The 144179-nt window shown below is 40.2% G+C and overlaps 2 protein-coding genes across 4 annotated transcripts in view; one reads left to right on the top strand and one right to left on the bottom strand.

Moving 5' to 3' along the window:
• Window positions 1–29650: 29650 nt before the first annotated feature.
• Npr3 (natriuretic peptide receptor 3) lies at window positions 29651–97146 on the bottom strand. 3 transcript variants are annotated; one of them, XM_070040988.1, is made up of 8 exons: window positions 96644–97146; window positions 84264–84386; window positions 72022–72188; window positions 49086–49221; window positions 41229–41323; window positions 38421–38556; window positions 35869–35956; window positions 29651–34886 (listed from the first exon to the last, which is right to left on the bottom strand). In XM_070040988.1, the coding sequence occupies exons 1-8, from the start codon at window positions 96750–96752 to the stop codon at window positions 34775–34777; spliced, it is 966 nt and encodes a 321-aa protein (XP_069897089.1). In that variant the 5' UTR covers window positions 96753–97146; the 3' UTR covers window positions 29651–34774. The 3 variants fall into 3 exon arrangements, with proteins under 3 accessions (XP_069897089.1, XP_069897088.1, XP_069897087.1); XM_070040987.1 differs by lacking the exon at window positions 96644–97146 and adding an exon at window positions 94808–95752; XM_070040986.1 differs by lacking the exon at window positions 96644–97146 and adding an exon at window positions 94808–95614 and having other exon boundaries at window positions 35869–35953.
• A 44249-nt stretch (window positions 97147–141395) lies between these two features.
• Window positions 141396–144179, top strand: part of Tars1 (threonyl-tRNA synthetase 1) — an 18530-nt gene continuing 15746 nt past the window's right edge. Inside the window, exons 1-2 of the mRNA XM_070040990.1 lie at window positions 141396–141529; window positions 143592–143672. Coding sequence (XP_069897091.1) covers window positions 141473–141529; window positions 143592–143672 — 138 coding nt within the window. The 5' untranslated portion in view covers window positions 141396–141472. The remainder of the gene's footprint in view (window positions 141530–143591; window positions 143673–144179) is intronic.

A 144179-nucleotide genomic window follows, 5' to 3' on the forward strand; every position in this document is an offset into this window, starting at 1 on the left:
AGGAAAGGTGGTTTATTGGTAGAATGCTTGCCTAACATGAATGAAGCTCTGGGTTCAATTCCTCAATACCACATAAACAAAAAAAGCCGAAAGTGGCGCTGTGGCTGACATGGTAGAGTGCTAGCCTTGAGCACAAAGAGGGTCAGAGACAGCTCCCAGAGTTCAAGCCCCACACTGACAGAAAGAAAGAAAGAAAGAAAGAAAGAAAGAAAGAAAGAAAGAAAGAAAGAAAGAAAGAAAGAAAGAAAGAAAGAAAGAAAGAAAGAAAGAAAGGAAGGAAGGAAGGAAGGAAGGAAGGAAGGAAGGAAGAAAGAAAGAAAGAAAGAAAGAAAGAAAGAAAGAAAGAAAGAAAGAAAGAAAAGAAAAGAAAAGAATCAGTAGCTCCCATTTCCTCAAGCTCCGGTGTTGAAGTAGTCAAGGGATGTTGAGCAGAATATAAAGTTCAAGCAAAGATCTGATTCTGGCACCAAGGGAAGATTCAAAAGATAGTTTCAGCTCTCTCTCTCTCTAAAACATTTACCTTTGCTTTCCTCCGAGTTGACATCGTTGCTAAGCAGACTTTTCCCACATGGAATCAAATCTGCCTTCTGATGCTCCAAGTTTCCTGGTGTCCACAAAATCAGGTACAGGGATAGTTTGTTCATTATAGAGATCATAATGCTCTCCTTCACACCTGAAGATTGTCAGAGACTCTCTAAGATCTGTGGTGCACTCTCTAAACTCAGGGAGTGAGGTACTCTCATTAGTTCATCAGTGTTAATCAAGTGGTAAGGGGAACAAAATTGATTTGATTATCAGCCCCATCTGATAAAGAGGAAGAGGTTCCCCCCCTCCTACAATGATGTAATGCAGAGAGAAAGAGAGGCAGGAAAAGAAAAAGGAGGATATGGAAGGAGGGAAGTTAAATAATGTCTACTGAACTAGTGGTTCAACATTTTGAGGGGAATATTTGTTGATTGCTTACTGAATTCTTGTTCTTGAAGACACTTTGAAGTGTCGAACTTAATACTGAAACTCTCACAATAAATAACTTCAAAGGTTCATGATATGATGACATATAATAAATCCTATGCTGAGAATGCTTCCTACATCAGTTGAGCCCAAACTTCAGCATTCATAGGAATCACTTGGACAGCTTGCTAAAATGTGTACTGCTGGCCTAGCAGGTCTGATAGTATAAGTAAACTTGCTGTCCTTAATCTGAATTTCATTTCAACAAGAGTGGTAACTTTGTTCAGTGAGCATGTCAATCCAGTGTCTGCACTGCAATTAGTGGTTTTCTTCAGTTTAAAGTCTATCCATGTTTTTTCCATAATTATCCAGAAAGTCCACCTGAAGAACAGGGAAGTGCAATCTCAAACACAGATTCTCTGATAAAAAAACAAATGCTTGAAACAATTGGCCCATCTTCCCTCACTACTGCCATAGAGATAGAGAGCAATTCAAGGCATAGACAAGTCAAGGACACTATGAGAAAGAAGTCAGGAAAACAGGGGGAAAAGACACCAAGAATTTAAACCCACTAGGCTTTCATCTCCAAAACAACATGTGCTTTCTCTTTGGTTCATTCAATGTTTCTGACGGAAGTGAAATTCTTCTCTGGTATTCAAGAAAGATTTATGACTAAAAAAAGAACAGATTATACCTGGTGGTGGGCGCCTGCAAAGTTTGCTCTCTCATACCAGGCCCAATTGCTCTTTATTTTGCAGATACTAATATTAGACTCAGTTAATCGCTGCACATTCCTTTTATTAGGTGAGGAGCTACATTCTTGAAACCACTCTCAGGAAAACAATCCTTCCCTTCCAGACCACCCTGACTTGTAGACTTGGGGTTTCGGCAGCGGTAGCACTGCTGGGCCATGTGGCAGACATTTGGGCAGACCATAGACATCTGCTCTTCAGCCTCAGCCCTTTGGAAGTGGTTTGGGAACTTCCTCTTTTCTTATTCATTTGGCCCAAGGTTGCTCCTTCTACAAACATTATGAAGGTGTTAGTACCACCAGAGTATTAGCCTTTATTACCTCTTTTCCTATGGGCAAAGCTGCCTGTAAGGGGGGCAAAGCTACTTGAATAGGATGTGTTCAATAGACTTTATTTGAAGGCCCTTCTTCAGACAAGTTAGAGCCATTGGAATTTCATGCAAAAGCTCAAATAAGAAAGTGTTAGATTATATTCAATTCTGTTCAATCTAGGTAAATAGATGAAAATGTCTTGATTATCATAGTATTTTTGAAGATGATTATTGGCAAACTAGAAGGCAATTTGCCATCAAAACATTGTGGTGAGATTCTGAGCCAAGTCCCACATGTCTCCGGAACTCATTTGGTGTCTGAAGTATCTCACTACACTAAGGATCATGAAATCTCATCATCACTTTCAATTTTGCTTTGGGAATTCCACAACACAAGTTCCAGCTCAGAATTCCCCTTCATTCCCTCAGACCCAGCCATAAGCATTAGCAGGATTCCCAGTGAGGTGGAGAATCAGAAGAAGATTTGGCGTGACGCAATGACAAAGTCAAGTGTTTAAACATAGGCAGGTAGTGTTAGGTAACCTTATATTACATGAAAGGTCCAGTCCTGGCTGGTGACAATGCTGGAAGAGGAGTGAGAAGACAGGCTGAAGAAAGGTGGTCCTTCCCAGAAGCAAAGATGTCAGCCTCCGATTTAGTTCTAAGTCATAAGAAGAAAAAACTTGGCAATAGAGACATAGCTCAAGTGGTAAAGCACCAGCCATGAGCAAAAATGCCAAGTGAGGTCCTGAGTTCAAGCCCCAGAAAGAAAAGAGGAGAAAAGAGAAGAAAAAGGAAAAGACTTGAAAGTTTTAAATTCATAAGGGGACTTCATGGAGACCACAATGGAATAAAAGAAAAATAGTCTTGTTTCCTACAAGATTAGTAGGGGAACAGCATCACCAAATAAATAAAAAGAATTGGCATATCAGTTTGAAGCCTAAATACTTCCAATGTGCTATTAATATAATTTATTCTCTCAAATCTTTTAGCATGTATTTCTCTGCCTTTCCAAAACCACACCCACTATTTATTGACCACCTCCTCTGTGCCAAGAAAACCTTGTGTGTTTGCTTTTCGTACAATCTAGAGAACATTTGTCATTTCTGTTTGAAATAAACTCACTCACCTCTGACTTTCCTACACAGTGCTTTCCAAACACTTCATTCTCTCTTCACTTACTTTTTTCCTTACCCCACCAAGATTGATTCAGACTGACTAGTTCTCCAATGGGAGTCTCTGGACATTAATAAATGTAGAATTTTACTCCTGCTCCTAGCCCTAGAGCCCAGATAAAGAAGATTTCCCCTTATAATAAATAAGTAGATGCCAATCCAGCAGATTCAGTTCTAGCTACAACCAGGCTGTGGCATAGGATAAATGATGTCTATCTCTATTTTTGTCTGCATTTTATTTTGTAGACTCTACTTGAAATTGTTTCTCTCTCTTCTCCCTCTCCCTCCCCCCCTCCCCTCTCTCCCTCCCTACTTCCTTCCTTCCTTCCTTCCTTCCTTCCTTCCTTCCTTCCTTCCTTCCTTCCTTCCTTCCTTCCTTCCTTCCTGCCTGCCTGCCTGCCTGCCTGCCTGCCTGCCTGCCTGCCTGTCTTTTCCTTCCTCTAATTTTCCTCCTTTAATTTTCCTTTTTTTTGTATTTCTATCACATTCTTTCCTCTTCCCTCTTGTTAGTTTATCCTTCTTTACCTCAAATGTTCATATAAAATTATAGGTATTCTTCTAAGCAGAGCTGACGATCAGGGAAGGCTTTATATGTATAAATTTCCAGCTCACAAAAGAGAGATGCACATTTAGGCAGTAAATGGCAAAAACTACTGCCCCAAATTATATTCCCAAAGAAGTTTACTTGGTAATAACTCTTTACAGGCATTTTTGGAAGGCTCCCACCTCTTAAATTTTGATTACATGTCATAGCTTTTACTGAATTTTCTTCACTGATGTGTCTAAACATACTTCTCTGGTCCCTAATCTGTTTCAGTGAAATGTGGATCATATTTGGTGTGAGTCCTGTAACTTTGCAAGATCTGAACAAGCCATTCATTTCCAAGTAAATCTATTTTAAAAAATCCGTGTGTTTCCATGTCGCTTATCAACCACATCACCCTCACTAAAACTGATAATCACAGTAGTCTGCATCTTCCAAAAGACCAGCCAATGGGACCTTGTTTGCAGCTTTCTAGTTTCATCGCTTCTTTATAAATCCCGTTTTTGATTTCTGTACCCTTGTCTTGTATGTAAGTTTATCTGATATGGGGAAGGGAAGGAAAATCACAGAAACAGTGGGACAAAGGGTAAACCAATGCAACAGTGATACTCACTAGACATTATGTTAGATATAAACTTTACCACTTGGTGGGGGAGGGAAAGTGAGAGAAAACGAAGGAGGGGGTAGCACTGTTCAAAAATAAATGTAAGCCGGATGCTGATGACTCATACTTGGAATCCTAACTGCCCAGGAGGCTGAGATCTGAGGATTGCAGTTCAAAGCCAGCCCAGGCAGGAAAGTCCATGAGACTCTTATCTCCAATAAACCACTAGAAAACTGGAAACTGTACTGTGGCTCAAATGGTAGAGAGCTAGCCTTGAGCTGAAGAGCTGAGGGACAGCAGCCCAAGCCCAGAGTTCAAGCCCCACAATGGACCCCAAAAAATGTAGTCATTACCTTTTAAAAAGCCTTATTTATTATTTGAACTACAGAAAAGTCAGCTTGAATAACTTAGAGTCAAATGTGAGAAAGAAGCTGAAAGTAGGTGCTATTCCCAATCTTCACCATCTACTCTATTGCAAGTACAAATCTGTTAGACTAAAATTTAGATAATAAGGCTGAGTAATGATGCCTTCCCATGCACTGTGTGTGTGTGTGTGTGTGTGTGTGTGTGTGTGTGTGTGTGTGTGTGTCTGTGTCTGTGTGTGTGTGTGTGTGTTTTCCAGGGCTTTTACTAAGGGTCTTCTTACTCTTGGCTGATGCTCTATCACTTGAGCCTTGTCTCTAGTCCAGCTTAGTTTGCTGGTTAATTGGAAATAAGGTCTTGAGGACTTTCCTGCCCAGTCTGGCTTTAAACCTCAGTCCTCCTGGTCTCTACCTCCAGAGTAGCTAGTGTTATAGGTGAAGGTACCAACATCAGGACCTTGTTATCATCTTCTATTGGGACTAAAGCAATGTGGAATTTCATAGAGTGAGCAGTAAGGATATATGTGCTCCAAAGCGCGTGAAGCCCAGTATTATGATGGCCATTGATCTCAAGTCTCTGGCCCATTGCTTCCTACAGTTTCCATTTTAAAACAATGAAGATGTAATTGGGAGGCAGCCTGACCCACAGACCACTAAGACAAGAGAACTGCACCAGAGGAGAGGAAATAGCTTTCCTTTCCCCTCTCTTGGAAAGGAAGATAACTGACAAAGGCTCTTTACGCCAACTAGGAGAAACAAAGTCCTTCTCCTAGGCATCTAGCCAAGGAAAAGAACATTCTGTTAATCATTACTCATTGTCAGTTTGGCCAAAGAATGACTGTGGGTTTAGGGTGTTTTTGTTTTGTTTTGATTTGATTTGTTTGCATCTGGGTGGCATAGACTCAGGGCAAATTTCATCATATGAGCAGCCAGTTTAACAATCTTGGGTGGTTTCCCTGGGCTGGAACTTCTGTCCTTCTGAACTTCCTGTGGAATCTATTTTACCTTGAACCTACCAGGTCTGGTTTTCTTCAAGTCAACCCCTAGACCTGATAAAATGGAATTCTCCCTGCCTCTTGGCAGAGCTCAGGGGGCTGTTCCGGAAGGCAGCTTGTTTTTCCAGGGCCACCATTTTCATGTGCATTTGCCCCATCAAGGAATCATTATTAATTACACCTCTGGGTATTCTTCTGTTCCACCATTGGGTGCCCTAGATTCAGAGGCTCTGCTTGAAGGAGGGATTAGGATCATACTTAGCAATACTATTACTGCTTCCTGCTTCCTTTCGGCAAGATTAGGTCTTCAGACAGTAACCTCATTCAATTGAAACAAGCCTTTTCTCTACAGCAGAGGGGAAAGTCCAGCAGGATACCCAAATCTGCTGTTGTGGATGGCAGATAGGAATTGTGAATGACTCATCCTCTAAGGTACTTAGAGACACAGAGGCAAGTTCTCATCTCCTGTAACAGATGCTGGGGAAATCTCCAATAAAATCATTTGCTTCATAGGAAGGAAATAATTGTTAGTACTTCATTTTGTTTCATTTCCTGACAGGACTTGGAAAATATGAGTGACACTTCTCTGGTCCAGCATATAGAACAAGTCAAAATACTCTGCTTAGAATCTGAGGAGGAGCAGCCAAGGCTGGCCTGATTCTAAGAGAAAGTCAACTCTTTAAAAAAGAAAAGAAAAGAAAAAGAAACTCATTTTCAAAAGAAAAATGTTCTTTTCTGGAGTGCAAATTTAAGATAGGATGTTTCAAATTTTCATGTAGATGACTAGAAATCAGCAAAAAAAAAAAAAAAAAAACCAACAACTATCTTTTACACACATGACCTAGATATACACACAAATATTTACCTGAAATACATTTTATGAAACAGCTTACCATTACTTTATGCTATGAATATCTGTTACATTCATTTTTTACAAAATCACCAGTGCTGACAGCATTGCTTAAGTGACAAGGCACATGCCTACCATGCACAAGGACCTGGGTTCGATTTTCCACCTGAAAGAAAGAAAGGAAAGAAGAAAGAAAGAAGGAAGGAAGAAAAAAGGAAGGAAGAAAAGAAGAAAAAGAGAAGAAGAAAGAGAGAGAGAAAGGAGGAAAGGAAGGAAGGAAGGAAGGAAGAAAGAAAGAAAGAAAGAAAGAAAGAAAGAAAGAAAGAAAGAAAAAAGAAAGAAAGAAAGAAAGAAAAAGATTGATTTCCAGTTTGAGCTGGGGACAGAATACATGTCTGTAATCCCATTCAAGAAGATCACAAGGCCAGGCGCCAGTGGCTCATGCCTGTATTCCTAGCTACTGAGGAGGCTAAAATCTGATGATCGCGGTTCAAAGCCAGCCCCGGCAGGAAAGTCCATGAAACTCTTATCTCCAATAAACCACCAGAAAACCGGAAGTGGCCCTGTGGCTCAAGTGGTAGAGGGCTCTCTTTGAGCTGAAGAGCATAGGGACAGTGCCCAAGCCCAGAGTTCAAGCCCCACGACTGACAATAAATAAATAAATAAATAAATAAATAAATAAATAAATAAATAAATAAATAAATAAAAAGATCACAAGTTCCAGGCTAGCCTAAGCTATATAAAATCAAAACCAAAAGAAAGGAAAGGAAATAAATAAAGGAAGGAAGGATTTTTGAGTATCTTCGCTTATGGAACATCAAAAATTTATTTATTGTCCTTGCTTTGGCACCAAAATTTTTTACTCGGTTTTATATAAGTTGAGCCTGAATGGGTAACAAATTAAACAAATTAACAAATAAAACCTGGTCCAAGTCCTGTATGAAATCCATTATACTGTATGATGTACATACTGTATCTCAAGTCAAGTGCCAATGTCAGAGTGGGAAAGATCAGGATGGATGAGGGAAGAGGCACAACTCAGAGCACAAAAGCTCTGAGCAGGGAGTCATTTGACTGGCTGCCTTGATTATTGGATTGGTATTGGGTTGTTAGTTCCTCTGTTAGGTTCCCCGTTCATCACTCATCCATGCTTTCCTGAATCCATTCTGCAAATTGATGTGGAGCTAGTACATAGCAGGCACTGTGCTGAATATTGAAGTATGAGGGTGAGCTGCACCAGTAGAACTTGTCTATGGGTTAATATTGTCTATTTGATACTAAGTGACTATTTGCTGAGTGAATGAAGAGAAGAAGGAGGGGCTAAATGAGTCTGATGTCTTCAGGTATTGTCTCACTGCTTCATCCTACAGACCCAGCCATCCCTCAGCTTAGCTGGAGCTGGGAAAAAGCCCTCCTGTTGAATCAAAGTCTGTGCCCTGTAGCTGCTGTGTTAGACAGGAGAAACAGATCCCGAGGGCTCCCATGTTCTGGATCTTCTCTTTAGTCTACATTGTCTTTGGGATTTTTGAGGGTCGCTGGAAATGGCCACATCAGCAATAGTAAGAGATGGTTTGAATGGACACTCAACTCTAGTCCTTTCCTTATAACCCTCTCCTGTGATCTATAATCCTCTCTATGAATAATCACCTGAATGACAATCCAGGCTCCAGGCAAAATAATTGTTGGACTCTGAACTCTTCACATCCACAGCTGCAGTCTCAGACCCTCTCAGCAACTCTGAAGTACACTGCCAATGGCTCAGTGTGACCATTGGCTGAGGTAGGATAATAGGATAATCAGGGAAAATGCAATGTAGAAAATAGCAGCCAGGAATTTAGAGACAAACACTGTACTCACGAACAGCTTGGTTAGAAGCACGTAAGCACTATTTTGTTTAGTTTCAGCCTTACACTCCCTCATTAGATGTATTTGATGTAAAGAGAAAAGGAGAAAAAAAGAGCAGTTCTTTTCTTCTAACCTTACCCACTTGCCCAAATAATCAGTGTGTTCTGGAATCTGAGCACAGTTTTATTGAGTGTGTGTGTGTGTGTGTGTGTGTGTGTGTGTGTGTGTGTGAGTGTGTGTGTGCATGCCCATTCTGGGGCTTGAACTCAGGGCCTGAACATTGTCCCTGAGCTTTTATGTTCAAGGCTAGCATTCTACCCCTTGAGCTACAGCTCCACTTGCAGCTTTTTGATGATTAATTGGACATTAGAGTCTCACTGGCTTTGAGTTGGCTAGGATTATAGGTATGAGCATTGATACTGGGCTGAGTGAGGATATCTTAAAGAAGGAAAATTATCCTGGAAAAAAACACGGGTAAATTATTCCTCTTGGCATAAAATGTGTTTAAAAGTGAAACCTTTTCTCCATGATAGACATCTGTCTTAAGGGGAGCTTGTGGCAAAATACATATTTTGCTTGCCTGAATGCCAAGTTTAATGATCAGACAAACTGAAATCTTTGGGCCCGATGAATAGAAAAGTGAATAAAAGTACCTGGCATTGGAAGAAAGAGGAACCCTTATGCTAAAGTGAATTTAAGTCAAATTTTAATTCTACTTTCTTTTATTAAATGCTAAATCTTCTGATGTCAAAAGTAGCTCAGAGGGTCTCCATGTTCTACCTGTTGGAGCTTGCCTGGTTCTTGCTTGCTCAATAGAGCTCTGCTGAATTTTCTTACCATTGTGACGTGTCCTGAAATTCCTACTTTTTTGTAGTGAAAGGTAAGAACTTGGGAAAAAAAACTGTGAAGGGAGGTTTCCCTGACTCTAAAGGAAATCTTCGTAAATCCTCATCAGCCACAGGTAACATAAACACAAACTGAGGAGTGGATTTAATGGAATGATTTGTCTACAAACCTTTTGTCCTTCCTGAAAAATTTGAAGTGGCCCTTCCTTTTGGCTCCTTGCATTTCCATTTAAGTAGTTGTCTTAAAGAAATACCAGTTTTAACACAATTTATTCTTCCTGACCACCAGAGAGCCTTTGGCTTTCCTGTCAGAATTCCCTCTGCAGAATTGTTCTGGCTAGATCTGAAATGGCTAGCCTTTCTCAAGTCCAGCAGCAAGACAAAAGAGGTGAGTCTCAGAAGAACTAAAAGGCCAAATTTCTGCCTTATGCAGAAGGATAGTCTGGAGTGAAAGAGAATAAAATCCAAAGCATACCATACCAGCCCGAGAGGCCTGCAGTGCTCCAAGAGACTGGAATGAAGACAGTCCCATGACTGTCCCTGCTTTCCATGAAACCAACAGCCTCCCTTTCCTTCCCTCAGTCTGGCGGTTCTTGGATTCTGAGAGGCAATAAATTCCCCCTCTTTGTCCTTTTGACTAATCCCAGCTGCATTTCTGTAAATTATAACCAAAATTCCTGACTAATACAACACAATTTATTCTTCTTGTGTGATGTCATCTTGTTTCTAAATCAAATATTCTCATCTTGTATTTGCATTCAAAGCTAGGACCTTACATTAAGAACTGTGGTATATAGTCTTATTTTATTTGACTTAGTAATTCTGGTGGATCTGGTCACAAATTTGCACATATACACACATACTGTCAGCTGTGCAAAAAAATGTGGCTTTTGTCAATATCTGTAATTAAGCTAGTTGCTGAGTAACAAGGAAATATTCCAGTAACAGTATCTCCATTAAAAAAAAAAAAGATTTTAAAGTCAGATGCTGATGGCTCATACCTGTAATCCTAACCTTAAGCAAAAAAGCTCAAGGATAGTGCTTAGCCTGAGTTCAAGCCCAAGGACTTGAATTTACACACACACACGTGCGCACACACACATGCATGCACATAATCACGTATGCGTGCATGCACATGCACACACACACACACACACACAGATTTCAAAGCTGGAGGACAATGATTCTGGTTTTTTGGGTGGAATGAAAAAAATCATCAGTGTGTGTTATGGTTCAAGTGGTAGTGTACCATCCTTGAATAATAAAGATGGATAATTGAAGATAAGAATTTCTCAGACTTTCTTTCCCTGGGCTGGCTTTGAACCTTGATCCTCAGATCACAGCCTCCTGAGAGATTAAGATTACAAACTTGAACCACCAGTGGTGACTGGCCATTTCTATCTTTTATAGTGGAGTAAACAAGACTAAAAAGAGCTGTGTGTGGTAAAATGGGATGGAGAGCAGAGTAGTAGACAAAAGATCACAGAACGTTTACCCTCCAGCCAGCAGATTCTTAAGCATTGTGTGACTTTAAGCCAAAAATCAGGGACCTGGGGAAAGGAGAGAATCCTACAGTATGATTTACTGTCTTGGGTTGTTTTTCCTGATTTATTGGTGAATATACACAATCTGTCTAAAATGATACATCTATACGCAAAGAATAGGGTTTGGAGGGTCCTCAATGTGTCTTGGGGTAGGTGAACAGATGGAATTCATGTCTTAGTTGAGTCATCAAATAAGCCCTTCTCAGAATACACAGGGGTGAGAGCATTTCTTAACTATCACCTGGTTAAGGATCACAGGACTAGAGTCAGGGTCAGCACAGTCACTGGGAATCTTTGTTGTAACACTGGCTCTCTCAGCTCCTCCTTTAGCTCTATCTGAGTCATATGAAAATTTCTGGTATGTAAGAATGTCACAAACAAATTACATAGCCGGCTGACAGTTTTACCTCAGGTCTGCCTTTTAACCCACTTACCTCCTGGTGAGTGATACATCCCTCACAACCAACTTGAGGCTAATCCCTGACTTTTTTTTCAACTAGCCATAAGGAAACTGACCAACATAGGCCCCAATATGGCTAGCTTTTCACAATCATGTCTGGATATTTCTGCAGCCCTTGAACTTTTGACCTGGAGATTCCTAAGGACCCAGTCATCTGACCTCCATACTCCACTCTGATTCCTTCTCCTTCCCACAATCCACTGGTATTTGAGTAAGCTGTTCCTCCTTCCTTAATAACAGGCTTCTGTGGAATGCTATATAAGTCCTCTCTTACCTACTTATATTAAAGCTCAATGATCAAAAGTGATCTTGAGAGCTAAAGAAGTTTATAAAAGGTGTTTTTTTCCTCCCAAAACTGTTTTCAAAATATTGTCAGTGGGTCTACTCTAATTTTCCATTTTGGAACAAAGAAGCTAAAGCAGAACTTTGCCTGTGTCTTTACATCTGTACTTCATTAACCCCAATTTCCTTTAATGCAAATAGAAGAAGGTGGGCACTTTGTGCACAAAAAGCACTTCATTTTATATATATATATATATATATATATATATATCAAAATTACCATCCCTATTGCATCAGCAGAGAAATAAAATTAGAACCTAATTGTGTCATCCAAATGACTTGAAAATTCTCTGATCTCATCCACCCATAAATTTGAAATAATTGCCTTTTATATCTTCATGTAATCATTGATTAAAAAAGAAACAGGATAAGGTCACTGAATGACATAGAAGATAGAGCTCTGAGACACAGACATATTTTTAAATGAACAGTGATCTACAGTGTAAATATTGCTTAGCTGGAGTTTAGCCTTTGTTAGTCCAAACACATCCCTTGTTTGGGGGTTGCAGTGGGCAGATCTTAAGGTGACCTCATCCCTGAAGGTCCGCAGCTGCTGGTATCTGCATACTCATGCAATCTTTTCCCCTTGAGTTTGGGTACTATTTGTGACTTGCTTCCAGCTGATAAAATATAGCAAAAGTGATGCATTGTCTCTCCCATGATTATTTTACATCATTCAAGAATTTCTCCCTTGCTGACTTTGAAGAAGAAAATAGGCATGTTAGGAAATACTGATAGTAAGGAAGTAAGGGTGATCTCTAGTTGTTCAGAACAGTCTCTGTTCAGCTAGGCCTTAATTCTACAGCCTAAAGGAAAAAAATTCTGCCAAAAACCTGAGTGCGCTTGAAAGTAGACTTCTGTCCAACCTCCACATGAACACTGAGGAGACAGTGTTAAATTTATAATCCATATACCAAGAGTCCTATAGAAGTCAATGAAGCCACAGACATGACGCTGCCCTACCAGGCTAATGGGCAATGGTGCCATGATCATTTCTCAGCTTCTATTTTGTCTATATTGTTTTGATGTTATTCTTTATCAAAGCCAGGTGCTGGTGGCTCACACCTGCAATCCTAGCTACTTAGGAGGTGAGATCAAGAAGATCATGGTTCAAGGCCAGCCCAGGCAGAAAGTTCTTAAGACCAGTTTTCAATCCGCAGCTGGACACAGGGGTGCATGCCTGTCATCTCAAGTGGTGTAGAAAACTGAGAGTTGGGGATCTCGGTTCAAAGCAACCTGAGTAAAGAAGTGCATGAAAGTCCATCTCCCTGAGGGAATCTGGACCTGGTGGGACATGGTGATTCCAGCAATGGTAGAAGTCTACACTAGGCAGATTGTTACTAAGGTACAGGTTTAGGCTGGAATAAGAATCTATCTCAGTTAAAATCAACAAAAGATAGGGCTGAAAGTGTAGTTCAAATGGCAGAGCATCAGCCTGGCAAACACAGAGCCCGAGTTTAAATATCAGCACCACCAAGATCAAATTTAACTCAAACTTTTTCCAATGAAAGAAGAACTTACCCATAGCCTGATTCTGAGAAACTTAGAATGGAAATCCTCTTCAGGTTCTTCCCCCTAATAAGAGACATTGCTTAGTTCTCAGACCGCTGGCTTGACCTCTGGTTTGTTGGAAGAGCACAGCCAGTGTTCTTAGAAGTAAACCAGAGCAACAAACTCATGTGAACTAGTTTTTGTGGGTCTCCATTTTCCGATGCTACATAAAGAAAGGCTTTGAAAGGTGCTGGATTCTGGGAAGAATCATGGTTAAGTGTTTTCTAAGTTTTTCAAAGTCAATGGGGGATATAATTGAGAACATAAATTCTAAAACCATCATAAGCTAAATGTGGGAAAAAAGAGAAGCAAGTGTTCTTTGCAGTGTGAAAAAAAAAAAGAAAAAAAACCCCAGCTCATTAGAGCCTTAGAATGAATCTACTCTTACAAGCCTAATCCATGAATAAATGAAGAAATAGAACTTTGCTGAAAAATTCCTCATGGATTTACAAGTTTCTATAAGTCCCCAAGGAGCTATAAAGTTACCTGAGGTACACAAGTCTGTACAGTGCAGTGAGAATTTGGGAACTGACATCTTTCCACAACAAAGACACTACTGATACCAAAAACCAGACCTATCTGGCTTTCTGTCTCCTGTGTTAAATAGTACTTAGTGTGGATTTAAGAGTAACTTAATGGCTCCTGGCTCAAGAAAAGGGAATTTTGAGGTCCTATTGGATATGTGAAAACAGTAATGTCAATACTGGGTTCTTGAAAACCTGGGACTTAAAATCATTTAATTTTTTCTTAATCTTGAACTCATAATTGTAAATGGTATAATAATATTTAAATTATTAATTGTTTAGAAATATAATGGATAAAATAAAAAATGTACACTTATGTCTTTTTTACTTATCAAAAGAAATAACAATGTTAATGAGCCCAGAAAATAGCAATAATAAATGAAGACTGAATGTCATGTTTCATCCTGTGCTTCTCTTAGCTGTCTTATAGGAATAGTAATAATAGGGCCAATTCTTTGTTAACTCTTGAAGGTTATTATTAAGTCAACTGAACGTTAAATATGTTACTTTGTACAAACAGTCAGAAACATAACATCACTGAACCAAGTCGATAATTGACTGCCCTGACGCTTGCCTGCCTGCCTGCCTGCTTGCCTGCCTGTCTTTTCCTTCCTCTAATTTTCCTTCCTTTAATTTTCCTTTTTTCATATCTCTATCACATTCTTTCCTTTTCCCTCTTGTTAGTTTATTCTTCTTTACCTCATGCAACATGTTGCATGCTTTCCTTTATTGGTATTAACTAGAATGTGCCTATAAATCTACAAATAAACACACTGGATGGTAAAAGACAACAAAATCTACAGGAAATAGGAAAGAAATCAACAAGATAAAAAGGCCCAGGCATGTTTTATCTTCTGTTTGTTTTGGTCATTGGATTGAGACAGAAATCTAGGAGGCTGTGATCTGATTATGATCTTATAACTTTAAACAGACAGCTGTGTGCTCACTAGGTCAGGGACTATAAGGGTATCCTGTGTGACCCCAGACATCTTCAGGATCAGTCTTAGTTGACCTTTGATTTTGAGTCTTGTCATGCTTTCACGATCATTTAAGAATTCAGCAAAAGAAATGTTTTAGCATGGTTTTAATTATTTACCAAATACTCATAGAATAGGAATTATTATTCAATTAGATTATTATTTCCAATTAGATGAAAAATAACTTGCCAGTTAAGGACTGTAGTTTAGAACAAGTAAGACATCATTCCTGGCCTGGAAGAATATCTGGTCTAGTTGGAGAAATGGTATCAAGTAGGAGAAATGATACCTATTCACCTATAGCTATAATATGTAGACTAAACCAGAAGAGTACACATAGAATGCAATATGAGGTCAAATGCAGACTGGATTATGTGTAGCTAGTGGCATTCCAAAAGTTCAGTGGTATTATTCAACAGTATCACAATAAGGAGCAATCAAAATTCTCTTATAATCAAGGGTGTCAGAATTGGAGGATCCTGAGAAATTAAGTACAATTTTTGATCTTATGCATTCTAAACTATATATGCATAAACTGGCTGCGGTGTGTTCAAGAGTTCTATGTTGCCTCTTTCTCTGCCTGTCTTCTTTGAAGCATTCGCCTTATTTGTTTATTTATTTACTTATTTATTTATTTATGCAATAATGGAGTTTGAATTCAGGGACTCATGCTTCCTAGACAAATACTGCCTGAGCCACATAGGCCTCACATTTTTTGCCCAGGGACTCCCTGATAGATGTGATTACAGAAGTGTAGACCACCAGTGCTCAGTTTGTTCAGCCAGAGGTCTCTAACTTTTTGCCCAGGCCGGCCTTGAACTTCAAGCCTCCTGACTTCTCCTCCTGATAACCAGGTTTATAAGTGTGATACATTACCCCTGGCTCCAAACTCACCCTCCTATACCCAGCCATCAAATACTGAATGTCTTCAAAGGTTATCCCAGGCCCATCCAGCCATATCTGTTCACAGTTTTCATTGTATGATGAAATAAGTTAGAATTTGGTGGTGAACATTAGCTGAGTGACAATTTGGGTGAAACCCAAATGTTAGTTTCCTGAATAATTTTTGGTCTAGATTATAAGACTCTTAATTTGTCAACTTTGAAATGTACAGGTTTTTAATTATTAATAAGCTTTTTGTTGTGAAAATATAGTACAGAGGGGTTAAAATTACATGAGCAAGGTAATGAGTACATTTCTTATCAAGCATTGTTGCCTCCCCTTTGTTTCCCCCTCCCATCCCTTTCCATCTCCTCCCCTCCCCGCCCCCCCCAAGTTGTAAAGTTCATTTTTCGACATAGCATCTTGTACATTTCATTGTTGCAATGGGTCCACCTGTATCCGTAGTTAAACAGTTTGTTTTTTCCTTTCCCCTCCCCAAATTAGACCAACATCAAATACAGTGAAAACAGGGGTTATACCATGTGTGAGGAACATACAAAGCAAGAAAAAAAATCACCTTATAAATATGTTAGAAACAATAGCAAGAAAGAAAAAAACACTTGTGTCCTTAACTTGGGGCTCATTTTGCCTAACATCAACTTATCTGACCTTTTCTGCTTGTCTCAGACACATACTAGTTATTGCAAATAAGGGAAACCATGGGCCTGGCTTACTTCACTTAATTTTTTATTCAAATCCCCATCTTGCCTTGAGTTTTAAACCGAGCTATCCAAGATTGACTGGTCAGATTATTTTCCAAATATCCACAAAGGACTGTGTATGTAGAAACATTGAAGTCACAAATCTCTGTCTGCATTTTGTTTTTGTCACTGTGGCAAAATATCAGAGAAAACAACTCAAAGGGGGAAAAAAAACACTGTGGCTCACAATTTCCAAGGGTGCATGCGATTCATGGTCAGCTGACTCCATTGTTTGAGCAATGATGAAGCACAACATCATGGCACAAAGACGTGACAGAGCAAAGATGCTCACCTCATAGCAGACAAGAAGGGCTGGGGCGGGCGGGGGGTGGGGTGGAGGGGATTGGTGCTCTGGTAGGCCAGTGTATTTTTCTTCCCTTTCGGTTCCATTGAAGTCCTCAGCTTGTGGAAATGGATCTCACTCCCCCTTCCCCCCCCCCCACACCCTTTCTTAATTGTCTCAAGAACACACTCAGAAGTGTGCCTTAGTAATCTCCTTGGAGGTTCTCAATTCAGTTAAGCTGGCAATCAAGATTAACTATTGAAATATGGATAGATGGACCTGGCACTCATAACACCTATTATTTTTCTCTCCAGACTAGCTCTTACTTCTAAGTTCCAGACCCGGTCATTTGACTGCCTTTTTCATATCTGTATGAGAAAAATAGAAAGGCCTGGACACTGAACATGTCCAAGATCTACTTAACAATCTGCCTCTTAAATCTCATCCTCATATTTCATGCATCCATCTTAGAGCTCAATCTTCTCACACTGGAGCCAGAGCACTTACTAACCCGTGTTTGCCAAATGTCACCTTTTGCTGAATTCCTTTAGCACTCTCTCATTGTTCATTGACAAACATCCTATACATGGTGGATACTTTTGGATACTTTGGGTTACAAATTACAGAGTACTCCCTTACACTCAATTAGCTTAAATAAGAAGAATGGCACTTAACAACAAAAAAATGCTTGAAAATGTTGGCTCACCACATTTCACCGACATGTAAGGAACCATTGACATTTCTTCAAAGATTTCTGCCATTGAATTTTTTAAAGATTCCTGACTTAAATTCATTATAGTTTTGATCATGAAGAAAAAATGTTTTACCTCTGTATTTGCATTTAGTCAAACTGTTATCTAAAGTGCTTTTGTTTTGTTTGTCCCTTACTTATAGTAGTAGGGGTATTTTTCCAAGGAACTTTCAAATGTGAGACCATAATATTCATAGTATCTTCTGCGTCCTCACAATGCACAGTTCTGAGAACCATTTCCCTGTTCAGTGACAAAAGGGTGATGTAGTTTTGGTTGGTTTGCAGAGTACCAGAAGTCAATGAGCTTCAAGATCGGATACATTCCATTATCCCTGACCCAGATCTTGAATCGTGTTTGGTCAAGCATATATTGGCACACTGTGTTGCTTTGGGGCTTTCTCCCTATAAAATGAGAGATTCCTCAGTTGTGAGTCACACATTTCTCCTCTCACTATGTCCTTTGCTGTATTGATTAGGAGATAATAAAAAAATAAGTAAAAGAGAAGATAAGAAACATGATACCTTATTTTGGAACTGCACATTAGAGGAGATGTACACTGTGCTGAGAGGCAACAATGGAATACCCACAGGTGTGACCTCAGTCTCCTTGGGAACAGCGTGAGACTGACTGAAACACCAGGTTCCCCAACTAAATACACCAGATCCAGACTCAACCACAACTACAGTCAACTACAACTACAACTACTATCAACTACAAATGAAATGGATGGACAAGAAAGTCATTCATGATGAAAATCATAGGTGGCTGCTGAGTTTTTCCTCCAAGGTAACCAAAGCGTCTTTTTGACCCCCAGAGGAAGCCCGTCCCTCAGCTTGAGGTGACTAAGACTTAGGATGAGGAGTGAAGGAGTGTGTTCATACAGCTCTAGTCTCATCTGAGAACGAGAGAGGTGTGGAACTCTTCGATGAGTTCACAGAAGAAAAACAGCAGCCAGAACCAAGTGGTCTTTCCACTGCTCCCCACCCGGGCACTTGTACAGGAGTACAGGATTGGGAAGGATGGCTTGACAATTTCATGGAATAAAGCCAGGTGGAATTTAGTGACAAATGTTAGCTACATGACAAATTTGAAAGAAAAGCAAATATAAATATTGGGGATGTTTTCCAATTTTGATCCCAAAACTCTTAATTTGTCAAAACATCTGTTTTGGTTTTTGGTAGTACTAGAGTTTGAACTCAGAGCCTCATGATTGCTAGATAAGCACTCTACTATTTGGGTCTACAAAATGAGTCGCACCTCCATCCCTTTTTGCATTAACAATGTTTTGGATAGGGTCCTGAATTTTTGTTCAGCGACAACCTCAAACAACAGTACTCCTATGTGTGCTTCTATGTGTGTCTAGGATCGTAGGTATGAACCACCATATATAATTTATTGGTTGACCTGGGTTCTACCAATTTTTTTTCCTGAGCTGACCTCAAACCACAATCCTCCCCATCTCTGCCTCCCAAGAAGTTGGGATTATAGGTGTGAGTCATCATGTTCATCTACCAAAACATTTTTACAACCCAAAGATTGTTTGAACTCTCCAGGTAGAATCTTCACATGATTTCATATAATTTGTCTCTCTAGTGCTGGAGAGAAGAATAAGAGGAAGGGTTATATCCAGGGGCTAAAAATCCAGGGTGGTTACTTTCTCACTTACCCATGGAGCAGAAAGTCACCTAAAGTGGATGTTCAAGGTTTCCAAAGTCATAGCAAGCCAATGGTTTAAACTAATTATGCAGCGAGAAGCTACCTGTTAAAAAGACCTGTAAACAAGTTAAGCCTATAGGTCTGACCATAAGATGTCTGGAGTATAGTTGAGTATAGGAGCTCAGGACATAAAACCAACAGTAGTTTCAGGACTCAGTCAGGTGATCCAGGCAGCAGACTCCAGACTTTGCTCTAGACAGCCCCAAAGGTTCCACAAGAGATGTACTCATTACCTTATGTATGTAACTGTAACCCCTCTGTACATCACCTTGACGATAAAACATTTTTAGAAAGCTCACCTCACCTCTTAGAGCAGGTTTCAGGACTGAGCCAGTAGCCTACCTCACCTGCAAATGGGCGTCTTTGATCTTGCTCAGATTATATCAGATGGCAAACACTTAGTGTCTAGCAGTGTGGAAGAAGATTTCCTGGAAAGTGTCCACGACCTAGCTAGAAACCCTAGATAAACGTACCAAGCATTCTCTTAAATGCAGAGCCGAGCTCACCAACAATTAAGTCAAAGCTCTAGGTGCCCCAAATGCATAAATGCCCCAGTGAACACTTGAGCAACAAAAGCAGGAGAAGGCCCTCTGCCCTGGATGCCAATGGACTGGAAAGCTTGCCAGGTGGCAGAAGTCAGTCCTTGCAGGAACAGAGAATGAGTATTTCGGAGATTTGCCTTGATGGGATGTTTCTCTTAGATGACCTTGGATGACTTCCAAGTGGAACCTGGCCCCAGATCTTTTTTTTTCCTTTTGGCTGGTCCCAAGGAAGCACATCATGGAATTTACCTTGGGGTTTCTTCCGGACACATTTATCTCTCTCAAGAAGCAGAGGACATTTAAGTTACTAAGCTACAGTGACAGATTCTGGGAATCTGGGGTCCCCTCCTTCCCCCTTCCCCACTTTGACAGCACTTGGGAACCAAAGGCTCTTAGCTTTTAGGTACTCACTCAGTCTCACAAAGTTTAGAAATATATCTTCTTCTCTTTTTGCCTGCCCTATTTGGAAGCATTTTGAGCCTAGATTCTATAACCAAGAAGACTAAACGCAGAACCTATTGTGCCTTCAAAAGAACAGTGAGGCTTTGGATGTTCTTTCGGAGCCTTAAGCAACTCTTCCAGAAGGAAGGAGTTTGCCTTTTGTTGAAGCAGATGTGTGATGGCGTTTCCTTAACAATCCTCTATAGTGACAGCTTTGGTCATGATCACCTCTCAAGTGTGGGACCAGCCACTGGGAGCTAAACTGGAAAGTTCAGAAAGTGGCAGCGAACTGTAAGATCTGGGAGGTAGTAGGCATCTAGGAGCAGGGCAAGGAGCCGATGGTACACATAAAAATAGATCTCTTTATCAATGGCATCCATTCTCCTCAAATAAGGAATTCCATGTTTCCCTGAGAAGGTCAGTGAGATCTGAGATGACTCACTGCAGCGCACCCAGAGTAGCTGTATGCTCACCAGGAGACCCCCGTTGGTACTGGCGGCTATAAATTATGGGCATTCCTAAGAGGTAACAAGAGAGGTTCTGTCAGCTGTGCAATTACTTTGTTTTGGCAGGACACTTCGGAGTCAAGAAAACATTGGCTGGAGGTCAAGGCCAAGATTTTGGATCAGCTGCCACCATAATTTTTCAGAAATGTGATGACTGTTCCTCAAGAAATAGTTTCCTAAGTAGGCTGCGGGAATGGCTCCTGTACATGTTCAAAAGGGATTTAAAGAATGAAGCCCGGAGGGACCCACTAGCACAGCTAAGTTGCTGTGAGCTTTTCAAGCAAAGGGTGAAAAGTCCAGAGGCCATGAGGAAATTAGAGACATTTGCAGGACATGCCTTGACTCTATCTTCTCATGATATATGAGCACAATAATGTAAACATGTAGGTTATCTGAATAGGTCTTCTCATGGTTGCAAGTTCTGTCCTAAACAGGGGTAAGAGTTGTACCCTGGCCTCTATTGGTTTGGGTGCAATGAGAGTGAGAAGAATCATGTGACGATCAGAATGACCTCTCATCCTCCAGAAAGCCAAAGAAATCCTAGATGGATTCATTTTCCCTTCTTGTCTATTCTCCACCCATCATGTATATACAAGGAAGCATTCTTTATACTGTACAATTCAGGAGATCTGTGGCTGTGACTGAGGGACATTCTCTGCTCTTTTTCTAGTTAGCATCATATTGCAGCTAACAAATACAAGATGTAGTTGTTGAGGGCAACATTTACAAGTATACTTGAGTTCCTAAGACAGAAAAGAAGATAGAGCTTGAATCATGGGCATGAAATAGCGTATTAAGTCAGAAATACCATTATGGAAGCATAAAATAGGATGGCTGGGAAGACATTAATAATACCTGACCTGTAAAGAGAGAGAAAAACACCAGGTTTTTTAAGGTAGTAGCAGGCCTTTTCAAATAACAACTTCAAACATGAGGGTAGTCATTAATTTATTATCAATTATTATCATCATTTTATTCAACTACATTAAGTCTGTGTTTTTCTCCGCTTTTTTTTTTTTTTTTTGTCGGTTGCGGGGCCTGAACTCTGGGCCTGGGCACTGTCCCTCAGCTCTTCAGCTCAACCAATGCTGGTGCTCTACCACTTGAGCCACCATGCCATTTCTGGCTTTTTCTGGTTATGTGGTGCGGCCTCATGCATACAAGGCAAGCCCTCTACCACTGAGCCACTTTCCCAGCCCTATGTTTTTTCTCTGTAAGAGATTTACAAAGAGAATAGTTGGTTTCTGGGAGGTAATATAGTTAAAAGTTTCCAAAATGAAAAGTGATGCTGAAATCATTCTATTTAAGAGAATTGTATTTCTTAATCTTAGGGAAGTCTGTAAAAATTTCTCTGTTTTAACATGAATATCATAAATGACATGAGACAAGATTATACAAATGATATGGACCAAAGTCTGACTTGGAAAGCCCACTATGTCTCAGTCTTTTTGAATTTTTATTTTCTATACTTTCATCACATTTCCAACTTTTTTTTTTCTGTATACAGTAAGTGGTGACGGATAGGAGCTAAGCTTTGGGAAAAGGAAAATTCAATAGCCATGCTTCCAGTCATCACTCCTACTGATTCTCACCCTTTCCAATCTCCTTCCCATCTGCCCACTTGGATGCACACTCAGACCTTACTACCACACTGAGAGGCGTCACCTCTCAGTGACCTCTCGGTTGCCACCATCAACTACCATAAAAGAGTTCAGATATTTTTCAAATGTCTAATGCAGAAATCAAAATCTTTGATCTCCTGGCAGACTCTCAGAATGGAAGTTTCTTCTAGAACATTGTGAAACTTGGAAGCACCTAGTAAAATCCAAAGCTCTTTTTAGGGCTTGAAATATTGCTCATTCTACCATTTCTACCGTATCCTAAGCTGTAGACGTGGGTTAATGAAATGAGAGATTTTGAGCAAGTCACTTGACTTTCCAGAACATCGGAAGCCTGTCATTGATGGGTTGAATTCTGGGACCACCTAGACAGGCAGCAGTGCATTGCTGAACCATAACAGTCAGGTCTGATGCCCAAATGCCATGATTTCTAGTGCCTATTGATTCCTTTGATGTAAATCAAGCTGCCAATATGATATCACTAGACAGAGTTGGGATGAGTTGCCAGCAATTCTTAAATAATATTTGTAACTAATTATGTAATAAATTGCTTCAACAATTTAGGTAATAGCCAAATAACTAGCAAGTGATGTGCTTTGAGTTTGTATAACCTTTGTTTTCATACAATGTCTTTAATTATATGGTTATCTAATTTCACCTTTTTTAAAATAATGGTGCTAATTAGCTCTGAAAATTTAATTATTTTTTTCATAAGCTAGTGTGGGGTATTTCCAACATACCACTAGTGGATTTGATTTCTGTTATGTGACGGAGTAAAACTAGAGAATGCCAGTTTGCAAATAAAATCTAAGAGTTGCTTTGAACAAAGGCAGGGTAGAACTCAAAATAAAATGCCAGATATGCAAGGCCTTTGAAGCAGTGGCTTTTCTTCGCACTCTCTTAAATCAAAGCATTTAAGTTTGAAATAAGAAAAATAACCCAAGACATAGTTTAGATTTCTAATGTACTGTCATGCTATTACCATTTTGTTATTCAAATAAACTGATGTCATAATTTGTTTCACGATAGAAACTGCTTATAACTGTTACAGCAACTTTTTGTCATTATTCTTTTCACAATTACATAATAGATTCAAAATTTTAGAGCCAGGCATGTTTGCTCATACCTGTAAGCCCAGCTACTCAGGTATGAGCAAACACAGCCTGAGTTCAGCCCCTGGCAAAAGGACAATACCACTCTGAAAAATAAAATAAAAAACAAATGCTAGGTGCATAGCTCAATTGGCAGAGGGCTTGCCTAGCAGGTGCAAAGCCCTGAGTTCAAACCTCTATACAGTCTAAAAATATTTTCATCTTTTGAGATACAGCTAGGAAAACCTTCCAGGGAAAGAACCAAGGTATTTGTTCTGCCCCTAGTTTTGGTCTGTGGTTCACTAGGTAATCACTTGACTAGCTCAAATATGAGAGATTTCTCAGAGGAATAAAAATGAACTACTAGGCAGATGAGCTGAGACTCAAGTCCACAAGTCCTGGCCTTTTTTTTATAGTACTGGGATTTGAATTCATGACCTTGCTTGCTAGATAGGTGCTCTGTCACTGAGCCATGCCTCCAGCCCTTTTATACACTGGTCATTTTTAAAGATGGTCTCACTTCCTACTTAGATGCATGCCTAGAGTGTGATCCACCTATGTTAAGTTTTTCCATCATAGCTGGGATAACAGGTGCCCGCCACCACACCCAGCATCTCTCTGTTGAATGTAATCTTGGGGACTTCCCTGCATATGCTGGCCTGGAACTGCGATCCACCTGATCTCTGCACCTGAATTCTGAGATGGCAGGTACATGCTACTGTGCCCAGCTATTGGTTTGAGAAGGGATTTCATACATGTGCCAAATCTGGCCTCAAATCATGAGCCTCCCTAAATCTGTCTCCTATGTAGCCAGGATTACAGATACAAGCCACCAACACCCATCAGGGATGTGGAGTTTGTATGGCAGACCACAGGCATTTACATAACAAGATAGGTCTAAGTCAGAGGGATACAAATCAAGGGGGACAGTGCACGTTTCAGTGTGGATGGACACTTGGACTCAAGAGACAGATCACCCACCCCTATTATATTCTAGCTTTATCATTTCCTGAGTGAGTGAGGAATGTAACCACTCTGTAACCAGATATGAGACAGTGCCTGCCTCATCAGACTGCAGTGAAGACTGCATGAAAATCAGGGCTTAGATCAAAATGTGGCGGAATATCCAAGCCATAAACATGAGCACTGACCCAGGAGCCCCTTACCCACCATCTTGTGTGTGCCTCATATATTTGGAAGTGGCAGGAGGACAGTTATTGGAAAGGATAAATACCTGCTCTGAGGCCACACACTAATAAAGCAATAGGGTCTCCCATATAGGAAAAGCTTGACACCAGAGCCCAAGGAATTGAGGACATTTAGTGTGATTTTTCCATGAAAATAACAGCTCCCATTGATTGTTTCTATTATTGATCATATGATGCATATTAGACGCAGCTTGGAAGCCACATGAAAGAGTAGACTTCTGACTGCCCAAAAGAGGAAAATGAGTCTTCAGGATAGCCTGTGGTTTGCCACAGCCACATTGCTAGTGAATGGGAGGGCCAAGATGGAAGATCTCAGTCCTTTTGGGGGAGGCCAGTGCAGAATACACCAATTTCATGAAAATCTGATTTCACCAAGCTTAAACATAATATAATGGATATATGTTATAAGGATATAAGATATAATAGATATGTTTTTTAAAATGTGCCGTTTCTTTTGAGTAATAATTCTCCCAGTGCAAGAAAACATTTTTTTTTGTTGGTCGTGGAGCTTAACTCTGGGCTGGGTGCTGCCCTCAGCTCTTCAGCTCAAGGCTAGTGCTCTACCACTTGAGCCACTGGGCCACTTCTGGTTTTCCAGTGGTTTATTGGAGATAAGAGTCTCACAGACTTTCCTGCCCAGGCTGGCTTTGAATAGCAATCCTCAGGTCTCAGCCTCCTGAGTAGCTAGGATTACAGGTTTGATCCACCGGCACCTGGCAAAACATTATATTTTGAAGTCAGTACTTGACCAAGAAGTTAAAAGAATAGAAACATCTACAGTACCAGGAAGTTCTTTGGAGACCAGCAATTATAGGTGAGAAGGAATGACAGGAAAAAAATGGCTCCAGATTCTACAAGTTTGTAAGCCATAAAGTAGTGAAGAAAATTGGATATTAGCACATTGGGAGTGTGAAGGGGTTGGTAAATCAGAGTATTTAACCCATCCAAAGGCATTCATGTTCTATTTTTGTCTGAACACTGGCTTCCCAGAAAAAATGTATCTGCAGCCCACCCATCCATAACCCTTAAGATGATGAGCAACTTGAATAAGGCAGAGCTCATTGGCAATTAATTATGATTATGATTATTTTGTTAATGGAGCTTGAACTGAGACCTTGAGCACTATCCTTTGGCTTTTTTGCTCAAGGTTGGTACTCTACCACTTGAGCCACCGATCCATTTCTAGTTCTTGGGTGGTTAATTGGAGATAGGAGTTTCATGAACTTTTCCACTGGGCTGGTTTCACACTGAGGTTCTCAGATGTCAGCCTTCTCAGTAGCTAGCTCCTTGGCAACTAGGATGGTAACTATGGAGGAACTAGGACATGACTATCGATGAAAGATAGACTTGATTAGAAGGCTAAGGGTAAACAATGGGAATAAAATGTTCATTCCGGCAGGAAAGTATAAGGGAGTGTTTTGTGGGCGAGGAATAAATCATTTTAGATAAGTAAAATCCTGCACAGCATGACCACAACGAGAGAATACTGGATTATTACGTGAGTACCTCAAGCTGAAGGTATCAGCCTGGGGACACCAGTGCAGAACATAGAATCTGAGAATCATTCAAGGTGACTGAACGAGACAGCCCCAGTGTCAAATGGAATGTTTTAGAAGGGCTGATTGTCACTGTATTTGATTCTGGTACTCTGGTATTGTATATATATTTATTTGAATTAGGGAAGGGAAGGGGAACAACAGAATGGTGAGACAAAGGACAAGGTGGGAACCAATGCAACAGTGATATGCACAAGACAACATGTTGGAAATGATCTGTACAACTTGGGGAAGCGGGGGCGGGGGAAAGTAGGAGAAAAATGAGGGAAGGGGTAACAAGTTTGACAAGAATCATACTACCTTAGTTATGTAACTGTAACCCCTCTTTAAATCACCTTGACAATAAAAAATAAAAAATAAATTTAAGAAGAAGGGCTGATGTGGCAGAGCTTAGAAATGGGGGAAGGGCTAGGAGACTCGTTTCATGACAGTGAGGGTGGAGAGGGAGAAATGGATGGGAGTCTGCTTCAGTGTGGAAGATGACAAAGAAGAGAGATCCACTGACAGAATATGGAGACTGACCACTGGCCACAGGACTCAGCAGAATGGAGTAGCCATGTTTGAGAGCCAACAGCCTGACTTTGGCTTTTGAGACTTTGAGATTAATTGACATCTCTGTGTTCCAGCTGACAATGTCATAGGACCAAAGCTCTTCCTCATATGAATTAGGTAAATGAATACATTTAAGGTACTTGGCTAAATCTCAGTTTGTAGGTATCTCTCATTACATAGTATCAATCAGTTGAGAATGGAATGGCTGCTCACTCATTTCTTTCTGAATAAAATCCTGAGACAAGTCTAAAGTAGTAGATGGTTGATGGTAGGTGGCAAGTTTCATTGAGATATAGTCTCTTGATGGTTGTTTGGCTGAAAATATTAAATACCTTTGATTCTAGCCAGGTGTTTCTGCAGGAGGGATGTTGGATCTCCTCCTGTATAGCTGGTCCTTCAGCAAAGCTGCGCTATGCAATGCCAGAGGGTGCCTGGCGTGGGTTTCTGCATGCGGTGAAGGAATGGAATGGATTCTTTGGGGCCATCTCTTCCTGGTCCTGAGGCTCCTGGGCCTGGCAGATGGTCCCTATAACTCCAGGAACTGTGCAATTTCTGATCCAGGGGTTCATTCTGTGCGGCATTCTCCTCCAGATGCATGACACCTGGCCTGTTTTGATCCATTAGGGTAGCAGTGGAGTAAGAATTCCTCTGGTCTGCACTGGGAAATCCCTCACTCACAACCACCCTTAACGAGGTGCTACTCTCACATTTAGGAGAAAGTACTAATATTCAGGGAAGACTTGGGAGTGAGAGAAGCCACTATTGGGAAAGCTGCCCTGTGGGTCACATGAGAGTATTCTATGTCATGGGAGGTCAGTTTTGCTCTGAGGAATCACAATTCCCCAGGGCTGAATGCCAGAGAGAATCCCATTAGACTAAAGGAAGCAGGAGGTGGAAGGCAGGTAGGTCAGACATGACCCAATGGTCTAGTGTTGGCCTTGCCACTCAGCGGAGGGAACACAGCTTGGAATGAAACTGCCCTGGTCCCCTGAGAACATGTGACTATCACTGTCCCCATCTTCATCCTTATCCAAACCATTTGAAGTCTTCTCATCTTTCACAAGGCCCAGACTATTTGTCCTCCAGCCTGTTTGAAAAGAAGGAAATCTGAAGGATGTGACCTTGAACAGTAGAGATTCATGTTGTCTTAAAATGCCCTTAAAATGTACCAAGTAGGGGCCTGTAAGGAGACAGGCAAACATAACAATTTTGTTGTATGTGTCACGAAGTGCCAGGCAGGATTCCAAATCTGCAGTTGCTTTGTAGCAGTCCCGTGAGGTTGGGGCTGGTCCTCTCCCCCTTTTCACACAGTCTCATAGCTGAAGGGTCAGAGGCAGTCTCTGCATACCGGAAGTCTGGTTTCACCGTGCCATCATATAAATGAAAATGACAGAAGTGAGCCAGGAGCAAATGGCATGAAGCAGGCAGGCAGAGGACATCCATCCCGCTCCTCCTCCCTTTGCTCATCTTCTGCATCCCCTTTACCTCAAGACCCCAGCAGCTGGTGGTGGTGCACAGGCCTGCAAAAGGAATTTTCTCTAGTATTTAGCTTGATGCTAGTAAACACTTCATTGAAGTGCTCATTTTTAAAGGCATGCAGCCATGACTATTCTCTCCAAAATAATAATTTCTGTTTCAGTTTCTGAATCTGTGTTTAATACCAGAAGTTCATGGTTTAGGGTTCAAGCACAGCCTTCAATCAAAGGTATTTGAGGCTCCACGAGACGGACTCCTTTATGAGACAGAGCCTCAGCATCTCACAGTTAGGCGACCTTCTGGTCCTGTCATGAAATAGTGGCTATTTGTGATGTTCCTAGAGGCTGGAGAGGTAAGGATGGAGGATATATTCACAGAGGCCATGTTGCAAAAGGGTTTATGGGGAAATGGTGGGAATGGATACCCATTTTCTGGAAAGACATTTCCCAGCCCCACCCTTCACTCTTGCCACACTTTACGTCTCCTCTTACCACCACCCCCCATCAGCATCGTGCTGCACAATCACTTTAAATCACTTAAATGTAATTACCCTGAATGAGTGGCATCTGTGTCTGGAGACTCCCTGGCAATGGCAGAGGTGCCAGAGGAACCAGAGAAACATTGCTGCAGCCATACAATGTGCTATATTTCCTTCAGGCTTAAAAGAAACACCAGTAACTTCCCACAGAGTGAAGCAGAGGAAACTGGAGGTGATAGGGACTCTTGACTCTGTCTAGTACCCTAGAACCTAGGGATCTCTTTTGAGGGGCAAAATGGACTTAGAATCCCTTTGAAGAGATGGATAAGGAATGAAACATGAGACAATGAGGAAGTCAACTGTAATTACAGAGTGTCTCAAGCTGTTGAGTCTCAATGGGTCAAGCAGTTATTGTTTGTGAAGGTTTCTTCTTTCACCAGCCAGTCAAGATTTGCCCTTCCCCTCATCCTAATAATATAACATTTTCTTGTGATGTAAATTTCCTCTTTTTTTTTTTTTTTTTTTTGTCGGTCGTGGGGCTTGAACTCTGGGCCTGGGCGCTGTCCCTCAGCTCTTCAGCTCAAGGCGAGCGCTCTACCACTTGAGCTACAGCGCCACTTCGGTTTTCTGGTGGTTTATTGGAGACAGGAGTCTCACGGTCTCTCCTGCCAGGGCTGGCTTTGAACCGTGATCCTCAGATCTCAGCCTCCTGAGTAGCTAGGATTACAGGCGTGAGCCACCAGCGCCCGGCGTAAATTTCCTCTTATAGGAAAGAAATTCCTAGGTCTTTTCATGGGTATTACTGCAAGTTAAAAAAAACGTGTGTGTGTGCTGGGGCTTAAACTCAGGACCTAGATGCTTTCACTAGAGATAGTGCTCTATTGCTTGAGCCATAACTCCATTTCTGGGTAGTTTATTGGAGATAAGAGTCTCATGGACTGTCCTGCCCTGGCTAGCTTCCTACTGCTATCCTCAGTTCTCAGCCTCCTGAGTAGCTAAGATTACAGGTTTGAGTCACCAGTGCCGGGCTTTATTCCAACAATTTAATCCACCATATCCAGAAATCGATCTTTTTCCAATTCAACAAGAACAGAAAGTCCTCAGAGTACGTAGATGAAGACCGCATCTATAAGTTGAAATATCAATAGGAAAAGTCTTCTGTGGGATGTATTTTAATGACAACACATTGTTATACTCAGAATATGTGGCATTCTTGATTAATAGCAACATTTACAAGAACTCATACACATTTATATCCAAACACCAAATGGAGTAGATACTTTAAATGACCATTTTGCACCAGAAATAAAAATATATTATACAAAACAGGGGTTATATCCACAGTCATTAATTTTCATTTTCTACACAAAAACAATAAATTAAATCACATTATATGCAGATAGTTCTACTTACATTAGATTAATAAACGGTATGTAGCTTGTACATATCTTTTACTCTTCTACCAGACTCGTGGTAGGTTTGTATTGTTTGATCGTCCTATATTTAAATTAACAATCAGTAACATGGTGCAGAAGACACGGGCTACAGAAATGATCCTGCATATTGTCTATTTCAATTATGCACAGGGAACAAAACTGTGATTCTGGGGTCCACCCCAAAGCCCTACAAATTCATGGTATCTCTGTGCTACCCAGTGGGTATTTCATTGCTGTCTTTTGAAATTTACCACACAGAACATTTTCATATTGTGGCACTAATTAATAAAGGAGACACTCCATTTCTAAGCCCAAATTATGCCCTTTCTGGCTTTATCTGCCCTCCCCCCAAATTCTATGCTATAACACCTTTGTTCTCCCAGCAAATAACAAAATGTCACTTGGTAGCTTCTGTTATGACTTGCACTTAGTAAATGGGTTCTTTATGTCTTGTGCATAGAAATAGAGGTCTTTAAACGTAAATTGAAGCATTGCAACAGTTTCACTCTTAATTCTACTTGTTCAGATCTCTCCACTAGGAATCATCCCGTACTTGGCACATCAAAGGATGCTCATACCATATGGGTTTTACTGCTGAGGCTCAGCTCCCATTGAAACTCAGTTGCTTTAGAATTCCTTGCCTTTGGTATGAATAAAAAGTAGTGGTTAATAGGGAAATCTGAACCAACCCCAACCCAGCACCTTTTGAAAGTTATTTTAATTCTGGAGTCTTAACTGTGGACTAGGCCTGCAGGAGATACTTGTGGAATCTGCATGCTGATCACCAAAGCTGTGATCTTCGCAGTAGATGCAAATCACAGGGTTGACCTATCCCTAGGGTTTGTGTGGACAAGTAAGGACTCTGTTTTAAATGCACCTACTTTCCTACAACTGGTTCTACTATCTTGCATTTTTCTCCTCTGAGAAAATATGGAGGGCTACTCACACGTGTCCACTTGATTTGGCAAGATGCTGACACAGTTTTTGATGGATGATGGGTAAGGCTGGACGATGAAAGGGTAGTAAAGACAGGCTAAAGACAGTCGTAGCCTGTAAAGCAACCTTCTTTCATCTCTTTTGGAGGATCAAGCTTTAGACATGGTTGCTCAGAATGTCTAAAGCTTCTTACTGGGGCTGGCTGTTGGACAAAAGGACTCAATTATTGGTGATTCTTCTGTTTTAAAGACTAACAAAGAGACCTGGCCCCTGTGAACATCATCAGCTCATTCTCTCTGTTTCCATGATGCTCCTAAGACATATTCTCTGTTTTTAGACAAGAAATTCAACTCCTTACCTTATGAAGCCCTGAACCACAGGGTTTAACTAAACAAGAACCACAGGGTTTAACTAAACAAAACCCACAGCACATAGATGCAGTCAAAGTTTGATTGGCATCTGCCTCTATAGTTGCATCTATCTGGGAACTGAATTTCTTGTGTCCCAAGAAACAAAGGTACTTATTCCTTCTAGTTATTAAGTTTCCTAATACTGGTAAGCGTAATGTTATATTTGGTCTCCTAAGAGACTTCCATACATGTTTTTTGCTGGTAGGACTAACAGAACTTGCTTCTGAATACATTGCTGTCTGTCTGTGAGGTTTACAATGGCTTTGGTTTTCATCACCCATTGTATATCTTAAGTCCTCCCAAAATCATCCCCCACCAAAAGAAAAGTGGTAAATGAAGGGCAAAGAGCCTTAATTAATTTGATGTTCTGAGAAGTCTAGGGAGATCTGACTTGGCATGTCAAGCAAAAGTCTTTGAATTTAAGAGAGAGGAAAGAAGGCATTTGTTTAATTCCATATGTTTGCCAATCCCTCTATTAAATATAGCTTCTGTAGTATAAGGAACTACCATAGGCTTGTGGGGTTATGTTGGAAAACACAAGTTGGTGGTTCTTTAGAGAAGTGTAATGTTTATGGGAGCTTCCTTGTAAAGCCTGTGGTTGTCCTGGAAGAGATAGGAACTCTTCACAGAAGTTTCTTAATTTCTGAGTTTCTTCCCCCTTCCAAAGATATATTCTTTTTGACCTATATGTGTCATTGGATTTCAGGATTAAAAATTCATAGAATTATTTAAGATCTAAAGTCCTACTTATTTTTATTATAATATGTAGCTCCTTATTTTTTTATTACATAATATATAGCTTCTGGAATATTATGAATTTAAATCCCCAAATACAATCTTAAGAGGTCTTAATTCAGGGCTACATTGGGCCAAACACACTTTTAGGAAAAGTTTCCTAACGATAAATTCTTAAAACTTAAGAGTTTTGGTGACTCATATGAAGATCCTACTCTATTAGAAAGGCAAGCAGAAGACATGTAAATAGCCATCAATCTTAAGAACTCTATTTTAAATGGAAGAGTATTACATCCATATTACAGAAATTTCATGACTTGTCTTTTAAAAGACTAAATTCCTACTTATTCTTACAATCTTATCTAAAACTTGTTAAATTTTAGAAGTATTCTTCTACATGACATAGAAACAAAAGCTATTTGCTCTAACAATGTTGGCATTATACACATTCTATATAAGTTAGAATGTTTAGGTCCAAAGACCAGAACCGGGTAGAATGTTAGTAGAGCACTTTCTGTCCCTCCTCTCAAACAAATAACACATTTTTTAAACTTGAAATACAAATGTATTTCACAAATACAAGATGGGGAAACAGAATACCTCTAAAATATATAGAAACCAGCATTTTAAAAAAACAAGAGAGAAATCAACTCTGTGATTAGGTTTAATATAACCTTCTCAGTCTGTTTTTATTTTGGAGAGTCTCCAATCAGAAAGCATTTGCTTTCCTCACTTGTATTTCCTGAGCTCTATTCCAACACTAAAATTTCTAGAGTTCACCCTTCTTGCCTTCTTCATGCACCCTTTTATGAAATCAGTACTGTACTTTTCCTTTGCATCTAGCATAGAGTTATGGCATTAGTTCTGTTGCTTATCATTACTTCCTTTATTGTGACCAGCATCCCATTTTCTAACAACAGCGAGGAAACTTACCTTACACAGAAACAATCCATTCACTTTGAGTAATGATTGCAGTCTCCTCCATGCAAGTAAGCATGGGACAATGTCTAGAATAGAATATGCTGTTCTGGAATATGCTGTGCTGCATTCCTGTGATTTCCTTCCACAATTACCTGTGTGAACTACAATCCCCATCATTCCCAGGGGATACTACAAACTCCCTAGTTTTCCTCTGTATTCCTGCCTTTTAAAGGTGCAAAGATGATTTTGAAAATTGCTTCAAGTGCTCAAAATGTTATTGAAGAAAGATACTAGTGGCATAATTACAAAATGGCGTATGCATTGGACAGGTTTCCTGTCCTTCTCTCACTGCCTGCTTTTCCCACAGTTGATAAGTAAATGTGGCAACCTGAGTTTAAATCTCTGTGCACAGCACTTGGTGTAAACATCCAGTAAATGCTTACCCAACCTTGCCGAAACCCATAGTTAACATGGGTGGTTGGTAGATGACTCATAAAGCTCAGTCGGGTCAAATGAAAGTGGACAGAGTAGGTATTTAACTGCACTTGTTGGTCTTTTCTTTTTTGATACTGGAGATTGAACCCAGGACATTGTACTTGCTAGGCAATTACTTTGCCACTGAGCTATATCCCATCCCCATAGCAGATAGTTAGATTCCTTCCTTTAACCAAGATCATCACCATGATTTTCAGTTTCATCTATCACCTTTTAATTCTTTAACCTTTGTCCTTACTATTAAATTTTCACCATTGGGTTCTTCTTGAGGAAACGGGACTGCTTCCTCTGATAAACCTATGCCTTTTCAGTTATTTTCACTCTCTTGAAATTTATCATTTGGCCAGAGTTAGGAAAGGATCTCCTAGCCTTAAGAGAATTCGCATTTAAAACAATGAAAAAATGGCTTAAACTCAACTTCAGAGTTTGTGATCTCAACATATTTCTTGATTGTAACTAAAGCAGCAATGAGTGAATGGCTAGCTAAGGCTGAGGGGAAGAGGAAAACACAGAGAAGTATCTGCCATTGTCACTGGTTTGTTGTACATGTTACCCATGCTTTTAAAATATAAGTGAAATTTAATCTTTGAAATGAAAAAATAGACACATTTTAATACCAAAATATAAGGTTAAAATACTTAAAAATAAAATGTTAGCGTGAAATAGGGCCCTTTGATTTTTTTTACATTAAAAAAGAGAAATACCTTAAACTTTTCTTATATAAATCCTCCTGCCATTCCTAATATTTACATTGCAGAGTAGCTTTTGTGAGACTCTGAAAAAGACATGAGGATCCTTTCTTGAGACACAAAGTCAGATCTGAATGTCGCTGTCAACCAGAGCACTCATCAGCCACAAACCTGTCCAGAGGATGGTGTTCAATTTCCAACCTTGAATCTTTTCATTACCTTTTCCTCCGATTGGCTGCTAAATTCTTTCCAAGAATATTCTACTTGTGAAAATGACTTTTATTCTAGCGACAAAACATTCAATTTCAGAAAACACATGTTCATATCCTTGTGTGCAATGTCCCCACAAGGCACCCAGATATGGAGACATCAGATTTTTTAAAAATATAAATCTAATCATATGACCTTCCAAGTAGTAGGAACATGTAACAGAGAGTGATGTTCTGGCCTATGTTTGCTTGTGATGAGATGAAAGACCAGGAGGCGGATGGTGATTAATAATAGTTCCTGAGCTTCTAAAGAAATTTTGAAATACAATGGTAACTGCTTAAAAGGAAGGATTCTTCAAGAATGCCCCTTCTGTTCCCCGGAGGTCTTTCATTCCATCTATCTCCTTGAGGAATCTCAAGCAGGAAAAGAAAGGAGAAGAAGGCATCTTTTAGGCAACTGAAAAATGGGATCTGATGGAATCTTCCCGTAGCTCTCGATGTTTTCCAATGTTACTTTCTTCCTGTTGGTTTCTCCGCTCAATGGTTATTCTGTATTTCTTCCTGGGTAAAGGGAGAGTGAATGCAGTAATAAAACCTCACTTGATTGCAAAATACTATGGTTTCCCTTACAAAGAATGCCCTCAAGGGACATTTGGGTTTGGTTTGATAAATGAGAAGTGACAGAATATGAAACCCTGGTCAGAGATTAAAGTACAGTGCCCCAAGGCGTTATGTCCTTATTAAAGGAGGAAAATTGGCATGCCTTCCAAAATGCTACAGAACAAGCCTTTCCCTTCTTCCCTGGGTGCCTTGTGGGTTAAATCTTGTCTATTCTGTCCCCAGAAGTTCTGCCTGACTCCCAGGCTATGCCTCAGATAAAGATCAGATTAACAGTACTGTGACCCAAAGTAACAGGAATACCATTGTTCTCACCAAGGGACATATATATCCAGAGTTACATTTCCATGCAGAAATAAAGAAACCTGGAGTTGATGATTTCCAAGAAAGCCACAACTGCAACCACTAAAGATGACAAAGGAATCGACCTCCCTGACAGCATAGAACGATCAGATCATCAACACACGTACAGATTATAATTGTACAAACTTCAGGGTTTAGCCACAGTACAAATAAGCATCTGTGCTGTCCAAATACAAATCTTTTAATATGATAAACATAAGCACCTGGTTCTGAATTAGGGGTCTGAAGATGGGGAAATGCCTTTTACCCTTTGTCTGTATTCCCTTTTATGCATTGAATGGGTGGTTAGAATTCTTGTCAGAATCTGTGATCAAAGGACTATAACAGTTCTCTAGCCCACAGGGGATGGTGGCAAGGAGTACAAAAGAAACTCATGAGCCAAGTACCCACTCACTGTGTTAACCCACTGACCACCAAATCTGAGATCACACCAAAAGAATTGCTTAGATCTGCTGACCACCATGCTTCATTAATAAAAAGATGTGGTCAAGCAACTTGAAGCATTGTGCAAAGACAAAGGACAGAAGCAATAAAAGAGAGTGGATTTGTCAATGATTCATACCTGAAAAAGTAGAAGGCCATTAGCAAACCAGCCCCTAGTAAGGCCCCCACAACAATCCCTGTCACTGCTGATTCTTCTAGGCCACCTGCTTGAAAAGGAAACAGAGCATCAGCGTTCACATAGAGAAATAAACAGAATTGCCTCAAGTTGCATTCACTGGGAAAGTGTCAATCTCCAAAGCAAATTTTCCTTTCTTTTTAAGAACTATTTTCTGGAAGATCCTGGATTATTCATTGATTTTTTACTTCTATTATTATTATTATTGTTTGCCTAGTGCAACTTTTAAGAAATGCTTTGGAGAAGGTACTAGTTAAACCACCACTATAAGAAAGTGAGCAAGGGGTGGGAAGGTGGCTCAGTGATAGAACGCTTGCCTTGCATGCATGAGGCCCTGGGTTCGACTACTCAGCACCACATAAGCAAAAAGAAAAAAAAAGCAGGAAGTGGCGCTGTGGCTCAAGTGGTAGAGCGCTAGCCTTGAGCTGAAGAGCTGAGGGACAGCGCCCAGGCCCAGAGTTGAGGCCCACGACGGAACCAAAAAAAGAAAGAAAGAAAGTGAGTAGGAAAGAAGGTGTGGCTCAAATGGTAGAGCATCAGCCTTGAGCAAGAAAGCCAAGTGAGAATGCAAGAAACCCTCAGTTCAGGTCCCAGTGTATACACACACACACACACACACACACACACACACACACACACACACACACACACACACACACACACAAGATTAAAGTAAAAAAAATGAGCAGAATGGAACTAGAAACATGTTCAAGATGGATTTGAAGAAGGTAGCTAAATGGACCAAGGCATTGGCCTAGAAATGATCATTTATACAGATGGATGGTAACACTTCAAAGTGCGAGAAGATTTGGTGGAAAATTCACTGGGTCAATGTTCTGTTTTTAGATGTTCTCTCACCGAAGCCATAGCTAATGTCAAAATTTCCTTTATAGCTTTGTGTAAAACCTGAATGGCAGTTGAAGTGAATATGTTCAGTAGTGTCCCAGTTATGGTAAAAGGACCAATAGCTAGCTTGCATACTAATAATTTAGTACATGGTCTTCTATATATATTCTCTCATTTACTCCTTAATACAGAAGATTGAAGAATTGAATATATTTTTTTGTTTTATACATAAGGACAATGAAGCTTAAACAACTGAAAGAACTCCCCTAGGGTCACAAAATGGCAAGTGACAACAGTGGGATTTCAAATCCAGGCCAAATAACTCAAAAATTTGTGTTCTCAATACACTCTAATACTTTTCATAATATAAATAGTTTATAATTTAAAATGTAACAAGCAACATGTAAAGACCATTTCTATATTTGCCTAAAATGACCATCTAGCCAAGAGATAAATCCATACGTTGTCCTTCCTTACCCATTTATAAAAGGCTCTCTCTAAGAAAATATTCTAACAATTTATAAGAATATATATTTGTGTGTGGGGGAGATGGAGGGCAGGGATGGGAAGGGGAAACAAAGGAGGAGGAAACAATGCTTGATAAGAAATGTACTCATTACCTTGGCTCATGTCATTGTAACCTTTCTGTATGGTATTTTCACAATAAAAACCTTATTAATAATAAAAATAAAGAAAGTAAGAAAAAAACTTTAAAAAAACCAAAAACAACAAAAAAGAATATATACTTGTTTTTCTACTTAGAAACAAAAGCTGTTCATAAATACATTTAAACTTATTTTCCAGTTGGTGAAGTTTCAGGTGTTTAAGAGTATGGTAGCATATGCCTGTGATCCAAGCATTTGATAGGCTGAAGTAGCAATAGCTAGAAAATTCAGGACAGCCTGTGCTGTATAGCAAGACGCTATCTCAAAACAAAAGAAGAGGAAAAGAAAGAGGAGCATGACAATGAGGAGGAGGAAAAAAGGAGTAGGAGAAGGAGGAAGAGGAGATAGAGGAGGAGGAGCAGAAAAAGGGGAAGAGGAGAACTTATCTACTCTAGACCCTAGCATAAACAAAGCCAAAGTGGGAGAGGGGCATTATCCATTTGATTCTGAGGATTTGGGAAATTAGTATAAATTTAGAAAACCAGGAGTCTTGCTACATGAGATGAATAGTGAATAATGTTTATTAACTGATAGCTTCTTTTTCTCTTTTTATTTCTCTTTCTTTCTTTCTTTTTTGTCAGTCATGGGAGCTTGAACTTGAGCACAGCACCACTTCTGGCTTTTTCTGTTTATGTGGTATTGAGGAATCAAACCAAGGGCCTCATACATGCAAGGCAAGCGCTCTACCACTGAGCCACCTCCCCAGCCCTTGTAGCTTCTTTTTCTCTCACAATAGAAACCTCAAATAATGAAGAGATGACAGGAAAAAACATTCTAGAGAGAACCTTCTACCATTTAGGAAGAGAGTAATGGACGGTAATAAAGACCTGGAAGCTTCTGCTAAGGGGCAGTTTGTTCCCGTGTGTTTCACCACATCAGAAAAAGAAATGGGAACTTGGAAAGTCTGACTCTTGGAGCACAGCTGGGCACTAGACTCCCATGGCTCTGAGACTGACCCCCAGCAAATTATGTCTCTGAACTTACATGATTTACAGGGATTGCTGCTGGTATGCTCCACGACTCTGCTTTCGTCTATTCGCAGCTTCAAAGGGCCCCACGGATATTTCACATTCGGCCGCATCTCAAAACGACCTTCTTTTCCAAAATAATCGCCAATAACCTACAGGAAAGCCAAAAACCAAACTTACTAAAGGAATGCCAAAGTTAATCAGCTTCTAAAGGAGGCACGGAGCTCACAGCCTTGTACCACTGCCTCCTAAAATGCATGGCCAGATCTCTAAGCTGCCTCTGAGGGACTGGGGCTGCTATTCATTGTGTCAGCTCCCCCAGGCAATGGCAAGCGCTTCAGAAGAGTGGGTGTGTGTGTGGGGGGGGGAGCGCCAGGCTTCCCTGTGCACTGTGACTGACTGTAGTATGGTGCTCCTGACAACTTAGTCCGGCAACATTCAAGATGACTAATGCTACTGCCAGCATGGTGATGACTGACGAAGGATTTCCCCTTCCCCCCACTATCCCCCCACCCCAGAGGGAAAGCAGTCCTTTAGGCTCAGAAGGATGTGGATGTAGAGAAGGGGTACAACCAGGGGCGTGGCCACACTGCAGGTCCAGCCCCACCAGTGAACCCTGGGTATTCCTTAGTCACGACTTCTTAGTAGGAAGGAAAGATTTCTTATTTCCCTATGAAAATGATGTTGACATTCATGGCTTTTATTCTGGATCATCAGATAGGGCCTCCCACTCCACACCAGTCATCGCCAGAGAGCAACCACATGATCAGCTAACAGAAATGTTCATGTCACTCTCAGAGCTACACTCAGGAAGTCTGAGCCACTGAAGACCCAGGTTAAGCACCTGACAGTTACATGGCCTCTCCTTGCTCATTTAATATGACATAGAATTAAGGCACTAGAGCTGGGTGCTAGTGGCTCACACCTGTCATCCTCATTACTCAGTAGGCTGGGATCTGAGGATTGCACTTTGAAGCCGGCCTGAGCAAAAAAAGTCCATGATACTTTTTTAGGGGGTGGGGTGAGGGAGTCGGTCATGGGGCTTGAAATCAGGGCCTGGGGGCTGTCCCTGAGCTTTTTTATTCAAGGCTAACACGTCTACCACTTTGAGCCAATAGCACCATTCCAGTTTTCTGGTGGCTAATTGTTTCAAAGGAACTTTTCTGCCCAGGCTAGCTTCAAACCATGTTTTTCAGATCTCAGCCTCCTGAGTAGTTGGGATTACAGGTGTGAGCCATGGGCTCCTGGCTCCATGACACTCTTATCTCCAATTAACTATCCAGAAGCTGGAAGTGGAGCTGTGGTGCAGATGGTAGCGTGCCAGCCTTGAGCAAAAATTAAAAAAAAAGCTCAGGGACAGCACCCAGGCACACACACACACACACACACACACACACACACACACACACACACACACACACACACACACACACACACACACACACACACACACACACACACACACACACACACAATTAAGGCACCAGAGATTATATTTTAGGAACTTCCTGTTTGGCCCTCTTCTGGTAGAGAGGCTATTCCTTTCGGGGTTACAGTCTCTTCTGATGATTTCACCCTTTTTGCTCCTCCATTATCAGGTTGAATTGTGCTTTAATCGGTTCTCAGGCCCCTAGAATATCATTATTCTTTCCTGGTGTAGTTCCAAACCTCAGTTTTTGGTTAAGATGACTATTGGATCAGATACCTGGGCCTGGATCTGGGAGCTCCTCCCTACTCTGGGTCTTAGGATTTCTCTTTTGCCTAGGCATAAGTATCTGGCTCCTGGATCACTATGATGTTTCTCATTTCTCTCTAGACCAAGGCCCAGCAGCCTCTCACAGGCTGTGTTGGATCATATTAAAAAGAATTCTAGATCCTCACCCAAGTATGACAATTGCTATATATACTTAACACCCACTAAGTGCTTTTCACACCTATAACCTCAGGATGGGCTACAGTGTACTAAAACTTTCTTCCTTCTCCAAATGGAGAAAATGGACTATGGATAAGACACAAAGCACTGAGAAGAGAAAAACAATAATTTTCATACCAAAGCAATAACTGGGTGAAAGACATCAAGAAACATAGAAGTAGTGGTCTTATCTGTTGAAATCAATTTCAGCAGAAACCTAGCACATTTGCTTAATACATACACATTTAGAGTTTCTACAGAACCTTTCTAGGTTTCATTGTACCAGGTCAGGTGACACTAGCAAGACAGATATGACTGCAACAGAGAGCTCATACCCTCAGTAAACAAGAGAGACTCTTCTTTGCATCTATGGTATTATCTTTGTTATATGTATGATGATATCTTGTAACTACATCATGTTCACTTCATTTTTTTGTTTTGTTGTTCAGAGACAGGGTCTTCTAACGTAGCCCAGGTTGACCTCAGACTTGCAATCCTCCTATTTTAGCTTCCCAAGGGATTACCAGTGTGAACATATCCCTGGCCTATGACCTGTTTTGAAATAGTAACATATGTAGAGTCTATAGACCAACCAACAAAAAGAGATGGCCCAAGAATTTAAGAGGGAAATACAGTTTTGCTTTTCTTTTCATACAGTGTCCTGCTCTGTTGGGTGGAGGAATGATGCGTGGCCACTTGTAAGATAGGATTTCTGCACTGAGTATCCATGTGAGCTATTTCCTGATATCTTCCCAACATCCTCAAGGCAGCAGTGAGTTCTCCTTACTTGTAAACTCCCAGGTTTTCAAACTCAGCTTTATCTGGTGACTACTTTGGGGACAGTCTTTGGACACTCGAGCAAATGCATGTTGACTCACAGAAGTGACTGGGGCAGAATTCTCATTGGCTTACCTCCTGGGTCCCTGCTTCCGTGTCAGTCATGGCAATCACAGAAAAGTCGCCATATCTGTCTCCATTGGCATCAATAGACACTTGCCCAGCAATACCTACAGGACAAGAGGTAAAAAAAAACTCCAAGTTACTCACTTAAGTTGCCTCTGTCTGCCAAGCAAAACAAGGACATGAACTGACAAGACTTTTTTTTTTTCCAAATAAACTCATGCCACAGGGAATAGCATCAGACCTTGAGCATTTTTGTTGGCATCTGGAAAGCCATTGTAATTTCATCTGTGTCTGCATTCCTAAATTCTTCACATTGCTCCATTTAAAAAATGAAAAGAAAGATGAATAAAAGACCTTCTTTGGGTAATATATTCTTTTTATTTTTTTAAAGATTAAGGAGAGGGACTAGGAAGGTGGCTCAGTGGTAGAGCGCTTGCCTTGCATGCATGAGGCCCTGGGTTCGATTCCTCAGCACCACATAAGCAAAAAGAAAAAAGCCGGAAGTAGCGCTGTGGCTCAAGTGGTAGAGCGTTAGCCTTGAGCTGAAGAGCTGAGGGACAGCGCCCAGGCCCTGAGTGTAGGCCCCACGACCGGACCCCCCCCCCCAAAAAAAAAAGATTAAGGAGAATTCTGAAAGTGCGATTCTTAGTCCTAAGATTTGAAATAATTTTTATGAAAAGTAGGCAGGGCAAAGTAGAGGTGCTTTTGTCACGGCTTCCTGTTGTCAGTGGGGTAATATTACACAAGGAAAATCAGTGAAATCAGTGCAGCCTCAGTATTCATTGAGTGCACTTCACATGACTGCTTTTTTTTTGTCAGTTGTGGGGCTTGAACTCAGGGCCTGGGCTCTGTGCCTGAGCCTCTTTGTGATCAAGGCTAGTGCTCTACCACTTGAGTTACAGCATCACTCCTGTTTTTTTTCACTTCTGGTTTTTGAGTGGTTAATTGGAGATGAGCCTCATAGGGACTCCTCTGCTGAGGTTGGCTTCAAACCACAATCCTTAGATCTCAGCCTCCTGAGTAGCTAGGATTATAGGTGTGAGCCACCAGTGACTGCTTTATGCACAGGAGAGTAGTTAAGCACTTCATGCATCATCAAGGCAATAGCTGAAGAAGACTGATGTGACTTGATCCCAAATGTGTGTATGTGCTGCCTACTCGTGTTATTTGGAAGGGTGGTGAATTAGTGCTGGAGAATAAGATAAATTGGACACATTCTCTGCTTAGGAGAAGAGGAGCCCAGACTTGGGATTTTAGCTAGTTTACAGTGGATTCTGACAGCTTGAACTGAATCCCGGTTTGACATTTTCTACCTCTACAGTTTTTGGGAGTAAACTTAGTCCTCTAAGTCTCATCCTGAACAACAGCAAAACGGGGATGAGACTCCTCCACTGAGAAGCTGGAGAGATAATGACATGAGATAAAGCCAGTAACTTAGTTGCTTTCCTCCTTTTCCATATTATTATTATTATTATTATTATTATTATTATTATTATTATTATTATTATTATTGCTACTACTACTACTACTGCTACCAGTATGATTATTATTACTAAAAGATATTGAGCAACCTTGACCTAAAATATTAGAACCAGAAATGATTTGGATTTCAGATTTTTTCAGAATTTGGAATATTTACATACGTATAATGAAGTATCAGAGGGGAGGGATCCAAGTCAAAACACAAAATTCATTTATGTATTCATATACCATGCATGTATACAAAGCTGGAAGATAATTTTAAACAATTCCTGGCATGAAATAAGCTTTCATGGGGAAGAATTTTCCACTTATGTGATTACAGCATTCAAAAAGTCTCAGATTGGGGCTGGGAAGGTGGCTCGGTGGTTAGAGTGCTTGCCTTGCATGCAGGAGGCCCTAGGTTTGATTCCTCAGCACCACATAAGCAGAAAAAGCTGGAAGTGGTGCTGTGGCTCAAGTGGTAGAGCGCTAGCCTTGAGCTGAAGAGCTGAGGGACAGCGCCCAGGCCCAGAGTTCAGACCCCACAAACAACAACAAAAATGTGTCAGATTTTGGATGTTTGGTGTTAGGGACTTGGGGATACTCAGCCACTCTTTATTTTTGAGTAATCAAGGGGAAACTGAGTGAAAAAAGCCAAGATCTGTTAGGTACATTGGAGGAAATCTATGATTCAGATAAGCAGCAATCAAAAGTGTAAGCAGACTGGCTTAGTTGTATTTATAGCAGAACAGAGCCAAAAAGAATCAGAGAAACTGTGAGGTTCTTGGAGAGAAGGCTCAGGTGCATGAAAGGGAGCAGTAGCATATATGGTTGGAACAGAGTGGACAGACCATGGTAAGCCTTGAGATCCACTGGCTTTGGCCAGCAATGGAGGCTTAGAGCAACTAATCAACAAAAGAAACCATGTATCCACTGACTGATCTTAAATATGTTAAGTGTTTTCAGTTTCATTCACTAAGTAGATGAATGCATACATCAGTCATTTTCTAATTAACTAAAGCTATTCAATTTCTTTGAAGGAGAGTTTGGAGTAAGATTTAATTGTGGCTTCTATTGATCTGATTCTCTCCAGAAGTCCTGAGTCTCTCAGTCTGAGGAGAAGCATCCCAAGGGAAAGTTCCATCCTCGAGTTTGGTTTGGAAAGGATAGGTATTTGGGTTTACTGTCCTTTGGGTTGTGGTTTGAAGGGCCACTGATTTTTCCAGACTTGGGTTTTCTATTTGGAAACAGAATGGGGCTACCACTCACCTTCATTTTTTGTTTTCTTAATATAGACTAGTCACAAAGGATATAAAACCCCATCACCATCTTGTCCATCCTTGATAGTCTGTGAAACTTCTAACTATTAAGTACATTTTTGATTCATACAAACATATATTTATTTATCCCCAAACATACTGTGACCCCAAACCACTTGTATTTCTATTCAGAGGGATTTGTGATGTTGTATCCTGCTGGGTGTTTTGCAGAGTATTTTATAAGACAAGACAATCCTCATAATCCAAGGCCTCATTACACCTTGAAGTTATTGCCATTCTGCCAAGAAATAGGGTGAGAATATTCATTTTCCAATTAGCAAAGTGAAACTTCATCTGAGAGTATCTGGCAGAAGGTGAGATTGTCAGGTTGGGAGCAAAATTTTCCTGTCCCTAAGTAATGAGACCTTCCACTCCCATTTTTTATTTGACTGTAGTGGAAATCAAGGCTTGTGCCTTAGTACTGTTTGCATCGTCCCTCTGACCTCTCATGCACAGGAAACTCAGCTTCTTCCGAGGAGGCCATTTATTCTAAGTCTTGAGAGTTGATCACAGGGTTCATGGCAATAAAAATCCAAATTTGTCAAATAACATCCCGAGTATTTTTCCCTTGACAACTTAATGGCCACTTACAGTGACCACTTAAATTAAAAATTGTTTTTAATTTTAGGAAGCTTAGAGTTTTTCTTCAGGCACATACCTTCAAGCTCTTTTTGGGGCTACCCTTAAATGGATCATGGCTTAACACATAAAATGGGCCCTCCAAAGCACTCAACCCCAAAACTTGGCTTCAATTGTCTTTACATTTGAACAAATAAGACTTTTAACTGTGGACTAAGCTATACAGCTGAGTGTTTCAGGACTCACTTCAAATCAACTGTGTAGACTTGGCCCCAGCATGGAAACATCAAGATGGCCAATGAGAATAGTCTGTGCCTTGACTCTAAGCAAAACTACATGCCAGTCCTTGTGGGCACCTGCCCTTCCGTTAACAACCTCCCACCATGTTGCCCTCCAGCACCTCCTCCCCCCAACTCTGGCTTCTGTCCCTCTGTCAGAAGACCAAGAACAAATGACCACACCATGTAATGAGTAATAGCTAAGAATGGGATGTGGCCGACCAAGGTTGTGTCCCCACATACCAGGTTCTCAGTGCATTGTGCACAACTTCTGGGAAGTTTTGACTTTGTCCTAATATGCCCCCTGAGCTACCCCATTTGGTTCTACTTCCTCAGCAGAAGCAGTCAGACCTAAAGTAAATCAAGAGCATCCTAGAGGTTACTCATCCACATCCTACTCTGTCTAAAGTCTAAGGAGATGGCATTCTTGTTGGGAGGAAGACATGGCACCCATTAAAACCACCAAGGAAAAATGAAATCTACCAGCAGCTCCAACCCAGGTGACCCTACCTAGATCTAGCTACGTTCCCCTTGATGTCCTGCCCTTTCTAGTAACAAAAAGCAACCTGAGGCAGCAAAGAGTATGATGAGATTTTCCAAAAAAAAACGTACCCCAAATCAAAATTGGGCATACTTGTTCTTGTCATTGAAGATTTTCACCAGTGTGATTAAAATAAATACAAGACTACCACCCACCCACCCCCATCCCAGGAAGACTTCAATCAATGCAGAACTGAGAGGGTCACCAACTAGTTCAGCCTCCTTATAGAAAAGGTGAAAAAGAAACTGAGAGGGCTGAGGTTATGAGTTAGTGGCTGGAATAAGGCTCCTGATCTTTGATGCTACCATCTGCATTCTGCATTAATAGTTTTCAAATGGAGGTCATCAGTGCAGGGCAATTTGTCTTCCTTAGGACAGCCATTCGGCAGATGGTGTCCCTCAGAACGCCCCTAGTGGTTTTCTATCCATCTCATTCAAGTGGAGCCTAATTCCTCAGTAACCCTTCCAGGCCCACAGGATCTGGTTCCCTCCCATTGCCTCTCTGGCATGGGCTCCCTTCATGCTACTCTTCCGACTTAGGCATCAGCCACACAGATGTCCCAGCTCCTCAGGGGAGCGCTCTCTTACCACATGTGGCTCAGGTTCTCTGTGAGCTGCTCTCTCAGGGCTGTTCCCTAAATGTCTCCCTAGTTCTCCCCACCCCATTCAGATCTATACTCAACTACCACTCTCAGAGAGACTTTCCCTGCTCACTCTTACACCACTAGCCCCACTCCCTTCCACCAATACTTTCTATCTCCCTCCTCTGCTCCATATAATAGCCCGATAGGCTATAACTATGGTAAATATGTATTTGTGAGCTGTTCTCCCCCTTTGCATGCAAGTTACGCTGATCACAGGGAACTTCTGGAGCCTCAGCTACTTGATCCATGCCTGGCATAGAATAGGCACTTTATAAATATTTGCTGAACAATGCATTAATGTATAGAAAGTTGTTACCTGCAAGGAATTGAATTCTTCCCATATCAAGTCCCATGTACATTCTGAGTGTTGGTAGGGTGAGACGAAACAAGAATTCTGATATACATTTTTGGCAAAAACATAGACTAGCATACCTTTCTAGAAGATAACTGACAATATCTGGTTTGCTTTAAAACATACCAATCTACTTTGGGGCCAGAAAATCTTACCACTAGGAATGTTCCTGTTGGAAATACTCACAAAACCTTTTCAGGATGTGCAAAATACTGTGACTGAATACTGTGTAAGAGCAAAAACTGTAAATTGGAGTATTTTGTAATCAGAGATTAAAGAATTTCCTATACAACCATAAGGTAGCATAATATTTAATTCATTTAAAAATGAGTTAGGTCTATGAGTATTCATACAGAAAAATCTTTTATTCACCATTCCAAAAAAACCCTAAAATGAAACATGATATTCATAGTATGACTCTTCTATGTATAAGTTTTAGAGACCATATAAAAATGCATTTGTGCTGGGCACTGGTGGCTCACACCTGAAATCCTAGCTACTCAGGAGGCTGAGATCTGAGGGTTATGATTCAAAGCCAGCCTGGGCAGGAATATTCATGAGACTCTTGTATCCAATTAACCATGAGAAAACTGGAAGTGGCACTGTGGCTCAAGTGGTAGAGCGTTAGTCTTGATCTGAAGAGCTCTGGGACAGTGCCCAGGCCCAGAGTTCAAGACCCAACTGACCAAAAAATGCATTTGTAGCCAGGTATGGTAGTGCATATCTATAATCCCAGCACCCAGGAGGCATAGACAAGAGGATGGGGACTTCAACACCATTCTGGCTTACATAGTGACATCTTGTTCAAAAGGCCAAGGGCTGGGATATAACTTAATAATAGAGCTCACTTGCCTAGCATGTACAAGACCCAAAATACTAGCCTCAAGACCAAAATGGGTGGGGGGAGGGGAGGGACTCTGCATATATACTGGCAGAAAGCATAGGTTATTTTTAGTTGAAATCACAGAGAAAATTGTTAATAGTGATTATATTAGGGAAAAGGAGACTAGGAAGGAAGGTACTCTTTCTCTTTTCATGTTATGTATTTTTAAACTATTTAAATTTTCTAGCCAAGAAATGGTCTCATTCTTGCTTGTGTGGGATGAGATGATAGGCCTTTTGTTGTTGTTCTAACCCTTCTCTGTTCCTCAAACAACTATATTCACCATTTCAAATCAAATACGAGTGCTGGGGAAAATGGCAAACTCCTGTAATCCCAGAACTCAGGAGACTGAAGCAGAAGGATTGTGAGTTCTAGGTCAGCAGTCTAAACCAGCAGTCCCACTCCTACATACTGATATCCTGTCTCAAAAAGAAAACATAGATAGATGCTAGGGAGATAGAATGGACAAATAAAATTCAAATAAAAGCAAAGGGCCCAACTAGACCTGCTAACCTTCTTGAGTTACTAGGTTTAACCTCTACTTCAGATGTCTTCTGAGTTTTACAAAAATCAACATAGTCTGAACAGAAGAATGTATATCTGAGACTAATATTTTTTAAAACCTGATGGCAGAACTTTTAAACATACTGATTATTATGTGATGAATGAGCCTTTTAAGTGTAATTTTTAACCACTAAAAAGGCTTATTTTAATGAAGAACAACAGATAATAAAGCATTAAAACCACATCGTTATTCAAACCATTTAACAGGGTAAAATTCCAGATCCTAATATATTAAACATAACGTTACTTTTTAATCATAAATATTCAATATAAATATAAAATATAAATAATTTTACTTTTTAAATATAATTTTACTGTTATTATTCAAGTGATGTACAGAGGGGTTACCATTTCATAAGTCAGGTAATGAATATGTTTCTTTTTTGGACAATGTCACCCCTTCCTTTGCTTTCCTCGTCTCCTCCTGCCCAAGAGTTATATAGGGCATTTATCACATAGTGTATACTGAATAGCATGATTGTCTTAGTTCACCCTTCTTCCCTCCCTTTCTTCATCTCCCTTCACCCCCCATCTGTCTCCCTTAAAAGAAAAAATTCCAAAGCAAAATGAAATACTCCCAATCACACCAACAACAATAACAACAACAACAAAATATATGTTTCCATTTCCTGGAGTTTATTTCAATAAAAGTATTTTAATATTCAGAGGAATTACCCCTTTGGATTCCTTCCCTAAGGGTATCTTCCTTTCAGTCTGTTTGTGTGTGAATGCCTACAATCTTGCATAGATTATCATGTCCAATTATATTTTAGATCTGGCTTCGACATATGGAGAAAACATGTGCCATTTATCTCTCTAAACTGTGCTCACCTCACTAAGCATGGTTTGTTCTAGGCTCGTCCATCTCCCTGAAAATGACATAATATTATCCTTTCTAATGGATGAATAAAATTCCATTTTGTATGTGTGTGTGTGTGTCTGTGTGTGTGTGTGTCTGTGTGTGTGTGTGTGTGTCTGTGTCTGTGTGGTCCACTAATTTGTTGAGGGGTAATTGAGCTATTTCCATAATTTGGCTATTGTGAATAGTGTAGCAATGAACATGGATGTACAAGTATCTTTACCATATCCTGACTTGTAATGCTTTGGGTAGATGCCCAAGAGTTACCATCCATACTTTAAAACTGGGGGGAGGGAAGACATTAGAAGCATTCCTACTGGCAACAGAGAGCCACAGAAACAGCAGTTCAGTCGGCCCCAGTGGCCACTGTGTAGAAAAAATCCCTACCTTCAAATGTCCGGTTCCAAGTCTGCTGGATAATTTTCCCTCCATCCTTCTTGCTGTAACCAGCTCTGAGTACTTCATGTAAAGCCAGGACGTAGAGAAGGATAGCATCATGGAACCCTTCAACAAACATGTTAACCTGCAAAGGAAACCCCAGTTGGGTGAGCCCAAGCACTACAAAACCCACCTTTCCTCACAATATACATAAGTAAAATGATGAAAGTGAGACTGCAGGTCCATGAGAAATGGCAGAGGCATACGGAAGGGTAATTATCAAGAGCCACGTTACAGTTTTCCTGATAGTGGCTGAATGAGGGAAGTCTTTGCCCAGTTTGGCAACATAGACAGCACACAGGATGTCACAGAAGGCATCAGCCTTCAGTGCATCAGCCTTTGCCCATAATTTTCTTAGCATAGGTGGTCTCCAGCCCCACATTGGCTCTCTAAACTGAACTGACAGGAACCCAACCTCCCCCTTTAGGTTTCTACTATTAAGAGCATCCATGTTTTCTCCATGTTCTGAATATAGAATACACATAAGAATAATAAGAGCTGGACATACAGGTACACATTCATAATCTTAGCTACCCAAGAATCTGAAGCAGGAGGATGACAGGTTTGAAGTCAACCTAGGCTTAATACAGAGACCTCATCTAGAGAGAGAGAGAGAGAGAGAGAGAGAGAGAGAGAGAGAGAGAGAGAGAGAGAGAGAGAGAGAGAGAGAGAGAGAGAGAGAGAGAGAGAGAGAGAGTGGGAGCTGGGAAGGTGGCTCAGTGCTTGCCTTGTATACATGAAGCCCTGGGTTTGATTCCTCAGCACCACATAAACAGAAAAGGCCAGAAGTGGCGTTGTGGCTCACGTGGTAGAGCGCAAGCTTTGAGCTGAAGAGCTCAGGGACAGCTCCCAGACCCAGAGTTCAGGCCCATGACTGACAAAAAAAAAAAAAAGGATGGTTCCATTCGTCATTCATTCATTCATACTCAATTAATATTGATTGCTTCCTGGCATACTATGCTAAAAATGCCACGAATAATGGACCCTGTACTTTCTGTCTAGTTATGGGGTCAGAGTTTGAATGCTTTTCTCTACTAGTAAGAGCATCTCATTACTTAGTCCAGCTTCTGTTAAAGTCCACAGACATGAATGGAAACCAGGCTTGGCTGTTGCCACACCCAGTTGAGCTCTGGTACAAGTTAGGCAGTCTTACTCTCAGAAATTCACACTTTCACAAACAGAAGCATGGCATTGAACTGGAAGAAGTCATTTGATCATGTTGAGCTGTTTCTCTTATCATGAAAGAAACATGGTATATTGCCCAGAGAGCAGTATCAAAGGGGTAGTTGTTAAGAATCATATGACATTTGGGAAATAGAGTTTTTAGTTTCATAATGCCTAGTACATGTCAAGTATTCAGTGAAAATCAGTAATATCATGGTGACTACTTCGTGATCTCTAAGGTATTATTGGTGCTGTGTTAGAGTTATCTTCAGGAGATAGTGAGGACACAAGAAAAGACAGTGGTTAGTATTATGGGTTGGGGTGAGCCCGGTGAGAAAAGCTTAACAGTGGTACCAAACTTGAACCAAGCTCTGAAAATGAAGAGCAATTTCACAGGGTAAGGGAAATACTGTGGGTAGATTGAGTTAGGCAAAGGCATATCCTGACAGGTTTGTGTATTAAAAAGGACAAACATTCTGCTAGGCTTGAGCAGGAGGTCAATGTCCTGCCAAAATACAGGGGGAAGAGGAAAAGAGATTCAGATCTCTAAGAACTGAGAGGGTACACTGAGTAACTGAAAATGCCTTCAGCAGCCATTTGGTCACATGGATTTACCTTATTCCTCTCTTAGATAATATGCATTTTTGATATGTTCTAATACCACATTTAAACTTATTACAATACCCACTAGATATGCAATGAACAAATACAATCTTGAAATACTGAGAAAATTACAAACAAGTTCTATTACAAGCTACCAAAAACAAAGCCAAGCCTTTTTATTTCAGGAAACACATCCATGGCAGAATGCCAAGATGGCAGAATGGGTTGGATACTTCAGAGAAAAATCCCTTGTAGGGCCTTCACTGGAAGCACCACCTGCTTCATTTCTAGAAAGAACCCGGATGGAGGAGAGCTGCAACTGATCTTCTGCATCACTTGATTCAAATGAACACACAAGCTCCAGCCCACGTGACCTCATCCCACCCCTAAAGGTGGTGAGTTCTGTTTGCATTACAGAAGCAAATATCTCAGATTTGTTATAGCCAACTGCTGAAAAACAGACATGGGCCCTTTTTGCTGTTCTGTCTTTTCTTAGCTGTGTTCTGCCTCATTCTGCACCCCAGTTTCCCCATCTAGAAAATAATAATACCTCACTCTCGGGTACAACTTATACTTAATAGAAACTAAGTTTCCTCATGCATGCTCAGTGCCCAGGTAGACCTCGTACCTCCACTACACCGTGATCTGAATTCTGCCCAGTATCACAGGCACAAGCCCAAGTTAGCTGATCCCACTGACCTTTGGGGAGAAGTGGAGGCTGGGATAGATGCTGCTTCCTAAGTGAGCTCTAAGTTAGCTGGCTAGATCCACAGTCCATTTTGAGCCCTGACACATTACTTAATCTCACCCATCTTCAATTTCCCAGTCTGTTAAGTAGGAGTTTAGTACCAACTCATCTCATAGAGATTTTCTGGGGATTAAATGAACTCATACACATAAAACACCTAAAACAGTTCTTGGGACCATGAAAGCAACAGGCAGGTGTTGGCTCTTACTCTAAACTGTCAAACTCAAGTCTCATTATTTTTTTAGGGACAGAGTAATGTAGAAATAACATCTACGAGTCAAAGATAATTTTCTGCGGGTTTGGTTATGCTAACCTCAGTTTTCTAAAGGGATACAAAATTTTTCACTTGGCCCATGAAGTCACTGTGGCTTAAAAATACAGCCACGAAGATGATGAATTTTAATAAGTAGACATGAGCTCTGTAATTTCTCAGGCCACAATAAAAAGTTCCTCTGAAGATCACGCTTTTCTTTGATAACTGCATGGAAACCACCAGAAATCATAGAGGTGCAGTTGTAAACTATGGAGATCTAGTTGCCTTTAATTTAGATGTAGTGTAATTCCCCCTAAGGAAGGAAGACACCAAGAGCATTACTTAGTCTTCCTCCACCAATTACTTAGTGATAGGCTCTGTAAACGGCTTGTCTCCTGCTTAAACTAGTATGCTGCTGGCTCCCTTGTCTCCTGCTTAAACTGGTATGCTGCTGGCTCCCCACCTCTTCCCCTCTCCTTTTCCTCTTTTTCTTTTCCCCCCTCCTTTTCTTGTTTGTCCCTCAAAATCTTAACCCAGGGTTACCTCTCCCAAAACTGGTTATACATTCAGGCACCGCTCCCTGTCTGGACTTTTCCCTCCTTCCTTCTCCATATGTCTTCTACCATCCTGGATAAGAAGAACCACTATCTGGCCAAGAACAATGATGACCAAGAGGGTTATATAAGAAAAGAAGAAGAAGAAGAAGAGAACAGGTTCTGAACAAGGGCTCATGCTTGAAAACTCTGGCTCTCTTGATTTGCAAACGAATCCCAACATTCGCCTCCTTTCCTCTTAAAGTGACTGGGTGTCTCCCTCTTCTTCCAAAATTAGCAGAAGAGCTGCTTATGGCACCCCAGCCCACTGCAGAGGAGAAAGAGGAGGTTTTTCACACCTACCTCACAGGCCCTCCAGCCATAGGCAAAACCCCAGAGACCATCTTTCCTGGAGGAGAACAATCTCACCTCTACAGGTGTTTTTCAGTGGGAGGAAAACCCGTTTGCACATTATAGACACTGAAAACTGGAAGTGCAAATTAAGCACAAGGGGGGAGGATGGAGAAGGAAAGAAGAAGAGTATTAAATTGTGTTCAAATGCAGGAACCAGGTCATTTGATCTGTACCCAGATTCTGGACAGAGAAAGACTTGAACCTCAAAGTCCTGACTGACCCATCTCACTGTTGTTACTGAGCACTATAATGAGATTAAGAAAACAATCTAAGCATCTTGTCCTAGTTTTATTCCCTTGCTAGCTAGAAGTTCTTCCTTACCATATTTATGACTATATACTAATTGTAAACGTAAGGGGATTTCATTGTGGTATTTTCTTATGTACCTATCATGCCATAAGTCTTAACTAAATTCCTAAACCCAGGCATTATTTTTCCAACTATACACTAAACAAGCCAGATGAGGAGAATAAAAAAGTTTATAATCTCCACTAGAAAACATAACTGTTACATATGGCACACAAAATGGAAAGTATGCATAGGAATCGTGATGGGGGCCCGGCTAGCCACATCTCTTTTTGAATGCACTAGCATAGAGTCAGATAAAAAAAAAATCGTGTGTGTGAGTGTGTGTGTGAGTGTGTGTGTGTTGGTACTGGGGCTTGAACTCAGGGTTTCTCACTCTGGCTTAGGTTTTTCACTCAAGGCTGGCATTCCATCACTTGAACCACATCCTGACTCCTTCTCTTCTAGCATTTTTTTTCCTGGTTAACTGGAGAGAGTGTCCCTCAAATTTGTCTCCTTGGGATGGGTTCAGAGATCCTCAGATCTCAGCGTCCTGAGTAATGTGGATTACAGAAATGAACAACATACTTTTAAAATCACTAACTGAAGCATAAAGGCTCCTAGCCAGGATGGTGGAGAGCCTTTTTCTCATTTCTCTCTGGGGAGGTAAATTCATGCTTATATCAGTTCCTTGATGACACTTGCATTCTTAAAAGAAGGCTGCAACCTCTGATGTGTAAAGTAAGAACAGCCTGTAAAGAAAAGATAACGAAAGACCTGAGAAAGCCAGTATAGCTCCAAAATACAGCCTGCTAGCAGAAAACTTCTCAGGTTCACAGTGAGGTTAGCTTGTCCCGGCTTTGCTTGTGAATTCAAGCACATCACACAGTGGTTCTATCTTCCTTACCACAAACCAGTGGCTCTCCATGCAAATGAGGGAAGCTGAGAGTGTTGGGCAGAATTTTGTCTCAAAGTCCTTCAGAAAAGGCATCCCTTACAGGCTGAAATTTTTCAATAGAGACCCAGAAACACAACAAATCAAAGAAAGGTTGGACAAATGAGATTGCATGAAATTGCAGGGCTTCTGCATGGCAAAGGACATAGCTAGCAAGATCAATAGAAAGCTCACAGATTGGGAGAAGATCTTCACTAGCCATACAACAGACAAGGGTCTCATATCTAAAATATACCTGGAACTCAAAAAATTAAATCCCCCAACAACAAATCCTCAAAGAAACAACTGTCCAATAAATAATTGGGCTAAAGACTTACAGAGAAACTTCTCTGAAGAGGAAAGAAGGATGGTCAATAGACACATGAAGAAATGCTCAACCTCCCTAGCCATAAAAGAAATGCAAATCAAAACAACATCGAGATTCCACCTCACCCCAGTTAGAATGGCTATAATCAAGAACTCTAATAACAACAGATGCTGGAGGGGATATGGGCAGAAGGAAACCCTATTGCATTGTTGGTGGGAGTGTAAACTTGTTCAACCACTTTGGAAAGTAGTATGGAGGTTCCTCAAAAGATTCCACATAGAGCGCCCCTATGACCCAGCAATCCCACTTTTGGGCATTTACCCAAATGTTTACAAACAAGACCACACTAAAGCTATCAGCATAACTATGTTTATTGCAGCATTATTTACCATAGCTAAGATATGGAACCAACCTGGATGCCCCTCAGTAGATGAATGGATCAAGAAAATGTGGCATATATACACAATGGAATTCTATGCTTCCATCAGAAAGAATGACATTGCCCCATTTGTTAGGAAATGGAAAGACTTGGAAAAAATTATATTAAGTGAAGTAAGCCACCCCAAAGAAACATAGGTCCCATGATTTCCCTTATTTGCAATAACTAGTATATGTCTGAGACAAGCAGAAAAGGTAAAACAAGTTGATGTTAGGAGAAATGAACCCCAAGATAAGGACTCAAATGTTTTTACTTTCTTGCTATTGTTTCTAACATATTTATAAGATGGTTTCTTTGTTGCTTTGTATGTCCCTCCCCCACGGTATAACCCCTGTTTTCACTGTATTTGATGTTGGTATAATTTGAGGAGGGCAAGGAAAAAAACAAATTGTTTAAATAGGGATACAGGTGGACCCATTGCAACAATGAGATGTACAAGATATTATGTCAAAAAACAAACTTTACAACTTTGGCATGGAGGAGTGCTGGGGGAGGGAAATGGGAAGGGATGGGAAGGGGAAACAAAGGAGGAGGCAACAATGCTTGATAAGAAATGTACTCATTACCTTGCTCATGTAATTGTAACCCCTCTGTACAGTATTTTCACAATAAAAGAAAAAGAAAAGGGAACAACACAAGAAACCCCCTCCCAAAAAAAGAAAAGGAAAAGCATGACTTTTTAACCTCATTTGGTTGAAAGGTACATGGGAGAAGGTGAAATTTTAATGGGGATCATGTAGAAGAAATGAGGTTATAACCTACTCTTCTCCCTTTATAGTTAAAATGACAGCATCACTTGCCTATTAGTAATAGGATCTTTGAAAATGAATCTTTTATTTTTAATGGATCTTGTCCAGATGCAGACAGAAGCCGTATCCTGGGGAGGTGTGTACATAGCCCAAAGCTCAAAAAAGAATCTCCATTTGGTCTACATTTTACAAGTGGCTTTTATACTTAAAATATAACATCTATTTTTTCTTTCAATTTCCTTTTAAATCACAAAATTAAAACTCTATGTTTAGCGTAGTATAATTGTCATGTACTAAGGGACATCATGGCCTTTTCAATACTAAACACAGGGCCCCAACTTTTACTGATACACGCCTCAATGTCTGCTCTTCTATAATGGGTCTTCCTTCATGAAATTCATACCTGGTCACCTGTTGACTTATTTTAGCCTCAAGAGAAATTAAGACAAACATTCCAGACTGATATCTCAGCCTTATTCTAGTTGAACTCTGAGAACACAAAGGCTAAATGACTTCCTGATTGGCAATACATCCAAGAGACAGCCACGGTCTCGCCTGGTGACTGTGCTTAACTAAAACATCACTGTCCCAACTGACAAATTCCTTTCTCTCCAAAATATAGTTATGACTTCCTTGGCGCAGGAGCTTATCCTAAGCCTCCACAAAACAACTGTCTCTATCCTGGGCTCACCTCCTTCCTGGACTACGAAATAACTTAGATATTATAGCCTGTAGGTTAGCTGTTACAGATAGGAGACATTGTTGTTGTTGTTGTTGTTGTTGTTGTTTTCTTTCTCTACCATCATCTAGAATAGTTGGTTAAACAAAACCTGTCTTTAGAAGATCATTAAGCAAAATTATGACCCATCATTTACCTTCCATAATGACTAAATATTAGGGAAGACTGAGCACAGGGGCCACAGGACTAATACATGGACCAGTTCTCCAACAAATTCAGTCATCTAATATATTTTCCCTTGGACTCCCTCACACACATACCATTTACCTATGCTTCTCATCACCCATCATTCCTGAAAACTTGATTAGAGTTGATTAATCAGTAGATCAAAATGAAGGATCTCAAAAGGCACGTTTGAGTTCATAAATGTGCCTGAGCAATTCAGCAGGAAATATAAAGTCTTTACAGCATATGGTGGCAGAACAAAAGAGATAGGAAAAACTAACACTTGATTCTTAACTCACAGACGATATAAAACACATTTGAAGGGGGATCACAGATATAACTTTACAAGCTAAAGGTATTATAAAGCTCAGGAAGGAAATAGGAGAATATCATTGTGATTTTTGTTTGATGCTGGCAATTTTTATTGAAGATGATACAAAAATACCTCTAAATATAAAAAGTAACTTAATCTAAATTAAAATTACTCACCAGTTAGTACCAATAAAAATATTAAGTGAAAGACTTAAGAGAAAATATTAAAATATATATTCATTACATATACAAATATATATGCAAAAATAAGAAGAAGTTGGAGAGTATCCTAGAAATTAGGGTCCTGGAAAGAAATAGACCCCCCCACATATACACATTTTATATACATATATATATATATATATACACACATATATAACTATATATATGTATAGATGAGTATATGTAGGTACATATGACTCATATCCAGAGTATTTTAAAGATCTTTTAAAGTCAATATAATAAAAAGATAACCCAGTTTTGTGTGTGTGTGTGTGTGTGTGTGTGTGTTTGTACCTTACTGGGCACTGAACTTTACTCTTGGTCAGGGAACTGTCCCTTAACTGTTTTGCTCAAGGCTGGTGCTCTACCACTTGAGCCACACTCAATTTCTTTTTTTGCTAGTTACCTAGAAGTGAGCATCTCATATACTTTTCTCTCTGGGCTGGATTCAAACCGCAGTCCTCAGATCTCAGCCTCATGCGTAGCTAGCCCAATTTTTAAATGCACCAAAAGAGAGAGAGAGAGAGAGAGAGAGAGAGAGAGAGAGAGAGAGAGAGAGAGAGAGAGAGAGAGAGAGAGAGAGAGAGAGAGAGAGAGAGAGAGAGAGAGAGAGAGAGAGAGAAGAGAGAAAGAGAGAAAGAGAAAGAGAGAGAGAGAGTTCTAGATCACAAGACATCAGGGGGACGGCAATCAAAATCATAAGATACAATTTTCTTTTGCATCTGCCAAGTCAAATTTTACTACGAATTATTTGGGTGCAAATGTAACTTGATTAAATCAAGATATTGCCAATATTGGGCTGGGAAGGTGGCTCAGTGGTAGAGTGCTTGCCTTGCATGCCTGAGGCCCTGGGTTCGATTCCTCAGCACCACATAAGCAAAAAAGAAAAAAGCTGGAAGTGGCGCTGTGGCTCAAGTGGTAGAGCTAGCCTTGAGCTGAAGAGCTGAGGGACAGTGCCCAGGCCCAGAGTTCAGGCCCCATGACCGGACCCAAAAAAAAAAAACAGATATTGCCAATATTTTGAAATGTGGAATGAGTTGAGGTTGATAGATATACTGGGCTATGGTACAAATGTCCTAAATACATGACTGATTATAAATCTTCACAACATAGGTGTTTTTCACAGCCTAAAAGAACTACAACATCACCAAATTTTACAACTTATCAGGAATTTAGAGTTTATCTTTCCCTGATTGATCTTAAATAAAGGAAGCGAGGTCAAAACTGTAATTTAGCATATAGAGGAAAACCTGATGCCCACGGCCTGATTCACACAATACTGCAGAGGCAAGGCCAGAATACAACTGAAGTTGAGCTTGCCTAGCTCTTACATCATCAGGACCTGACATATCAATCGAGGCACGACCTCAAGATCCCAGATCACACCCATGGTGCCAAGGATAGCAAGCTCTCCTTTAAGACACTTAATTTGACTTCTCTAGCACGTATATAGGCTGTCAAAATGTGTTCTGCATGTCAGGAAAGAGAGTGAACACAGAATGATGATGTTTTTCCCTTGCAAAAACAACTTTTTAACAGGTTAAAAAAACAACCAAAAAATGGACAAAGGGTGAATAAATGCAGCAGTGGTACTCAGGAGACACTATGCTGAAAATGAACTATACAACCTGTGAAAGGGAATGGTAGGGAGAAAGTGGGAGTGAGTGAAGGAAGGAATGATACTGTATAAAAAGGAATATACTCAAGATCTGATTTATGGAACAGTAACCTCTCTCTACACCACCCTAATAATAATATTTTTAAAGGAAAAGGTAGCTGGGCACTAGTGGCTCGCACCTGTAATCCTAGCTACTCAGAAAGCTGAGATCTGAGGTTCATGATTTGAAGCCAGCCCAGACAGGAAAGTCTGTGAGACTCTTATCTCTAATTAACCACCAGAAAACTGGCAGTGGCGCTGTGGCTCAATGTGGCAGAGCACTTGCCTTGAGAAAATAAGCTCAGAGACAGCCCTCACACCCTGAGCTCAAGCCCCATGATTTACAAAAACAAAAAAGAAAGAAAGAAAAACAAAAAAGGAAAAGGTGATTCCCCTACCCTCTCCCTCCAAAACATAAACTTCATGGTTTCCCTCATTTGTGATAACTAGAATGTATCTATAAGTCTACAAGCAAACACACTGGGTGGCTAAGAAAATACACTGGGCCATGATAAATTATACAGGTCTCTAGATATAAAGGAGGATATTTATAGGAGTGAATCACAAAGGCTCAATAGCTATATGTATATAATCATATGGAATAATATTTTGTGAAATGAACTCCAAGAAATGGAAACAAGAGATTGTTTGTTGTTGTTGCTGCTGCTATTTTTGTTGTCTTTTCCTTTTGTTTCATTTGTTCATTTATCTGTCTTTGGGAAGACGGCGGGGGTGGGTGCACAGAAAAGGTGGGACTAAGGGTGAACAAATGCACCAGTGATATTCACTAACCACTATATGGAAACTGAACTATACAACTTGTGGGTGGGGATGGAAGGGAAAACTGGGAAAGAGCAAGAGAAGAGGAGACATAGTTCAAAAAGAAATGTACTCACTACCTGACAGATGTAACTAACTCCTCTGCGTATCACCTCACAACAACAATAAAATATTTTTTAAACAAAGAAGAAAAAGGTAATATTGGAGACTAGATTAAGTCAGCTTGACAGTTCCTGAAAGAAAATGTAAACTGATGTAAGGCTAGGCAAAAAGGCATACTCTCATTAAATCCATTTCTGATTAAGTCAGCTCTTAACATTGTGTGTGTGTGTGTGTGTGTGTGTGTGTGTGTGTGTGTGTGTGTGTTAAAGAGTCAAGACACGGCATTTAAAGAAGAACATTCTAACCAGGCAGTATCTTCTTAAAAAAAAAACAAAACAGAAAGGTCAAAAAGTCTCCATCATATACCACTGTTATGTGTTACAAGGGACTTCCCTCATTCCAGGACAAAAAGAACATTAAGCATGTTGGTACCAGCTCACCTTCTGTCTCCACTCCACACTATGGGAGTCTTAGCGTGTCACTGGAGTTTACACACACAGTTCCTGTGTGTAATCCATTCATTTAACACCAGAGCCTCTTGGCCCCTTGGCCGCCATGATCACCGGGCATGGCATCACCTCGTGCGCAGGCACATATTCTTGACCCACACATCTCAGATTTAAAAGTGCGTACAGTTTCCCTGCGGATCTTATTCGAGTGCAGACTCTGATTCAGTAGGCTACTATAACCCACTGCTATAATCTTTCAGGTGATGCTACTGGCACTACTTTATTGTCACTTGGAACTGTTCCATTCTCAAAAGTCTTGAAAATCATGTTTGTTTCCTATAATCCTTCAACCTTTGCAGAACAGGCTCTTAGCTCCCTGACTTCCGTCCTCCTTGACTCCTCCTCTGGGAATGGCCTCAGAACCCTGAATGGCACAATCCTTCCTAATGTGGTCATCCTGTGCAGATGCAGATATGTGCATGTGTTACTGAGAACTGCGCTGAGAGAGAAGAGGGCCAAAACACGAATCTTTGGAAAACAAGAATCATCAATGAAGACTAAGAAGGACACAGCAACCAAAGTAGAGAACTTAGTGATGGTGGTGCTTTGGCCACTGTGAGAGAAGCAATTTATTTGTTAAGAGAGAAACCTTCCCAAACTACTCCCATAAGGGGATCTCTTTATTCAGGCAGGGTAATTTCACTACTCCCTAATTGTAACTAGTGAGTTTCTTCTTCTAATTTTGAATTCTTTGCCTCAATTATGTGACTCATTGTGCCCATCTATCCCCCTCCCCCCCACATCAGAAAGCACCTACCTGGGCCCTGAGTGGTTCTCATAGTACCAAGCACAATACCTTACTCACAGGAAGACTCAGGAAGTGTTTAAGGATATGAACAGAGATGCAATCCACAAACACCTTCAGGCTTAACTACATTTCCCTAAGGACATGTGAGCCAAAGGGTCAGCTAAGCACATAAACATTTTAGAAGATAGTGTAAATAAACCAAATCAGAAATCTGTTCAAGCCAAGGGATGAACATATGGTTGGCACAAATAGAGGTCACCACTGAATACAGAAAAGAAAAAAAATGCTTGAGATTAAATGGACATAACTGTATGGCTTCAGTAGGCAAATTAGTATTCCAATATTATGTAGCACTGATTATTAATAAATTAATCTCCTTAGGAGCTTTAGGATAGGGTGCAAAACAAACTATCTCGATTTAGCAATATAGTCCCTAACCCACATAGAGGTAACTGCACAGAATAGTAAAAGTCCTCAAACTAAGGTCCCAAGTTAGTTCATTATATGAATAATAAAACTCCTACCTTCTAATCACAGCCTATGAAGTCAAGATTTTTAGATGTTTATTAAAAAAATAAATCAAGCTTGCTCCAGGAGGAGGGGGAAATCCAAAAATAAAGACTAATCCAAAACAACTACCAAAAATGAGTGCTGTTTTCAAATTTCAAATCAGATAGAGAGTTAAATGTCCCATAAAATATTATTCAGGCTTTTCTCTTTTTACACCTGCCTGGTCCCCAGGAAGGATGTCACTTAACACGGCTTCTGCACATTGCTTGCAAGTCCATGGGGATATTCTTTGACTATTTTCTTTGGATTTTTATCACTGTCTGTGCTTAAGATAATAAAACCCCTTTACACTAATTTTCATGACTTCCAAGAGCAACTCAGTGTGGTTTTCCTCCATTTAGCAGATTGAAGTTTCTGGCACATAGGTAGTATGCACTCAGGTCATTGTTTCAATGCTTATCACTTAATATTTATTAAATCTTGGGCTCATCCACCACATCTACCCACACAAAGGATGAGCATCAGTGGTGAAGTGTTATGAACCAAAACTCTGCTCTAACACTTGAGAAATCTGTGACTACTGTCAGCATCAAATACCAGATCCCTCTGGCAGTACAGTGGTCAGGAGAGCTTGTATTGGTTTGTCACCCGCCCCCCACACCCGTACTTCTAAGTTGGAAGGCTAAAACTGGGCATTCCCTTTAAATTCCTGTCAAATTATTTGAAACATAGATTTCTTTTGTTGCTGCTTTATACGGTATTAGCAAACTTCTCTGTAAGGCAGTTTAAGTTCTGGAAATATTTCAATATGTTATTTATTCATTGGATGATCAGACTAAAAATGACAAGTGGGCAGCGTTCTCTGTAGGAGGAGAGATCCTGGCATGTGAAGGATGTGTTCTCATCTTTACTTGACAGTGGAATACCAGACTTTAGCCTTCTTTTCCTGGGATTCCTCTCTTTTAAATGCAATATCCTGCTGAAGCTAATCCAATATACCTCAAACTTCTTTATAAACAAGTTCCTCACAAAGAGAAGAAAGAAGGAAGCTGAGACCCAAGGAACATGGAGGCATGGAGGGAGAGAAAAAGGCCAAAAGGGAAAGAAAGGAATGTAAATTTCATCCTCTACCATTTTAGTCTAGGCTCCTTCACTTACACTTGTGTACAATTGTTCTTTCTGCAAGTTGAACAGTCTGTAATTCAAAGTGATCTGACTACTCTGAAAAGAATTAAATTGTACTTCAATTGTGGAAAAGTTGGTCAAATGTCCTCCATTTGACAATGCAAAGAAAACAAGAAAGAAAATAGTGTTACCAGCCTTTCAAATGTGAAATATATTTTCACGCTGCATTGCTATTTCAGTCATGCATACTTGAGTATATTGTCAAATCTTATTGCAAAACATCCTTCTAATTTGAATTAATTACGTCACCACCCAGGCTAACAAAAAGTAGTGATTGTCTCTCAAAAGGACAAAACATGAAGCTTACTGCTTGGTCATCCTTTTTTATGATACTGCAATTCTTTGCTGACCATTTTCATACTATGCCAATTCCAAGGGAATTTTACAGTGAATAAATCCATTCTACCAAGATGTAACCATCACAAGAAAATGGATACTTATGTATAATAATAATTTTAAAAAATACTTTAATTGGGGCATTCCCAAGTTCTTCACTCAGCTCTAGCACAACTAACACTGTTTAAAAATTCCAGGGATAAAATTGAAGCAACTTTCCCCCTTCATTTTAAGAAAATGAAAGTGATTTAAAAAAAGATTCCAGTACATCTTTAGTTGAATGTTTTGTAAGTCACCCAGTATTTCTTTAGCTAGAGAAGAACTTCTTGAAGTATCTCTGCCTGGCCAATTACATTTTCCTCACACAACTAATCTTATTAACATGTAGGCATGTGAACTCATAATTCTTCTACTGTTAAAAGCCAACTTGTGGTTTGCTTTTATTCTCTGAAATACAATTAGCCAAGCCCTCCTATGCCTGAAAGGGTCTTTTCATTTGGACAAATTATTCCCTGGCTAACTTTTAAGAAAAGGAGATGAGGGCAGGGGGCAGCCACCTCCTGTTCTGATGAAGTTCCTCTGCCTAATGCCATCAGAAGAGTGACAAAAACATTACCTGCATTTCTTTTCTCTTGTTGGTTTAGCTGAATAGCTAACTCAGAAAATCCCCAGTAAGAGTATACTGTCCTAACAAAGTGGTATAATGTAAGATAAGAAGTACTGAAATGTCTAGCTGAGGCTTCACTGGTGGTCTGAAAACTTCTCAACTAATGTTGAGATAGCTTCTGTACAAAACCAGTGTCGAGATTCAACTTGCTTCAGGTGGCACTGTGGTTGCACCTTTGTCTCCTATAAGGCAATTGGAGCATTGATTTTCAACAGCTTAGGCTTTCCAAATGTGATGTCTGGCCTCTTTAAACAATTATGTATTAACTCTGACTCTGTTGGGCTGATACACGGCCCATTCCTCAGGCTCACGTTCATTTCTAGAGTTGGATGAAGGCTGGAGTGGCAGGCACGTCCACACGCACATCCCGCCTTGTCTGTGACACTGCTGAGCATCAGACATTGCTAAAGTATTTGTTTAATTAGTTAACTTTTCAACTTTTAAATAAAGGGGGAAAAAAACCAAAGCTATGGGTGGCCCGTTAACCTCAAGAGAGCAAATACCCAAGGTTATAAAATCACCCCCTGCTCAAAATACATGGTTAGAAATAAAAACAGCATTTACCAAGTTCTACCCCAAGCCCAAAACAGGGATCACATTAAGAAGTATGAAACTGAATTTCAAATCCAAAGTGCGATGGGTGCAGAATTATTTCATAAAAATAGACTGTATATATTCTTTATAACTAAAATACTCTTTAAAAGCAAAACAAAAGCAAATATGCCATCTCTGAAATTAATCACAGAAATTCTTGCCTACTTTTTAAAACGAAGTTGCAATTCCATGTTTGCCAGCCTACACTTGCAGCTGTCTCTTTGCAAACACAGACTGGACACAGACCATTGCAAGTACTTATCTTGTGTACACAATAGCAGGGGGTTGTATGTTCTGCTGCATGCCATAGGGTGGTAAACAGTTTGGAGCTGAAGAAATACTGGTCCTTTGTACTATATGTATATATGCAGTAGTGAAAATACCCAAGAGGCTTTTCTGGTGTAATGTTATCAACAGAGGAATTCTGTTTCTATTGTAAGAAATTTCTCCTTAAAAAATTCTCCTAGGGGCTGGGAAGGTGGCTCAGTGGTAGTGCGCTTGCCTTGCATGCATGAGGCCCTGGGTTTGATTCCTCAGCACCACATAAGCAGAAAAAGCTGGAAGTGGCGCTGTGGCTCAAGTGGTAGAATGCTAGCCTTGAGGTGAAGAGCTGAGGGACAGCGCTCAGGCCCAAAGTTCCGGCTTCATGACCGGACCACCCCCCAAAAAAATTCTCCTAAATTGTGTGTGTGTGTGTGAGAGAGAGAGAGAGAGAGAGAGAGAGAGAGAGAGAGAGAGAGAGAGAGAGAGAGAGAGAGAGAGAGAGAGAGAGAGAGAGAGAACTAGAGACAGAGAGATTGAGAGATTGTGGGACTAAGCTCTTTCTTTCAATAAAGGATGAACAAATTTTATTCCCAGATAAAATCAATGAAACTCAGAGTAAAGTTAGGAAACATTCAGCTTGTGATATCCCAGTGCTAGGAATGGGAAGGCCTCTTGGTTGTACAATGTGAAAGCCCTAGGAAGTCAAGGAACCTGACCAATACCTTTTTCAGTCTAATCTACTACATGAACCCATGGTCAGGAGCTCTGCCTTCCCTCCTCTGGTGCTAGGATGATGTTCTTTACAATACTGGAGATCTCCAGGGAGGTGGTCTCTGTTTCCTGTGCTTACATTGGCAGGAAGCTGGACCCATACTGGAGCCTTCTTAACAAGTGCATGTCCTCCTGTGTATCCTCTTTTTGTGTCTAAAGTACTTTGTGATCTAAAAGAGTTATCACAGAATCTAAAAGGGCTATAAAATTTATCACCATCATATTGTGATAAGTTACAGGTAACAGTCCAATAATTTTTCCAATAACATCTCCAATAATTGTTATGTTAATAGTCCTCAATTAACTTTAAAACTCAATCACGACGATAAATTTTACAAACATACAGGGGAAAAACAGAAAACCATTACAAATATTTCTCTGTGAGCACGGAGCTGCGAGTACAGAAGAGCAAGCAAAGAGGAGAGTCATATTTGTCTATTCTCAGGATAGTATGAACTTGAGCTTAACCCAATATGGACTTTTTATTTGCTGTATTGGGCCCTTTCGATCTAGACAGCCATGTGTCATTTTTTTTTATTTAAACAACAACATCAAGGAAAGAAGGTAAGCTTCATGTGAGGGGAGAGCCAACTGTTAAAAGGGCAGACAGTGAATGGGTCTCAAATGTGCCAAACACAATAGGGAGATGGGTCAGGGCCCAGAGTGGGATTTACAGGGCCGGGAAACGAGAGTGGCTGCCAGGGTGGAAAAAGTGTCTCCAACATTGGCTCTGCCTCACTGGAGAAACGGTAGCAGGGATGAATTGAAGTCTACCTTTTAAAGACATCATGTGAGAACTGGGAATTAGGAAGACTGAACCGACTCCCTGCCCTAGAATGAAGGAAGGAAGGAAAGGAAGGAGGGAGAATGGGAAGGAGAAAAGGAGAAAGAGAAGGAAGAAGGGAGAAGGAAGAAGAGAGAAAGGGAGGAAAAGAAAAAAAGTACCTTTTATTTCAGAAATAAAGCTAATGGTTCCCTAAATATAAGATTTTTTTTTTGGTGTTTCTTTATGCTCTTCCCAGACAGAAACTTTCCAGTGCAACCCTGCATCAACAATGCACCTATGCACGTGAATAAAAAGATTCAGGACAATAGTTGGGCAAATGGAATGCTGACTAGTCAGGACCTAATTCAATGATCCTCAGCTCTTGCTATACTGATCCTATTAAGGAACAAATGTATAGCCATAAGTACTTAGGTACAGGAGTTAATACAGGTCTTAAATATACATAAATATGAAAATAGCCTCCCACACAAGAACTCAGTGAAGCTTCTCCCCTGGGAACGGGGATATTTTCACACATGGCTCACATTTGCTCTACTGCGATAGACTGTCTAGACTTTCATAAGGACCACACTGATGTGTGTTCATGTATTTTACACTAAGTTGCATGATGCTTTATGCTTGTTCTTGCACAGAATTTCAGGATTTATAAATCCCCAGAGCTCCTGGCTCCTGGCTGTAGATATTGATACACCTGCTTTAAGAATTTCTAGGGAAAGAGGATTCCATTCTTTTTCTCCCTCTCTCTCCCTCCCTCCCTTCCTCCCTCTACCGCCCTCCCTCTCTCTCTCTCCCTCTCTCTCTCCCTCTCTCTCTTTCTCTCCTTCTCCTCCCCCCTCTCTCAGTACCTGATGCTTTTGCTCATTGGCTGACAGTCTACCAATTGAGCCATGCCCCCAACCCTGAGGATTCCATCCTCCATAGCCCATTGCCATGTTCCTGGGAGCATATTGTAAACAGCAATGTGATATGATATAAACAGGAAACAGTGGTTCACATTCAAGAAAAATAAGGAGAGACAACTGGTCACTGCAGATGAAGAGGCTCTGCAGTCTTCATCACTTTATCAGGTGTGTGAGAGAGTAAAGAGAAACAGATGTCTTAAAAATACATATATGGCCAGGTAGGTGTAAGGAAAGGAAGGAAATGCTTTATTCTGTGGGCCCTGCTGGGCACCCTCAGAGTGCTTGAGACACTTAATCTTTGGGTCATGGGTTTGTCTCCTTATTGGGCACAGATCAGACTGATGTAGTGGAAAAAGATAGTCACTGGCCCAGAAGTCAGGGGATACAACTAATCTTAGCTTGGCCACCACACAGCGCATTCTAAAACTAAATACCAGCAGTGCTCTGGAATTGGAACTGGTGGTGTAGCAGAGGCCAAGCAGCTCCATTAAGATGCCCTTAAGTGAGAGCCACTGCACATGTAAGTGACCCAGTACCAACTTTCAGAGAAGGCCAGGTAAATACTTGGCCAGACCTTATCTGCGCTGTTCCTGAGTCACACTGGAACTCTAGGGCCTCTCCAGTGGGATTCTACTTTCCTCTTTAGATTTCTAATGACCCCCAAATGATCTTTTTTTTTTTTAATGTTACTAATGGAGCTTAAACTCAGGGCTTGGGTGCTGATTTGTAGCTTTTTGCTCAAGGCGATATTCTACCACTTAATCCACAGCTTCGCTTATGGATTTTGGTGGTTAATTGGAGATAAGAATTTCAAGGGCTTTCTTATCTAGGCTGGCTTCAAACCATGATTCTCAGATCTCAGCCACTTGAGTTGCTAGGATTACAGTCATGAGTCACTGATGCCCAGAATACTTTTAAAAAGGTGGAAACACTGTTAAAAGATCCGTGTAGTAATACCAAACAATTATAGTACATGCAACATTCATAGCCATAATGGTAACCCAGCCATAAGCAATCCTAGTACATCACACACATGTGCCACCAGCCACCCAAACATAAATTAGATAAGCTAATTTACAAGCTGCTTATAGTCCCTGGGACAACCTGAAAAGCTCCACCTCAGCAAGCAGCTATAGCTTTGACTATCTTCTCTTAAACATGAACTAGGGGAAGAAGATGCTTAACTTCTTGAAGTAAAAAGAGAACAGAGTCATTCTAGTAGAGTAGTGATAGCTAAAACTAGGAAAATGTGCTAATGCAATTCACTACAATAAAACCTTGTAGGAGAATCAAGAATCTGATGATTGTTACAAATGTAAGAAGCATTTGATAAAATTCAAACACCCAAACTACACAGATGATAAAAGTAGATAGAACTTTACACACACACACACACACACACACACACACACACACACACACACACACACACACGCACACTAGTGTAAGTAAAAAAAATCTGAATATACACTCAGGGTAATCAAGGGACCTGTTTTGTATCTTAAAACGGATATAAATCTTCAAAATCTCAATAAAAATTCCTTTCTTTTGGAGTGAGAGGGAAGACTGAGAAAGACAGAAGATGAATTTCTTACTAAGATAAATCTGGCATCAACACATCAAATTGTAAAAGAAAAATAGAGAAAATATTTTTTACTAAAAAGAAACCATCGCCATACAATCATTCCAGTGCTTCAATATAGCCTTATAATATCATTAATGTGATGTTTTTTGCATTTTAAGAAGTTTTTAACCTCTCCAAAGACATGGTAATATAAATATTGTACCAACATATATGAATAGAATGAAGACTAGCATACAATTTATAATACCTAAAATATTTAAAGCACGTAATTATATGTTATATAATCCTTAATGTTTGAAGTGCTAGTTTTATTTCTGTTATCCTAATGAAAGTTACATAAAGAGTTTCACGAAGGAAGAATAAAAGGAGCTTTCACAATCTATCAAATCCTCTTAACCCTACAGTAAAATCATGATCAAGTTGTAATATATAGCTACAAAATCTGATTTTAAGGACGGCCATGATCACTACAGACATTTAATATCATTTTAGGATCCTAGCCAGCGCCACTAAAAGTTCTAATTAGTTATACTTGATTTTAATTCAGTATGCTTAATTTAATATAAGCATACTTACAAATAGAAGCATTGGGGGGGGGGGCGATCTGGTCATGGGGCCTAAACTCTGGGCCTGGGTGCTGTCCCTCAGCTCTTCAGCTCAAGACTAGCACTCTACCACTTGAACCACAGCACCACTTCTGGCTTTTTTTTCTTTCTGCTTATGTGGTACTGAGGAATCGAACCCAGGGCCTCAGGCATGCAAGGCAAGTGCTCTACCACTGAGTCACCTTCCCAGCCCACAAGTACTACTCACGGGTCATGTGATGGTTTGGAAAATGCACTGTACTTTCTAGAACTAGGGAGTTTACCAAAGTTGCTGGAAGTAAGGGAGAGTTAGAAGCTGCAAAGCCCATGCTGGGCTCGGTGAACCAGACTGCCAAGTGAACAGACCAGACCAATGGCCCAGGAGTATAGAGAATAGAAATAAAAAAAAAAGAGAGAAAAACCTGGAAAAGATCTAAGCTTGAATCAAGCCTACAGACTCTTGTAAAGTATTTCCCACTGCACCAGAGCAAAGACTAAGACTCATGAAGGCCTAAATCTCTGGCTTGGGCAGCAATGCACCACTCACCATGACCACCTATCCAAACGAACGTGGTAAATAAGCATCTGCATCTGGCACTCAATAGACCCACAACTAAAACACTCATAAAAAGGAAAATGAATACGTCTTCAGAAAACAGACGTTCTGGAAAAAGTTATTCTAATTAGGCTGCTGCAGAAGTCCTCGTTTTTTATAATTAAAAACACAGTGTCCAATCCAATTAACAACTCATCACACACAGCTTCTGGGCTTTGGAACAAGGGCTCAAAATGTTGAAAGTGTCAGATCCACCCTGGATTTCAAAGACTTTTCACAATCAAAGGAAGATCAAATCTCACTAATAATTTTTATATTGTAAATGTTAAAATGATAACACTTCACTTTAAAATATATGTAGTATTTAATTTGATTATTTACTGAATTTACTATGTTGTTAAGTTTATTTCACTTGAGGTTTTTTTTTCCCTTTCATTTTTCTGTGTGTCTAACAGTCCTGGGGCTTGAACTCAAGGCCTATGTGCTATATATCAATCTTGGGGCTTTAAGTCATGGCTTGGGTGCTATCCCTGAGCTTATTTGTGCTCAAGTCTAGTGCTGTACCACTCAGCTACAGTTCCACTTCCAGCTTATTTTTAATGCATAATTGGAAATAAGACTCTTGTAGACTTTACTGTCCAGCCAGGCTTTGAATCATGATCCTCAGCTCTCAGCCTCCTAAGTAGCTAAGATTACAGGTATGAGTTAAAGCACCTGGCTCCTCTTGCTTTTTTTAAGGCTATGCTCATTTGACACAAAGTCAAAAGGTATTTTAAATGATATGCATAAGATAATTTCTGTAGCCTTTAAAATATAACTAAATATGTTTATAGACCTTTTGTAGATTACTTGATAGTACATTCCTGCAAGGCCATATGGAATCTTATACAAGACAGACCCTTTTATGAACTTCAATTTTTTTGACAGGAATAGTTTTAAAAAGCATCAGACAAGCTGGGTGCCAGTGGCTAGGATTATAAGCATAATGAGATTTTAATCTCCAATTTACGTAAAAAACCTGGAAGTGGAGGTATATTGCTCAAATGGTAGAGTGCCAGCCTTGAGTGAAAAAGCTAAGAAACAGTGTCTTAGGCATTAAGTTCAAGCTCTAGTGCTAGTACACACACACACACACACACACACACACACACACACACACACACACACACACACACACACACACACACACACACACACACACACAACCACACAAACATTTGTCAGATAAATTATCAGTAACCCTCCCAACAGAGAGTCACTTGGATCAGGAAAATTTTCAGAGATCACCCAGGTCAAAAGTGTTAGATCCAGAATCTATTGACAGGTCTATCAGGAGCTAATGCCAGCAGGCTGCAAGACTTCGATAATGATCATGGATGAGGTCCTGTCTGGAAGTGACAATCTCTTTGGAAGTTGGTCACTATCCAGCTTGTGCAGGGTCTGTCCAAGCCATCCACATATCATTAAGAAGCCTCTCTCTGTGATTTGGCCAGTGTAAACGGTTTTGAAAACAAGCACACCTACCCCGCTAGCTTTCAGGACCCACTGCTTATTCCACTCTGAAAGAGAGTTGGGACTCTGTGAACGCAGCAGATACATAGCAAAACGGGCCAGAGACTGGCCAAACAAGGGTGCCTGGGGATGCGGAGGGGTCAGTCAACTCCCTGAGTTCCATCTCTTCGATGAGGTCCCTGGCTTAACTCTTAACCTAGGTTAAGCCTCTGACTCTTGTGAACTCTCAGAAATACATTAGAAACAACAGCACTATTCAAGTGGGAGCAAGAATAATGTCTGCAAAAGAGAGAAGGAGGGAGGGAGGGGTGAGAGAGACAGAGAGAGAGAGAGAGAGAGAGAGAGAGAGAGACAGAGAGAGAGACAGAGAGACAGAGAGAGACAGAGAGAGACAGAGAGAGAGAGAGAGAGAAGCTACGTGGTCGGGAAGCAGAGACAGACTGTCAAAGAACAGACTTTCTAAAACCCCAAATATCTTCTACCACCAGGCTTAGGAAAATTAGAAAAACAAAATTTGGGTACTTCTTCAACCAGCACCCTTAAAACTACGCCCCCCACCCCGCCCTGCACCATAGCCATGAGGAAATCTAGAGACATTATGCTCAGCAGTGTGGATCCCCACAAAACGGTGATTTTCCTCCTGTAGCTGTTGAAAATAAAAGTGTAGGAGAAGGCAGGGGACGATAGAATGTCGGGGTCAGGAAGAAGGAAAAGTGACCCGGAACACACACACACACACACACACACACACACACACACACACACACACACACACACACACACACACACACACACACACACACACACACACACAGAAGGCACCAATGACATTCGGGCCTGAATTTGGAAGTTTTGAATGGTTCAGAATGGGACACTTTGTCACCTCTGATTTAATTACAAGACTGTTTTCAGGATGCTGAAGGGCTAGACTCATAATCACGCACTTACGTAATCCTCCTCATTGAGTCCTTGTTTCTCAACAGAACTTTTCACCTCCATGGAAAACTTCTCAAACTCAGGTTTCACGGTCCTCAGTAGGGTGACTGTTTGGAGGGATGAGTACGCTTGCTTAGCTTCAAAGTCGTGTTTGTCTCCTCTCTTCCATGAGCCATCTCCTACGGGAGAAATGAAAATATTTATAATTCCAAGCTGGTTACCATAAAGAGACCATTCTCTCTTTTTCAACTGCAGTGTGTCTCTCTACATGGTACTTTTGGCAGCCAGCACGAGAGGTATTGTCATAGTTTTGTACTTGGGTATAATATGACCATGTCAGGATCATTAAAAGAGAACAAGGCTCTTTGGACACATGCGCCTTTGAAATGTGAGAAGGAAGGAAAAGCTTTGATGATGTAATTGCCTTATAATAACCATGTCACTGCAATTTTCAACCCCCAGAATGGCAACTCTGCAGGAGTAAGAAGTAAGCTTTATCACTTTCCATTCATACTTATTTTTTAATACCTATAATCCACTCTGAAGGGGCCCAAGTTCTTAATGTGATCTAACAGGTCTGATGTTATGTAGATGAGGAAGACAAGTCACAGCCAGGCATGACAGTGGAAATGCATGCACATTTTAAAGTTGGCACTGGTAGAAGACAAAGTTTGAGATTATTAGCCAGTTTCTAGTGGCTATGGATGTAATCTCAAGCACTTAGAAGGCTGCGATCTCAGGGTAAAGGTCTAAAACCAGCCCAGGCAGAAATGTCACTGAATCTCTTTTTATTGCCAATTAATAAGAGAAAAGCTAGCAGTAGAGATGTAGCTCAAGTGGTAGAGTATCAGTCTTGAGCAAAAAGTCCATGTGGGAATCTGAGGCCCTGAGTTCAACCCCAGTACTGGCAAAAAAAAATAAAATTAAATTAAAACAGAAAGAAAAGCCGGGCGCCGGTGACTCACACCTGTCATCCTAGCTACTCAGGAGGCTGAGCTCTGAGGAAGTGGCACTGTGGCTCAAGTGGTAGAGCGCTCACCTGGAGCTGAAGAGCTGAGGGACAGCACCCAGGCCCAGAGTTCAAGCCTCATGACTGACAAAAAAAAAAAGAAAAAGAAAGAAAAGAGAAGACAAAAAGAAAAATGGAGTGGAGAAGGGGGGGGGATGTACATACACAAGAATCCAGTGAAATCCTCCAGAATTAAGAAGAGTAAGATGAAGGAGGGGGGAGGGGAGGGATGGGTGAGAACATTGAAATGGGTGACAGTGGTCAGGATATACTGCAATCATAAATTACTGTGTTAAATGGCAACTCCTTTGTACACTACTTAAAGATAATAATTTTGTCTTTTAAAAAAACTAAAAAAAAAGTTAGAGATTATCGGTATTTCTTGCATTTCTCCAGGTGAAAAAGACCTTCAATGTATTTGAAGGTTTGCATCTCTCTAGGGCTGGCAATATCATTAAAAATATTTATTGGCCAAAGATCAACAATTTGTTGAAGGTAATAAGTAAATATACTGATTGCATATATAATAATAGCTCCATGTATTGAGTGCCACCTATATACAAGCTCATTGAATCCTTACAAGACACTGTACAAAGGCTACTTTCTATTTTGCAGATGCGGAAACTGAAGCACTGAAATGCTGAGCATATTTCCTACTTTGCAGTTATCCAGTTCACAACAGCAAAGGCACATCACACGGACAGGCCCATTGCCCTGCCTTTTATCTCATTTTTGAGAAAATATGTGACCTCTAGGACTACAAAAGCCAAGGTAGACCTTTAGCTATTTAATAAGATGTGTTTTTATTTTACTTATGAATGATAGAAATCCCTGAAGACAGTAGAAGGAGCACAGGCTGCTGGCATCCAACACAAGTCATTTGTGCACCCTGAGCTCCCAGTCTGGATAAGATGCTTGGTTAAGCCAGAAGCCCAAACACTAAGGCACAAGGATGTCTTTAGACCTGCAGTCAAGTCTGTGGCACTCCCTCTACTCTTCTAGAAGATGAATAGAAATTTAGTGGCTCTTGGACATTTATCCAGAGATTACAAGTCAGGATATAGCAAACTCACTGGGCAATCATGTTCATTGCTGCACTATTCACCATGGAAAAGTTATGGAAACAACCCAGATGCTCTTCAATGACAAATGGGTCAAGAAAGATATGATGCAAACATATTTACATCCATCCATACATACATACATACATACATACATATATACATACATACATAATGGAATTTTATTCATCTATTAGGAAAACATATCATTTGCAGAAAAATTGATGAAAAATGATGTTAAATGAAGTAAGTTAGGCTCAGAGAGACAAAGGACTCTTGCTTTCTCTCATATGTAGAAGTTAGATCTAAAGTATAAATACATATTTAAATACATACAGGGTCCTGTGCATCTACACACGAGTATTAACTAAAATATAGTATATTCAGGGACTATTCCAATGGTGTAACCCCTTTGAACAAGAAACTTACAATTTAACAAAATCAAAGCTAGTAATCTGGAACTTATGTCAGGGGTGGTGATTCGTGGGGGTAGACAAATGGGTAGACAGGCAAGGCAAATGCAGTCATTACATTCAATGTATATGTGAAAATGGAACTAGGAATATTAAGGCGATGGCTGAGGATGGGAGGGACAAAGGGGAAAATTATGAAAGGGGTGATGAGCAAGACACATTGTATTCATAAACTGACAAATTGAAACACCTTGGCACAACTAAGGATATTGATAATTAATAATAATACCACCTATGGATCTGGAGTTTCTATCATAGCACAAGTCAGAAAAGATGTTTATGTTATATACAAGTAGCTATGATGTCCTGAATAATTTCCATCAAATTTGAGAAATGTAGTGTCAGACATAGAAACAAGTGGAGTTGCTGTAGAGAAAGGGTAACAGTGTACCATGGGGATGGGAGAGAGAGAGATAGGATGCAGAGAAAGAAGCAGCGAGCTCCAAGCAGGGCACAGACCTCATGCAAAGACAAAGCTTTGGCCTAGCCTAAATGTGTGAATAGGATTTTAACAGGAGGAGGAGAAGGTGGAAAGGCATGCCTGGCAGTGCCCACACGTGGGCAAAGGTGCAAATGTGTATGACATCCAGCGGGCAGCTGGGAGTCTCAGTCTGGAGCAAGAAAAAGGCAGTGACAAAGAATGTGTTTGTGGAGGCATCTGTATCATCATAAGCCTAATAATAGCAGCCATTTATTAATTGCTTACTATGTGCCAGGGAGCTGTTAAAAGATAAATGAGAGCTGAGGACAGAATTCATTAAGGACTAGATCCATGCTCAATGAGCACAAGATTAAATTTCAAGCCATCAAACAAAACTTAACCAAGTTTTCTTGCTTTCCTGTGCAGCTTCCCAACCTTTGAGGCAGCCATAGCCCAAGCAAAGCCCACGCCTGTATTCAGGGAGTCAGTGTGCTGGGCTCTCTATAGTCATGGATACACCACCACAGGGAATCTGAACCCACTGGTTAGTTAAGCCCCCAAGTTCTAAGAATGCCCCCAACTTTTCTTCCATGGAGGAACTCATTTCCTATTGGTTTTCATTTGACTCAAAGTGCCAAGACTTCTTGAGAGCAGCAGAGACCGCAGGGCATGCAGCTCAGAGGTAAAGCACTTGTCTGGCATTCTTGAGGCCCCGAACTTGATCCCCAGCACAGAATTAATTAATTAAGTTAATAAATATTCATCAGAAGGGGTGCTTCTTAAGCAAAAAAGATTGAGAGGTTTTAGCACCAGAAAAAGACTTCTCTCCAGAGGTTGAGAAATATCTAAACTTGCAAGATTTTATGTACAAAATTAGAAAATACACACAGAACTGGACAAAACAACGATCTCAGTTACTGAAGTCAGAAAAAAAAAAACACAACAGTTTTTTTTTTAAGGAAGTGAAATCTTAGCCAATAAGTCTGTTTCTCCAGGTAATCATTTGGAGTTGTGTTTTTCAGAAGAGAGAATGAAAACAATAGTAGTTTCATAAATCTAAGCCAAGCTAAACAGGTGTCTTGTCTGCTTACAAGTACAACTGCCTTCTGCGGGCATCTCTTAACTGGGGATGTGCCATGACATCTCTTGTGTTGGGAATGTTTGACACGGAAAGCAAAGGTCGGCCTGGCATGACGTCCCATGAGGAGACGAATTTAAATTCAGTAGACAACTGGGTGCCTCTGGAGATTTATGGGCGGAACAGAAGAGTGACAGGATGAGAATCTTGCCTTTGGAAAGGGCAGTGGATTCGAGTGGAGAGACGCTGAGCATTCACAGCCACAGTAATCCAGGCAGGAGGTCGTCAGGGGTCATACATGGAGGTCACACGCCAAAAAATTCAGAAACGGTTCTCTGGGTGACACACAAGTTTTCTTCCCCTCCTCTTCCTCCCTCCCTCCCTCCCTCCCTCCCTTCCTTCCTTCCTTCCTTCCTTCCTTCCTTCCTTCCTTCCTTCCTTCCTTCCTTCCTTCCTTCCTTCCTTCCTTCCTTCCTCCCTCCCTCTCTCCCTTCCTTCCTCTTTTCTCTCCTTCCTCCCACCCTTCCTTCCTCCCTCCCTGCTTCCCTCCCTCCCTCCCTTCTGTCCTTATTTCTTCCTATGGCTACAGTAATTTTCAATAATAACAAAACTTTCTACATTCATAATCATTAAGATTTAGCACCCTTGAGAATGTAGGCAGAGAACTTGCAAGAGGACTCTCAAGACTCTCTGTCAGTGAGGGTGGGGTGGTTAACGATAAGGTGGAGCATCACATTAGAAACAGCAAAACTGAGCAGAGGAAGGGGATTAGGTGGATGTGGCAATGAAAACTTCAGTGAGGGTCACAAACTTCTGTAATGGTCATATGAAATTCAAGATGATTACAAAATGTGCAAGTGGCATCATCAGGCTGGAGTTGGAAACAGAGGTCTGACACCAGAAAAAGGAGCGAAGGCCAGACAGAATACTGGGTACCATTTCCACACAGCTCACTGTTATAGTGAAGGGACTGCCTACTCTGGATGGAAAAGAATGCAGGAAGAGAAGAGAAGGAGAAGAGCTGGGCACAGAGACTGTTTTCTTAGTGGTCAAAAAAAGTAAGGGGGGCAGAGAGGAGTTAACACAGAACCCAGAGAACTCTGTGTCATGAAGGTAGGAGCACAGAGCTTCTAGGAAGAGGTGAATGAGAAAAGGGCTCCCTTCCCACATCCAATGTAATAGCAACTAGCCATGTGTGGTTAGTAGCACTTGAAATGTGGCAAGCAAGTGACTAAGGATCTGAACTTTTTGTCATGCCTGTAGCCAATGTCTACACTATTGAGTAATACAGAGGAAAATACAGCCCACCAGGCATGGAGGTGGTACACACCTGTAATTTAAACACTCTGAAGGATAAGGTATGATGAACATGAGTTAGAAGTCAATAGGGACTATGTAGCAAGTGTAGCAAGATACCGTCTCAAAAAAAAAAGAATAGAATATAGTCAACATCACATTAGACAACACTGTGGAAGCATACAAATATGGTCCTGGCTAATAATGAGAAAGCCTGTGGTGATCTTGAGGCAGAGTGGTTATTAATGTCATACTCTTACAATGATGTTGAGCAACTGACTAAGAAGGAGGGAAAAAGTCTCAGATTGAGTGTATTTTCTTCTCTGAAGAGATCACTGGAAAGGGAGATGGAATTTCTCAGGTTGGCTTAGACTATCATCTGTAGAGTGATATCCACTAACTTACATTCTAAGAAAGTAATGCCAATGGTTGATAATACCAATAGACTCTTAAAAACTCTATGGGGAAATAGGTCATCTTCCCTCTCTAGACTTTTTTAATCTATTGTTTCCTCTCTAGATGTTTTAATGGTGTATATTAATGGTACAAAGAGATTTCACTGAAATAGTTCCATACATGCTTACACATGTTTTGAGCAAATTGATCCCCTGTATTACTCTAAAATTTTCCCTCTAAAATTTTCAAACCTACCTTTTAATTTTTATTTGTGTATATACTAGTACCAAGGCTTGAACTCAGAGCCTCAAACTCTTACTCACAGCTGGAGCTCTACATGTGAGTCACACCTCTAACCCAATATTTTGCTGGTTAATTAGGGATTGAATCTCATAGATATTTCTTTCCAGGCTAGCTCTGAATCTTGATTTTCGAATCTCAGCTTCCTAATAGCTTGGATTACAAGAGTGAGCCATCAGCACCTCGGCTTAACCCTATTTTCAGTCACTTGAATTCCTCATGATATATTATGCTCTAAAGGCCTATAACAATATAGTTTAGATAAATCTGGAAACATATCCTCAGTGTTCATTAAGATCAAACAACCTAATCATCTGTAAACTGGACACATTAATATGTCTAAAACTCCAATATCAAGCAAATATTGATGAAAGTAGAGGCCTTTCTCTAGAATAGGAATAGGTTGTGCTATAAGGAAACATAGGGAAAGAAGAAGTTAAGAAACTTTTCATAATCATGTACTTAAATATTAAGGTATAAAAATCTCAAAATCTTTCCTGGTGACTAGTGACACATGAGAACTTTGGTTCAGGTGACCGCCTAACATATAATTCCATTTATTGCTTCTTCTTCCTAGGATAAAGGTGCTTTTTTTTTAACATCAAGAAGATACACATTGGTATGTTCCTACATTCATTTCCCTTCTTCTACACTACTAAATTTCCAAGTTGATTTAGAGTGTCAGTGAGGCTAGACAGGGGTATGCAATCCCTGACCCCTGTTGCAACCAGGAAGAATCAATCTTATGTAACCAGAAGTTAATGACTTGGGGTTTCCAAGGGAAACTGTCAAACAGAACCAAGTCACCTGGGAAGATCTCTTTTAACCCATTGTCTTTCCCCTAGTTTGCCTGTAATTGCATAATAATCCCTAAAATCTTGGCCGCCGTTTTTGATCTTGAGAATGAACCTTGGCACTAAGGTTGAGGGAACACAGGAAAGAGGTTTGTGTCCCAGTGATGTTTATGGAACTCCATTCCTCCCTTGGACTTTTCACTTCTAAAATAATTTCAGTGAAAGAATAAACATCTGCATTTGTTTCAGTCACTAGAATTGAGAGTCTCAGTGACGTGTATGTAGATTTAATTCCTAATATCCTAATATATATTAAATATTATATAACATATATAATAATATATCTTAGCTAAATGTATATATATTAGCTAAATGTTGGCTAATTCTATGACAAAAAGTTTACAAACCTCACTAAGAGTTTTTAAAGTACTATAAGCAAAGTTAACTAATAGTAGACTAATCATGAATAGGACTAACATTTATTAAATAATTATTATGTTTCAAGAAGTTTGCCTGATATCTTAAAGTACTATCATGTCATTAGAGGAAACTAAGGATTGCAGAGGAAGGCATGGTGAAATCATGTGGCCAGGATTAAGGAGTAAGTTATTAACTCTTAGCTCCTACTGTTAAGAACTAGAATATGGCTCAGCCTTTCATGCATTAATGCCAGAGCCCCAAGTTTAAGCAGCCTAGTGAAAAAGGTAAAGCAATTTAACAAACACATCACATTGCATAAGAACACTTTCTAACTTTTTGCAATTAAATGTTCAAGAAATTTAATTTCAGAAAGACAAAACTTGTGGGAAAGTAACTTTTAAAATGTTGCCCAAGGCCGGGCGCTGGTGGCTCACGCCTGTAATCCTAGCTACTCAGGAGGCTGAGATCTGAGGATCGCGGTTCAAAGCCAGCCCGGGCAGAAGAGATTGTGAGACTCCTATCTCCAATAAACCACCAGAAAACCAGAAGTGGCACTGTAGCTCAAGTGGTAGAGCGCTCGCCTTGAGCTGAAGAGCTGAGGGACAGCGCCCAGGCCCAGAGTTCAAGTCCCACGACCAACAACAACAACAAAAAAATGTTGCCCAAGCCACCAGTAATAATTCATCTAGATACAACTTCTTATGCACAGGTATTCTACCCCCAGGGGGATGTGACATCACTTTTACTAATTTTTTTTAAAAAGCATAAACTCAGTCTTATCATGGAAAATACCAGATATTGAGACTTTCTATAAAAAAAATGAGTCTGTCAAAAGTGTCAAAGGACTATTGTATTTATTACATCCATTTTATGACTTACATTTTAATAAAATGTGTATGCTAAATGTTTTTGTGCTGGTCCTGGGGCTTGAATTTGGGTCCTGGGTGCTGTTCCTAAGCTTTTGTGCTAAAGACTGGTGTTCTAACACTTGAACCTCAACTCCACTTCTGGCTTTTTAGTGGATAATTGGAGATACGAGTCTAATAGACTTTCCTGCCCTGGCTAGATTTGAATCATGATGAGGATTACAGGCATCATCCACCTGCACCCAACCTTTATGCTACATTTCTGCAGATGACTTGAGGACTTGATAGGATATATATATTTCCCCTTGCCCAAGTTGCCTGCATTGCTTAAAATTGTATAATGCAGGATACAACTTTTGTTTTACTTATCATATTTATTATCTATAATTTATTTAGACTACCTCCAAAGCACCTCCTAAAATACAACACATGGATGAAAAATTGTATCAAAAAAAAGAAAGTGTCAAAAGAAAGACTGAGAAACTATCATAGACTAGAGGGGATACAGTTTCTAATACAAATCCCGAGCTTCAATCCTAGAACAAAATAAGAAGGAAGGAAGGTGAAAATCTTCAAGTAAGACCCACAGGTTAGTTAGTAGTGTTATACCAATGTTACTTTTGCTATCTTGATGAAATGTAGTCTGATTGTTTGTCAACATTGGAGGAAACTTGGTAAAACAAATACACAGACTCTATTATTTTTGCAAATTTTCGGTAAGTCTAAAAGTTACTTCAAAATAAAAAGGGTTAAAACAAGTTTTCTAACAATTACTCTAAAAATGACAAAGTCCAAATGTACCATTTCATTGTTTCCATATTTCAAGAAATACTCCTATGATATGTAACTGAGCATGGAAAACAGTGGAAAGTCCCAATTAATGCTACAAAGCTAATGTAAACCTGACATTCAAATCTAGCAATAATCTTTAGGCAACAACATTCTTTTCTAATCTTACTCATGACTATGGATTCAAATCCTATACAAAAATATGAAGAACTTAAATGCAGCAATATGTCTAAAAGCAATCACAATAGAATACACTTAATTCTAATAGCATTTTGACAACTCAGTATTAGGAAATTTATAAAAAGAATAGATCAAATACATCTGAGAAAATACACTTTCTTGATTTTTAAAGTCATAATCATTATATGAGGACTAAAAATATACTTTAACATCTTCACCAAGGAAAGAAGTAAGAAATTATCACCACTGCTATACAATATTATTCTTAAGACTCTTGGCAATGTAATAATAAAAGAATACAAAATAAGATTATAACCATCAAGTTGGATCAAGGCTGCAATTACTGTGTGAAAATAATTTTAAAAACCTATTTTATCAGAAGATGTAGTATATTTCTTATAAAGTAAATAAATAGATAAAAGTAATTAATTGCTTTTCTATATAATTCCAGTTATAACAGGAAAATATCATGAATCATAAGAATATGAATACCAACCTAAAATAATTTCAAAAAATGGTGCAGAATGTAAATATTTGTTTAAAAATAACCAAGAAAGCAAATTTGAAATGTATCACCACAAAAATACCAAGTAAATGAGGTAAAGAGTATATTCGTTCATTTGACTCAATCACTGCACATTGTACATATACATGTCAGAACACCATGTTATATTTTATAAGTGCAAAATAATTGTGATTTGTAAACTAAAATAACATAAATTTAAAAGGTAGTGATCATACAAGCACTGCGAATGCAGTAAGAGCCACAAAATTGTTTACACCAAAGTAGTTAATCTTATGTTATTGAAATTTAACAGTTAATTTACAAATGAGTATTTTGAAAAAAGAAAACTTCAGGATTTCATTTATAGACATAGAGATGTTCAAATAAGTGCACAGAGCGAGATTACGGGTGGTGGATTAAAATGTAGGAGGATAAACAATCTTATACATTGTCAAAAATGTATAAATTTGTATATCTCTTTATCAAGCAACTTGGTAATCAAAGTTAATATTCCTCTATAGTCCCAGCTACTGAGGAGGTGGAGGCAGAGGTATTCAAGAGTTAAAGGTCAGCCCAGATAAAATTAGCAAGACTATATCTCAAAAACAAAAATCAAAAACAAACAAAACAAAAAACATGGAAAATGGGAATGTGGCTCAGTGGTAGAGTGCTTGACTAGCTAACCAGGGTGAAACACTGGGTTGAATTCCCTGTTCTAAGCAAAAGCAGAACTTAAATGCCTATGACCTCTGAGCCAGCAACTCTACTTTCAGAAATTCATCTCACATAGTACTGCCCTTTCATCTAAATATGTAAGTAAATGTCTGGGCACATGCTCATTGTTCTTAATAGCAAAAAGTTTGGAGCAATGTGAACACTGAGAAATAATGTTGCTTAAGGTGGCATGTCAACATTATAGATTGTTATTCAGTGAAACTATAAATAATATGACTATTTTTGTAATATTTTTGTAAAAAATATGTATATATGACAGAAGGTACATATTTCTGAAAATTATCAATGTTCTTTGTATCTGGCTGACAGAATAATAGCCTATTTTCCCATAAATCCATTGTAATATTTATGCATTTCAATTAACTGCAATATTTATTCACTTCAATCAACAAGGAAAAGTTATTTATGGATGAAAGTATCCAATGCTTGCACTTTTTGTATTAGGTGAACAATGCACATGAATGCATATGCTAAATGTGATTGCCTAGTTATCATGTGCACTGAACTCATTTGCTACCCTGTAAAACTCAGAATGAAATGTTTTCTGCTTTTAGCCATCTCAATTCCTATGTTAAAGAACTCAATGCTGCTGCCACGAATGCCATCACATTCTGATCTTAGGTCAGGAAGTACATCCAGGCTGGGCATGGTGGTGCAAGCCTCTAGTTGCCATTAACACTCAGGAAACGAAAAGCAGGAGCATCACAAGCTCAAAGCCACCTTGTGTTCTATATCAAAACTCTCAGTCAAAACACAAGAGGGACAGTAGGGAATGAAAAGGAGATGGGAAGGAGAAAGACTAGGTGGGAGAGAGAGGGAGAAGGATATGACAGAAAGAGGGAGAAGAACCAACATTCCAGTGCTGCAATAAGGGAAAAGACCATCATGCAGCAAGGAAGGTAAAATATAGTATTTAGTTTGCAAGTCTCAAATCTCTAGTTGTATCCACTACAGGAAGCAGTGGCTACTCTTGTTTTACCAACTTTTCTTGAACCCCCATGAAAAGTGTATTATATTATCTGTGTATACAGAGTGATCTACGGCTTAACTAAGCCAGGATATCTGGACAGGAAACCAGAGCTAATGCTTGAAGGTTTGGATCTTGTCTAACTACATGTCATCAGCAAGAACTTGGAAGTGGAGTTCAGCATAAACATACCATTTGTGATCTATACACTGAACGGTGCAGCTTTGAGCAACCAGCATGCAGGCTAATGTTCTATGGCCTTCAATTGTCTACTTCAGAGAAAGTCTTAAGTTAGGGGTGGACAATGCTTTGTATCAGTGATTATGATGAGCTCTTTAAACATTCCCTCATCACAAGAAACATCCCCAGATCTATTATAAGGAATCAATGATGATGTCAACCCTGTATGTTAGCAACTTTTATGGGTCTATAAAGAAGATGCTGAATATGTGATTATCTGGAAGAAAGGGGGTTCTGAGCAATGACTTCAAATGTTTTTACCTCTATTTATAGTAATAGTGACTTCACATTGCAACACATTATAAATCTATGTGTGCATAAAAACATACATGCAGTGGTACTGGCAAAATAAAAGTATTATGAAATAATTCAGGTGCTAACCATCATACCTTAGCATGTTCTGTTCTATTATGCAATTTTCTAGTTTATTCATTCTTTTATTGATAGTCTCCTCACTCTGACTAAAATTATTTTGATAGTCCACCATGATGATAGCAATCTTCAATAGAAAAGCACTGGGCAAGGGGTCTTTGCCTGCCTTTAAGATCCTGTGGAGTACAGGAGTGGGTTGTGAAATTAGAGATACTGTGTGAGTGCTCAGAATCACTCATTTACAAATTTGGATTAGGAAAATCACACTTATGGAAATAACTCAAATCTTTAGTTTTTCCTCTCCCCACCCTTTGGCACATTTGCAGCAGTCTGGGAAGCTGGCGGTAGTTACCATAGGAAGAACTGTTGAAGAGTTCAATGTTGAAGAAGGCGTAGTCTCCACTGGTCATGCCATGTCTGTGCGCTGCCAACATGATGCTCCGGATGGTGTCACCACTGGCACACATGATCACCACTGGAGAGAAGGACAAGAAACACATGAATTACCCCATAGTAGCAGTCAAGAAGCCACCAAGAAAGGGTGAACAAATGGTGCTCACTGGGAACTATGTTGAAACTGTACCATTTGTGGGAGTAGCCAGAAGAGACAAATTGGGAGAGAGTGAGGGAAAGGATGACATTGTACAAAAAGAAATGTATTCTTTACCTGACTTAGGTAACTGTATATCACCTTTAAAATAACATAAAAAAATGTTTAAAAGAAGCCACCAGTGCCGGGTGCCAGTGGCTCATGCTGTAATCCAAGCTACTCAGGAAGCTGAGATCTGAGGATTTCAGCTCAAAGCCAGTCCAGGCAGGAAAGTCTGTGAGACTCTTATCCCCAATTAATCACCAGAAAACAGAAGTGGTGCTGTGGCTCAAGTGGTGGAGCACTGCTTTGAGCTGAAGAGCTGAGGGACAGCGCCCAGGCCCAGAGTTCAAGTCCCACAACCAGCCAAAAACAAACAAAAAAAACGCCACAAAAAGCAGAAGACACAGAAAAGAGAATTTACACAGTTCTGAAATATCTACTCACAATCTACCTTTTATGGTAGTTCTCATTTAACTACAAGGCTATATTGAGTAGATTCAAGAACTTTATAACTTTTGTGTTTCCCTAAATATACATACATGTTATAAAGTTTAATGTATAAATTAGGCACAGCAGAGATGAATAATAACTAACAATAAAACAAGACAGCATATTCCATAAAAAGTAATTGAAAATTTATGAACTGTTTATTTGTGAAAATTTCCATACAATATTTCTAGCCCATGGTTGGTTGTGACTAACTGAAAGCCATACAGATAAAAGTTTGTGTACTGAAATCACAAAGGAAAAAATAGTAACTTTACTATAGAAAACCCTAGACAGCCCTGGACAAGGTGGTAGGAGCCAACAACACCAGCCATGTGAGCATAAACTCACCAACCTCCTGATGGATACCTACCAACCACCAGAAAGTCTACAAGGGTGATATGCATGTAGCAGGGGGAAGTACCCGCAAGCCCAGCTCAGGGGACATCAGAGTCATTGGTTTAAGCTCTTTAAAGTCATTGAGCTCATGAAAAACAAGAATAGGGTGACAAAATGTTCTAGGCTGAAGGAGACTTAAGAAAAGCTTAATGCTATGTGTAATACTTAATTGGATATTAGACCTTAAAAAAAGTAAATAAGGGCTGGGAATGTGGCTTAGTGGTAGAGTGCTTGTCTAGCATGCATGAAGCCCTGGGTTCAATTCCTTAGTACCACATAAACAGAAAAAGGTAGAAGTGGTGCTGTGGCTCAAGTGGTAGAGTGCTAGCCTTGAGCGCTGTGGCTCAAGTGGTAGACTGCTAGCCTTGAGCAAAAGAAGCTCAGGGACAGTGTGTCCAGGCCCTGAGTTCAAGACCCAGGACTGGCAAAAAAAAGTAAATAAAAGTTTTGTATATAAATGGTATTGTGTCAGCTAATAAAATGTAAGGTTTATAAATGAGAGAGTAGAAAGTGTTTGTATTAAATTTCTTGCTTTTCTTACTAATCTTATGAATATGTAGTGAACATAAATGTTCATAAATGTTTAAAAGAAGCATGATCCTGTAATTACTCTCAAATGATTCATAAGATAGTATTATCTCATAAATATATGTGTGTATGTGTACATATATTGTAGATAGATAGATAGATAGATAGATAGATAGATAGATAGATAGATAGATAGATAGACAGACAGTCAAGTGTGGTGGTATGTATCCATAATCTCTGCTCTGGAGAAACTGAGGTAGAAGAATTCCAAGTTCAAGGTAAAGTCTCAAAACAATACAAAATGCAGAAATGGAGATGTGATTCAAATGGAAGAGCACCTGCATTGAATGAAAAAGCCAAACAAGATCTCAAGGCCCAGTATTACTACCGTTAAAAAGAGAGAGAGAGAGAGAGCAAGGAATTCTAGAATGTATTTTGGACAAAAACAAAACAAAATAAAATAAAATGCAAGATACATGGGTAGATAGGTATGGATAGAGGATACCAGAAGAGAGGTGAGGGATTTAAATTGTTAAGGCAAATATGGCAAAATATTAATTATTGGTGAACATCTGGGTGAAAATTATTAATAGTCCTTTGTATTTTCCTAAAGCTTTAACAAAAGTGTAAAACTATTACAAAATAATTTTAAAAATACAATTAAAATTTTTTAGGTGCTATGTTTTCCTAATATAAGACAAGGAAGAGCATCAACAGCTTCACATACTTAATAGCATGGTACATACGCATTCCTGAAAAAGAAAACTCACTGGGTTTAGAGAGAACATTGCTCTGGGAAATCAGTGAGTGCTGGCTCTCCACTATCTGCATTTGAAAGTAAATGCAGAGTTTCTGTTGAGTTGTCTCAACAGAAAGAGAAAATAGATAACAAGATTCCAGTACACATGCATACACTCTCTCACTCTCTCTCTCTCTCTCTCTCTCTCTCTCTCTCTCTCTCTCTCTCTCTCTCTCTCTCTCTCTCTCTCTCTCTCTCTCTCTCTCTCTCTCTCTCTCAGTTTATAGCCTGACTATTGGATTTGAGAGGCTTTAGACAGCTTCAGAGATTGCTGCTTGTGACCTAAGAATGACACAGGCTGGAATGAAGTGGGGAGTTGGCCACTGTCCAGTCAATCTAATGGCTGTTGGCTCACAGGCTCTATGACCAGGACCACTGTATTTGCTACACACACAGCATAAAACGGAGAAAGAAAACCACAGAGACCTGGGTGCTATAAATTGCGTTATCATGATTCATGCCAGCTCTCCAAGATGTGTATGCTCTTTGTAAAAGTATGGGTGCTGAAAGATGGAAAACAAACTGCAGACTGTGTTTAAAAGGCCTTGGCATTCTGCAAGGAAGGCTGGTCTCCTGTTGATAGTTCATTTACTACAAAAGTTAACACAACAGTGTCATGTCATGACTCTGACATTTCTTACTACAAAAGGCCTCCAAGGAAGCAAGGCATAGTGTGGCATGCCTGAAAACCCAGTATCAGGCAAATAAACAAGAAGAAGAGCATGTGTTCAAGGTCATCCTGAGCTATAGACCAAGAGGACCTACCTCAAAAGGGCTCTGTGTACATGGGAATAGCCCTAATGAACAGGATTCTTAAATATTAGTATAATAATAACACAAAAAATAACCCTAAAGATCTTAACTATGGGAGTAGTTGTGTCTGCTTGGAAATGTATATACTTGCAGTAAATAATTACTGCCTTGGGAAGAAAGTTCTTGAAGAAACTCTTAAATATTCCTTAGAATCTAGTCCCTTGTTTTGATCTAATTTTGTTCTAGTTCCTTCAGTGAAAAACACAGCCAAGCTATCCCACCAAAACAGCCAAGGGGCTGAGGCTGTACTATTGAAGAATATGGATTCCAAGAATAGCATCTCTTAGAGGATCTAGAAAGGCCTGAAAGGCTATCTATGAAGCTGTGTTGTCATTTTTTTTGACCACATGCTCATAGCCCAGGGTCTACTTCTCAATCCCCACATGAAGAACCTGATTCTGTCCACATACAGAGTAGAGCCATGGCTGAGGGGCAGTTCCTGATAACCTACACCAGGTACTTACACGTAGATACTCTAGACTTCATATTACCAGAATTCCACGGGAACAAGAATGGCTATAAATATACTGTTGCCACACGTTTTGTATCTGGACTTGTTAAGTGGAGAATCAAATGACAATCAGGAAAATCAGTTGGAGGATTGAGGTGTCCCAACACACCAGGACTTGATCAACATAATCATCCATTTATCACCTATCATCACCCATGTCCAAACACAAGAGCATACATTTCCTTAAATCCTGGATGGATGCTACCCATCACTAAGTTTTGTACTACTCCTGTTTTCACCTGGTCTCTCCCTTCTCCCCTGTTACTATTACCACTAAGTCCATCGTTCAAAGTGAATATGCACTTAGACTGAGCAAGAGCATTAGAGAGCAGCATTCATCTGTCTGTGTAGACTTTATTCTTCATCCCAGGTATTTTGGATTGAACATGTTGTTTACTTTCAAATGGAAATCTGAATTTCCAAGTACATGGTCGGAGCAATGTCTTTCTTGAATAAAGCAAACCCATCGTGCACACTGTCATCTGGTTTCAGTTCAACTTGAAGCAAACATTCAATGACACTGGCAAAACCAGAGTATAGAATCTTAGCTTTGTCCGACAGTCCTTCAATGTTTTATGCTTGTCTCTCCTTCATGCCTAATTAAACAGCAAGTATTTCTGGCAATGTGCCTTTATCCAATCTATCAAAAGGTTTAAAATTGTTTTCATTGAAATAGTTCTCTGTTCCCACTTAATTTTCATCAATGTATATAATACCTAAATCACTAACTTTAATGAGCAAGTGACATAAACAGATTTGAATACAGCTCTTAGAATGTGGAGCTGAGTGAGATGTATGTGGGGGGCTTAGGAGAAATATAGCTGCTGGCACTGCCAACAGTTGGTGAGACTGGCAAAGAAACACTGTAGCAGCAAACTGCCTAGATAGAGGTCGTTGAAGACAGCCCCTGTTGCATCCAAGTATATTTAAATATATAAATATTCATTTTTTGTCAATGTACTAGGCCTCTGAAAGAGGATATGATGGCACGATGGTAAGTGTTTCTAGATGGACTCTCCATCCTACTCTACATTCACTTATGATGTCCAATATCATCTTTCCCATCCATGGTCACACTGTCTTCTGCAAGTGGCTTCTCCATATTGCAACATGTTGTTGCAATCATTCTGATAACATCAAAGGGGGTAAGTGTAAGGAAAGGCTCTAGCTGCCCATCCAGAGACTTAAGCACATTCCAGGCAGGGTTAGAGGGATTCCCTTTCCTTACTCTTAGATTCCCATCTGAACAAGTTCTAAAGGGTAAGCATTCTTTGTCAATCAAGGAGCTTTGGCTACCCCAACAAGAGGAAGCACAGTGAATAGTCTAAAAGAAAGCTCTGAGCCCGCTGGGTTCTGTTCATTCTTCCTCTTGGAGAAGTATAAAGAGTGTGCTCTGTGGGCTACTTCTGATATGTGGTAAGGGGCCTGAAGCTGAAAGACACTCTCTGTAACTGTCTAAATCTGGGAGGAAGAAAAATAATGAACAGATGCTCTAGGCAACAGGTACAAATGCATGTTCTTCAATCAGTGTCAACAATAACAACAGCAATAAAATTGCAGATTATCCTTCTGACTCTCATACCCATGTTCCATTTAAGTCTTAACTTGGAAGGCGGAAATGGAGATTGTGGCAAAGGGTGCCACATCCTTCAAGCTGAGAATGTGATAACAAATAATAATAATAATGATAATAATAATAATAATAATAATAATAATAATAATAAAAACACCTCAATAGGGGCTGGGAAGGTGGCTGAGTGGTAGAACGCTTGCCTTGCATGCCTGAGGCCCTGGGTTCAATTCCTCAGCACCACATAAGCAAAAAGAAAAAAGCTGGAAGTGGCGCTGTGGCTCAAGTGGTAGAGCACTAGCCTTGAGCTGAAGAGCTGAGGAACAGCACACAGGCCTTGAGTTCAGACCCCACGACCGGACCCCAAAACAAAACAAAACAAAATAAAACAAAAAACACCTCAATAGTCATTTTAAAGGTGGTCAAATAAGGAATTCTGAAGCAAACTTTTTTTTCAAAAAAACACAGATAGTAAATAAGAAAAAAGTAAGTAAAGGACATATCCAGTTATAACATCCAAATAGGAAAACATCTACAAAGAGAAAATAAAAGGGATAAAACTCAAGAAAATTTTTAAGAAAATTTTCCCAAATTAAACAAAACAACATGAACTTCCGGGAAAATGGAAACTTACCAAGTATACAGGGCAAAATGTTCATGCCAGTATACAGTACAATTAAATATTAGGGTATTGAGAGCAAAGAGAAAATTCTAAAATATTCAGAAAGACAGAATGTTCAGAAAGACAGAATGTTCAGAAAGTCCAAAGTACAAATCAGTTCAAATGGAGTAACACCAATATCAGAATATAGAAGAAAATGTAGTGCTGTCAAATTTCAGAAAGAAAAATACAAAGATTTCCAACCCCAAATTCTATAATTATGTGTCAAAGTTAAAATGCAGAAATTTTCAGTTATGAAAGTTCTCAAAATTTAGCTTTCATTCATTCTTTCATAGAAAGCTCCTGAAAGGTGTGTTCTACCAAAACAAGGGCATACATCAAGAAAAAGGTCTAGCTAAAGAGAGAGGTGACTAAAGTCCCAATAAAATACTGAAGAAAAAAATGAGAGTAACAGTATGCCCAGAAAATAACTAAGCTGAAGCAGCCCAGAGGCTTAAAATAGAGAATTAGAAGATGAGTTCACTGTAAGTCCATGGGAACCTAAGGGAACAAAAGAAAGGGTTATGTTTTTGTTTTCCTCAACAAAAAAAGCAGGGCAAAAAGCAACCATCACCACAGTAGCCTGTTTGACTCAATTAAGGTTCTTGTAGAAGGTAATAATAATACTGATACTGAATGCTGAACTAACCAAAAATTTTGATATCGTCCTATTAGAAGAATAAATAGAAGAAGTTGTATGTGTGCAGTTAACATACAGTAGAAGAGAATTACAATAATTTCCACTGGGATACCAAGAGATTAGACTTAAAATTATAAAGTGCAAAGTAGCATGTAATTTACAGAAATAACGGAAAACAGCTTTGGGACATCTCTGAGGGTTCGAAATGATTGCTTTTGGAAAGTCAGAAATGGGTAGCAGAGAGCACGAAACTTCCCCTGGTACTAATGTAATTTTCTGACTTTTCAACTTTACAGTTACATAATTAATTTCAGTAAAAATAAAGTGTAATTTTTTTCAAGGAGGTTTCTCTGGCTGTTTTTACATGACCTAGCAATGGATACCATTTTCAACATACAGATTACATCTTGTTTTTGTCATTTTCTATCTACTCCAAGGGGCCCATGATTCTTACATTGAAGCCAATAGAACTGTTTTTTCTGTGTCCTGTGTTAGTTATATTAAATCATGATTCTTGAAAAAATTCTGCAGATCAACCATTCAAAAATTACTACACATTTAGCTCAGACTACTAAAAATGCATGTATTGATTAATCACATTTATGTCTAAAATCATTATGGATGTCATGAGTAATGATACTTTAATAACTAAAAGAATGAAATTAGGGTTCTTATAGAAAAGAATGTATATGGGATACTTTTAATTCTATTATCTTATAAGGCACAGGAACAAAATAGCTACTGACTTTCAGTGCTAGGAAGAATTCTGTCTTCAGAAACAGTGAAATTTACTATTAAGTAGGAAATATTGAGCTCAGTAGTCAGCTATATAAGTAAATCCACTTTGGATGATGTTTGTTTTTGATTCATGAGACAGGATCTCATTGTTTAATTGTCCTTGAAGTATAGATCCTCTTATCTCTGCCTCCTGAATGCTGGAATTACAGACATATACCTCCACAGATGCTCAGGTGTGTTTGTTTTAATATTTGCTACGAATGTGAGAGGGGAAATGAGGTTTTGAATTAATGATTTAGAAGGTAAATCGCTAAGAGGTTGGTAAAAATAATTCATTTTCCCTGGTTATTCTTTCAAATATAACATGTAGCCAAATGAGAATTTAGTCATATATTGTTTGAGATGGTGGTACTGTCATTTTTCACCAATTAAGAGATCCAAACAACCATTATTTGGTCTTAAAGAACTACATTAAGTGTAGCATCTCCAATCTGACATGAAGCTGACTTCACATCTGACTTCTTGTTTCAGAAAAAAACCAGGTTCAGAGTTCAGAGCCTGACACAGGCTACAAAGGAGCATAATACAGACACCAAACCCACAAGCTTACGCTTCTCAAGAGATCTGTCCCCATGCCATGGCCTCTTCTTTCTGGCTGAGGTGATTATAACCAAATACATGCATATATATATATATATATATATAAATATACACACATACATATATATGTGTGTCATATGCACAGATATATGTATATGTGTATTCATACATGCACGTTATGTATGTTACACATATGCATATACACACACACATATATGTATGCACACACAATAATTACCACAATGAAACATCTCATTTATTGAGCCATCTCAGTTTGAATCTAGTGTTTTTTGAGTTTATTCCCTGGCTTAACTCATTAAACCCTTCCAGCATCTGAAAGATGTGGGTCTATATCATCACCACTTTACCTGAGGAGCCTAGGTACAACTGAGTAACAGCCCAAGATCTGTTACCCAGTGAGTGGCCTGGCCACTCACAAACTTTACTGAAAACATACACCAAATCTCTACTTAACCCACTAACTGTTAATGAATGCTGGTGTAGGTCACAATGTGTTTGTAGGAGATTTCCTGAGAGAATTTGAGATCAAGCAAATTTCTCTTCAGAGGGCAAGGAATTTCAGGGGATAGAAGAAACAGCCTAGGTGTGAAACTATTTGGTTTCATATTTTTAAATATCTATTGGAGATTAGTTTTGGAAAACAGAATAATGAAATCTTCACCTTATCACCTGTAAAATACATGTCAGTCCAGCAAACTTGCACCACTAATTTCAACCTTGGAAGAGAAAAAAGGCAAAGAAATTTGGGAATATCTATGAAGTTAGGAAATTTAAAAACAAAAAGTAACCTGGCAGAGAATGCACATAATCCTCTGAATGGGGTGGGCTGGGTGGAGGGTGACGGGGTATAGACTGTGAGGCAGTGGGGTCCAGCCCCCAGGTTCACTAGCACCCTGGAGCAATGCTCCCAGAGCCAAGTCCTCAGCAACCACCTCATCTGGGCAAGCGGATCCCCATGGCCTGGTCTTTAGGCCACAGTTCTGGGGCCACTACTAAAAGGGACTAACAAGGCAAAGCGGCAGTGGTAGGATTGACAAATTTCTGATCTTGCCCAGAGGGGGACACACCTCCATCTTCAGCCTGCCCTACCAAGTCTCAGCCTACAGCTGAAAAAACTCTTGGGCTCTGGGTTAAAGCAGAAGGCTGGGGTCTCTGCCCAGACGTGGCAAATTTGCAAGCTGTTAAACACAAACACCTCCCACTCCACCCCCCACCCCCACCCCCAATAAGCAAAGCAGCCGCCCTGCCTGCTTAGCTAGCAGGGATTTGGTGAGGACAGCCTGGAGTGTGAAGGTTCAAAACTTGCCACGTATCCCCAGGACCTGCTCCTCGGCGGGCCAAGTTGGAAGTCGAGAGGTGGCTGCAGCGCCTCCGATGTCTCCCCTTCCTGCTCTCACCTGTCCCCTCGGCTCTTGGCCTCACAAACACACCGAGATCAGTTCCTAGGTAGTGCCTGGCACACCTGGCTTAGCTCCCTACTCCTTGAGTCTCACTTTGGTGCCAGGGTTGTACCACAGACATCCCAACCTCCACTATGACCAAGGGAAACCGTGGCGGGATTCCCTGAGGGCTGAATCCCCCGAGGGCGACCACACAGAGGCAGGAACGGCTCGAGGCTGGACCCTAGGCCTCCTTCCCGCAGTTCCTACAGTGCAATGGACAGCACTGGAGGCGTTCCAGATTACCTATCCGCGACCACCTGTAAGTCAGTAGCCACCACGCCCAGCCTTGAACTCTTTCCAGTTTAGGTAACATCCCAAAACCTCTCGCGATTGAAGGAGAAAGCAGAAAGGAGGTTCCGCGCCCCGCTGCTCCCGAGCGCGCAGACTCTGGCCAGCCAGCCAGCTCAGCGCGCGCTGTGCCTGAGCGCGCCCTGGGGAAGGAGCGTCGCTGGGCCCCGACCCAAGGAAGCATTTCAGAATAGAAACCAGAATAGAAACAGCCGCCTGTTTCTAAAGGATCACAGGGGACCTGGAGGGACCGCGAAGAATCATCATACAATGAGCTCCTAAAAGAAATCGGGGGAGGGGTTGTAAACAAATAAATAAAAAGAACAAGCGGGGAAGCTTGGGGTATCCGAGCTAGCTCAGCGGCGGCGGCAGCGGCGGCGCGCAGCTGCACTGCGTCCGGAGACGCTTGCGCACCAGCTGCGGGCGCGCTGCACGGGGGTTCACCAGTTCTTTAGGTCTCGGGCCCCTTCAGCTAGTGGAGCGCTGGTAATGCGCCCCTAGTCTCCTGCCCCTTGCTGGTATGAAGGAGCGAGGAAGGAAGCCCCTCGTGGTTTGACACCTGTCATACCCAGGCACCGAGAAGCCATCCGTCCAGATGGCCACTCCCCTGCTCAGCCAGACTGAGCCAGAACCCTCTAGATGCACCCCCTCCTCCACCGCCACGGGGCGATCCTCAGGGGCGGCGTGGCTGTCACCCGGCCCCCCGTGCGCAGGGAGCTCCCTCCCTGGGGTCGCATGGCCCTGGAGAGCACTGGGTTATAGTTAGGGTCGTGGATGGGGGGGGGCACTGGGGCCCGCGCGCGCTCACCTCGTTCACTGGCCTGGATGTAGCGCACGATGTCGTCCAGGTCCAAGTCTTTGGTCTCGTCGAAGTTGTAGGCAGACGTGTGCAGGCCCTCCTCTTGGAAGACCTCGTGGACCCCCTCGAGGGTGAAGTAGCAGTTGCGCTCCAGTTTGTCGTCGCTGTAGAGCAGCGCCGCGCGGCTCCAGTGGTGGTGGCGGAACAGGGCGAGCATCATCTCGCCCATCTTGGCGTAGGCCGGCGCCACGCGCGTGAGGTGCGAGTACTCCGCGTCCTTGTGTTGGAAGCCGGCGGCCAGGGCCCCCGCAGACAGCATGGGCAAGTCCCAGTGAGACGCCAGCCGGGCGACCGGCGCCGCCGCGTACTCGCACACCGGCCCCAGGATCAGGTCCGGCTTGGTGCCCCGCGCCGCCGCCACGCGGTCCACCAGGCTGAAGAGCGCGCGGTTGCCGCAGTCCGAGTCCTCGTAGGTCACCTGGAAGCGAGTGCCGGGCGGCAGAAGCCGCCTCCCGGTGGTGGTGCCGTTGCCCTCCACGCTGCGCAGCGCGTACTCGATGGCGGGCCGCACCCGGGCCAGTGAGAACAAGTACGAGTCGTCCCGGGGCAGGAGCACCAGCACGTCGATCTTCTGCGGCAGCAGCGCCTCTCTCTCCCGGCGCCCGCCGCCCGGGCCGGGGCCCCCGCCGCCGCCGTCGCCGCCGCCCGTGCCGCCGGCCAGCAACGCCCAGCCCAGCAGCACGCACGCGGAGAGAGTGAGCACCGGCGTGGACCACATCATCGAGCTGCGAGAAGGCGCTCGCCCCGGGCCCCCACCCACCCTTCCTTTTTCCTCCCCACTCCTCTTCTTCGCCGAGGTCCCTGCCTGCGCCCCCTTGGGCGCTCCGAGAACAGAGAATAGACCCCCTCTCAGAACGCGCTGACAGATAGAGAGGAACAGACCTTCTCTGCAGTGTCACTGGTTTAAAATAAAACTACATAGAAAAAGTTCGCCTAGTGTAAACCTGTGCGACGGTAACACACACACACACACATATACACTTATTATAAATATATAGTCACCCTCCCTTTATACATATGCTAGTTGGCTTAGAGGTGGCTTCTTATTTTGGGCGTTGCTAAGATTGCTTTTGAAAGCGCATTTGTAAAAAAAATAAAAATAAAAATAAAGAAAAAAAGAAGAAAGAAAAAGGAGGAAAAAAAAAGTTAGACTTGTCCAAGTGCTTGTATTTGACGGTGCATCGTCAGCCCCTTCGCGTTTGATCTCATTGATTTCGTGCCGGTGCCTGGATCCATAGCCCGACTTTAAATAGCGTGGCAGCGGCCGAGCGCGTTACCACACATGGCGCGCCGAGGCTGGGCTTGTATTTCCAGCGGGTGGGGTGGGGTGGGGTGGGGTGGGGGGCTGGGCTGGGGGAGCCTCTCATTAACATTCTGACATCAGAGCTCCTCCCCGCACCCCTTCCCCGCCCGCCGCTCCCCGGGGCCCCTCACCTCCCCACCCCCTCCCCACGCTCCGCAGGCACTCTGCCCGTTCTAAGAGCCTCGGCCGCCCACGTCTGCACGGGTGGGACCCCCCCCTTCCCCACCCTCCACCCCACCCCCGCCCAGGGCCGCGCGCCCCTCTGATCCCCGCCTCTCCCCGGCCACCGGCTCTCCAGCGCTGAGCTTTCAAGAGGAAATGTGTTTCACACACGCACACACGCACGCACACACACACACACACACACACACACACACACACACACACACACACACACACACACACACACACACACGGGGAAACCGGGAGTGGGGCGGATGGTAGTTTCAGGGCAAACCCTCGGAGGTTCGGATTGCTCTTACCTTTTTTCTTCCTCCGGCCAGGTTTCTTCCCAGTCCCGCACCTGATCTTCCAGGTCCCCCGCAACCAGGTCCGGGAACAAGGACCGAGGTCCCAATGCCGGAGACTCATTTTCGGAGCTGGCAAGCCCAGCTGTCTGGAGCGTTACCTGCACCCTTCTTCCTCGCCCCCCCCCTTCTCTGTAGGCGCCCCCCACCATGGGGGGGGGGTCAGAGCGGGGACTGATCCCGCATCAGCCAGAGTCGCTGCGCAGCGATGGCGGCGCTGCCAGGTCCCCGCGCACAGACCCTCTCCGGGTTCCCTGAGATCAGGAAAGCGAAACTTGTTGCTCCTAAACGGGGAGGAAATGGGCTCAGGTTCTGGAAGTGTCACTAAGTTTGAAAATCATCCTTAAGGTGTTCTGGGGGGGTGGAGGTTGTTTGCTAGCCCAGGGCTGACTATCTTCGCCAGCCCCCCCCCTCCCCGGAGTTCCCGGAGCGGGGACGCACGCTTCCCAGCTCCCCAACGCCCGGCCACACATCCGCTTCTCCTGCTCTCTGCTGCAGGGAGCATGCTTGCCCACCCAGCGCCCCTACTGCTCGGAGCCACCACCGCGATGGAGATGCAGACGGCGTGGAACAGGTTTGGAGGTGACCGAGACCAAGGGCGCATCGCCGGAGTCCGCGGCGCAGCGTTGGGCAGGTCAGAAACCAACTGGACCCTCTATGCGTAGTTACCTCCCCAAAGTCATCTGTCACGTGCACACGCTACAGTGCCCGAGAGAACTCGGATACTTAAGTCCCGCAAATTACAATAAATTGAAAAATGGTTTGAAATACTCGTCTGTTTGACTTGGGCTTCCGTGGCTACAAAAGTTCGATTTGTCTTCAACCTACCGCCCTCTGTCGGCCGAAACTTGCACCGACACTTCACCCCGGTGGCCCAAGGTCGAAACTTCCTCCTTTCCCCTCACCCCTTTCCCAGCTTTAACTCTCAGGCCCCAAAGGCCTTTGCTCTCGTTTTTTGTTTTGACTGTGAAATAGGCAAACTGAAGTTTCCGAGAATGTACCGACTCCAGGCACCGGCCCAGGCCTTAACAGCTCTCTGGGATCCCGCTTTCTGGCACCTAAATGCAATTATGGGTAACGATTTATGCTCTGGGGTCATTTAGATGTAAGATTATGCACTGTGATCCCTAAATCCTCACTGTAAATAAGAGCTTCTAACTCCTGTGAGAACGTTCATTTATTTAATTAGAGCTGCTAAGTAACCCCAACCCCAAGAGTCATCTACATTAAATTTAATTCTACACCCGTAATCCACACACTGCTGAGATTTAGCGCTTCATAGCAATTAAATCCTTCCTGAACTCCTAGGAGGGCAGAGGTTTGTTTACAGGACCATAGTTATTTAAGAAAAAAAAAGACAACGGGACAACAGCTAAATCCCGAATTCCAAGAGTCTTAGTGGACTTCACCCCGTTGCCAGGAGACAAGACCGAGGTTTCCTATTACTCTCTGGTATGCCCAGTGTCTGGCCAATGGCGATATGATTCTGCAGTGTGTGATGTGGGCTTACCATGGGAGTCTGGGGTTTCAGTGGCACCGGGTATGAAGGCCTCTCCCATCCCACGCGCTGTGCTGCCCAGTCTCAGCCGAAGGTCAACAGCAGGGCAGGGTGATTACATTAGGGCGAGTGCCCCTGGCCTCCCCTTGGGCTTTGGGTAGGAGCTTTCAACTTCTAACTTGCTGATACAGAACACAAGGCCAAGTCGTGGAGGAAAAGAACCCCCAAAATGGAAAAAAGAAAGTTAAAAGCCAGGTATTCCTGCCCTTTGCCATGACAGAACACACCTTAGAAATTAATGAACAGATATATCATAGGATTATAGAAAGACCGACCAAGTCATATAACTATATGACACTGAATGTCAGGAACGTGTGTACTTTCCATCAAATGAGATTATTTTGCAGTCTGCAAAAAGTTGGTCTAAATACCATTAAGTAAAAAAAAAAATCATTTAAAAGTCCCCCCCCCCCGCACCTAACATGTCTCCGTCTTTAGTAAAATTATTGAGGCCAAAAGAATTTACAAGACGCATTTTAAATGCCTCTTTGTCATCTGAGAATATTTTAAGTTGGGAGTGGATTAAAAATAAAGCATGTATCACCTATTACACCATATAAAAGAAGGTTGGGGATAAAAACTCGCTCATACTTTAAATAATAACATTCGATATATCAAAATTGTAACTTACAGAAGGAAGTAACATCAGCACTGTGGAAACTGAAGCAGGAGGATCACAAATAAAGGCCTGCTTGGGCTACAGACTCTAAGAGTCAGACATTGTTTTTATCTTCTATATAGCTAAGGTTTTAGGCTATATACTATAGTAAAGCTGAAAATAGCATTTTATAATGGAATTTTATAAGACTTTACTCATAAAAATTAAGCAAACTCATCTATTGGACTCAGTTTTAAAATATTGATTCTTTCAATCTGGTAAAACACTGCCATGGGAAAAAAAGCAATAGGTTTGTTTTTTTGTTTGTTTGGAGTTTTTTTTTTTGCATTCAAAGGAACATCAACTTTAGGACAATGTTTCTGGCTTCAATTGTTGAATAAACACAAAGGAAAGTTATGAGGATATATGACAAAATAAAATTAGACATTTGAGAACCTATAGATGATGTTACTAATAAAGGTGATATTGCAGAAATTAATAGGCATTACAGGATGTACGAGTGGTTTCATCAAGATCCCCACAACATTGTTTTAACTTTAAGCTACTAAAATGAGTGGGCAAGTTTTCTATAAAGTATTCAACTATTTTATTTCTAGCTCTTTAAAGTAAAATTGACGCCCAGATGTTTTTCTATTAGTTAGGAAAGCCAGACCATATGGGGTGTCTACCATGATTCTTTGAAATGTAGTGGAAATATTGTGGAAAGAATTTTTGCCCACTATTCTGAAGTCTCTATAACCCTTCTCCTGCAGTATCTTGGCTGCCACCTTGAAAGTAAGCACCCATCTAGATTTTTCAAAGGGACTCGTCTCCCTGGTTTTGCCATCCCAGAAACAGCACTAAAGAAAGCCCCAGTGAAGCCTGTAACCCATAAGCAAATACCTTCTGGAGAGAAATGTTGAAAACACACTTCCCCCTAGAGGCAGAAAAGATGAAAGGACATGCCACACAATTCAAAAACATTCCTGTAATTTAATGCCTGTGAAGATTTTCATTTTTAACATTGAGATGATGTTTTAGAAGACATCATTCAAAAAGTTGGAGAAAAATCAGGGGACAGCAAGAAATTAAATTAAAAGTTTGCCTCTAGGTTTTAGCTTTCCTTGTAGAGACTCTATTATTTGACCCTGTTCTTCATTATATAAGTCTATGTGTGTTTTTTTTACCAGCACTACAAATAATAGTTATTGTGCATTTTTAAATTTAAATTTATGATTCAATTTCATTAGAAAGTATGAAAAGGCTTCTTTTGAAAACAGTTTCTCTGTTATTACCCTTTTAGGTTTCCATCAACTCCAAACTTCTTTTTCTCATTTCTTTGAAAATGTTCTGAGACAAAGGGACATGACAAAGATTTCTGGAAAATGTATTGCTGGTCTATGACTTAGCTTGAGTGGTGGAATTAGAAATCCAAACCCAAATCCAAACTCCATGGTTTCCCTCATTTGTAATAATTAGTATATGCCTAGGATACTTCTAGCAGAGATTCACACATAATGACCACATAAAATGATGCTAATTGAAATGAAAAAAATCAAAACAACATGGTACCATTAACTCATAGATAAGTTATTGAATGACGATTATTGCTAGAAAAACAAAACTGAATGCCAAAAGCAAGTGTATGTACCTTAACCTCATGCTTAGCAATATTGTCCCATTTAATTGGTTTCTTTAATTATATATTCTGTTCTTTCAAGGAGTTGAGAAAGGTGCATGAATATAGAAAATGGAATTTTAGACACTGTTGCTTACCTGTGCCTTGTTCTGTAAGCCACAGACTCTGAAATGCTCTGCTGTCTTTACTGAGTCTCCACAGACTTTCTTGGGTTCAGAAGCATGTCTGGATTGGGATCCAATGCCAGGTGTAGTAGTATAGAAATATCATGTATTTAGAAATGTCATAAACAAGCCCATAGGTTGTCATCTGACCTATTTGATCAGGTTTCTCACTTTCCTCCATGTTCTCACTTACAAAATGGAGATATTGACCTGAAGCTTTAAAAATGAGTTTGAGAAAAAGCAGACTCTTGGAGGAAATTAATAATGGTAGCATTTGTTATGATATTCACTTCAGTACCTGATTTTTAAAAATTATATCCAGTAAGTTTCAATGAATGCTCACGAATTGAGCAAATGAATTCAAAATATGGTGCATGTGTAACTGTCATGGAATTATCTACTGCTTGATTACAACAGATCTTCTCTTATAATGTTTGTTAGCTAATACTGACCTCCCTGGGAGAAACCTTTTGGCAATCACTTGGATATTGGGCCTTGCTTCTCACTCTCAGATGTCTCCTGGGAAGTTTAAGAGAAGAGATTATCCAGTAGTAGTCTTTCTCCTCTATAAGGGGGCATTATGTTTGCTCCTCTCCAGCTGCTCATAACAGCTATGGGGCTTCTTCAGGACTTCAGACTGAAAGAGCTAAAGAAGACAAGAGACTGGGATCAATCAAGGAATGATGAAAATGAGGGTTTGGGAGAATGGAGGCAACTGTGGCACAGGGCTTTGAGGAAGGTGCTGGAAGCAGATTATATGAAAGCACACAGAGGATTATATTGGGAAGGACAGATTTAATTCATAGATCATGGACATTACTGCAAGTAATGAGAAGAGCAGAATGTATCTCAGTGTACTAAAAAGTTGGGCTCAGAGCTTAGTGTTCTCTTGTTCAATCCAACAATTAAAAATATCAATATGGAGTCTGATGGCTTGAACCTGTTGATAAGGCATTCATTTCTTTTATTTGGGAATATGAATGTGTAAATCTGTGTGATAGGCATGTTGTGACAATCAAATGCTCTAAGTTCAAGACTAATATTATTGGGAAGATATATACTGATTTTAAAAGCATCCTAAAAATTCTTTTGATCTTACTACATCATAATATTGAACCTTCCTATTATACTCTAAGTTAACCAACATTAAGCCATTAAAATATAAACCATATAGATTGGAATTTCTTTTCTTTAATTCCATTCTACCTCTCCCAAAAACAATGTGTAGGCACTTAAATTTTTACTTTATGAATCTATGTATGTGTGTGTGTGTGTGTGTGTGTGTGTGTGTGTGTGTGTGTGTGTGTGTGTGTGTGTGTGTGTGCTGTCATGGGGCTTGAACTTAGGTCCTATGTACTGTCCCTAAGCTTTTTCGCTCCAGGCTAGCACTCTACCACTTGAGCCACAGCTCCACTTCTGACATTTTGGTGGTTAATTAGGGATGAGTTTCACAAACTTTCCTGCCCAGGCTGGCTTCAAACTGCCATCTCATATCTTAGCTTCCCGAGTAGTTAGGATTACAGGTGTGAGCTACTAGTGCCCAGCAGTAGCAGTATATATGAAGTTTTAAAATCATGTTTTCAAAAATATCAGATATCATTATGTTGGATTTCTGATTATGCAAAATCTATGAGGACAAATATTTCAAATACCAACTTTAAGTGATCTTAGCATATTGGTCCACCAGTACCTTATTATTCATATATAATTCTTGACTATTTTTATGCTAGTCATAAAAATGTAATATGCATATTCTGAAAAGGAAATTGGTGTGTTTTTCTTTTATTATGTTGTGATCTTCACTCATAATGTTGTGGGATTCAGTTTTTTATTTCTTTCCAGCAAGTACATTCCACTTTGTATTAAGTCTTGGATAGCTGATGCATGGGACTAAAATAGAGTACAATGCCATGAGGAAAACATCAGGAAAATTCTTGACATTTGCCCTCCCATGCTTTGGGTAATTGTGTTGTGACACCAAATAATTGACCTCACATTAGTGGAAAACATTGTTTCATCAAATTTATACTGTTCTTCTTCAATCCTTAGTAATTCCTTTGACATTAAAAGTTCTTTTCTCTCAAAAGTTGTCCCCATTCAGGATTATATTCTTGTTCTTCCTTTCCCCCTACATGGGGGAAATAGTACAGACTACTTTCACCTGAGTCCTACTACTTTGCAGACTCTAGATTGCCTTGAGGTCTGGTGTGGAAATAGCTTTCTACATATGCAGTTTCATATTACAAATCAGTGTACAAATTGCCTCAAATTGCAAGTCATTCATGTTTTAGTGAATTCTTTTGGATTCTTTATGAACTTCCATGTCCTTAATTCTTATTAACCATATCCTCAATTCTTAGTACACTTATTATCAGTGTGCAAACTTCTAACTTCATTTTTGTTTCTCCTCTTCATTGTTCATTGATCTCTTCAACATTCTTTTCACTTAGGAACATATTAAATATATTAAATTCATACTGCAGATAAATCTATATTCCTATAGAGGACTGCTTCTATTGCCTGCACTATTCTAATAGAAAATTGTACTGTGCAGTTTTTTTTCATAGAGTGAATAGATCTTCATAGCAACATTAAGTGAAAAATCTACTTCAAAAATTTTGTATATGTCATTGTCTTTTTATTCATTCTCCCGGCTCTTTAAGCCTGTGTAAATTCACTCTTTAAACTGCCATGATAAAGATATTCATCTGTGTTTGTTTATATACTTAGGTAAGTATGTTCTGGATTCATGTTTTTGGTTCAGAGGTAAATGTGTTTTTATTTTACTTAGATTGGCTGTTATTAGCCTGCAAAATGGTAGCATCCATTTACATTCCCATTAGCTCTATATGAGGGTTTTGTGTGAGTGTGTACAAATTCAGGATTTGTCTAAGGCCTGTCTCTACTACCAAAGAGAGATCTTATAAAAGGATTTCCTGAAATACCTCCTAACTTCCTGGGTCTGTACTCTATATGAAAAAATAATTTGAACACAAATCATGGGCCCAATTTTTTTATTGTTCTGAGTTACCTCACTTACATCTTTCCATTCACTGTGGCTAAATAGTTGCCTGAGGCCAAAGGGATAATTACATAGTTTATTGTTCTAGGTAAAGTGACAGTGTTGTTACTCAAGAACTGGAGAGTTCAGTTGTCCTTCAGCATCCATGGAAGACTGATCCCGGGACTCCCTATACACACCCAAACCTGTGGATATTCAACTTCTTTCTTTATGTAAAATAGTTTAATATTTTTACAGAATCTACACATATCCATACTCTAGATCATCTCTACCTTACTTTTAATAAAAATGTCAAAACTATATAAGGAGCTTGTGTAGTATATAACATAGGGAATAACAGCAAGGAAAAAAGTCAATGCATATTAATTACAGACACACTTCCTTTATCAGATATATATTTTTATCTGAAGTTGGTTGAATAGGTAGATGCAGATCATCAACTGTATGTGTTTAAAACAACAACCTCACCTAGGCCATAACTTCTCTGAATAATATCCAAGGTGCCTTTGATTTCTCTTTCTTCATAACAACTCCCATGACTTATGTATAATTCTGCAGTCTTATGTATAATTCTGCCACAGTCTTCTTGCAATTTATTTGGGAGAAGTAGAACCAAGAGAGCCTCAGTCACATACCTGGATGCTACCAGGTTGTCAGCAAGACCAGCTCAGTTCAGGCCATAGCCTGGGTTTCATACAGAGCTATGACAACTGTCTAGGAAGAGAAGTCCCATGGTACAAGTCCACAGTCAACATGGAAAGGCACTACACAAAGGAGTATCAGGAAGAGGATCTGCTGGATACCATTAAAGTAACAATCCACCAGTCTGGAGGAAAGTTCCTTACACAGAAATGGTGAAGAACGGAGAAAGTCTTACCTGAAAAGAGGAATGACTATGAGGTCCATAAGAAAACAAAAAGTGTGACAAGCCCAGAGAAACATTTGGTTTTTTCTGAATTAAGCAAACTTATAGCCTAAGAAGGGATCTCCAAGATAACTGACTTTGAGATGACATCTTTACATGGAGATTAGGGAAGAAAGAGCTCCAAGCACAGACAAAAGACCCAAGAGCTTTGAGGAGTTGGAGGACATCATCTGAGCAGGGCTGCCAAGCTATAGAAGTCATCTACCGCAGAGATGGCTAGTTTCCCAATCAATTTCCTTATTATCAGAGCCCTATTTTTTTTCAAGGCAACAATCTGCTCTGCTTAGAAACATACTGACTTGCCTTGAAACTAAGTGTAGCCAAACAAATGGAAGTTGAAGTAGCTGGGAAAAGTTTCAGAAGGCACTTTAAAGGAATACACCCATCTGGTTGGGCACCATGGCTATATCCTAGCTACTCAGGAAGCTGAGATCTGAGGATTATAGTTCAGAGCCAGCTTGAGCAGAGAAGTCCATGAGACTCTCATCTCCAATCAACCATCAAAACAGGCAGAAGTGGAGCTGTGGCTCAAGTAGAGCACTAGCCTTGAGCAGAAAAACTATAAAATGGTGCTTAGACCCTAAATTCAAGCCCAGCACTAGCATAAAACTAAAAATAAAATAGGAATACATACACTAAGGCCCTTTGATCTTTTCTCTTCTTCCTTCTCAGTATGTCCTAGTAGGCATTTTATAACCTGAAATTACCTGGAGCATATAGTCATGCTAATGGTAGCTGAGTCAAAAGCCCAGGGTATTAGTTTTTCTGAGAGATTTACAAGCTTCTTTTATAAGAACAAATACACTCATACATATTTTATATTATTATTTAAGTTTTTAGCCAGCATATCTGAACTTAATCCTAACGAAAGAATCAAGATAGGTTGAGTTACTTGTACTACATAAACTGGGTGGTTAGTGGCTTCTAGGAACTTGGAATTTCTTTTGTTCTCTCCTGTAATACAGAAAAGTCTTTTGAAGTTGTGTTATTGTTTTGGTTATATAAAGAGAAGATCTGATTAAATACAAGCTGAGTGCGGCTTGTGGGGCGGGTGGCAGTTAATAACAGAAAGAGAAGACACAGAAGAGAACATAATAAGGATCACAAGGCCCCCCTCACATTTCTGTTGAACTCATTGTCAGACTTAAACACAGAAATTCTGAATTAATAGGAGAAATAAATTATCTTTACAGACCTTAGGGAGCCATCAGATAAGAATCATTCTTTAAATGATGCACACAGAATAGACAGGACAAAGAATAGCCCAAGTATTGGTTTTAACAAAAGCATGAGCTTTGCAGAGCATGTATGCTAGTTGAGCCCCCCAAAATAGGATTCTTAGGAAGGATTCATATTGGAGAATAACAAGAAGTTGGTTTGGACAGAATGGGAATAGAACAGTAAAAGTACTTAATAGCATGAATCTTTTATGAAAAGAGCTAGAGTCTTTGTCCTAAAGTCATTAGATAGACCCTGAGAATTTCAAAGCAATGGAATAGTAGAATGAAAATAATGAGTATTCAATACCAGTCTGATATTGATGGATTTGGGACAGTGTGTAAAAGTAAGGATAATTTTTTTTTTGCTGGTACTGAGGCTTGAATTCAGGGCCTGGGAACTTTTGTCTCAAGTCTAGTGTTTGCAGCTCTACTTCTGGCTTTTTGGTGGCTAATCAGAGATAAAAATATCAATGACTTTCCTGTCTCGACTGGCTTTGAACCAATATCTTCGGATCTCAGTCTCCTAGGAAGCTAGGATTGCAGACCTGACAAGGGGTTATTTAAATCTCAAGATATGAAATATTTTCCCTGAGTGGATTAAGTGACAGCAGTAGGAATGGTGAAATAGACACAAAAGACATTGAAGGGAGCCATCTGGACAAGATGATTAAAGGACAGAGAAAGGGCACCAAGTAACACTGGTACTTGTGAGTTTAAAAGAGGAAAAGATCCCTAAACCAAGTCACTTTAAAAGTAATATGGAAAGCTGATACAAATAGCTCAAAAAATTTTGAGTGGTTTGGTCAAGCCAGGTACCACAATCAAAGTATATATAAAATTTCTCTATGAGAAAGAGAAGTGTTCAACCTGAACAATTATTAAGCTCGGTCACTCAGACTCAGAACAATCATAGTATCTTTTCTAGACTTGCAAGTTGCTCTCAGAACAAATCAAGTGAAATAGTTAAAGACATACACTTTGCTAACTCTATTTCTAAGTTAGCTGGGGTCCTGAGATAGAAAAAGGACATTATTTAAATGTAACTAAGATTATAAATACATGTTGTAATAGTGGGACTGTTTGAGGGAATAAAATGAAAGGAAAAGAGAATGTCAGAAGGGAAACAATAGCAAGTAAAGCATATCTTTGAATAAAGATAGCAAAAGGAAATTCACTGAAAGCTGGTGAAAATAGGAGGTAGTAGGGACAGAAAGAGTGTAAACGAGAGATCAACATGTGAATGCATGTATAAAATACCACAGTAAAGTCTCTGAACAATTAGCATGCAATAAAAATAGTGAGTGACAGGAATGTAAAACAAGTCTCATCCATGGTGTGGGAATAGTGCGAAGGGGGAGTGTGCTAGTATACTCCTGTAATTTCAGCAAAGACAGGAGGATCTTGAGTTTGAGGCCAGCATGGCTAGTGAGATCCAGGCCAGAAAATTTAAGTCATTTTCAAAAATCATACATTTTGAAGTTAATCAGATAGAGGCTAAACTCCCAGTAAGGAGCATTGGGTTTTCTATAAATCTTACTTTCCTCAGAAATGTAAAAGGGTAATAATCGCCTTGCCCTCCTAGTACTGCATAAGAAAATATACCTGTACTTAAGCTTTTTCTGGAACCCAGTAATACTCAGTAACATGCAGCTTGGTTCGTGTGATATTAGTGAATATCTTTTTATTCAGAAGAGCTCCCAAGTAACCCATAAAGTAATTAAAAGGCCTAAAAATACTCTGGTCAAAAATATTCTTAAGTAGCAACTTGAGCTTATCAGAAGAGCATTAAAAAAAGTTTGGAATATGATTCATACACATCAAGCTGTCTAAATGAACTTTATTTTTTAAGCATAGAAATTTATATAGAAGTTTCAAAAATAGTTCCACATTCTATAATTCCCTCTGTTAGTACAGTCTTTCATTGGTATATGCATGCTACATTTAATTGATAGTGATGCATTATTAACCAAAGTCCTTACTTATTTAAATGTCCTTCTTTTTTGTTCCAAGAACTCATCCAGGTTATCACTGACTGGGTATTTTGCACTCACTGGGTACTCTGAGGTTTCTGTGTCTTTTTCCTAACTAGACTGAGGTTATATGTTTAGGGGAGGGTTGCCACAGAGATGTAATACCTTTCTTATCCATCCTACCAAAGGTATTCAATTAACAGGACTTATAACTAATATTACCACCTAACTAGGATCATGTTTGTCAAGTTTCTGTGATAAATTTATTCTGTTTTTTTTTCTGCTTTGAAGGAATTTGACAGATGTTTAAAGTCCCTAATCAAGTTGACTTAAGTTCATCAAAAAGAAGGTTATCTTGAATGGGTCTAACAACTAGAGATCCCACGTTATGGGATTCATAGAGATACTGCTACAGTTTCAGAAAGGTGACATCTGCTTGGCAAAGAGCCTTCAAATTTCTTCCAAGTCAGAAAAGCTATGATTCTACAATTTCCTAGAAAACTCAGATGTCACATCAAAACTTAAATAAGAACTGGTGAAAACAATATTGAACACACACAAAGAGACGCTAGGAGATTCTGGTCTAAGTAGGGTCTGAGTTGAGATGATTTCATTAGTGGGAAAAAAGTCCCCTGCTTCATGAGAAGACTTAAAACCCCAAACTCTCTAACTCCTCTCTTGAAAATGAAATGTTCTGGTAAAGTAACAAATTAATCCTTTGTTCACCCCTGGTTGCAAATTATCTCATGAATTGGCTTTCTTCCATAACACAGGAAGTTGAAGCAATTGAAATTTCCTGAGAGTTTAAGCAATAGGTTTGGAGTTGGGTCAATATCTCTAGTGGGAATATATCTAAAAGTTTGGGCTGGGGATGTACCTTAAACAATCAGAAAAGCCTGGCTTCTTTCATCATAAATTTTGAAGATCAGTTTTCGTCTATGGAAAGCCTATCTTTGCAAGTGGTTGCAGAATATCTGTTGGATCCTATGGAATTGGCTGTGGCTACTTGTCCTATGCCTCAAGCCAGAAAATTCTTTTTCATGGTTACATACTTCTGGACCAGGAGAGTCAATCTTGAATGAGGAAGAGGGCTCATTCAGCTAAAAAGACACATTGAGATGTCACAAAACATTCCTGTCACAATTCCCTTGGCAGAAATAAATGCTAATGAGAGTATTTAGGAGATTTGTAAAGGCAAAATGCTGGCTAGATGCCAGGCTAATTCCTTCTGATGAAGGCATCTGCAAGTAGGAGGCATCAGTCTTCCCTTCCCATTTGATAGAACAAGCCCCGCGGGAGGAGCCATGGCTAATCCTTGCTCCTTTGTGAAAATACAATAATAATAAAACTACCATTCTTCCTAAGAAAGTGTTCTATGGATTTCCTCATTTATCACAGTAATATATAGAAACATGATCATTTTAGTTTTTAAAAAGTGCTTTGGCAACCTCTTTCAGTTCTTTTCAGTAATGACCATCAGTGGACACTGAGACCAAAATTTGAAGACATATTGAACCCTTTATGAACCCCTTTACTTGTATGAGACTGCATTCCTCTAAACTGCAATTGTATATCATTAAATTATTTCTCAGCTTTTATGTTCTTATCTCTAATTCTAGAATGTGTTGGCCATTTTTACTTTAGGGTTACCTTTCTCTTTGTAAGCTGGAAGACTTGGGTTTTTCTGTTTGTTTGTTTTTATGTGTTTTGTTTTTTAAGTAATGGGACTGCCACAAGTAGAACAGAGCCTAGAAAGTCAAGGATGCAGATAGTCCTCTCAAGAAGGCAAATCTTGGAGGGGCTTGGAATATGGATTTGTGGTAGAGTGCTTGCCTAGCATGCATGAACCCCTGGGTTCGATTCCTTAGTACAGCATCCACATAAACAGAAGTGGTGCTGTGGCTCAAGTGGTAGAACGCTAGCCTTGAACAAAAGAAGCTCAGGGACAGTGCCCAGGTCCTGAGTTCAAGATCTAGGCAAAAAAAAAAAAAAGCAAATCTTAGAAAAGATTTGACAAGAACCTTAGGACAAAGCACATCATAAACTTTCTTGGAAATGGTGTCTTAGGAATAAAATGAGACCAAAAGCTGAACAATGGTTAGTCTTACAATAAGACATGGAGATCTCCCAATATGGAATATAAGAAGATAGTTTGTCCCTAAAGCATTGCCTCTGCCCCTCAAATGACCCAAAGGCCACTGAGTGAAATGATTAGAACATCTTACAAGTACATGTCTAATAATGATGAGGGTTGACTTCAAGGTAAGTACATTACCCTTCTGATTAAAGAAACAAAGAAGATAGAAACAAATAATATTTTTATATTAAACTCTATCCTACTCTTTGAAATGGTTGAATAGCAACAATATTTTGTTCCCAATGGAGCTAATAACAAGAAAATAGTCATGTTCTCAGCTTTTGAGACTCTAAGTTGGCAGTTGCAGAGTTGATAATCTTGAAACCAAAATGCTTTTGATTTTTTTAAACATCAGGCTCCTGACAGAGAAAATATAAGTATAAATACTATCTTTTATTTCACTTTTAATTGTACAATATTGGTTTTACATGTTGAGGGAAAGTGCTAGATGGGCCAAATTGGGGAGAGTGCTGCTGATGAAGGAGTGTGCATCCATCCAAAAGGAGTAAAAGATTTACCAGAGAAATCTGGAGGAACATGAGCATTATGGAGATGCTTCCTGTGCCGAGTCCTGGGGTGAGGATGGCTCACGTGAAAATCCTACGGAGATTTGGAAAACCCCAAAGATTCAGGAGGATCAGAGAAGCCTTCAGAGCCACATGAGTGCTGGAGGAGCAGATCAGCAATACTGTGGGAGTGGCTCGGGGATGTGGGCTTGAGGAAACCTATCTACCATTGTGGGATGTAGGTACTGTGTTCTCTTTGCCTGGTGATTAATCACAGACTTTCACAGAGACAATGTTAGGAGTATGAAGGGCGGCAGTGAAGTAGGTCAAGGGTGAAATCATCTAGGTTCTGTGAAGATGCCGGTGAGGGCAGAAGGCTGGGCATAGCTGGTACACCCCTGCAAAGTTCCAGACCACATAGAAGGCACATCCTATCGCCATGACCCCACCACAGAGAAAGCCCATTTTCCCAGAGAAAGGAAAGGAGGTGACAAGAAAAGGACACAATCATTAACTGCTGAGTGGAAATCTTAGAATAAATGTGACACCGAATTTGGAAATAACCATGTCATTTTAATTTTGCAAGACTTTCCACTTCTAAATAAATTAAATTCATCAAGAGAGAGAGCATGAAGTTTTTAGTTCCACACCTGATTTCATGACTGTTTCTTTAAGAAGGATGATTGACAATCTGTTGGCAGAATCTAAGAAAATGTATATTTTGCTGACACTAACCATCAGATAAACTGAGGATAAACACAGGAAAAGCTCCCATAGAACGAAAGCCTAAGGTATAACCCCTGTTGTCATGGTATTTGATTCTGGTGCCCTGCATCTTGTATATACATTTTTCTAATTTGGGGAGGGGAAGGGAAATAACAAAATGCTGAAACAAGGAGACAGGTTGAACCATTGTAACAATGAGATGTACAAGACATTATGTTGAAAACAAACTATACAACTTCTGGGAGTGGGGTGGGGGAGTAGGAGTTAGGGAGGTGGGAAGGGAAGGGATAGCATGGGGGAAAAACAAAGGAGGAGGTAACAATGCTAGATAGAAAATGTACTTATTACCTTGCTCGTGTAACAGTAACCCCTCTGTACAATATCTTTACAATAAAATTTTTTTTAAAAAATGAAAAGAAAGCTGATAACCATAAATATTCACCTAAGGCTATCTGTAGCTAATTACTAATCTAATTCAAAAACAAGGGAAATGGGGAAAAAAGAATTGGTGACATTGATCAATATGCATTGTTGAGTTGAAACTTCTTAGTATAGCTACTTAAACTATTAAAAAAAATGTAAAGAGTTAAATGACACGCGAATCCTTGGGGGATGGCGCTGAAAGTGGAAGAGATACGGATGAGGACTGGTACTTTTAACCATATGATTATAAAATATTAAAAACAAACATATAGTCTTTCAAGTCAAATTTATAGCATCCCATTGTTTCTCCCTATAGAGTGTTTTGGCTTAGGGTCTATAAAACACCTTCAATTAATAGCACTCTATCAAGAAACAACAAAAAGGAATGAGACCACATACTCTCTTGATGTTCCTTTTGCATCAGCTCAACATTAACTTTCCTTCTTCCTGTCACTATGGCAATCTGAGATGTTTGCTGTGCCACAGAGTCAGTCTGAATCTATCCAGTTTCCATGAAGGAATTTGCAAATAGATCTCCTGATTCTTTTCCAACCCCCATTCACTCCCAATGTGAAAATCAAGCCCAGAGGTCCAAAGGTCCTAAGTCAAGTTTCTCTCCAAGCCTATCCTCAATGGAAAAAGTATTTATGGAATTCCTCACATTCTACTCATGCACGTATCAAGGCTGTTGTAATATCCTGGATCAGCCCTCTTGGGGGCTAATCAGACTTCACAAATTAGAAGTCATAAAACTGAATAATACATATCTTTTCTTCCCTCTTCCCTCTTTTCTTCCTTCCTACAAACTCTCCTCTGACTCTGCCTCAATTGGATTTCACTACAGGAAATGGAAATACAGTAGTGATGTTAAACAGAGAGAGCTTTGATACAGACATTTAGATATTTACAAAAATGCTATTGGAAGCTGGTTTGTATTCGTATATAAAATTCCTTCTATGTCCTTCCAAAATTTTTTCACACAATTCTTATTCTTCTTAAAATTCATTTAAATATATTATATTGGTTATAAAATTTCTGCTTAAGGGGCTAAGGGTGTGGTTCAAGTGGGAGAACTTCTGCCTAGTAAGCACAAGGCCTTGAGTTTAAACCCTAGTGTAGTCAAAACAAAACCTTCTGCCTATTACTTCTAAGCAGTGCTTCAAGTATTGAGTCCCAGTTTTGCATCAGGCACTATACCAAAAGTTAGACTATATTTCCATGTCAGCAAATTATAACATATGGAGAGAAAAAGCCACATTTCTAAGGTTGGTACTGTATCAGCACTCCTGAAAAGATTAATTATAGTTCTATTTCCCATGCTGTATTAAATTTACTTAATTATAATTGTAGATACACACAAGTTTTAGGAAATATAAATGTAAGTTAGGGGATAATTATATGGTTTAAACTATTCACACTGTAACTAAAATAGTTACTGGAGACTAGAGGAACAAATTGATTTCAGCTAGGGTGTTCAATATGAGGTCACACCACCATAACTGCAATCTCAGAAAACTACTTCTACAACTTCTGTCTATAATGCCAAAGTTGCAGTGGCTCATCACTCACAGAGATGGTGACTGAACATGAGTGTGGGTCCTTCAAAGACTCATGCCTAGTTCTGATGTCAGAACCCATCAGCAGCTGCTACTGCCATGGAGTAATGGTCCTTTCCTGTGCTTGACCAACCCCTCAATAGATAAATCTGTTACCCTAGCTGCAAGGCAGTCGGGAATTGGGTTTTTAGCCTTTTCATATACAAGAGCATATGGGGAACACAGAATGGGGTGAAATGGTAATAAATATCAATACTTGACATCCAGCCCACAACCCAAGTCAGAATGTTTTGTAATTCAGTAAAGCTATTTAAATGCTGAGGACATTCTGACATGTGCACTATTAGAATACCATTGATATGAGTAGTGTACCCTTTACATATTCCTGACTCTTATGTGGTTTCTAAAGGTCCTTTCCTAACTCTTTTCCTATCTTTGACTCTTACTCCATTTATGACCTTTATTTCATTTTTGACACCATCATCATCATCATCATCATCGTCATCATTTTAGTCACTCACCTGATCGTGGAGCTTCTCTCACCCCTTCCATTATTCTCACTTTGCTGACTACCATACTAGTTTTGAACTTCATCCCATCTTTCCCTGGGAAGACATCATTTTTATGTAAAACATCAAATGCTCTTGACCTGAGCTTGACCAACTATAACCTCCATTTGTACCTCTCACTAGTGACACAAAAATGGAAGAGAGATGGGGAGTCTTCATATTGTGATGACCCCAGCAGTGGAATTCTGGGAAGACTTTTCCTCTAAGAAACAGTTTTATTTCCTGCATCATGGCTTTCCAAAGGTGCCCATGTTTATGCCTCTATTTTGAGCCTCATCTCTATCACATCATCTTTTCTTCAAGCCCCCAATACTCATTTTTCACCTAAAATAACTGAGTTGCTCACAACCAAGAACAATCTCTAGAACAGAAAAGGGAACCAGCAGATAAGCTGTAGGTTAGAGACCTTATAGAAAATATAAGAAGTCTGGGAATATCTGCATTAATTGGGTCTCACCCATATGAAAAAAATGGGAATCTGGTAGTTCATCATGTATAGTAACAAAAAAACCTTAATAAATAATTAGGTATAATCACCTAGAACAATATTCCTGTGAGAAACAAAGTTTTGTTACTGTTTTGCTGCTTCCAAAGCAGAATAACACACTTGGGAAATTCAGAGGAATCGAGGGATTGCTGTTCCATACAGCAATGAACATCTCAAAAATAGAATGACAAGCTCCAAGTCTTGTCTTTTGCAGTCTAGACATAAACTGAAATCTAAAGACTCTTCGTCCTCTGGCCCAAGGCAAAGACAGAAAGCAAACAGCTTGAGACTTCTGGTCTGTGATTTTCCAGCTTCAGTTGAACATAATGTCTTTGTCAGTACTCTTATATGAAAGTTGAGGAACAGAAGAGTCATGGTGGCACTCTAGAAAAAGGAAGGAGATGCAAGGGAGGATCTTCAGCTCTAGAAGCCCCTCCAGTCTTCTACGTCTACCCATGCCTCCTATGTCCTGTACTGTCCTTTTTTCTGTATTCAGAGTCAGAATCTGGATTTTCAAAAAGCCTCATTGAGAAGCTAAATTTTAAAGAGGATGACTTCAACATAAAAAATAGAGCACTTAACTAATTTACATTAGTAAAAATCTAGGGAATGTAACCATGTGCATGCTGAGAATATTCAGTCAAATAAGAAAAAGATTCAGGTTTCATTTTTAAGTAGGATTGAATGAGTGGTATGGGTCCAGTGACACTCTATTTTTGTAATTAATACCTAATAATGGTGCCTAATTATGGAGTATAGTGTGATCACGTAATTGGCATTTCTTTTGTGGGTATCTTCAAATTCCTCTCTTTTGTATGTAATAAGTTGTTGTAACCTACTCTACTGTGCTTCACAATACTAGAACTTCTCCTTACCTAACTATATTTCAGTACAACTTCTATCTCTCAATTCCCTCCTAGCCTTTTGTGACCACTATTATTTCTATTTCGAATAATTTTAAAATTTACTTAGTGAGAACTACAGTAATTACCTTTCCATCCTGGAGATGTGTCTCAAGAGCAGAGTACCTGCTTGGCAAATACATGTAGATATATTTCTCTATATGCATTGGGCCATTGACCAAATCTTCTAAATTCAACAATTCATCAAGCAAGGCAGTTTACAAAAAAACAAAGCAAAACAAAAAACAGCACCCCGGGGAGGGAAAGGGAAATAAAATGCTGAAATAAGGATACAGGTTGACCCATTGTAACAATGAGATATACAAGACACTATGCTGAAAATGAATTTTACAATTTCAGGGGTGGGGAGGGAGGAGTTGGGGATGTGGGGAGGGAAGAGATGGTAGAGGGAAAACAAAAGAGGGGGTAAAAATGATCAAGAAGAAATGGACTCATTATCTTAGTCATGTAACTGTAACCCCTCTGTACAGTATCTTTACAATAAAAATATATTTTAAAAAAACAACACCTAAAGTATTTTTCAGGAAAATATTTTTAATACTTAGTCCCTTGGGTTCTGTTTCTATTTGATTAATCCCTTCATAGTAAATCACTTTTTTCTTAAAATTCCCTGTGTTCTACAGTCTCACTAAGAACAGACACTCTTCCATTTCTCAATGGGAGTTTGATTTAAGCTGCTGGAGTTGTGAAGAACAAACACATACTTTCGTTGACACATCTTTTACACATCCAGTTTCTGGGCTTTGAGGGAAGTTCTACATTGTATAAAATTTACATTTGGGTGGCTCCAAACATATTTTCATTATATAAGAACCAGAGGGCTTCTTATTTCATGCAGCTATTCAGAGATGGTGAAGCAAAATAACACATTGTTTTCTTCTTTTGTACAAAGATAAATCATGCAGAACCAGCTGAAAGCCAAGAAAAACAAAAACAAATTGCAATGCCAAAGAGCATTCTGTATTATGGAATGAAATTGTGTCCACTCTGTGCTCAGATCCACTAGGAACTGGCTAGACCTGGGATGCATACTAGCTCTGGGTGGATATTGCTGCATTTTGAGAGATCATATACCTTTGCGGGAAAGAGAATTTGTCACCTCAGAGTTCTCAATTGGGTATTTCCATATTCATGTCCCATTCATGTCCCTTCATGTCCTTACATTAGGGCAAGAGTCTGGTACTATATGTTCCCCATCGGCTCCTCAGCTGAACCAACTTTGCAATGACAAAAGACAAAGGATTCCTCCAATGCTGTTGTAGAGGTCTTCAGGGCTCCTATGTGAGCCCTTATTTCTGGGTTCATAGTTGTACATTTCTCTTGTTTCATCTAAGGTCATCAGAAAAGGCCAGATGTCTCTATAATCTTTGTAAACATTACTATCATAGTAACTAAATCCCACAGCCACTTGATCTCTCAACATCCTTCCTGCCACTTGCACTTGATACCTCACAGTGAGGATTTAGGTAACCATGATGCCACCGCAGTCCATGAATGACCCACATTCCCTTCTATGGTATGGGCAAGGAATTCATTTCTCTGCTTCTTGGATGTATATACAACCCAATCCCCAATTCTGCTTCAAGAGTCTGTTTTCTGAGCATAAAGTGAACTAATAGAAGTAATAACCGAGTGGTTCAATAATCTCACATAGAATGACAGGAATATATGGCAGATGATAACCATTCCCCTTGTTTCTTTTTATAGGTGGAACCTTCTGCCCCAAGAGATGCAGAACTCACTCTCTTTATTGGTTTCTACTTCTTAACCCAATTACAATGATTATCTGGTGAATTTTCTGTCTTTGCTAATCAATGAGAAGGATTATATCACAGAACTTTTCATACTAAAATCTCCAATTTGTCACCCTTTGGCTTCCAACAACTTTCTCTTCCCTTTCTTTACCACCAGGAATACAAAGGTCTGCTTTCTTTCCACTTTGCTATTAATTAAGCATGTCTTTGGGAGTCTTGCTTTTCATCTGAACAGAATGTTGACATATTTCTTCCAAAAAATATGGATATTTTTCCAAAAAGAATATGAGTGAATTAAATTTATTTTTCTTTTCTTACTTTTGCATTCCCAGCATATAGTTCAATGTTTGGCACAAAAATCATAACAACATTTTATATATTTGAAGGTTTGCTCTGTGCCTCCTATATATTACCTCACTTAATCTTCACAACAGTATCATATGGTATATTTATTCATCTGTCCCTTAGTATGCATGAGGCCTGCATACCCAAATTCATGGATGCTCAAGTCTCTGAAATAAAGTAGTATATATGCATATAGCCTGCTACTATACATTAGATCTTGATTGTCTTCCAAAACCTGTGTGGCAAAGGTTTGGTTTTCAGCCTTGTACTATTAGAAAGTGGTAGAAACTTAGAAGTAGGGACTTGGGGGAGGTTGTGTTAGTCAGATTTTTTTCATCGCTATGGTAAAATACATGATCTAACTTAATGGAGAAAGACTTACTTAACACATGGTTTCCATCATGAAGGGGAGGGCATGTGGAGAAGGAGGCTTTCAGCTCACAGGAAATATAGGAAGGAACCAGAATAAGACAGCTACCCTAGTCTTCACTCAACCTACTTTTTACCAACTCTCAATAATATTATGAATCCTTAAAGGGATTAATCCATTAATTCAGCCAGAGTCTTTAGGATCCAATCACTTCTTCAGAGCCCATCATCTGGCAACTGAGCCCCCAGTATATGAGCCTATGGTGGACATTTCATAATCAAAGCATAACAGAGGTGTTCAGGGCATTGGGGTGTGTCCATGATGGGGATAAAACTGCTCTAGTCTCTTTTTCTTTTACTTCTCTTCTAAGCGAAGAGCAGTTTTGACCTGCCATAAGTTCCTGTCATGAGGTACCTTCTTGCCTCAGGAATAAAAGTAAAGGGGCTAATAGATCATAGACTAAAACCTCTAAAATGGAGTAAAAATAAGCCAATTTTTTTATAACCATACCATCTCATTTTATGGCTGAGTAACATACGTGCGTGTGTGCATGTATGTGTATGTGTGTGTGTGTGTGTGTGTGTGTGTGTGTGTGTACTTATTTATTTATTTATTTGTCAGTTGTGAGGCCTGAACTCTGGGCCTGGGCACTGTCCCTCAGCTTTTCAGTTCAAGGTTAGTGTTCTACCACTTGAGCTATAGCACCACTTCTGGCTTTTTTTTGCTTATGTGGTGCTGAGGAATCAAACCCAGGGCCTCATGCATGCAATGCAAGCACTCTACCACTGAGCCACCTTCCCAGCCCTCTTGTATATTTTAAATAATGTCTAGATTACTCGTGACATTGAACACAACATAAACTTCATATAAAACTCCCCAAGCATCATTACTAACCTTTCTATCTTAATGACTCTACCATTGGTGGCATGTACCACCCACAAACTCTGACTAGATTAATTAGAAATAAACTATTTGCTAAAAGGTAAAAGGTGGTCCATAAAATGAAAGTAAGAGTTGATCAGCAAGTGTAGAAAAAACAATAAAATCCAATCAAAAGCATAGAATGAAACAATGAGAATGGATATACAGGCTTTTAGAGCCTCTTTCATTGCAACAAATCAGCTTCAACTATTTTCAGTCCTGTGTCACTCTACTTTAAGCCTCAGATTCCAGTGAGAGTCTGACTGACATCACTCAGATACATGGACAGCTCTTGGCCAAGGGAGAGGGGTTGAGGGGGATGAGATGATGATTGACAGTTCCACACTGCATTCCAGAAAAGAAACAAAGAGAATCGCCAAGAGAAGGTTTCATAGGTACTAGACAGGCAAATATGAGATGTCTGCTGCAGACATCTGCTTTAACATGCCTACAATCAGAGGAGCAAGACTTGAACTCATGAAATATTCAAAGGAATTTATTTTAGAGACAATTCCCAAAGAAAAGTCTCAAAATGCTTAGAGCACTGTTTCACAAAATAACTTTTAAAAGAAAAGAAAAGCATTTTTAAGGAAAAGCTTTCCAAGACCATCTATTATTATTTATTTATTTTTACCACAACATTATTTAGGTGTATACAAATATAAAAACCAAGAGTAAAAGTCTTGGGTTTGGAGCACTCAAGAAAAAGCTACACTAAATTTTAAAACGCATTGCAGACAAATTGGTAAAACCAAAATAATTCAAATGATTTACTCAAGTTTAATTTTACAGGTGATATTTTTTGGAACTGATCTGCTACTCCCAGGGTGAATATATTCCACTTGATACACTGCAAGTATCTCAGAGTTCTGTATCACTATACTGTTGCATGCATTGTGATGACTCAATTTTCCCACTTGTTTAGCCCTTCAGTCTACAGAAAACCTTGCAAGGGCAGGGCCAGGTCATTTCTTAGCCTTTATTTGGTGTGCTTTATCTCTGTTATTTTCTTATTAGTCTATAATAATTAAAGTAGAACTATTAGATGCTGAACTGGAAACATCAAAGTAAACAGAGCATAAAAATCCTTCAGATTCCATATTCAAAAAGTAGCGAACCTATTTGCTTCTAATTAATCCTGTTAGAAGCCTATGAGATGTACTTTAGCCCACTTGCATAGGAAAAAAAAATCTTGGCAGAACTCAGCTATAGCCCTCATCCAGATCCATAACATGCTGATAGGAAAAAATTTGAGATTATTTTAGAAATGCAAAAGCAAATTTTAAGCATTCTTAATGAGAACTCATGGATATCCAGAGATATATTCTTGGAGTCGCAGAGATCATAACTGACCCTCCCACCGCTGAGTTTGAGAACAGTGGTTTAGAGCAATGGCATTATCCTTAGGATAAATGTGTGGCCTCTTAAGTGGACATTAGAATCATCTGTGACTATAACTTCTTAGATATGTCCTTGGCATAAATTTCCATATGCATTCTGATCGTTCTGCATGCCATCAGCTAACTAGGAAAAATCCCTGCAGCATCTTGATGACTTGTTCAAGTGGGTGAAAACTCTAAGTTCTAGGGATATATTCACACATATTTTATTTCCATTAATATGTATACTTGAAAACTGATTTAACTTCATTGTCAGAGACATATGAATTGATTGATGGGTACACACTGGGATTCACGCCGTCCCTCTGGTCATAGAATATGTATTATGCAAATATATGCATGTGAATATAATTAACAGATAATAGCTATGTTTTCTGAGTAAATGCATACACGGACAGTTTTTCTATCTTGATTTGAAATATTCATGATCCAGAAGGCTAAGTGACATTCTGTTTTATTTTAAAAGATGAACTGAATATTATTGACTGTTCTATATATTTACTTCCTAAATGAATTATAAAAATTTTTTTCAAGGGCTGGGAAGGTGGCTCAGTGGTAGAGCGCTTGCCTTGCATGCCTGAGGCCCTGGGTTCGATTCCTCACCACTACATAATCAAAAAGAAAAAAAAGCCGGAAGTGGCGCTGTGGCTCAGGTGGTAGAGTGCTAGCCTTGAGCTGAAGAGCTGAGGGACAGCGCCCAGGCCCAGAGTTCAGGCCCCATAACCGGACCCAAAAAAAAAAAAATTTTTTTTTCAAAACTTTACAGCTGAGCGTGGTAGAATATTATGACATATCTAGGAAAAGGGAGAGATACTTGATAGTTGTAAAGAAATGCTTTCTGTTTCTGAAATGTAAAATGCAAAATGATGTGAAGTTTCACATCAGCCTGTCATGGATTATGTGGGTACCGATTCTTTTGCTAAAAATTAGAAATATTTTGTCATGGGTGGAGCCAGTATCTTCATAATTATGTCTTAAATGTCTACCCATGAACAAATAGCATTGAAAATATATCAATGAAACCTAGATTTCATATTACCCATTTGAGAAAAATGATCTTACATTTACTAGCTCCAAATATACATGCACTAGTTTAACAGTAAACTAGGTGGGTTGACAGAACTAGTTAGTCTACTTGGTTTATGAATGGGGTCTTCACAAGATCTTCTTAATGCTTAGTTTCATTTGATACATAATTATCATTGATACATTTGATACATAATTATCCTAAACTTCTACAGTGAGAAAATTTAAAGAATTTTCCCTCAATAGTAGTACATTAAGAGAAAAGTATTCTGTCAGCATTTTATATCTCTGTGTGAAAACTCCCCTGATGATATTGGTCATACTGAAAGAATGCAGGATTGAGCAAGTTTAATTGTTTGCACAATTCTAAATGAGTCAATAGTTGGATTATAACAAAAAAGGAGATTTCTGCATCATCTATTTCTTTAAAATGTCACCTTTAATAGCATCAAAATACATGTGTCTATGTATGAAAAAAATCCCCTTTTACAGTACTTTATAAGAAAAAAATTAGAAAATTTTAGAAGCATCAGATATATGGCTTAATCTGTTGTTAGTGTTAGTGTGGAGAAAGTGTCCTGTAAAAAGTGTAAGTAGGTTTCTAAATGGATATAAGCTAGTTGATGAGCAAGGTATGATAGGGGAAAAAGGGTAGGCTTTTCCACCAGCCAGTGTTAGGGCTGACTACAGGGTTTAGCATCTACTAACTCTGGGACCTTGGGCGCACTACTCTGAACTACTCTGAACTGTTGAGGATTGGAGGTTTAGATTCTTATCTCACTCTCTACTCTCTCATTTTTATCAAGTCAGGTGACTTCTGAGCTCACTTATCTCCTGTCAAAGAGGAAAATCCATGGTTCTTAACAGGAACAATATGTTTTTCCACGGCTGGAGTGTCTGAAAATGAGTGGTCATTACAAAAAATGAGGAACTCAGATGTGAAATGCTCATGATGGAGAAGATAGTCCATTCAACAAAGATCTGCTCCATGCAGAAAAACAACACAGCCCTATTGAGAAACTAGAATCTCTCTGCAGTCCTTATCCATGCTTACAGTTCATCACTTAATGTCCTTTTTTACAACAACCATTTTGCAAGAACTAAATAATCTAATCTGTGAGTCAGCATAAGGTACACAATTAGATAAATATGAAAAGCAGAGTTGGTTCTCAGGTTGGAACAGAGTGCTCAAGGATACTTTAAGAGCAAGTGAGACAAAAACTTCCTGAGAAACAGTTCCCAAAGTGGTTCATGAAGGAAAGTAAAAAACTAATGTTTCACAATTTCAGTGCTATGAGCTTGGCTCTTCCACTCAATCTACACATCAACCCTGGACACCGTGTTCTGTTTTACCTGGTTTATAGATGATGAGATCTATCCACAGATCCAATGAGATTTTCCCATTCATCTTTTTCATTTTTAAAATTTTTCTTTAAGTAGTTGTTCAAAAGAGTTGCCATCGGACAGAGCAGTTTATGAATATAGTATAGTGTCTCTTGATCAATGTCAATCCTTTCGACAGTCTCGGTCACTCCTCCCACCTTCCCCCTTCCCTCACTGAATTTTTACGATATGTATTGATTTTTTTTTGCCATTTAACTAAGTAATTTATGTATACTAAGTAACCAGAATAAAACTTGAATTGTGTGTTTCTGAAATGATAAATCAACATAGAGAATGCATGAAAACACTGAACTTTGTTCTGAATCTCCTCGAATCTGCCTTTAGATCACATACCATCCCTGAATGTTTCTGGTCTCAGCACTGAGATCTAGGCCACCTAAGGCTCAGTGAGGCTGTATGTCCCAATCACCTTTTTCTGAAATGGCCTCCTTACAGTGAAATCAACATTCACTGATACCTATTACGAGTCAGATATGATGCCATGTGTGATTAAAAACAAACGCAATTACAAAGCCAATCCCTAGACTTGGGAGGAAATATGCCCAGGAATCTAGTCATAAGTTCCTTGTAAATTCTAGCAGTAAACCTTTACTGATACACATGTCTGGCAAGCCTGAGATTTTTTGGATTCTAGTAAGCCCAAGTCATATTCAGAAAAGGAAGAATGGGTGTAGAAATAGGAGGGTTGAAGCTGCGCATTGGTGGCTCATACAAGTTATCCTACCTACTCAGGAGGCTGAGATCTGAGCGTCATGGTTCAAAACCAGCTCGGGGAGGGAGACTTATCTCCAATTAATTACCACAAAGCCAGAAGTGGAGCTGTAGCTCAAAGTGGTAAAATACTAGCCTTGAGTGAAAAAGCCCAGGGACAGTGCTTAGGCTCTGAGTTCAAGCCCCAGGACTGATGCCAAAAAAAAGGAGAAGAGGAAAAGGAGAAAAAGAAGGAGAAGGAACTGGAGGAGGGGAAGGGGAAGGAGGGAGAGGAAGGAGGGGGAGAAGGAAGGGGAGAAGGAGGAGGAAAGGAAAGAAAGAAAGAGAGAGAGAGAAAGAGAGAGAGAGAGAGTCATGGAGGATTTCAGCAATTGTGCTCAGGAGGACAAAGGAAGCTGGGAGAAGCCTACTTCCTTACAGTTGTATTCTGGGTTTGAACAGAGGAAAGGAAGTAGGTAGGTCATACATACGAGGCTCCAACAGCCAAATCCACACAGTGAGTGACATAAAGATGCCACAAGTATAACTCTGTGGAACATCTTCAAATCAACACTCTTTTTAAAAAATAGTTAATCCTATATTTTGTGGGACTAGGGTCCTTTTGATAATTTACATATACACAATTTCCTCCCTCCTTCCTGAAAATTTTAGTCCTAAAGCTACCAAGTGAAACAGCAAGAGAGGTGTCCACACCAGATGGGAATAGAGCTGTGATACCCAGAGCAGCCGGCCAGGACCCAGCAAGAACCCAGTGTCAACTAGAGACAGTGCAGTGTGCAACAGCAGTGTGACATGAAGAGAGGGTGTCCCTACAGGGGAGGGACCTAGTGGGATGTTGAAGTCACAATGGGAAGATGTCTTTATGCATGGGCAGCCTAGTGAGGGTGTCTGTGCACCCTAGGAGAAGAGTATCTGTGGGAGGAAGGGCAGATTGGTTACATATGGAGTATTTCATCAAATGACATAAAGAAAGAAAATGCGGACGGGGTTTGCCATGTTGAGAAGATGCACAGATAAGGAAAAGAATGAACAAACCCATAGTGTTAATAAGAATTTGAGCTACTGTATGGAGTCACATTTTTAATAATCATATATGGAAATAAATACAGATATAGTACGTATTTGCAAACAGATGCATACAAACATAGGCACATAGAAAGTGAATCAATTGCCTAAAAGTATGTAAAATGGCCACTTCCAATAGCAATGTGTGCCATAATGTCCCCAGATCTTGACCTCTAAATACCATTCTCCACTTAAATGAACCAAGGCTCAGATGGAAGATATAGGTGGAAGGTGATATGAAAGAGCAACCTGAAGAATCCTTGTAGTGAAGGAAATTTTCTATTCCTTCACTGTATCAGGGCCAATATTCCAATTGTGATGTTGCACTATAATTTTGCAAAGTGTTTCTTCCAGGGGAAAATGAGTAACACAGAATCTATTATTTCTAACTGCATGCAAAAACAAAGCAATCTCAAAATAAAAGTTTAAATTAAGAAAGAAACCAGGATGCCTTGGGAAAATGGCTCATTTCAGGGCCATTACATGATAAACTCTATGCATCACAAGCCACAAAGCAAGATACGTTGGAAGAATAGGGAGGGGCATGCCAAAAGGATGCTGAAGCCACTCTACATGGCTGGCTTCAATGGCTGACCCCTGAAGGATGAGTAATGATAGTAGGAGATTATACTATAGATATCAGCCCATATTCCAGCCCATACACATATTAATAAAAGGATCAATGGATTGTAAGTTTAATGAAGTACAGGATATTTACATAGTTTCAAAATCTCTTCCCACAAAATACTTATTACATAAAAAGAGAAAAGAGAAGCTGGTACTTGTAACTTTTCTGTATTTATGATTTTATACATATTTCATCTAGAAACACCAATACCATTCTATCCAACAGAATAAATGGTCTGAAAAACATTCAACAAAACATTTTCAGTTCTGTTATTTCTCTCCTTTTGGAATGTGCTCATGTTGGCCAACTGTTGGGAGAGTTATTAATAATAATAAATCATTTCTAAGAAAGTTGCGTATGCCGTGCTTTTCTTGGTTTCAGAATTCCAGTTGTGCGAGACCTTTGACTTTTCAGTCAATTGGATCAGACAGCAAGTGGGCATTGCAAAAATCTTTAGGAAACAGCTTGGCATTCAAGCTTTTTTTTTTTGGTCAGACGTGGGGCTTGAACTCTGGACCTATGCGCTGTCCCTGAGCTTTTTAGCTCAAGTTGAGCTACCACTTGAGCCACAGCACCACTTCTGGTTTTCTGGTGGTAAATTGGAGATTAGAGTCTCACAGACTTTCCTGCCTAGGCTGGCTTTGAACTGTGATCTTCAGATCTCAGACTTCTGAGCAGATAGGACTACAGTCTTGTGCCACCAGTACAAGGCTTCTATATGCTATCTTATCAATGCCAAACAAGTTTACATATATCTTACTGAAAGAGAAGAAAGAGATTCTAAGATTCTTGATATCAGCTCTTAATTTCTTGGTATCTTAGTTGATACTGAGTTGCCTACTTAAATTGTATTTGCATTGTTATTATTATTATTTTTGGTTGGTCATGGGGCTTGAACTCTGGGCCTGGGCGCTGTCCCTTAGCTCTTCAGCTCAAGGCAAGCGCTCTACCACTTGAGCCACAGCACCACTTCCGGCTTTTTTCATTTGCATATGTAATGCTGAGGAATCAAACCCAGGGCCTCATGAATGCAAGGCAATCACTCTACCACTGAGCCACTTTCCCAGCCCTTGCATTGTTATTTTTAAGATATTTAAAATTCTATGGATACATCAGAATTACTATTATCAAACAAAAATAATAAATGTTGGCAAGAAATGTATAACAAGGGGAACTTTAATGGAATGTTGGTGAGATTGCAAATAACTACTGCTAATATGAAAATTAGTATGGAGGTTTCTTAAAAAACTAACACATAAGCCAAAGAGTTATATGTACTCCAAATTTATTTATAATTGCCAAGACAGATATCAACCAAGGTGTTCATCAACTACTAAATCAATAAAGAAAATGTGGTGTGTATATCTAACATGGAGTATTATTCAGCCATGACAAAGAACTAAACATTATTTGTAGCCACATGGATAAGTTTGGGGGATTATGTTAAGTGAAATAAAGTAGTGACAGAAATTCAAATACCTTATATTCTTCATTTATGAACGTGAATAAGTTGACTTCATTGAAGTAGGGAATAGAAGAATGGTAACTAAAGGCTGAGAAAAGTAGACAGTGAAAGACATGGGAAAAATTGGTTATCAGATATAAAAGTACAGTAAAACAGGAAGAAAATTTTCTAACTAAAAAATACCATAGTGTGTTAACTATTGTTAACAATAATGCATTGTAAATTTCAAAATAGCTAGAAATGTTCCTGGTACAAGAAATATAACTGTTTAAAGTGATGGATATGCTAAATACCTTGTAATTTTTCATTACATATTGTATATGTGGAACAAAATGCTACACACTAGGGGCTGGGAAGTGACTCTGGTAGAAAAAGCTGGAAGTGGCGCTGTGGTTCTAGTGGTAGTGTGCTAGCCTTGAGCTAAAGAGCTGCGGGACAGCACCCAGGCCCAGAGTTCAGGCCCCACGACTGAAAAAAGAATGCTACGCTCTAGATCCAATAATTATGCAGAATTATTATATGTTCATTTTTAAAAACGTGAATGCAATGGCTAACCCTCTCAGAGCTGTGTATGGCTGAGCATTAAAGACACTTATCCTAAGAGAACTGCATCTGCCAGAGAAAGAAACAACTTCAAATTTTGCAGAGAAGAATCATATGACTGGATGGCATCGTTGAATGTGTTATATTTACAGCTATAACACAGCAGACAAAAAGACTGAGTAAGACTTTCATGTGTCCCATCAACTCCACAAAGTCTTATGTTTTTCAACTGTACATTATCCTACCCTGTAGGGTGCCAGGAACCTCATTCTGGAAGTGTTGGAAAGCTGGAGAAAAATACGTGACACATGCTGAGTAAATGACTAGATCACATTTTTTAAAATGATAGTTACTTTTAATTTTGCCTGTAACATTTTGTATAAGGCAGATATGTGGAACTGGAAAAGTTGGAGTCTCATATTATTTGGATACAGTTGCTTTCATTATTCAATATGATCATAGTGAAGAGATAATTCTGTATACATTAAAGCTTTTTAATAAACATACTTTCCATCTAGTTCCACAGAGAAAATTAATGTCTGCTGCATAGAAGTCCCAAGGGAGAAAATTCTGAAAACTAGACTTTATCCGATTAAAGCATGCTGTGATTATCATACTAGAGAGACTTTTGGTAAGAATTAATTTAACATAAAGATTCTTATTCACTTTCCAGGCAGAATTTTGTTTAAGAGAAAATTCATTCTTACTGTTGTTTAGGAAGAAAAGCATGCAATTACTACTTATATATTACTTATTTAATAACTGAATATTTGTGTGCTGTGGTAACAGTATTTTTACTTAGGACCTCACCTTCACCCCATGTGGTTACTCAGCTGACATGCTACCACTTGAGCCATGGCTCCAGCCCAGCCTTTTGCTGGAGACAAAAATCTTATCTTTGATCCTCTAGATCTCAACCGCTTGAACAGTTAGAATTACAGATGGGAACCACCAGTACCAGGCTTAATTATTAAAGAGCTTGAACTTTAGATGATAAATTAGTTTTTTAAGTCAGGATACAGTGCTGGCAGGGGGAAAGAAAATGCTTGATCAGAAAACAGAGCTAATATAAGAAAGGCAGGGCTAAGAAAGAATGGCTTGAACTAAAGAACTCCCACCTTGTCCAAACTAAAGCATGCCAACAGCATGCCCCAATTCCTGCAAGAAGTCATATACGACCATTGAGAAATGATTATAGTTGGTTGGAGCTAATCAATGAGTTGTTTGGTTTACTTTCCCTGCTAGAAATGGGGAGAAATGCTCTTTGGTATAACTTGGCTCTCAACTTTATTCTACTTGGAGTACATGTACTGCCTTATTTTGGAATCTGAGGCATGGCTTCCTGTTCTACCCCTGAAGGCTTTCTACTATGTCAACCCTCCTAAGATCCTACCCTTAGACCCAAGAGGGTCCTCCCAGGCCTTGCTTCAAGCTGAACCTTTAGCTTGGTGTGACTTCTACCTATGTTCTCTCATCTGGACTGGAATGCTGGATCTCTCCCTTTGGCCTATACCCTGATCTTTGTCTGTTTTTCCATCTTGGCTGACTTCTCAGACTTTGGCCTGAATTAACCTGGCTGCCAGGTCTTATGTTAACTTTCAGATTTGTCATTTATAAGCAGCATTCCTAGCTAATTCTTATCCCTACTTCATCATCTTCAAATTAAAGGGAAATTCTTTCTCTTCTATAATCTGAATAGAAGAGTAGTTGCAGAGAATCAACCACCTATTCCAGTGTCAGGAACCATGTTGACAGCTCTGCATGTCCTATTTCATTTGAAAAGGTCATAGGGTAGAGAGTCAGGCATGGTGAAGCAACATATAATCCTGGAACTAAGGAAGCTGAGGCAGGAGGATTAAGGCTTGAGGCTAGCCTTGGTTACACAGTAAGTCCCTTTCTCAAAAAATAAAACCCCCCAAAAATGATCTGAGTAGTGGTGGTGGTTCAAATCTGTAATCTTAGCTACTTGAGAGGCAAAGATTGAGGGATCACAGCCAGCCAGGCAAAAATAAGTTTATAAAATTCCATCTCAACCAATGGCTGGGCAGAGTAGCATATAACATTATCCTGGCTATAATGAAGAGTACAATTATCTGAAGACTGTGGTGTATGCCTGTCAGCCCCAGTCACTGGGGGAAGCACCAGGAGGAGGATCACAGCTGAAGCCAGCCTAGGCTTCAACATAAAAAGGGTATGGAGGTATGGCTCTAGTGGTAGAGTATCTACCTTGCAAGTGTGGGACTCTGAGTTCAATCCCCAATACTGCCCAAAACAACAACATAAAGATACCAATGTAGGTCACAGTTAGTCATATCAGTGCTCTGGACCTCTTCAGGGAAACACATATTCTTTCTTTCAGAGTACTGTTTCCTGTAACCCTCCTATGGCCATGTTGATAGAGTGGGTGTGGCTAAACACTACTCTCTACTCTCTCAGCTGATGGATGAGGAAACCCCCACCTACCTCTCCGCACAAGACTGAGAACCTGACCTCATGTTGGGAATACTCATTGTCCTGATCCATGGTGGTTTTAATAAACTTTGAGGGAGGAGCCCTTTCTCGGAAAGGAGTGAAAAGACTGGGACTCCAGATCTCATAGGGAAAGCTGCTTGAAAAGAATGAAACAGCCCAAGGGCATAAGAGTCATACCAGGAAAATGAACTTTGACAGCATTTAAGTCCCTAGAGAAACACAAGGTTGGTGTGTGGATTCAGAGTTGGGAGCTTAGGTAACCTTGGGAAACATAACCTCTGTCAACCTGAGTTTCCTCTGCTGTAAAAAGAAGATAATAATAGCAACAAACTCAGAGATGTTGTGGAGACTGAATGAATGAATGCATTTCAAGCATGTTGAACAATGCCAGGCACAGGGTCATCTCCCAATAAATATTAACTAGCCTAAGCGGCTCCAGTTGTTCAGGAAGCTATTTCCACCCTTGTCCTGCCTTCGATTGTGTTACCAGAGCAAATGGTTTTCTACTTTTTGCCTGAGCTAGTGTTGACTTCAATTACTTGAACTCTAGAGTCCTGAGAAACATGGTCATTGTTTTCCTAAGTTTCTAAATCCCATAAGATGGTCTCTTAAAAGCAAAAGCATTATTGGGTAAGTTGTATAATATTTAACTATCCATTGCCCTTTAATGATTATATATTTTTAACATATTAAAGGCTCTGAAAAACTCTACAGTAAAGCCAGTTCAACTTTAGTCAAGTTAGCAGTTTCAAGCATATATTTGGGTTGATCGTGGATCTTGAACTCTGGGCCTGAGCGCTGTCCCTGAGCTCTTCAGCTCAAGGTGAGCATTCTACCACTTGAGCCACAGCGCCACTTCTGGTTTTCTGGAGGTTTATTGAAGATAAGAGTCTCAAGGATGTTCCTTGCCCAGGCTGGCTTTGAATTGCCATCCTCAGATCTCAGCCTCCTGAGTGGCTAGGATTATAGGTGTGAGCCACTGGTGCCTGACTTCCGAGCATATTTAACAGTAGTTCCCTTTTCCCTTGTGATCATATTTCCTATAATGTTCTACAGAGTATATGTTGATGCTAAGCAGAACATCCAAGTAAGAAAACTGAGGATTCTTCTGAGCCACAAGGTGAGCTCAACACCTGTTTTTCTGTAAGATATGTTCAATGACTCTGCACAGTACATGTATATATACATATATATACTTATTTATACATCTATGTGTATATATATATCACTGATTGCTTTTAAAAGTGTGTACTAAAACCCACTGATTTTCAGTTTGCTTTTTCCTTTTATGTCTTATTTTCCAAGATGACACAGATTTATTTGCTTGCCCTTAGAGATTCATATATAGTATTCAAAAATAAGTGGCAGAATTAAAGTATTTAAAAACGAGTTTGAATAAAATTATCTGAGTCATGCAATGGTCTCTTTGATGAAAAAAGGGCTTTTTTTAAGGGTAGCTTTCAGAATAGTCAATGCATATCTTATGAAACTAGGAAAATTGAGAGGAGGGGTTGAGTTAGGAGGGATGGGGAGAATGATGAAAGAGGTGGATTGATCAAGATGCGTTGTGCTTATAAATTGACTTGTTGATTGGTAGCCCTTTATAAAACTAAAGATAATAAAAATATAATTAAGATAAAAAACCCAAAGACAACTTTCCTTTTCTTGTCGCTACAGACAACTGGGAGATGTTTCCATTTTCATTCACAGTGTCAGATACCTTTGCCTTTACTTGTAAGATGGACAATTATTGCACAAGTTGTTTCCATGTCCCTCTGGGACAAATAGTTAAGTTTTGATTAGCCAAAGTTGTGTCTCAGCTTTAGGTCAGAGACTGGGCAGTGTATATGATTACTGATGATGGTTATGATGATGATGATAATGATTGTTAATTGATTATTGATTATTGGGTCCAAGAGTTGTCAAAGAACACTTCTGGACCAAGAGAAAGACCTACTTTTCTCTTGGCAGTCTTACAATCTAAATTAGACTATGTTGTATAACAGTATTAGGCATCTGATATGGGACTTGCCAAATTTCATGGCTTCAGACTCACGGAATGCACATCCCTGTTCCAGGGAGGCTAAATATTTTTCCAAATCAGTAGATAAAACAAACTCCCTGACCTCAACTTACTTCCTGGCGCCTGGACTCCTGAGTAGCTGATGAGGAGTGTCTGTCTGCTATCAAGTGACAGGACACATTCAGACTGGCTCCTGCATTCAGGACCATGTGGTACCTGATCCCATCTGTCTCCATCTTCAGAACGAAGATTTTGGCCACAACTTAAAGATCCGAGTCCAGAAGGCAGTGGGCCAAGATAAGATACTATTAAATGCCATTGAATCAGCCTAGAAGGGCAACTGTGGCTTCTTAGTGCATGAGGCAATGTGCTGGAGCTGGAGGCCTGTGAAAACCAGTGATCACAGTGCCCGAGCAATTGCGTCTCTAAGTGTCATATCTGAAATGGAGAGACAACTACAATAGTCTTAAGTAAGCACAATGCACAGATTTTCAGCTCTACAGCCCTGAACAAGTAGAGAGTTGATCCATCAATGGGAACATGACACCTCTGACCCAAGGACTTGTGCAGAGGGCACTTGGACTATTAGACAATGACTTCTACTATGTAGTAAACACTGCCACCTTACAGATAGGACAAGAAGTACCTTAGCTTGGAAGACTTGAAGGAATGTTAAATGGAGGGAAAGTTTTTCCTTGGGTGGACTAAAAGATGAATAAATTCATAGCAGAAGGGAAACGACAGAGATAAGAAGGTATTATAGAGTGATATAGATAGGAAAAATTCATTTCCTAACATTACAAAGTCCCATGTGTCTTTCTTTCAGCAGAGGATCAAGATTAGTTAGGCACTACATTAGAGCCTTCCTATCTTCTTCAGTTCGCTTTCCAGAACGAAAAGACTCTGCTGTTTGACACTTTTGTATTTTCACCAATGAGCACAAGCATGCTTTGCTACCCACTTTCTCCTCTTCCTGCCCCATCCTCTGAGAATAAATCACATTAACCCAAGAAGCCTGAATTCCTGTTTCTCATTTTTACAGTCATCTAAATACAGTAACCTTCTTTCTGATCATCTCTCACTGAAACCAGAGCTGTACACAGCCTTGTTTTCCCCTTCAAGTCCTACTTTAGTCTGTAAATTTCCCAGGAGCTCACACAAGCCCAATTCATTCCAACAGCCACCCATCTCCCCAAAGCTGCTAAGTGGAACTGCCCACTGAGGCTCTTCTGGGAGTTACCTATCCCCACGATGGGATTGACTATAAACTCTTTGAAATTAAGGTACCATTCTTCCACATCCCTCAGAGCCTTTTGGGTGTCCTGCTACATACAGATGGTCCTTGATAGATACCTGCTTTGTGAACAAAGGATTAGGAGACTTGTTTTAATCCCAGGACATCAACAAGTTAAGGAAGTTTTGCTAAGAGATTTCCTCATACATTCTACTCAAAATTAGAAATAAGAAAATTAAACATTTTCGACGAAAAATGTAAGAGAGTTCATCTCTGTGTTTTCTTATTGTTTGAAAACAAAAATGACAAAGCAAAAAGGGCTATGCATGGTGGTACAGGCCTATAATCCTAGATACAAGAAATGGGAGGGAACCCTACTGCATTGTTAATGGGAATGTAAACTTGTTCAACCACTTTGGAAAGCAGTTTGGAGGTTCCTCAAAAGACTACACATAGAGGTCCCCTATGACCCAGCAATCACACTTTTAGGCATTTACCCAAATGATCACAAACAAGACCATTTTTATCTCAGCATTGTTTACCATAGCTAAGATATGGAACCAACCCAGATGCCCCTCAGTAGATGAATGGATCAAGAAAATGTGGTATATATATAATGGAATTCTATGCCTCCATCAGAAAGAATGAAACTGCCTCATTTGTTAGGAAATGGAAAGACCTGGAAAAAATTATATTAAGTGAAGTGAATCAGACTCAAAGAAACATAGGTCCCATGGTTACCCTTATCTACAATAACTAGTACATGTCTAGGACAAGCAGAAGAAGTCAAAAGCTATGCTCATAAGGCCATATAACCTGATGTTAAGTGAAATGAACCCCAAGATAAGGACACAAGAGATTTTATTTTTCTTGTTCTTGTTAATGTGATTTTTTTTTGTTTCTTTGTATGTTCTTCCCCCATGTTAGTATAACCCTTGTTGTCACTGTATTTGATTCTGGTGTCCTGCATCTTGTATATACATTTTTCTAATTTGGGGAAGAGAAGGGAAATAACAAAATGCTGAAATAAGGATACAGGATGATCCATTGTAACAATGAGATGAATAAGACACTATGCTGAAAACGAACTTTACAACTTTGCGGGAGTGGGCATGGGTGGGGTGGGCCTCGGAGGGAGGAGTAGGGGAGGTGGGGAGGAAAGGGGCACAACAAAGGAGGGGGTAACAATGCTTGATAGGAAATGGACTCATTACCTTGCTCATGTAAATGTAACTCCTCTGTACAGTATCTTTACAATAAAAAATTTTTTAAAAAGAAATGGGAGGGTGGGGGGTCAAAGCCAGTTCAAGCAAAACAAAATAAATCAATGTAAACAAAAAACATGACTAAGATTCTATCTGGAAAACATGACACATGCCTGTAATCAACTATAGAGGAGGCTGAAGCAGGAAGAGCTCAGTGAAAGGCTGGGTCTGGGCAAAAGCATGAGGCCCTATCTGAAAACCAAACTAAAGCAAAAAGGGCTCAAGTGGTCAAACACTTGGAGTTCATATTTAGTGTTGCCACAAAATGAAAGAAGGAAGGAAGGAAGAAAATCTGTCAACATGGTCCTGTTGGAAAGTAGAAAATGTTGCCAAACTCTGAACTGCAGAGAAACTAGGTGTCTGTTGCTTGAATTTTAATTTCACTCTTCCACACAATTTTGTACACTTTCCTGTGAACCATTTTCAAACAAATCTCAACAGTATAGTAGTCTCTAAATAAGAGCACTTTGAGCCCCATGTTACTGATATTATTTTAAATTGCCAAAAAATACTTACTTCCATAAATTGCTTGTAGTAGTTCTTGGAGAAAAAGTCACAAGTAATGGTCACAAAGTTGATAGTTTGAAGGAAAACATCATTTCCAAGCATTTATTTTAAAATCAAATAAATCTACTAGAATACAAGTCAAGAAGTCTGGTATTAACAGATCATTATGTGGTACATATCTGTAATCCCAACAATCAGGCAGTGGAGAAAAGAGGATCTTGAGGATTTTTTGAGAACTTGTCTTGAAAAGAAAAAGGAAAACAGAGAAAGAAGAGAAAGAAAAGGAAATAAGAAAAAATAAGTGTGGTGTTGTTAACTAGCTATGTAAATACTGTCATTTGATTTGTCTAAATAGTTTTCCTAAAAATTACAATTAACTGACATGACTGAAGAAATATGATTTGTAAGGTCTTGCTCAACTGCCAGATACCTTGGCATTTAAAGCAAGTTTCAATAGCAACATCTGTGACCAGGGTGACATCTGGTGGCTTCTCAGTTTATTTACATCCAGGAAAATCAGTTCAAAAGTCCCCATTAGCCTGGCACCTGTGGCTCAGGCCTGTAATCCTAGCTACTCAGGAGGCTGAGATTTGAGGGTCATGGTTCAAAGCCAGCCTGGTCAGGAAAGTTTCCATGAAACTTTGTTGTTGTTGTTGTTGTTGTTGTTGTTGGTCGTGGGTCTTAAACTCTTGGCCTGGGCACTGTTTGTGAACTCTTCAGCTCAAGGTGAGGCTCTACAACTTGAGCCACTGCACCACTTCCATTTTTCTGGTGGTTTATTGGAAATAAGAGTCTCATGGACTTTCCTGCCTGGGCTGGCTTTGAACTGTGATCCTCAGATCTCAGCCTCTCAAGTAGCTAGGATTACAGGTGTGAGCCACTGGCACCTGGCTTCCGTGAGACTCTTATCTCCAATAAACCACCAGAAAACCAGAAGTGATGCTGTGGCTCAAGTGGTAGAGCACTAGCCTTGAGCTGAAGAGCTCAGGGACAGCACCCAGGCCCAGAGTTCAAGCCCCATAACAGACAAAAATGAAAAAAAAAAAGTCCTCACTGATCACATCAGTTTCATTTCTGCAAATATGTATAACTTTAAAATATAGGACTCTAGGGCTGGGAGGATGGCTCAGCGGTAGAGCGCTTACCTTGCATGCATGAGGCCTTGGGTTTGATTCCTCAGTACCACATAAGCAAAAAGAAAAAAGCTGGAAGTGGCGCTGTGGCTCAAGTGGTAGAGTGCTGCACTAGCCTAGAGCTGAAGAGCTGAGGGACAGTGCCCAGGCCCAGAGTTCAGGCAAAAGAAGGATGTGGAAAAACTAACAGGGAGTAGGTGAAGTAAGCCAATTTCAGAAAGAGAAAGGGTATATGATTTCTTTCAAATGTGGATGTTACTAAAATGTGAACATGTATAAACACACATGCAAGTTCATATGCATTTATACATATATACATAATCATCCTGACTAAATTAGGGTATTAACAAAATGAATGTCAATAAGCTGAAACATGTCTTGGTTGGTGGAGGCTGGCACACACAGAACAGGGACTGATAGAGACAGGAATGATGACAATACAGCCATAATATCCAATGTGCATGTGAGAAAATGGAACTAGGAAGCATGAGAAGTGTGGGCATGGGATAGGTGATGGAGGAGAAATGACAGAAGGGATGACTCTGATCAAGATGCAATGTGTTCATAAATGGACATGTTAAAGTGAAACCCCTTGAACAGCTATTTGTAGATAATATCAAAATTGTGCAAGTAACTACTCTCCCTTTCTGAAAAGTGTAGCTGAATGATTTCCCATACAGGGGTAGTCACTGTGCAGTTGTCAAACCCTTTGGGGGGGGGTTAGCAAAGGAGTGTCACTTTTGCAAGACCTAGTAGCCCAACTTACTGATATAAACAAACACTAATCCCCCAAAACTTTTGAGGTCCTTAGCGTTCACCAGAATTGCCCACAACACATTATTATTCAAGGTGTGCTGTCATACTTTCTTTGTAATTCTCCCTTTCTCCACTGCAGGAAGAGTGTTCTAGGTTTTAGTCTTATGTCCAAAGAAGCAATGAAATCACAAATCAAGTACGTAGATGGACTTGAGAAAACCAGATTTTATTAAAAGATGTTATACCTTGGCTGAGTGCTGGTGGCTCATGCCTATAATCCTAGCTACTTAAGAGGCCATGGATGAGGCACATCTCCAATGAACCACTAGCAACTTGAGAATACTTAGCTCCTTAGTCAAGTTGCCTATCCTCACTTTTTGTTTTGTTTTATTCAAGGCTAGCTCTCTACCACTTGAACCACGGCTCTACTTCTGACTTTTTTGGTAGCTAATTGAAGATAATAGCTTCACAGACTTTCTTGCCCAGAACTGGCTTTGAAATGCTATCCTTAAATCTTAGTCTTCTGAGTAGCTAGGATTACGGCAGACATGAGCCACTGGTGTTTGGTTTGGTAGGTAGGCATTTTTGTAGAAAGGATTTAATGATTATGATAAGAATGTACACATAATTATGGAGTTTTCCAAGAAACAGAAGGACATTTCTAAGAACTGCATAATAAGAAGATGGTTAGCTAACAATTTGCCTTCAGAGCCAATATGGTGATGTGAGGGAGGCTTGCATGAAATCACAATTATAATGATATATCAAAGAGGCCTCTGGCTAAGTGCTAGAATTGGAAAAGTCTTTGTTGGAGTCATTGCTGGTGATGACCAGTAGCAGATGTACCAAGAGTGGCCTCAACTATAGTCAATCGTTATTCCAGGATAATGGTAGAACAGAATTTTTTGCAAAATGCATCTGGATGTGTTGCTGTACCTGCCCCCTTGCTCCTTTTTTTAAAAAAAATTAATTTTCCCTTTCTACCTGCCTAACTGTATTTTACTACCCTACCTACCAATCAAGCAATATTTATAGTATATTATTAATATATCATTTTTAAAAGTAGTAGGAAGTACGTACTTCTGTAACATGAGAATGTAATTGTGTATTGTACGTTTGGCCAAAAGGAAACCGCTTTTCTGTGAACTGCTTTTCCCACCTTCCTTTGGAAAATCACCTGTCTCCACTCTGCCTTCCTTTGATAGAGCTGTTCTTCAGCCATAGGTGAGCAAGACCAAGGTCTTGCCTGTCCCATCTGCTCCCCTCCAGCCACAGCTGTCATTGGAGAAAGGAAAGGGAGAGTCCCTGATAAGAGAGAAGGAAGGAGAACTTATTGATTCATCTTCTCAGTTTCCACACAAACTACAGGGACCCGAAACCCATAACAAATATCATTTTGAGGGGTTCCACAAAAAAAAAAACCAACAAAACAAAAAACCCCAACTCACACAATGAAAGTTTATCAAGGATTTATTGAGTAAAGCACAGCTCCTGACACGCAAGAGGTGAGAGCCGGAGGGTCAAAACGGCGGTCCTCAGTCTGGGTGGACGTATGCCCTCTAGACTAAGCTGGGGAATGACTGAAAACTTTCCTTGATAAGTGGTTCCAACACCTTTCATCATAGCCTTTAATCATTTTACTAAATTCTTGCTTTGATGCTATCACCCAATCATGGGGGCAATGGATTTTTATGGAGGCTTTACTACTATCCAAATATGGAGAGAATGTGTTTAGTTATATGAACATCTGATTTTTGTGATCTGGAGTATTCCTTTCTGGCCACAGAATTAATTCATCGCATACTTCTTCTATTCTGGAGTCTATCACACAATAAATATCTAAAAGAATGATGGATGCATGGACGTTCTTCAAAGGATTAACTTTTGCTACTCTAAAAGAAAGGCTACATAACAAGAAACATCTTAATCATTTGGGTATGACTTCTATTTAGAATTTGGAATGCCTGGAAAAAGCAGGGGAAACAAAAGTCACTCTGCCAGGTACAACTCCCAATGGAGTGGCCACTGTGGTATGTGACATTTTATTCATATATAAAATATTTAAATAGATGACCACAGACCGACTTCAGGAGCTTTTTCTCAGTGTTACCAGGCAAAAAATACGTCCCATCTCCTCCCGTCTACCTCTTCTCTGCCTCAGGTGAGGCCTGGACCAGAAAGGGCGCCATGGCAAGGAGTGGATGGTTTTGTCTTTTAATACTTGACTTTATGGAATATTAAATGTGTAGAATTATTTAGCACTGAAAAAAATATTTAAATGTTTTCGTGATCTCTACTAGTCTTAGTTCCTGACTGATGTTTTCTGATTTTATTTTTTCTTTTCCTTTTTTTGGGGGGGAGGGGTCTAGTTGTGGGGCCTGAACTCTGGGCCTGGGTGCTGTCCCTCAGCTCTTCAGCTCAAGGCTAGTGCTCTACCACTTGAGCCACAGTGCCACTTCCGGCTTTTTTCTTTTTGCTTATGTGGTGCTGAGGAATTGAACCCAGGGCCTCAGGCATGCAAGGCAAGCGCTCTACCATTAAGCCACCTTCTCAGCCCTGTTTTCTGATTTTCCTGTCAGCTTTTCTATCTATCTTGCCTCACAGTGACTGGATCAGGTTTTTTCTGGAAAGGGTGCCTCCTTGTCCTCTGGGATCCTGAACTACAAAGATGTAAAGATACTATAAACTTAGAATGGCTGGCATCCATTTTTTCCCCAGTCATGTGGAGAAAGCTTTATTTTTTAATTAAAAAAAGAAGAAGAAAAATAAGCCTAGCCAGACACTGGTGGCTGACAACCATAATCCTAGCTACTCAAGGGTTGAGATATGAGCATTGGGGTTCAAAGCCATTCAAAGCAGACAAATCAGAAAGTCTTATCTCCAAGTAAGCAACAAAAAGTCAGAATTGGAGCTGTTGCAATGGTAGAGTACCAGCCTTGAACAAAAAAAAGCTAAGCAAGGGGCTGGGAAGGTGGCTCAGTGGTAGAGTGCATACCTCACATGCATGAGGCCCTAGGTTTGATTCCTCAGCACCACATAAGTAGGAAAAAATAAAGCCAGATGTGATGCTGTGGCTCTAGTGGTATAGCACTATCCTTGAGCTGAAGAGCTGAGAGCGCCCAGGCCCAGAGTTCAGGCCCCACGACCAATGCCCTCCCCGCAAAAAAAAAATGCAAGTCACCTAATATAACTCATTTTTGTGATTCCTGGCATGTGTTGTCCTTAACTCAAGTGAAGACTTTGTAACATTCAACACATATAAGCAACTTTATGCTTATGGATGTGTATTCATTTGTTTCCACTTGTGGTACAACTAATGTTAGCTGGGATTATAATTCTTCTGAAAGTGAGGAAGACTGGAAAGCAGGGGTGGGGACACTAAAGTAGTATTTATCATAGCTGCTACCATCCTTACTTACATAATTACTAGTTTAAAGTTGTTAGTCACAATTGTCTTCTCACACCTACTTTAGGTTTTGTTTGCCTTCTAATAGGATCTCAAATGTATTCTTTATTTATGGGACCATCTAAATACTTTTTCCTATAGGATATGAGTTCTGCTAGTGCTACCTTTATTGGATTGTGACAGTTTTACCTTAAAGAAGCCTAGCAGATAAGAGAGTGCCATTAGTAGTCTAATAATCCTGAGTTCTAGCCATAATGTTCCTTGATCCATTATAGAATGGCAACTCAATTTACTAGTAGTAAGAGAATTAAGCATCCTGCTAGGTAGGGAGGATATAAAGAGGTAATATTAGGTCTCATCTGCAGCATGTAACAACATATTCCTTAAACTCCATGTTCAGATAAAAGAAACTGTATCTCCACATTTACAGCTACAATTCATTCTGTACAGCACAAAGCAACAGTTCTAAAATGAAGCTAATAGGCCACATTCTCTCTCATGGCTTTTCAACCCTGGAAAAAGTTTAAAAATATTGACGATCATTTTTAAACCCTGCCTTTGTCCAGCATTTCCTTTAATCACTATGCCATTTATGTGACCTTTTACAGACACATCACTTTAGGCAATGAATAGTATTGTTTTGTTGTTTTCCTACCAGGCTTCACTTACAGAACTGAGATTCAGCAAAGAAAGAAATAAATTTATCCCAGGGACAGTAGTTCTCCCATAGCTGTGAGTATGTTCTAAGACGCTAAAAAAATTTCTAAATTGCAGATAGTATGCTATATATTACATTTGTTTATATACACACTTATTTAGAATAATTCTAACAGTTTAATGCAAATTACTAAAAATTGTAAATTTTTCTATCTCCATAACTTTGTTTTTTGATGGAGTCTCACTATGCATTTTTTTTGGGGGGGGGGGAGTCCTAAGTTCAAGTAGATTACGACTGGGCACCACTACGATTTTCCTTATGGCATTTAAAGAGAGGAGTCTGAAAGGACTAAAGTTTTTGAAGTCTGTTTTCACCAACCATGTTAAGTACCTGCTTTTTTATTTCCTTCCTCTCTCCCCCAACCCTTCCCTCTGTCTTTATTTTCTGCACTGGGGATTGAAGCCAAGGCCGGGTACTTCTTTTTTTCGGTCGTGGGGCTTGAACTCTGGGCCTGGGCGCTGTCCCTCAGCTCTTCAGCTCAAGGCTAGCGCTCTACCGCTTGAGCCACAGCGCCACTTCCGGTTTCCTGGTGGTTTCACGGACTTTCCTGCCCGGGCTTTGAACCGTGATCCTCCGGTCTCAGCCTCCGGAGCAGCTAGGCTGAGGCGTGAGCCGGGCCCAGGGCACTTCTTAGCAAGTGTTCCACTACTACTGGAGGCAAGCTCCCGTCACTCACGCGGCCTCACAGTTAAATGTAGCGCAAGCAGACTCGTTTGTAAGCCTTCCTGCCGGCAACACCCCGAGGTAGGTCTTCACTGTGAAGCGCTCGCGGCCCGAGGCCCGCCGGGGTCAGGGGTCCGGCTCGGGGAAGGCTTGACGTACCGCTTCAGACTCACAGGCGACTGCCACCCGGCCAGGGGGCGCTGAAGCCGCAGGGAAGCAAGCACTCTCCCCGGTCGCAGCACGCTTTCCAGAAACCGGAAGGGCCCCAAGGCAAAGGCGCATGCGCAGCTCCCCTCCAGGCTCGGGGCGAGTCTGAAGTCGGGTTTAGGGTCTGAGGTCCCTCTCACTGTCGCAGTTTTAGTTCCTAAAGCGCTTCCATTGGTTTAGAAACGGGAGGACCCGCCTTCTCCCGTTGTCAATTGGCTGCCTGTTCTGCCGGCAGGAGAGGGGCGGGGCTTGAACTTCCTAACATTGCATCAGCTGGTTGTTTCGGGGCCACGTGGCGCAAGCGCAGTGTCTCCTGGTCGTGTTCCGTCTGTTGGGAATTCTTAAATGTCCGTGGAAAAGGCCCGCCACGCATCGGGGAAGATGGGAGGCGAGGAGAAGCCGGTGAGCGGGCGTGGGCTGGGCTCTTCTGCGAGCCAGAACGACCTGACCCGGCTGAGGGAGGGTGGGGAGTTTCTGGGTGAGGATCTGGACCAGGACTTCGGAAGGCTCGTTTCAGCTTCGTCTTTGGCGTCGCTCTCACGCCGTTGGAAGTTTCAGCTTGCTTGTTTTTGTTTCGTTTCTTTCTCAGTATACGATGTTTTAGGTGTTCATTCCTCCTGGCGCTCGGGATCTCAGGTGGCAGGACGGAACGCCTGGCCTAGAGGGCCGCGAACAGCCTAGCCGAAGCCTGGAGTTCAGGCATGTGCTCGGGGTTTAGGGGAGTCACTAGCTGCAGGACTCCTGGCCGGGCAGAGGAAGACCGCTCAGGTAGAAAGGAAGACTGAACAGACATGAGTAGTGAGTTATGTCTGGGGACTAGATTAGAAGAAATGTGACTGTAAAGGGGAGATAGGACAGTCAGAAGGATTATTTGCATTTGCCACAGGAGGGGCTTTAAGCAAGAAAATGGTATATGGGAATTGGATTTCAAAACCCATTCTGGCATAGTGGTAGAGGGCTCATGGGAAGGAGTCAAGGCCACACAAAGGAGGCTGCTGTTGGAATAGTGCAGGTGACAAGTGATGGGGGCTTAAGAAAAGGAGCTTCCACCCTGACTCTGATAGGACAATTTACTAAGAACCCACACTGTAGGAACTTGAACGGGGAAAATGTTCATGTACCTTCTAAATTGTAAATTTAAGGTGACAAGTAGTGGGTGTACATAAGTGTTTTTATTGAAAATGGTACTTTTACTGTTTTGTGACTTATCTGTTTTGCCTAATAAAATATAGTCAACAGCTTCACACGTCCATAAGTATATCTCTATGACATTCATTTTTCTTCCTCTTTTTTTCTCTTTTCTTCTCTCCCCTCCTATTCATTGGAAGTGATGTATGGCAAATAAATGATCTCTCTCTGTTTACCACTGAACTGCACCCCAACTTCCTCCTAAATAATGATGATACAATAGCTAGTATTTATTAGTGCTAACTATAGGCCTGGATAGAATGTATGTATAGAGTATACTATATAGTTTATGTGTTAACTCATTCAGGCTTCATAACAGCTCTTAGGAACTGGGTTCTGTTATCATTCATTCTGTATGGGAAATTGCAGAGGAGCAATAAATATTTTACTCAAAGACAATCAATCTGTAGCCCATGGTCCAAAGGTTCCTTTACATCATGGGTCTAGGAATGAGCCAAGGACAGATATTTCACCAAATTACAGGAATTCCACAGGCTTTTCTCCACTCTCAGTTTCTGAGATTAAATTTACTTAAACCATGGTCTTCTGGTCCTTCTCTTTCAATACTTTACTGTCCTGAGGAAGATAGTTTTGTAGGTTCTCTTTATAGTGCAGTTCTCCTCATTTTTCACTTAAAATTTGTTCTTGCTAGTTATGTCCTCTATCACTTGAGCAATACTTTCAGCCCATTTTGTTTTAGGTCATTTCTCAGATAATGTCTCACCAGTTTTGGACACAATGTGCCTACCTATACATCTCTAGTAGCTGGGAGCTCTGGCATGTGCCCTATACCTGGCTTGTTTGATTAAGATGGGCGCACACTTTTTGCCTGGGCTAACTTAGACCTCTGATTTTCCTGATAGCTGCCTCTTCAATAACTGGGATTGTAGTCATGAGCCACCATGCCTAGCTTAATAATCTATTTTTTATTTATTTTACTTATTTATTTAAATGGTATTAGGGTTTGAACTCAGAGTCAGGGGAAGAGTTAAAATGAAATAAATGAGAAATTAAGTTGAAATAAATGAAATGGATTGCACGTTGTTAACTAACCATCCCCTGTACTTTTTAAGGAATTGCCTTTACTATGAATGGCAAATTACCTTTGTCAGTGGTAAAATTTTCCATCCAGTCTTTCAAAGTTCTTTGTCCCTTTCCTTTTTGTTTTGAACAAATGCTAAGATAATATACTTAAAACATGCCTGGGGGTATCATGGTGAGAGGGTGTCAAATTAGATTAAAATATGAAGACTTCTCTTCCCTTTTACTTTTGTAGGTAGATGCCAGTGAAGAGAAGCGAAAGGAAGGAGGCAAGAAAAAGAACAAGGAATCATGTGGAGATGGAGGCCGAGCAGAGGTAAACATTACTGTTAAAAAGGCTTTGCAGAGGTTTGCTGGGAACAGGTAGCTGTCCTAGGCTTCTCCTGTATGTAAGGATCTGATAGCTTTTCAGAGATTTGTAATATAAGGTGGCATGAATTGGAAAACTCAGGGAAAAGAATTAGGAAAAAATAGTCTCAGAGGAGAGAAAGATGTGTATTTATCTGTAATTGCAACTAGAAAACAGTATGTATGTAAGAAGTTCTGACTGTGGCATCAGATAATAGAAATCAGAGAAGGAAGGCTAAAGAAAAAGGACTGTGATGATTGTTCAATTGCCAGTTAGATACTGGGTTTTCTATCGTTTCATTAAATTAGACCATAGGGAGTACGAACAAGGTTTGAGCTTATGCTGTGTATACCAAAAAACAAAAGGAAGCCAGTTCCTTGACCTCCTCCTCTACTTTTGGACCTGCACCTGGTGTCTGGTTTAAAGATAAGGAAACTTTTGGGACCTCCCAAATTTAAATAAAATGCCCACCCT

Source organism: Dipodomys merriami, unplaced genomic scaffold, assembly GCF_024711535.1.
Source record: "Dipodomys merriami isolate MVZ:Mamm:240054 unplaced genomic scaffold, mDipMer1.0.p SCAF_30, whole genome shotgun sequence".
Classification (NCBI taxonomy): domain Eukaryota; kingdom Metazoa; phylum Chordata; class Mammalia; order Rodentia; family Heteromyidae; genus Dipodomys; species Dipodomys merriami.

Excerpts from the sequence above, each read along its gene's own strand:
- Npr3 (XM_070040987.1), bottom strand. The coding sequence starts at position 95,579 with ATGATGTGGTCCACGCCGGTGCTCACTCTCTCCGCGTGCGTGCTGCTG. Across the intron at positions 84,387-94,807 it reads CATCCAGGCCAGTGAACGAG|TGGTGATCATGTGTGCCAGT; the intron begins GTGAGCGCGCGC and ends CCTTCTCTCCAG. Across the intron at positions 41,324-49,085 it reads TTGGAACCGGACATTTGAAG|GTATTGCTGGGCAAGTGTCT; the intron begins GTAGGGATTTTT and ends CTTGTCCTGTAG.